Below are 133,232 nucleotides of genomic sequence, written 5' to 3' on the forward strand. Positions count from 1 at the left end.
CAACTGTGACCTGGCCAAGATAAAGCAAAGCAGTGCGACAAAAACAACAAAAGAGTATGCATGGCATAAACAAACGTACAGTCAATAACACAATAGAAAAATCTGTATAAAGTGTGTGCAAATGAAGTAAGGAGGTAAGGCAATAAATAGGCCAATAGTGGCAAAGTAATTACAATTTAGCAATTTACATAGGAGTGATATAACGTACGTAACCCCATTCTGTACAAATGTGAGTGAGTTTACGTTATGTGCAGATGAGGATGTGCAAGTAGAAATACTGGTGCGCAAAAGAGCAGAAAAACCAAAACAAATATGGGGATGAGGTAGGTAGTAGGTTAGATGGGCTGTGTACAGCAGCAGCGATCGGTATCTTGTATGCTTTTTTAATTCTATTTAATGTTTTTGGATAGTGGTAACATAAGAATGTTTGCCAAGCAAAAGGCTAGTTAAAGTCTACAGTGGGAGGGTGCAGAGAAGAAACCAGGATTTCTTATTAAACTGACTGAACCAATCAAGTGTAATTTCTACTGCTTTCGGACCAACCAGGAAACATTTTTTTCTTTGGTGCACATTATTTATACGGTAGTACGGATTCGACACTTTGGGTAGTGGTTTGTGATTGTACATTTCTCATGTAGTGTGCAGAATATCGTATATTAATGTGATATATCCACGCGTTGAGTGATATACTGTTTACTGCACGTAATTTAGAAATGTGCAATCACAACTGTAGGGCCGCGATGTACGCTGGGAATTATTTTGAATATTCATGAGCTCATTAGACAGTAAAATTAATTCGTGAAATCCGAGTTGTTTCGTTAGTTGGGATAGTTGATGGGTTGACGTATATTGTTTTTGGTCTAGTTATATTTTGTTAGATTGAGTTCAGGCAAATCTTTTTGTATATTATTTTTCTGATCATGGTTACAACTAGCAAGTATTACAAGATGTGTGATAATAGAAATATGTATATGCAAGTTACGAGAAACACGCTTCTTTCTGTTTTCCAAAAGACTAGTCAAATTGTGTAGTGAGCAGGTTGGGGTCACAAATGTGGACTCTACGTAACTGACTGTGAACATTATCAATCGTTTGTACCCACTACAATCGGACCAGTCAACTGCAGAACATATCGCCATATGTATTTATATAGACATGAACAAATATAGTTTTTAGTCATGGTTAGTGACATTGTAGAAACCTTATGCGAACAACATATGTTCCACCATTGCATTTAGTACAATGATTGCGCGCTGAAATAGATGCAATATTTTGAGAAATAATTTTTGTTCTTTGTAGAAATTGGTAGTGCATTATGGGATATCCCAAAAAGCTGAAACATGATTATTGTGTTGAATCTAATAGCAGGACAGACTGAACCACTAAAATTAATTCCCTGATTTTTACGACAATATTTCCGAGACACGCAAATAAGAAGATGCTGTAATTTGAACTGTTGAACGGACCAGATGCTGTTGTTAACAGACTGACGTATACAATGTATCAGGCGCAATGATTTTACCATTATTAGCCACTCGGCGGCGCACCACATCCGTGATATTTCTGGAGAACACCGTCTCTGAAACTGGCATTGCTATCATGTGCTACAGTGCCGTTTAATGAGTGCTAAGAAGTGGTGGAAAAAGTACCCAATTGTCATACCTTAATAGAAAATGACAAAAGTAAAAGTCACCCAGTAAAACAAGTCAAAGAATTTGGTTTAAAATATACTTTAGTACAAAAAGTAAATGTAATTGCAAAAATATACTTAAGTATGGAAAGTAAAATTATACATTTCAAATTCATTATATTATTAAGCAAACCAGACTGCACCATTTTCTTCCTTTAAAAAAAATTAGGGACAGCTAGGGGCATGCTCCAACATTCTGACAATTACAAAGCATGTGTGTTTAGTAAAGTACAGATACCCCCAAAAACTACTAAAGTACTACTTTAAATTATATTTACTTAAGTACTTTTACACCATTGGTGATGAGTCAAATTACAAAATAAAGTCTTAGGAACAGACGGCTTAAAATAATGTATGGATAGACTTTTCCTTTGTCTTGATTTTAAATTGGCTATAAAAAAAAATCTAAGTAGACCGTTCTGCTTCTGACATCTTGCATGACTTACGATCCTGCTGCTCTGGTCTCTCAATGCACTCGCCAAACAATTGAAACACATGCAGCCTGTTACAATCAATAGGCCCATTAAAAGGAAGTCAGAGACATGAGCTCCTCTACTGGGAAGCCAGAGACATGAGATCCTCTAATGGGAACAAAAGTCCAACTTTGGGGGGGTCTCTTAATATTGATAGTTTGACAAAGACGCGCTCCGAAAGCATACGAGCGAGCAAAACTGCACCCCTATGTCTCAGTATGTGTAGATGGTTGGTAGAGTTTCTTTGTCACGTGCACAGGCTCGAAAATGTATTTGCGTGGTTCAGTGGCCTTTTTAGGCTCCAACAGTATAGGTCAATGAGAAGTAAATGAAACGATAATGAGTCAATGCCTGTTCAGCAGCCTGATGATCTGGGAGTAGAAGCTATTAGCCAATGGCTATTCAGCAGCCTGATGGTCTGGGTGTAGACGCTATTAGCCAATGGCTATTTAGCAGCCTGATGGTCTGGGTGTAGAAGCTATTGGCCATTCTGTCCGTTTTTTTCCCATGATTCTCCTGTACTGCCCGTGTCTGAGTGATAGAAGCGGAGAGAACAGGCATTCCTGTTAATATGCATTCCTTTTGTCCAGGTGGGTGGGGGCAGTGTGCATTGCAATGGTGTTTACATCGTCCGTGGATCTTTCAGGGCGGAAGGTGAATTGGCGAGGGTCGGGGAGGGAGGAGGTGATGGGATATTTCACTAGCCTCTCTAACCACAGCATGATGGCGGAAGTGAGTGCTACGGGTCGGTAGTCATTCAGTTACTTTCCCTATTTTTGGCACGAGGACGATAGTGGACATATTGAAGCAGGTGGGGATAACGGCCTGAGCTAGTGAGAGATTGAAAATGTCCGAAAACACAACAACTTGCTGATCTGCACATGCTCTGAGGGCGCGGCTAGAGACGCCGTCTGGTCCGGCAGCCTTGCGAGGGTTAATACGTTTCAATGACTTACATACGTCCTCCGTGGAGACTGCAAGCACATAGCCCTCGTTGTCCTCAGCCCATGTATCTTATTCTGTCTGGCCAAAAAGAGTATGACACAGGATTTCTAGAGCTGTTGTTGTGCAGGCTATGTGGGCGGAGCTATAGTTCATGACTACCTTGCAATCATATGAACGAAAACTCTAGGATGGGACCTTTTGATCTTCTTCCCACTGAATGTGTTATGCAAGGCTGCCAGTCTCTTTCTCTTTACATAAATGGACATGTGAAATGTTGTGCCTGTGCTGATACAGTTATGATGCTGGTCTACAGATTAAGGATCGCCACTCAGGTGGAAACAATTATTATGATTGTGAATTATGGAGCATTTTTAAATGAAAAGATTGCAAAGAGGATGTTTTTTTAAATGAAATGTTGTGAACATAATTGATGCAAAGACAACCGTTCATATGATGCTTGGTCTTTGACACAACATAAACAAGTCACAACATGCTTTGTTTTAGTGGCCTTTGACAACAATTTTAAACAGTGCTTTAATTAAATAATTAAGCTTGTGCTGCATTTAATTTGCTTAGTCTGGTCTCTCTCCTTCACTAGCGCTTCTGGGGGGGGGGGGGGTTCAGTGCCCCTGTGATAACAATTTTGGACCCCCTTGTGGCCCCCCTAAATGTGGAGTATGAAATAATTTTTACATAGCAAAAATGTGTTATTCTTTTTTTTACATCCGTTATTAGACAGTGGCAACGATGATGATTATGAACATGGTCTTTTGCCTGCTAATGCCTGCAATGCAGTGAAGAAAACGATATGACAATAATAACGTCTAATGTAACTGGCCCCTCCAACAGTACAACTGGCCCCAGCTTGGCCCCCCCAGTTGAAATGGTCTAGAACCGCCACTGCTCTCCTTCCCATCTCTCTCTCTCTCTCTTGCTGTGACTGACAAAACAAGAGAGAAACTGCTGATGCACAACCAAATTTCAAACTTACACATTGTGTATTCAACTATTCTAACAGTAAACAGTAAATTGAGACCCTGGATGTGTTCGAATACCCGTACTTGCATCCTAAATAGTATTCCATTTGAGTATGCGGAAGAATAACGTTTTATAGTATGTGATACTTAGAAAATGGAGTATACTTTAAATGCCTGACTGTTACACTAATTTCAGCTTTGACAACCGCTGATCAATTAGATATATCAAATATTGAATTTGGCCTTTACTACCTCATAGAAAAGCACTGAATAACACATTCATAGATGGCAAAAAAAAATATAGATCACAAATGTAGAATAAGGTTTTGAAGTGTCTGTCCTATATCAAGGAGATATAAGAAAGCTCAGGAAATCTTTTTTTTTTTGTTTACACATTTAATCCCTTATATTTGTTGGCACAAACAAACTACCTCCATACTTCCATTAGTTTGCATAGGTTACCTTCAGATGTGTCACTTGTGGGGGTCGTGTTTGTGATAATCTCCCCTTTCCATAGAGTAGTGATAATACTTTGTAGGCCAAACCGTTCGGACACTGCAGACATTTTTGTGAAAAGACCGATTTTCGGGATGTCTCATGGTCTGCAGATGCGGAAGGCATAGACATAGACATAGGCATAGGTGGTGAGGTGGATTGAGACGTAGCCCAAAAACTGATATCTCTAGCTTAAACTGGCATATTTTTATGGGTATTTCTTTATTATGTTACTTAGATTGACACATGGGTGCGTCAATAGACTCTTAAGGATTTTAACCATATTACACATTTGAAAAACGGAACCAAACCATATTAAAGGGGATACCTAGTCAGTTCCGCAACTGAATGCATTCAATCCGAAATGTGTCTTCTTCTGAATCAGAGAGGAGCCTGGGGCTGCCTTAATCAACGTCCATGTCTTCGGACGTTGTTGTTGGGGGTTAACTGCCTTGCTCAAGGGCAGAACGGCAGATTTTTCCACCTTACCTGCTCGGTTTCTGGCCCAATCGTCTTAACCGCTAGGCTACCTGCCGATTTGGAATAATGCAATAATTCACAAGCATGTGCAGACAATAAAGGGTTTATTTTCTCGTCTGTAGGCTGCTACACTCATTACATTTTAGCTTCAGGACAAAAGCACTGAGTTGCTAACATCATGTGTTTATCAAGTAACGTTAGCCTATAAAAAATGAACAGTTAGGCCTACTACCCCTCTTATACAAATATAAAAGTACAGTAAGCCTCACTTACAACATTACAGCAAGTCAGGCTTCATTTTTTATCAATATCCTTGCAAATCATTCAGCCTACATGTGGTAAAATCAAATTGCGACTGAAAACGTTGGTATAGTATATAAGTGAATTCACTGGGGAGTTACAACAAGCTATTTTATATGAAAGTTCATACCCGCCACCCCCAAAAAATGTATACATTGAAATGCCTCATGATTTGTCGATGCATGCACAATTAATCTGTGCCTTAGTCTGATCAACTGCAGCCTATAACAACCACAGCTGCAGGTAGGCCTAAATTCCTTCTGATCCGATCTGGGCCTGGTCAGGGGAAACAAAGCAATAACGTCATGTATTTATAGCCTAAGCTATGTATTTATAGACTAATATAAGCACATTTATTTGTGTTCTGAGGAAATGTTAATGTGGTCAAATTTGGTTTATATTCACACTTTGGGTGATTACCTTTTTTTTTTTCACCAGGTAGGCTAGTTGAGAACAAGTTCTCATTTGCAACTGCGACCTGGCCAAGATAAAGCAAAGCAATTCGACATATACAACAACATAGAGTTACACATGGAATAAACAAAACATACAGTAGAACAAAATAAAACAAAAAGTCTATATACAGTGAGTGCAAATGAGGTAAGTTAAGACAATAAATAGGCCATGGTGGCGAAGTAATTACAATATAGCAATTAAACACAGGAACACCTAGGCCTTTTGAATCCAAAATAACTGAGTGGAATTAATAATTTAACACAATAGTGATGACATACTGTACGAATAACTTTTTAATTACAGATGCAAAGGTCTACACGTAAGTTTTACAATATAATTCATACACTATCTATACAAAAGTATGTGCACACCCCTTCAAATTAGTGCATTCAGGTATATCACGCTTCACCGTCGGGCAGTCCGACAGACGAATCTGGTTTGGCGGATGCCAGGAGAACGCTACCTGCCCCAATGCATAGTGCCAACTGTAAAGTTTGGTGGATGAGGAATAATGATCTAGGGCTGTTTTTCATGGTTCGGGCTAGGCCCCTTAGTTCCAGTGAAGAGAGATCTTAATGCTACAGCATACAATGACATTCTAGACGATTCTGTGCTTCCAACTTTGCGGCAACAGTTTGGGGAAGGCCCTGACAATGCCCCCGTGCGCAAAGTGAGGTCCATACAGAAATGGTTTGTCAAGATCGGTGTGGAAGAACTTGACTGGCCTGCACAGAGCCCTGACCTCAACTCTATCGAACACCTTTGGGATGAATTGAACGCCGACTGTGAGCCAGGCCTAATCGCCCAACATCAGCCACTAATGCTCTTGCGCCTGAATGGAATGGAAGCAAGTCCCTGCAGCAATGTTCCAACATCTAGTGGAAAACCTTCCCAAAATCGTGGAGGCTGTTATAGCGGCAAAGGGGCGACCAACTCCATATTAGTGCCCATGATTTTGGAATGAGATGTTCGATGAATAGGTGTCCACATACTTTTGGTCATGTAGTGTATGAACAAGTACAAGGCTGCTGCAGTTTGACAGGGTTTTAATGTGTTCATCCTCCATTGGCCAGGAGTTAAAAAACAAAAAACAAACATGACCTGATTAGAAAAATAATCTGGTCCCATCATAGCCCATATAAAACTGACTTTTACAGCTGATGAATTACCATGTCATACCATACAACTAGGGTCCAGAGTTGGTTAAGTTAGTTTTGTCTGATCTGGTAGCTATGCCCCCCCACACCCACCCCAACCCTGCTCTGGGGGATGTTTGCCTTTCAAATTAGGGAGGTGTTAAACAATGGAAGTGTTCATGAATTTACCTGCAAAAAAGCAGAGAACCATTTACACAGACATGCTACCTGTATGTTGGTTATGTGGTCTGTGAAAATGCCTGAATCATGACAAGGTCTTTAGGTGTATTCTAATTTGCAGTGTTTTTTTTTTTATCCCCTACGCTTTTCAGGTGTACGAAAAAGCAGGCAAAAGGAAGCATGCATTTTAAATGAATGGGATTTTGGTCTAAGGGATATCTCTCTCCGTCTCTCTCTGTCTTTCTCTCTCCATCCATCCCCATTTCTCTCTCTCGCTCGCTCTTTACGAATCACGAACATCATGCGGTCCTGGCTTGGCGCTGTCGTCTCGTTGCTGAATCAAACAGCTTGGATCGTGGTGGGTGCTGTGTCACACAAGCAGCCACAATTTACGTCTGTGCAATTTTAATGCGGCATCCACTCAGGACAGCATAGTGACTGTGCGAACGCACTTGCGAGACGCACCGCTCAGAGAGAGACTCGCTACTTTATTTTTACCGACTTGACCTCGGGATATGATACAGAGCTGTTACCAGGTTTTGAACAACTATTGCGCACGAATATATTGGATTTATTGTCGTGTGGAATAAAGACGCATATTTGAAAATGAACCCGCCGTGCGCGCGCTGTGGGAAAATTGTCTATCCGACAGAGAAAGTCAACTGCCTTGATAAGGTCAGATCACAATTTTAATGCACTGTTAGGCAGTTGTCTATATCAGAATTGACTGCGCTGTATTTCAGGAGTCTGTTGGTGGATTTTTAAACTTCGATTCAAACTTATCTTTGGCCACATAGCCTAATGTCACGAAAGAGTGAGTGCACTGCTACACACAAACCCAGATTATGCCAAAAGTTTATAGGTGTATTATAGTAGCCTATCTGTTGTAGCATACACTCTAAGAAAAAAGCGTTCCAACAGGGTTCTTTGGCTTTCCTTGTTGAATAACCCTTTTGGGTTCCATGTAGATCCCCTTGTGGAAAGGGTTCTAAATGGAACCCAAAAGGGTTCTACATGTAACAAAAGGAGTTCTACATGGAACCATAAGGGGTTCTCCTATGGGGACATTCAAACAACCCTTTTAGCTTATGATAGGTTATAGATAGAAAAAAAGTTGCTATGAGTGTAGGCCTATGAATCATATTGACATGACAAGGGGATGGAATAGCCTGCAAGTTTAGCCTTTATCCCCTGAAGGACATAGGCTATTCAGATTTGCTCAATAGGGAATGACTGGCATTTTCTTGAGTGTGATCTTCTTTTCACTAGATCAAAATATGAATGCTGATTTATGGTGGAATATAATAATACTAGTTCATTATTGTTTAATAGCGCCTTTGTATTATTGATGTCTAAATCAGACCTAGGTCTATACTAGGATACAATTACTACTACAGGTTAATAGTAAAAATGTAACTTAGAAGTGAGCATCTTATGTCTGCTAAACAAACGCTATAGCCTTTTTCTTGACCACTCAGCCCTGGGCCCTGCGTTTCCTGCAGGCCTACCCATTATCTAAACCACAAACCCTGGTCCTGCTTTATGGCCATATGATATTAATGTGGCCCACTTTCTAAGGACATCACATCATGCACATGCAATCAAAGGGAACACATCACGGGCATTGACTAGTTTCTGTCACCTATCCAAGCAAATCTGTGGCCGAAACGCCAGTGGACAGTTGTAGCACAGGCGTATCTGCAACCAAATGCATGGCCTATTGTACAGCTCTGACACCTACCACATACAGAGACATATTCTTAGTTAAATTATTTGCTCAATTTAGAATCAGCAATTACCTCAGGGCAATGCCCGGAGGAGATGGCTGCCGTTTTACGGGTGCCTAACCAATTGTGCTATTGTGTGTGTTATTTGTAACTTATTTTGTACATAATGTTTCTGCCACCATCTCTTATGACCGAAAATAGCTTCTGGATATCAGAACAGCGATTACTCACCTCGTACTGGATGAAGATTTCTTCTTTAACGAGTTGGACGCAAAGGATTTAGTTCAGACACCCAAATCATTCGCATGAAGAAGAGACGGCGATATCGGGGGCGTACAGTTGAAGTCGGAAGGTTACATACACCTTAGCCAAATACATTTAAACTACGTTTTTCACAATTCCTGACGTTTAATCCAAGTAAAAATTCCCTGTCTTAGGTCAGTTAGTATCACCACTTTATTTTAAGAATGTGAAATGTCAGAATAATAGTAGAGAGAATGATTTACTTCAGCTTTTATTTCTTTCATCACATTCCCAGTGGGTCAGAACTTTACATATACTCAATTAGTATTTGGTAGCATTGCCTTTAAATTGTTAAACTCGGGTCAAGCGTTTCAGGTAGCCTTCCACAAGCTTCCCACAATAACTTGTGTGAATTTTGTCCCATTCCTCCTGACAGAGCTAGTGTAACTGAGTCAGGTTTGTAGGCCTCCTTGCTCGCACACCCTTTTTCAGTTCTGCCCACAAATGTTCTATAGGTTTGAGGTTAGGGCTTTGTGATGGCCACTCCAATACCTTGACTTTGTTGTCCTTAAGCCATTTTGCCACAACTTTGGAAGTATGCTTGGGGTCGTTGTCCATTTGGAAGACCCATTTGCGACCAAGCTTTAACTTCCTGACTGATGTCTTGAGATGTTGCTTCAATATATCCACATACTTTTCCTTCCTCGTGAAGCCATCTATTTTGTGAAGTGCACCAGTCCCTCCTACAGCAAAGCACCCCCACAACATGATGCTGCCACCCCTGTGCTTCACGGTTGGGATGGTGTTCTTCAGCTTGCAAGCCTCCCCCTTTTTCCTCTAAACATAAAGATGGTTATTATGGTCAAACAGTTCTATTTTTGTTTCATCAGACCAGAGGACATTTCTCCAAAAAGTACGATCTTTGTCCCCATGTGCAGTTGCAGACCGTAGTCTGGCTTTTTTATGGCGGTTTTGAAGCAGTGGCTTCATCCTTGCTGAGTGGCCTTTCAGGATATGTCGTTATATGTCGACTCATTTTACTGTGGATATAGATACTTTTGTACCTGTTTCCTCCAGCATCTTCAGCAAAGGACCTTGTGTTGTTCTGGGATTGATTTGCACTTTTCTCACCAAAGTACGTTCATCTCTAGGAGACAGAATGCGTCTCCTTCCTGAGCGGTATAACGGCGCGTGGTCCCATGGTGTTTATACTTGCGTAGTATTGTTTGTACAGATGAACGTGGTACCTTCAGGCGTTTGGAAATTGCTCCCAAGGATGACCAACCCTGTGGAGGTCTACAATTTATTTTCTGAGGTCTTGGCTGATTTCTTTTGAGTTTCCCATGATGTCAAGCAAAGAGGCACTGAGTTTGAAGGTAGGCCTTGAAATACATCCACAGGTACACCTCCAATTGACTCAAATGATGTCAATTAGCCTATCAGAAGCTTCTAAAGCCATGACATAATTTTCTGGAATTTTCCAAGCTGTTTAAAGGCACAGTCAACTTAGTGTATATAAACTTCTGATCCACTGGCATTGTGATACACTGAGTTATAAGTGAAATAATCTGTCTGTAAACAATTGTTGGAAAAATTACTTGTGTCATGCACAAAGTGGATGTCCTAACCGACCATACATTTGTGGAGTGGTTGAAAAACGAGTTTTAATGACTCCAACCTAACTGTATGTAAACATCTGACTTCAACTGTAGGTCGGGTGCCTTGTAAGGATCTGACGCCGAGTGGGTAATCTGCCTCTACCATCAGTCCTATTAGCCAACGTACAATCATTAACTTCTCTGGGCTAGGTGGGACGTGACCGTCTCACACTATTCAACAGCCATTGAAATAGCATGGCACGAAATACAAAACAGCAAAAATCTCATCATTTCATTTTCTCAAACAATCAACTATTTTACACCATTTTAAAGATAAGACTCTCGTTAATCTAACCACATTGTCCGAATTCAAAAAGGCTTTACGGCGAAAGCATAAAATTAGATTGTTAGGACATAAACTTCACAAGAAAATCCACACAGCCATTTTCCAAGTGAGGACATGCATTAAAAAAAACAAAAGTATAGCTAAAATATTCACTAACCTTTGATGATCTTCATCAGATGGCACTCATAGGACTTCATGTTATACAATACATGTATGTTTTGTTCGATAAAGTTCATATTTATATCCAAAAACAGCATTTTACATTGGCGAGTGATGTTCAGAAAATGTATTCCCACCAAACCCTCCGGTGAATGTGCACATCAATTTACAAAAATACTCATCATAAACATTGATAAAATGTACAACAGTTATTGAAAGAATTATAGATACACTACTCCTTGACGCAACCGCTTTGTCAGATTTCAAAATAACTTTACGGAGAAAGCACATTGTTCAATATTTTGAGTACATAGCTCAGCCATCGAAGCAAGCTATACAGCTACCCGCCAAGTTCTGGCATCAACAAAACTCTGAATTAGTATTATAAATATTCTCTTACCTTTGCTGAGCTTCGTCAGAATGCACTCCGAGGACTCCTACTTCCACAACAAATGTTATTTTTGTTCGAAATAATCCATATTTATGTCCAAATACCTCCGTTTTGTTCATGCGTTTCGATCACTATCCAAAAGCATTATGCGCGAGCCCAGTACCAGAGACAAAGTCAAATAGTTCCATTACCGTTCGTAGAAACATGTCAAACATCGTTTACAATCAATCCTTAGGGTATTTTTAACATAAAACGTAGATAATATTCCAACCGGACAATAGTGTATTCATTCAAGAAGAAAAAGTCCTTTGTCCATAGGCAGTCCACTCATTGACTGAGCTATTATTCTCTGCCCAGTAACAGGAGAATGATGGAAAAACTTTCTGAAGGCTGTTGACAGCCAATGGAAGCCTTAGGAAGTGCAACGTGACCCCACAGACACTGTAGTTTCGATAGGGATTCAAAAGAAGAACTACAATTCTCAGATTTCCACACTTCCTGGTTGGATTTTTCTCAGGTTTATGCCTACCATATGAGTTCTGTTATACTCACAGACATCATTCAAACAGTTTTAGAAACTGCAGTGTTTTCTATCCAAATCTACTAATACTATGCAAATATTTGACTCTGGGCCCGAGTATTAGGCAGTTTACTCTGGGCACGCTTTTCATCTGAAATCGAAAATACTGCCCCCTATACCCTAAAAAGTTAAACAACAAAATGGACGAGCTGCGATTACGAATTTCCTACCAACGGGACATTAAAAACTGTAATATCTTATGTTTCACAGAGTCATGTGTATCAATCACATGGTCCCCACAGTGACCAAACGTACATACCCCAACCAGAAGCCATGGATTACAGGCAACATCTGCACTGAGCTTAAGGGTAGCACTGCCACTTTCAAGGAGCAGGACTCTCTATGCCCTCCGACGAACCATCAAACAGGCAAAGTGACAGTACAGGACTGAGATTGAATTGTACTACACCGGCTCCAACACTCGTCGGATGTGGCAGAGCTTGCAAACTATTACAGACTACAAAGGGAAGCACAGCCGCGAGCTGCCCAGTGACTCAAGCCTACCAGAAGAGCTAAATTAATTCTATACTCACTTCGAAACAAGCAAGACTGAAGCATGCATGAGAGCATCAGCTTTTCCGGACGACTGTATGATCACGCTCTCCGTAGCCGATGTGAGTAAGTCCTTTAAACAGGTCAACATTCACAAGGTCGCAGGGCCAGACGGATTACCAGGACATGTACTCCGAGCATGCACTATGCGCTGACCAACTGGCAAGTGTCTTCACTGACATTTTCAACCTGTCCCTGACTGAGTCTGTAATACCAACATGTTTCAAGCAGACTACCATAGTCCCTGTGTCCAAGAACACTAAGGTAACCTGCCTAAATCACTACCGACCTGTAGCACTCACATATGTAGCCATGAAGTGCTTTGAAAGGCTGGTCATGGCTCACATCAAAACCTTTTTCCCAGAAACCCTAGACCCCATCCAATTTACATACCGCCCCAAAAGATCCACAGATGATGCAATCTCTATTGCACTCCACACTGCCCTTTCCCACCAGGACAAAAGGAACACCTACGTGAGAATGCTATTCATTGATAACAGCTCAGCGTTCAACACCATAGTGCCCTCAAAGCTCATCACTAAGCTAAGGACCCTGGGACTAAACACCTTCCTTTGCAACTGGATCCTGGACTTCCTGGACTTCCCCCCAGGTGGTAAGAGTAGGTAACAACACATCTGCCATGCCGATCCTCAACACGGGGGCCCATCAGGGGTGCATGCTCAGCCCCCTCCTGTACTCCCTGTTCACCCATGACTGCATGGCCAGGAACGACAACAACACCATCATTAAGTTTGCTGAAGACTCAACAGTGGTAGCCCTGATCATCCGACAACGATGAGACAACCTGTAGGGAGGAGGTCAGAGACCTGGCCGTGTGGTGCCAGGATAACAACCTCTCCCTCAACGTGATCAAGACAAAGGTAATGATTGTGGGCTACAGGAAAAGGAGGAACGAGCACGCCCCCATTTCTCATCGACGGGGCTGTAGTGGAGCAGATTGAGAGCTTCAAGTTCCTTGGTGTCCACATCACCAACAAACTGTCATGGTCCAAACACACCAAGACAGCCGTGAAGAGGGCACGACAAAGCCTATTACCCCTCAGGAGATTGAAAAGGAGGTCCAAAAGGCTTCTTAACAGCTTCTACCCCCAAGCCATAAGACTCCTGAACAGCTTATCAATTGTCTACCCGGACTATTTGCATTGTCCCCCCCACACACACCCTCTTTTATGCTGCTGCTACTCTGTGTATTATCTATGCATAGTCACTTTACCTCAACCTACATGTACATATTACCTCAATTACCTTGACTAACCTGTGCCCCTGCACATTGACTCTGTACCGGTACTCCCTGTAAATATCCTCGCTACTGTTATTTTACTGCTCCTCTTTAATTCTTTATTTTTTTATTTTTTGAATGTTTTACTTTTTTTTTTACTTAACAATAATTTTTCTTAACTGCATTGTTGGTTAAGGGCTTGTAAGTAAGCATTTCACTGTAAGGTCTTCACCTGTTGTATTCGGCGCATTTGATTTGTTTTGATACTGTAACCTTTGTTTAATTCAGAAACCTTTCTTATTTTCTTCTTTTTCACTTAATTGTTTAGAATCACTTCTCTTGGTTGTGGTAATAGAAATCTGGAATATTAGTCATGTCTCGGATGCCTTTCAACTAATAAAGGCACTTATTCATTCACAATTCTCAAATTTGAGCACCAGCAGAAGGTCAAACTGAATTGAAATATCATTTGTGTTTTCCTTTCCAGAATTGGCATAAAGGATGCTTCCACTGCGAGGTGTGTAAGATGACCCTGAACATGAAGAACTACAAAGGCTACGATAAGAAGCCCTACTGCAATGCGTGAGTACATTTGTTGCTTCAGTTATTTATATGCTTTGGTTTTAGGGCTTAAGTCAGTGGTCTCAAACAGTTTTGTTGATGAAGTGGCAGAAGTAGAGTATGGGCAGTGGGCATTAGTGGGCATTAATGGGCAATGCATTTATAGTGGAGGTGATTTGGAATCCCGCTCTTGTGATAAGGTGGACCTTCCTGACACTGTTTCGCTCTTGGCCATGAGGATATCTTCTTGGTTTAATGGTTAAGTTGTTGGGCTGGTGTGCGCAAGACCCAGGTTCGATTCCCACCAGTTCCACATGAACATAGAAAAATGGAGTTGAGTCCAGATGAGAATTTCCTGACAAGTCAGTGTTACAGTACAGGAGAGGCCCATGTCTGTCCTCGTCTCCAAAGCCTGGTTAATCTACTAGTAATGTCAGGCTTGTTACATCTGAAACACACTCATGACATCCAGATGTGTCTGGCAAAGCTTTCAGATGAGAAATCTGAAGTGTAGGCTGGAGACTGGCCTGATGCATAGAGCAACATGGCAAGTAGGGCCTTCTATCAGAGAGCACAACAAGTCTATTTCTGTCCCCCAGCATGGAAGCAGATGGAGGGCCAACGCTTTTGCCTGGTTTTCTGCTTTGCGTTTCTCTTTACATCTCAGATAAACGGCCCTTGTGTGTGAGTTAGATGCTCTTGCAGTAGCGCACAGAAGATTAATTCACGTGGACGGACACACACACGTACACGCGCACACACACACACACACACAGACACACACACACACACACACACACAATTACAGGAGTGCAATTACTGTCATTTACATTTAAGAGCACAGGACATAATACATTCTTCGTTCTATTTATACCATGGCATTGTTGAATACTCTTTTCTGATTGGCTTGAAAGGCATTCTAGAGCGATCATTATTTCCTTATAACACACAGTGTATTTGCATGGTAGAATTTTATGGCTATAGTTCCTTTTTAGAAGTTTTATTTGAGCTGCTTTTGAAAGCAAAAGTCGAATTGAAAACAGTTTTGTTATTGTTGAATTTGATTTTCATAATAGCAAGCAAGGACTGTTTGTGTGGTGAACCACAGCTCATGTGCTTGGTTACCTCTACCGAGCTCTTGTTCAGATCTGCAGGGAAGGGGTGTGTGTAAGCCCACTTACCTGAACAAGTGTGGGTCTGTTCAAGGGTCTGATGCTAGTGTGGAAGTATAGTGCAGTTTGTTGAAGAGGAACACCTCCAGCATTTCAACAACAGCATTTTAAATATATTTAATCTGCTGTCCTTGTGTTGTTATTGATAGGGTTTCAATGTAGCCTTCATTTGAACAATATATAAAGCATAGACACTATCTATTTTGCTGTATTATCAGCACGCACACACACAGTAGAAATGCCCAAATAATGTTTTCAGCAAATATCTTGTTTGTCTGTTGCATGCTGCTTCAACACATTTGTTTAGAGTAATCCCCAAGAAAAGACTGCATTATAAATGTATACAGGAAAGCCTACCGAAGCACAGCCTCTAAGTCTACAAACAGAACACACTTTGTCCTACCCTTTGTCACACACCCAATAGCATTTAATTAATGTCTCCTTTGGGTGAAAATGACCTCTGACCCCTTAGGGCCATAAAACCATTTCCTCTCACTGGCTAATAGACTTGTAGAATAGGCCACCTATTTCATTATGATACTACACCTCTCCATAGCCTCTAGAAGACCTTAGTGTTCTGACTATATTCCCTATGTGGAATTCCCCAAATTCCTTAAGTGTTCTCTTCGTGGGATGTCCCACAAGGTCATTGCAAATTAATTATTTAAATTGATGGAGCCAATACAAAGATAAATTCAACGGATGTTAAACTGTGCCTGAAAACAAATTAACCCAAATTAACACAAGTTTGTGTCTGGATGCACATGGTTGAAAACTCACACACACACTTTGTCCTGGTGATATTCAGTATCCCTGAAATGGTGTTCCTTAATGTGTTGGGGTGGTGCATTCTTATTAAGCCCACCCCCACAGGTTCCTAACCTTTAACAATGTTTTACATTTTTGAGGCTATATAGTATGATGGTTAAACTAAGCTCATGAGCCATTTATAAGTTATATTCTTCAAGAATCAATGCGTACATATCATTCATTTATAAGTCCAAAAATGGATGTTGCAACTGCAAATTGCCACCTTTTAATAGACCGCTCTTGTATTGCAGTGTAGAGGAAGGCTTATATTCAGTCATGCCATTTCCATCTTTTAAATATACATTTCTCTGTAGAATATTTATATTCATATTTATTTTTAAGTTAGAATAATTAACAGTATGTTATCTAATGTCTGACAGCTCATTAGAAAGTGATGATGCAAAGATGTACCCCATTTTTGAGCCTTTCATGTAGTGCCATTTTGTAACTACTGCTATTGAGGGACATGATAAATGCCCCAAAAGCTAAGTAGCATTTCCAACACACAAGATAAGAGGACGTTTCATTGTACGAAACGCATACAGGGGTTGACAATGTTCTTTTGTCTGACAGAGACAGAGACAACGTCATTTGTCATGCAGACAATAAATATGAGGGAAACTTATGTAACTCTCTGACGAATCTTTTATGAGATGACCCAGAACTGAAAAGCTGTGAAAAGGCATAGATCTAAAGCAGAGTATATTTTATGGAAGAAGAATGTTATGCATGAATAGTTGAACAAACAAAAGCAAAACCATTAGTTATGTGTTGCATCAAAGCATGTCATTTGATAAGCTTCTCTGTCACAAAGGTTTACCTGCTGTCTTAACACAAAGGGTACATCTTAATAGTCAAAAGCGCTGCATCTTCTCTTCATCCCCTTGCCTCTTCTACAGTAACATCAAAGAACGGGACAGGCGAAAGTGATTTCCAGGTCATTCAGTTCCATCGTCTTCCATATTGCTATCACCTAAACTGTCTTTTCAGATCAGTAAAGATTTCAAGTTTTACGTTTTTATTGTCAAGTGCACGAGTAGGGGTGAAATACCTTTCTTGCAAGTTATTTTCCCAACAATGCAATAATCAATATCAATATACAGTATAGTACTATAAAATCAAGTAAAGTAGGACAAAAAAACACGAGAAAAATAAATAAGAACAACACAAGTAAGTAAGCTATATACAGGATCAGTTCCAGGGTCAGTGCCAATACCATAATAAATATTGTAGCAGGCTCAAGGGTGTGGGGTTTCCACGTCACCAAGTTCAATAACAAAACATGCACCAGGAGCACAACTAGAATGCAAATGGGGAGTTTAATAGGAATTATGGTACACTGGGGAAGAAGGGGAATTCACCAATTACTTCCCAGTCCACACGCCGTTCTCATTGTCCGTTCCGTTCTCCAGGGGTAATCCTCACACTCGGGTCCTCAGCCAATCCGGTTCGGTACACAAGGGGGGAGGGTAGTCTGACAGTCCAGGTCACAATGGGTAATCACACAGATATTGTTCTCTCTTCTCCCACCCTTCATAACACACTTTGTTCTCTCCTTACTCTACCCCTTTGTGCAGGCTGCTTCCTCCTTTATCCCCAAGCATTCCCTGGTTTAACAACCCACAGCCTCACCTCGTTGGGGCAGGAAGTCCATATAAGGCTCGGGGGTGGAGCCAGCGGGCTGCAAGATATCTCCCCTCAATAACCACTCCCCTCACCTCTCCCTGCCATCTGCCTCTCCCTGCCTTTTTCCCAGTTTCGGTGATGATGCTGTGCTGTACCAGATCGGTGTGTCCTGGTTCACTGGAGAACACATCCTGGTTTCGGCCGACCAACTCCCTCAGCTCCTGCTTCTGGGCTTGGCTCAGCTGCTCCCCTGTTGGCACCTCTGCCGGCTCGGTCTCTGTGGTAGCCTCCTTCTGGGACATAGAGTAGAGTATATCACCTGCATTCCATTTCTTTAGCAGATTCACATGGTAAATCTGTGTCCGATGCATTTGTCCCGGCTGTCTGACCCTATAGTTAACTTCACGCACCTTCTCAATGACTTCGTATGGCCCGTACCATTGGGCCAAAAACGTACATTCTGAGGTGGGGACCAACACCAACACTTTGTCTCCTGGCTGAAAGTCTCTTTGTTGTGCCCCTCTGTTGTACACTCTCGCATGGTCCTCCTGTGTCTCCAGCATGTGTTCCCGTACCAGGGGCCGAAGGGTTGCCATCCGATCTCTCATGTCTCCCACGTGCTTCACCAAGGTTTGGTGGGGCGACGGTTGCTGTTCCCAGGCTTCTTTAGCCACGTCCAGCAGTCCTCGGGGTTGTCTCCCGTACAGGAGTTCGAAGGGAGAGAATCCTGTTGAAGCTTGGGGCACTTCTCAGGTTGAGAACATCAGGTAGGGTAGCATCTGGTCCCAATTCTTTCCATCAGTCTCCATCACCTTCTTTATCAGCTGCTTCAGGGTTTGTTTGAATCTTTCCACCAATCCATCGGTCTGAGGGTGATACAATGAGGTGCGCAACTGGGTTATTTTCATTAGCTTGCATAGGTCCTTCATGATTCGTGACATGAACGGGGTGCCCTGGTCGGTCAATATCTCGTCGGGAATGCCTACTCGGGAGAACAGCATGACCAACTCACGCGCGATTTCCTTGGTGGCTATGGTGTGCAGGGGAATGGCTTCCGGGTACCTGTTGGCATAATCCAGGATCACCATTATGTATTGGTGCCCTCGGTTGCTCTTGGGTAGAGGTCCCACCAGGTCCATTGCGATCCTGCTGAAAGGAACTGTAATAATGGGTAGGGGAATTAAGAGACTGCGAAAATTGGGTTTTGTAGTCACTTGCTGGCACTCTGGGCAACTGCGGCAGTGTTCTTCTACTGCTTTCTGCACCCCTGGCCAGTAAAATCGTGCAAAGGGACGGGGCACCAACAACAACTCCAAACATTCGTCATTCTTCTTCACGACCTGACATAGCAACTTCTTCTTTATAGTGAAATGGGCATAGGTTATTTGACTTACCCCCTCCACGGGCTTTCCGTCCACTACGGTCACTTGCTAGAGAGTGCTGGCCAAACTGAGATCCTCCAGTTGGGCCGTGCCAAACTGGCCCGGAGAAGTGGGAGGGAGACCAGAAGGAGAGATACCCGGAGTGTGGCGTGCCTACGGCCTCAGCCAGTCAGGAAGTGGACTCGCAGGCATCAACAGGAAGCAGAAGTATGGAGTCATGATCTGATTTTACGAAGGGGGGATGATGAAGGAAAGGAGACGAGGAGAGGATGCCACTTAACCTCTATGGGCTAGGTGGGACGCTTGCGTCCCACCTACGTAACAGCCAGTGTAATCCCGTGGCGCGATATTCAAAAACCTCAAAAATGCAAAAACTTTTTCAAACATATGACTATTTTACACCATTTTAAAGACAAGACTCTCGTTAATCTAACCACACTGTCCGATTTCAAAAAGGCTTTACAACGAAAGCAAAACATTAGATTATGTCAGCAGAGTACCCAGCCAGAAATAATCAAACACCCATTTTTCAAGCTAGCATATAATGTCACATAAACCCAAACTACAGCTAAATGCAGCACTAACCTTTGATGATCTTCATCAGATGACAACCCTAGGACATTATGTTATACAATACATGCATGTTTTGTTCAATCAAGTTCATATTTATATCAAAAACCAGCTTTTTACATTAGCATGTGACTAGCATGTGACTAGCATTCCCACCGAACACTGCCGGTGAATTTACTAAATTACTCACGATAAACGTTCACAAAAAGCATAACAATTATTTTAACAATTATAGATACAAAACTCCTCTATGCACTCGATATGTCCGATTTTAAAATAGCTTTTCGGTGAAAGCACATTTTGCAATATTCTCAGTAGATAGCCTGGCATCACAGGGCTAGCTATTTAGACACCCAGCAAGTTTAGCACTCAGAAAAGTCACATTTACTATAAGAAAAATGTTATTACCTTTGCTGTCTTCGTCAGAATGCACTCCCAGGACTTCTACTTCAATAACAAATGTTGGTTTGGTCCCAAATAATCCATTGTTATATCCAAATAGTGGCGTTTTGTTCATGCGTTCAAGACACTATCCGAAAGGGTAAATAAGGGTGACGAGCATGGCGCAATTCGTGACAAAAAAAATCTAAATATTCCATTACCGTACTTCGAAGCATGTCAACCGCTGTTTAAAATACATTTTTATGCCATTTTTCTCATAAAAAAAGCGATAATATTCCGACCGGGAATCTGCGTTTAGGTAAACAGACAAAAGAAAATAAAGCATTCGGTCGACTCGGGCACGCGCCTAAGCCCATAGTACTCTGATCGGCCACTTGCCAAACGCGATAATGTGTTTCAGCCAGAGGCTGCCTCGATATCGTTCAGCTTTTTCCCGGGCTCTGAGAGCCTATGGGAGCCGTAGGAAGTGTCACGTTATAGCAAAGATCCTCAGTCTTCAATAAAAAGAGCCAAGATGAACAACAACTTGTCAGACAGGCCACTTCCTGCATGGAATCTTCTCAGGTTTTGGCCTGCCACATGAGTTCTGTTATACTCACAGACACCATTCAAACAGTTTTAGAAACTTTAGGGTGTTTTCTATCCAAAGCCAATAATTATATGCATATTCTAGTTACTGGGCAGGAGTAGTAACCAGATTAAATCGGGTATGTTTTTTATCCGGCCGTGTCAATACTGCCCCCTAGCCCTAACAGGTTAAGTCAATTGAGAAACACCTGGGGACTAACGGAAGTACCAGTGAAGTGGCTCACTTGATGGCTGAGCCTGAGATCAATGATCAGAGCTTCGCTATAGACTGCTTTATCATGCTCATTTGGATTATTGAGGCCTGAAATCATCTGTGAGACCCTCGGTTCCAAAAATGCAACAGGTCCTAATTTAATGTCAAGCACTACATAGTTAATCTCCTTAAAGCCAGATGTATCTCTTAGTAACATTTGTTGTGTGTCCTGTCTTAAGGTGTAGTGATTATGTAGAAAAAAGGAAATTGAGAAACAAACATAAGCCAGAGCTAGAGGTATTTTTATAAGTATAAAAATGCATTTTCAAAAATGCTTGGTTCTCACAGGGTTAAAAGCAACAGCTAATGCAAACCGTCCAACAGTCGCCGTGAGAACAGCAAAAACACAGCCACAGAGCTCTATCATCAGTGTGAAATGTGAGAAAACAGGTATGACGAGCGAGCCATTGAAAGGAAATTGAAATTACATGCGTTGGTGCAATGTGTTGAAAATGACTTTATGTACGGTACTTTCAATGTGATGGGTTTTAACCATTGGTGTAAAGTACTTTAAAGTACTTCTTAGTAGAGGTCGACCGATTAATCGGAATGGCCGATTAATTAGGGCCGATTTCAAGTTTTCAGAACAATCGGTAATCGGTATTTTTTTGCCACTGATTTGCCAATAATTTTTTTTTTAATTTTTTTATATAAATATTTTTTAACTAGGCAAGTCAGTTAAGAACACATTCTTATTTTCAATGACGGCCTAGGAACGGTGGGTTAACTGCCTTGTTTAGGGGCAGAACGACAGATTTTTACCTTGTCAGCTTGGGGATGCAACCTTATGGTTAACTAGTCCAACGCTCTAACCACCTGCTTTACATTGTACTCCACGAGGAGGCTGCCTGTTACGCAATGCAGTAAGAAGCCAAGGTAAGTTGCTAGCTAGCATTAAACTTATCTTATAAAAACAATCAATCAATCATAATCACAAGTTAACTACACATTAGAGGTCGACCGATTTATGATTTTTTTCAACGCCGATACCGATATCGATTATTGGAGGACCAAAAAAAAGCCGATACGATTAATCGGACAATCTTTTTGTTTGTTGTTTGTTTATTTATTTACGTGGCACATATTGCACTTTTACTTTCTTCTCCAACACTTTGTTTTGCATTATTTAAACCAAATTGAACATGTTTCATTATTTATTTGAGGCTAAATAGATTTTATTGATGTATTATATTAAGTCAAAATAAGTGTTCATTCAGTATTGTTGTAATTGTCATTATTACAAAAAAAAAAAAAAATCGTCCGATTAATCGATATCGGCTTTTTTTGGTCCTCCAATAATTGGTATCGGTATCGGCGTTGAAAAATCATAATCGGCCGACCTCAACTACTTAGGTAGTTTTTGTGGGTATTGGTACTTTTACTTTTTATATATTTTTGACAACTTTTACTTCACTACGTTCCTAAAGAAAATAATGTACTTTTAACTCCATACATTTTCCCTGACACCCAAAAGTACTCGTTACATTTTGAATGCTTAGCAGGACAGGAAAATGGTCCAATTCACGCGCTTATCAAGAGAACATCCCTGGTCATCCCTACTGCCTCTGATCTGGCGGACTCACTAAACACACATGCTTCATTTGTAAATGATGTCCTGGCTATCCATAAATAAATAAAAAACAAGAAAATGGCGCCGTCTGGTTTGCTTAATATAAGGAATTTGAAATGATTTGTGTTTTTACTTTTGATACTTAAGTATCTTTTAGCAATTACATATACTTTTGATTCTTAAGTATATTTAAAACCAAAGACTTTTACTCAAGTAGTATTTTACTGGGTGACTTTCACTTTCACTTGACTCATTTTCAATTAAGGTATCTTTACTTATGTATGTCAATTGGGTACATTTTCCACCACTGGCTTTAACATTGCAGCTTCTTTCTGATGGGAAAGGTTGGTTAATTTTATGTTGTGATCTCCAGGCAAAATTTTTTGTGAAGGAAAATCAAGTTTGAAATTTCAAAGTGGAAATTTCAAACTTCATAAGCCTTTTTGAACCTCAAATACACTACACGTTTTACATTTGCTACATTACAGGAAAGTTCTCCCACAACAGGGTGATCAAATGAAGAGCCTACATCTGTAGTGCAGATCTGAAGATAAGATTTGGCCAAGCTAAATCATCAGGTCATCATCCTTACCAGCTGCTCAGGTAGACCTAGTGGTGTAATTTAGAATAAGACTGCTCAGGGAGGCCTATATGAATAAATGAAATCCTCCTCTGTGGCTTTCAAAGGAGAACATAGACAATCATATAAACAATGTGGAATGTTAAATTCCATCATATAGAAAGTATATAGAATATAATTTTTTGGTCAAATTATTCTCAGTTAATATAATTGCTACGGCGCTTTCAATGATGAGGATGCAGCCTTAATAGCGAATGACACACCAATTTATATTTGACCAATTTAATTTGACCCCTGCATTATGCTTATAAGGCTTAAAAGAGATTTCTCATGTAATTCCCATCAGTGTTATTGCTAAGTGACAAGAACCCTGCATGGAACCTCTCTCATTCCCTCTTTCTCTCTCTCTCTCTCTCTCTCTCTCTCTCTCTCTCTCTCTCTCTCTCTCTCATTCTCTCTCTCTCTCTCACTCTCACTCTCACTCTACAACTGCTGAGGTTGTATTGTGCTTTAAGGGAAAGGATCTGCTCAGCCAGCAGCAAGGGCAAGATGGATTATTCAGTGAATGTCTTAGTTTTAACGTATTATCGCTGAGTAAAAAAAGGCCAAAACAGCTTTTAATCACCTCGACAGCCGTGTAGACGATAATAGATCTCCCTGGCTCTCTAAAACTTTGCCGTAAAGTAATTATCTTAAACTGTTTTTTGTTGTTGTTCTTTTTGATTTGATTATTATTTGATTATTTGTTTTTTTTAGGGGGTAGATCAGCTTTAATATTGCACATATATTGTGGCTTCCATCAATGAAATTGCCTACGTAATTTCCAATTTAAAAAAATATATATTTTAATACATTTTCCTTTATTATTTTCCCCTAACCCTAACACCCCTCCCCTAATTGGAGTAAACTAATGGACAACAACACTTCGACTTCGACTTCTTTCTTTTGTTTTTAGTCCCATCCTTTAGCTTCACTCAACCCCTCCCATCTATCTCTAAACACCATCCAGTTTTGATTTCTATTTGCCATATATTTTTCATTTTGAGTTACTCTACCTGGTTTCCCTCAAGAAGAGTGAAAATAGTCAATCCGGGTAGCCTAAGAAAATATTTGTTTAAAGGAAATTGAAAAACGACATATGCCTTCTCCAAATGCACCATAGGTTCTCATTTAATCTGTGGGAATATATGTTTTATGTACTGGCCATAAACAAAGTCTATAGATAGAGTATATCCAGTTGCGATTTTACATGTAAATCTAGGTGGGGCAAAAAAATTAAAATGTGGAATGCATGCCAGCAAAGACACTACACAACACTAAATAATACATTAATTGCACTATATAACATCTACACCTGGCTATCAGCGGCGCCTTGTCATGTGCCGTTCTTACAGTGTTCTCCCTGTAGACCAAGTCAGAACCGTCGCATAAATCACGAGGGCATATAAGCAGACAATGAAAGTTCTTACAATATTCAATGATTACATTTCTCAAAAAATGGTTATACTGTATGCTACATGTGCACCACCAAGTCAGAACAGTAGGCAAAATTAAGAGGGGAAAATAGACCAAATTATTAGGGTGAGACACATGGGCTACTAACATCTTACTACACAACATACACAACATAAACATTTATGCAGCAGTATACAATACATTTTTGGACTCACCTTGTTGTGCTGTGCTCACTTGAACAGGAAGGTGGCGCGGCAGTCCTTCGTGGGCAAATTTTGTCATCAAAGTCTGTCATTCTCTGGATTTATGGTGCTTTCAAGACAACTGGGAACTCGGAAGAAAAAAAAGGTTGAATCATGATGACGTCAGTGATATTCAGGTCGTAGCTCTAGAAAGAGGCCCGAGTTCCCGATTTACAATTCCGAGTTGGATGAAAGTTCAAAAAGTTTTCCTGATTTCCCAGTTGTCTTGAACACACAAAAGTCAGATTTTGCAGTTCCGAGTTAGCAGTCGTTTTGAGCGCGGAACAGATCATGCTTCATTGACGGCATGGTCAATGTTGAATGTTTATAATTTTAAACTAGGAAAAGAGACCCTTAATCTTAGACTTGGGACCACACAGCCACTCCACTGAATAGCAGGTTAATGATTGCTTTGCAATGCTTGCAGTTAGCCACGGATTCCTTCCAAACAACTCATTGTTGAATTTGCGATTTCCAACTTGTTGTGTAATGTTTATGGCCGATGAGCAACGATACTCATTATTTCTCTTCATATGACAAGGATTAAAAAGGATTTGCCAGTAGATTGTCGACTTGATTCATGATGATGACTGCTAGCTATGATTTTGAAAGTATGATGTTCAGTCCAATCAAAGCTACTGTAGATATAATGTGATTTGACGTCATTTTATCTGTGGCCAATGACCTTGAGCCTTCTTGGATGGGCACTTCTAATGTAGTTAGAATGGCAGCACCCAAGGGGCTTGAATTTTCGAGCTCTACACTTAGACTTGGCGGTGACGTATTGCCCCCATGAGTGACAGAACACTGAGCCAATCACGGCGCAACGCTCCGTATTTTCTGCTGGCTTGTCCCACCACCACAGAAAGCATTGAGCTAAGCTGAAACACCTGCATTTTGGAGCTGCCCTACTCAAGAAAACAATAAAGATACCATGTATGTATGTGGCTTTATTAACTCAATGATATATATGTATTTGTATTGTTTTCAAGCTGATATGTGACACGTATTAATGCCAAAATAACATGCAAAACAGGCTCTGCTAAAAATATGAGGCTCAAAACAGAATGCCCTGAATGACGTGTCGCCACTGAGTATACAGTGCCTTGCGAAAGTATTCGGCCCCCTTGAACTTTTCGACCTTTTGCCACATTTCAGGCTTCAAACATAAAGATATAAAACTGTAATTTTTTGTGAAGAATCAACAACAAGTGGGACACAATCATGAAGTGGAACGAAATTTATTGGATATTTCAAAAGTTTTTTAACAAATAAAAAACTGAAAAATTGGGCGTGCAAAATTATTCAGCCCCCTTAAGTTAATACTTTGTAGCGCCACCTTTTGCTGCGATTACAGCTGTAAGTCGCTTGGGGTATGTCTCTATCAGTTTTGCACATCGAGAGACTGAAATTTTTGCCCATTCCTCCTTGCAAAACAGCTCGAGCTCAGTGAGGTTGGATGGAGAGCGTTTGTGAACAGCAGTTTTCAGTTCTTTCCACAGATTCTCGATTGGATTCAGGTCTGGACTTTGACTTGGCCATTCTAACACCTGGATATGTTTATTTGTGAACCATTCCATTGTAGATTTTGCTTTATGTTTTGGATCATTGTCTTGTTGGAAGACAAATCTCCGTCCCAGTCTCAGGTCTTTTGCAGACTCCATCAGGTTTTCTTCCAGAATGGTCCTGTATTTGGCTCCATCCATCTTCCCATCAATTTTAACCATCTTCCCTGCCCCTGCTGAAGAAAAGCAGGCCCAAACCATGATGCTGCCACCACCATGTTTGACAGTGGGGATGGTGTGTTCAGGGTGATGAGCTGTGTTGCTTTTACGCCAAACATTGTTGCCAAAAAGTTCAATTTTGGTTTCATCTGACCAGAGCACCTTCTTCCACATGTTTGGTGTGTCTCCCAGGTGGCTAGTGGCAAACTTTAAACAACACTTTTTATGGATATCTTTAAGAAATGGCTTTCTTCTTGCCACTCTTCCATAAAGGCCAGATTTGTGCAGTATACGACTGATTGTTGTCCTATGGACAGAGTCTCCCACCTCAGCTGTAGATCTCTGCAGTTCATCCAGAGTGATCATGGGCCTCTTGGCTGCATCTCTGATCAGTCTTCTCCTTGTATGAGCTGAAAGTTTAGAGGGACGGCCGGGTCTTCGTAGATTTGCAGTGGTCTGATACTCCTTCCATTTCAATATTATCGCTTGTACGGTGCTTCTTGGGATGTTTAAAGCTTGGGAAATCTTTTTGTATCCAAATCCGGCTTTAAACTTCTCCACAACAGTATCTCGGACCTGCCTGGTGTGTTCCTTGTTCTTCATGATGCTCTCTGCGCTTTAAACGGACCTCTGAGACTATCACAGAGCAGGTGCATTTATACGGAGACTTGATTACACACAGGTGGATTCTATTTATCATCATTAGTTATTTAGGTCAACATTGGATCATTCAGAGATCCTCACTGAACTTCTGGAGAGAGTTTGCTGCACTGAAAGTAAAGGGGCTGAATAATTTTGCACGGCCAATTTTTCAGTTTTTTATTTGTTAAAAAACGTTTGAAATATCCAATAAATTTCGTTCCACTTCATAATTGTGTCCCACTTGTTGTTGATTCTTCACAAAAAATTACAGTTTTATATCTTTATGTTTGAAGCCTGAAATGTGGCAAAAGGTCGAAAAGTTCAAGGGGGCCGAATACTTTCGCAAGGCACTGTATCTATAAAGATATTTCAGTGTATGTTCATACCCGGATGAAGGCTCTTTAGCTGACAGCTCAGTTATATACTGTAAATCCACAGCAAGGACAAACTAGTGTATGCGACTTTCTTCTTCTTCATTTGTATAAGTGGAGGTCCTGAGATCTGCCTGTTTTTGGGGTCACTGCCGGGATGAGAGGCTGTTCTAGAACATATGGACTCGCACAGAGTATAGCTCCAGAACAGGCCTGTTGTGGGGAAAGGGCCCCTTGGGTGGACATGTGCCACACCATTTACACAGAGGGGGAGATACACAGTCTGACACAGGCGCCATGGATCCACCCTGATTTGGGGGACACATGTTTTTTGGCTGTAAACCTGAGGGAAGATAATAAATGTTATGTGTAATATACACTACAGTGAGGCTGAAACATAACTAAGGTCCATTATATTATGGCTCCAACTGTATAAAGTACAATCACAGCAGACAATGTAGAGTTGTTTCACAATACAGTGTTTTCAAGAGTAAGTCTGCACTCCTGCTTGGTGAAATACCACACAGGCAGTGTAACAAGGCAGGAAGAATACTCGCTGTAGTGTCCATGTTTTTGGGTGGCAGTTAGGAACATGGCTGCCGGTTTAAAAGTCCAGACAATGCTATTCTTTCGATACTTTGTGCAGCAACCTGTATAACAACACTTGGAGCTGAAACCATGTTTATTTCCGCTTGGCTGAGCATCACACAACTGACGAGAAGGGTTTGCTTGTGAGAAGAGTACAAAGAGACCATCTTGTACAGATGGATTTACCTGGACTAGATGACACGTACTTGGAAGGTTTTATTTCAGCTTCTAGAAGTCACACAGTTTTATCAACACCTCTCCCATCAGGTGCCTATAGAGGGTGACTGGTCAGTGGAAAAATGTTGCTTCACTGACATGGCATTTTGAATGATGAATGTGAAAGTCATATTCCATACATGGGAGATAACAGCATTAGGATTGAAATAAGTTGTCTCAGAGTGCAGTCATAGAACCGCCAAGAGAGGGAGAACATCAGATTCACCCTGTCGGTGATAATTCACTCAGCATTGTTTAACAAGGTATGGACAGTGGTGTCGTGGACATGCATTTGTCTTTGTGTGTGTTCAAAAAAAGAACATTGACGGGGATGGCCGTCTGTGGCTCCCTTTGTTATATCCCACCAGGCCAAGGTAACAGGAAGTTGGAACCCCCACCAACCCCCGCCGCCGGACATCAAAGCAACCATTTTCTTCTCTCTCGCTCAGGAAACCAAACCAAAACAACGCAGAATAGGACCAACCTAGTGCTACTGCAGACTGGGAGGGTCACCCACAGACCGCATGATAATGCCACAGTAACATTTAAACAATGCCCTCCACATCGGTCCTCACAATACGCCAGCGTCAGAGCATTGTAAATCTCTGCCGTTTCACCCGAATAATAAGCAAACTTTCGATGTGAACAGGATGTCTCTGAGTGTATTATTGGAAACGGTGTCTGAAAGGACACGAGGGGTTATATTTAGGTCTGACACGCATGTGAGAACAAAATGCTTCAGTCATGTAAATCAAGCAGTTTGGGATCGGTTTCTGTCTTACCAGGGGGATGCAAAGACCCATTTAGCGTTTTGTAATTTACTCAGTGCTGTTTTTATTTATTTATTCGCCAGGGGTTATGAGCGCACACTCACGCAAAGCCTTGAAGTAGAAATTGATAACATTATCAAACGGAAGTGATGCGTTATGTGTAATTAGCTATAACACTTCTCCAGTGCCAATTATCAACGAGAGTAATGCGTTGTTAGATTACGACAGAGAGTAATGCATTGTTAGATTACGACAGAGAGTAATGCATTGTTTGTTTACGACAGAGAGTAATGCATTGTTAGATCACGACAGAGAGTAATGCATTGTTAGATCACGACAGAGAGTAATGCATTGTTAGATCACGACAGAGAGTAATGCATTGTTAGATCACGACAGAGAGTAATGCATTGTTAGATTACGACAGAGAGTAATGCATTGTTAGATTACGACAGAGAGTAATGCATTGTTAGATTACGACAGAGAGTAATGCATTGTTTGTTCACGACAGAGAGTAATGCATTGTTAGATTACGACAGAGAGTAATGCATTGTTAGATCACGACAGAGAGTAATGCATTGTTAGATCACAACAGAGAGTAATGCATTGTTAGATTACGACAGAGAGTAATGCATTGTTTGTTTACGACAGAGAGTAATGCATTGTTAGATCACGACAGAGAGTAATGCATTGTTAGATTACGACAGAGAGTAATGCATTGTTAGATTACGACAGAGAGTAATGCATTGTTAGATTACGACAGAGAGTAATGCATTGTTAGATTACTTCAGAGAGTAATGCATTGTTAGATCACGACAGAGAGTAATGCATTGTTAGATCACGACAGAGAGTAATGCATTGTTAGATCACGACAGAGAGTAATGCATTGTTAGATTACGACAGAGAGTAATGCATTTTTAGATTACGACAGAGAGTAATGCATGTTGGAGATGAGAAATATGCACATTGCTAAAGGTCAAATGTCAAAATGCCCATTGTTGGGTCCTCTTTAGCTAGGTTAGTTTGGCTCTTCATCAGTAATGGGGTTCCATTTGACAGTAGCCTCTGCTCCTTGTCTCCTTCCATCCATCTACTGTACATTGATATTTTAAGGTACAATAGGCTGAAATCACTCCGCCATTTCCTGGTTGCTAAAATGAAAATGGTTCGCATTTCTACGTGAATTTGGTAGGGTCGCCCAAAAAGCTGCCTACTGCTCCTTTAAGAACTGGACAAGTGAAAATCTAATTCTAGACATCTTTCTATCAGTCATTTGATGAAGCAGAAGAAGGAGGAAATATGGAAAGAGGAAGACACCTTAGACAATTGAGAGACGCAAACCCAAGGTGTTGGGTTCAAGGCAGAGGTAGATGGGTTGCCAGATTTGTTTACAGTGAGTAGCAAGCTGATTCATGACTGAAGCTTGGTATCCCATAGACTCTCCTCACTTATTCATCCAAAACACAGAGAGAGAGAGGTGAGTAATGAGCCATCCCTGATAGATGGATGATCTGGAGACAGAGGGAAAGACAGACAGTGAGGGAGAGAGAGAGAGAGAGAGAGAAAGGGGGGGGTGAGCTGTACCGATGTCAACAACAGCTCCCCACATTGACCCTGACTCTTCTAATTAGACCACGCACACCTGGTTGGCAGCCATGTTTTTCTGCCCTGCTGTGAGGAGCAAAAGTGTTATTGTGTGTGCAGAGGTACAAGAGAGACTTACAAGACCCACTCCACACCTACCCTGCCTAATAAACTTGTTTCTAAAATAGTCCCATTCAGTATATACACCAGTGAATTCTCAGGGTTGAAAGAGACGTGTATGTGTGAGCCGTTGCTACGGGAGACCATTTTCATCCCAATCGTTTGTCACTTAGTGTTTATTTGAAAGTATACTTTAGTTCTACAGGGACTACCCACTGTGCACAGATGTCAAAGGAACTTCTATTCCACATTGGTGCAACGTAATTATATTGAAATGAAGTTGAAACAACGTTGATTCAACTAGTGTGTTCCCAGTGTTTATGTACAATGGCAATCAACCATTGGTGACCCATCATTCAGGAAAATAATGAAGATAAATTATAGCTAAAATGTATCTGTGCTCATCGGCCATTGGACATAAACATTACACAACAAGTTGGAAATCGCAAATTCAACAATGAGTGGTTTGGAAGGAATCAGTGGCTAACTGCAAGCATTGCAAAGCAATCACTAGCCTGCTATTCAGTGAGGTGGGTGTGTGGTCCCAAGTCTGGGTTTAAGGGTCTCTTTTCCAAGCTTAAAAGAATAAACATCCAGCATGACTTCTGCCGTGCTCAAAACAACTGGAAACTCGGAACTGGGAAATCTGACTTCAGTGATTTCAAGACAACTGGAAACTTGGGGAAAAAACGAGCTCTGACTGGGAAAATACATTTTAAACGGTCATCCAACTCAGAATTGCAAGTCGGCAATTCGGGCCTCTTTCTAGAGCTACGACCTGAAGATCACTGACGGCATCATGATTCAACCTTGTTTTTTTCAGAGTTCCCAGTTGTCTTGAAAGCACCATAAATCCAGAGAATGCCAGACTTTGTTGACAAAATTTGATGGCCCAATTTGCCCACGAAGGACCGCCGCGCCACCTTCCTGTTCAAGTGAGCACAGCACAACAAGTCCAAAAATGTATTGTATGCTGCTGCATAAATGATGTAATATGCCAGGGAGATATGTATACTGTAGCTAAGAAAGTAATACTAAGTGTATGTTTTGTAGTAAGCTGTTAGTAGCCCATATGCCTCACCCTAATAATTTGGTACCTTTTCCCCTCTTAATTTCACCTACTGTTTTGACTTGGTGGTGCACATGTAGCCTATAGCCTGTTTTAGAGAAATGTAATCATTGAATATTGGAAGAGCATTCATTGTCTGCTTATATGCCCTCTTTATTTATCCTACAGTTCTGACTTGGTGTACAGGGAGAACACTGTAAGAACGGCCCATATTCTGAATTCTGTCGCTGTACATTTCAAATGTGCTGAACAAATAGTTACATTTGAAGTCGGAAGTTTACATACACTTATGTTGGAGTCATTAAAACTCGTTATTCAACCACTCCACAAATTTCTTGTTAACAAACTATAGTTTTGGCAAGTTGGTTAGGACATCTACTTTGTGCATGACACAAGTAATTTTTCCAACAATTGTTTACAGACAGATTATTTCACTTATAATTCACTGTATCACAATTCTGTATCACAAGGCTAATTGACATAATTTGAGTCAATTGGAGATGTACCTGATGTACCTGCCTCTTTGCTTGACATCATTGGAAAATCAAAAGAAATCAACCAAGACCTCAGAAAAAAAATTGTAGACCTCCACAAGTCTGAGAGTCCTATATCAACATAACCTGGAAGTCCGCTCAGCAAGGAAGAAGCCACTGCTCCAAAACCGCCAATAAAAAGCCAGACTACATACAGTTTGCAACTGCACATAGGAATAAAGATCGTACTATTTGGAGAAATGTCCTCTGGTCTGATGAAACAAAAATAGAACTGTTTGGCCATAATGACCACCATTATGTTTGGAGAAAAGAGGGGGAGGCTTGCAAGCTGAAGAACACCATCCCAACTGTGAAGCACGGGGGTGGCAGCATCATGTTCCGAGGGTGCTTTGCTGCAGGAGGGACTGGCGCACTTCACAAAATAGATGGCATCATGAGGGAGGAAAATTGTGAATATATTGAAGCAACATCTCAAGACATCAGTCGGGAAGTTAAAGCTTGGTCGCAAATGGGTCTTCCAAATGGACAATGACCCCAAGTATACTTCCAAAGTTGTTGCAAAATGGCTTATGGACAACAAAGTCAAGGTATTGGAGTGGCCATCACAAAGCCCTGACCTCAATCCTATAGAAAATTTGTGGGCAGAACTGAAAAAGCATGTGCGAGCAAGGAGGCCTACAAACCTGACTCAGTTACACCAGCTCTGTCAGGAGGAATTCACCCAACTTATTGTGGGAAGCTTGTGGAAGGCTACCCGAAACGTTTGAACCAAGTTAAACAATTTAAAGGCAATGCTACCAAATTCAATGTATGTAAACTTCTGTCCCACTGGGAATGTGATGAAAGAAATAAAAGCTGAAATAAATCATTCTCTCAACTATTATTCTGACATTTCACATTCTTAAAATAAAGTCTTGATCCTAACTGACCTAAAACAGGGATTTTTTTGCTAGGATTAAATGTCAGGAATTGTGAAAAACTGAGTTTAAATGTATTTGGCGAAGGTGTAAGTAAACTTCCGACTTCAACTGTATGTGAATAAGGTATTTCTGTTTTCGATTTGTCATTATGGGGTATTGTGTGCAGATTGATGAGGAAAATGTTTTATTTGATCAATTTTTGAATAAGGCTGTAACGTAACAAAATGTGAAAAAAGGGAAGGGGTCTGAATACTTTCTGAATGCACTGTAATGCAGGCTGCAGCACTCAGAAGAATACTGTGTGTGTCTGTGCGGGCGTTGGTGTGGGGGTCCATTTTTGATAGAGGTCATGCTAGTTAGTGCATATTTGGATGGTTATATAGTATGTCTGTGTTCAAGTCAGCATGAAAAGTGTGTGTGTGTGTGTGTGTGTGAGCAGTGTGCCCTCATGCTTCGTTTGAACTGACTTTTGCTCTGTTTCCTGGGTTAAGAATCCCTCCCACAGTAAAGGGCATCAAGCCAAGTCATCGTATATTTCCCTCCTCTTAACGATCCCATTTCTCTGGATCTGTCCTGAGCCAACACATTATGCATTCAACTTTATTTTACAAGGTCAGTTTGAGAACGTTCTCTTTCTGAATAACAACCTGGGAAAGAGTCACAGTGGAGAGGAGAGGGGTGGAATAAGCCAATTGGAAACTTGTGTTACGAGGCAGGAGAAAGTGACAGAAAATATAGGTATTTTCACTGAAATACCTATATTAGATACTGTAGTGTGTCCCAAACCTCTCCTCAACTACCCCCAGTTGTTAGACTTATTTGATCTATTGCAGAACTAACACACTAGATTCCCCTGGTCATCAAGTCATGAATTGGTTGAATCAGATGGGCTCGGATAAAGTAAAAACATTGTTACCATAGCGAGTGGATGTGCTTTGGCCTGTATATTCCTGTCTGTATACCCAGGTTGGTTCTTATTAAGAGGTTACTTGTGTTTAGCTGTTGTGGCAACACGTATATAACAGAGGTTATTTGTGCTCATTTTGTTGTGGCATTCACATATTTCTTTCAAGGTCAAACTGATTGTTGTCTCCATTCTGCTCCAATATAGCAATATTCGTACCAGATGGAAAAAAATGGACATGGTAAGAACCTCAAAGTAAATGAAATACAAACAGGAAGAAAAAAAAATGGGGGATCTCACATTCAAGGAGGTTTTTTAATTCTGTAGTCCAGGGATAAATAGCTTATTGTACCTTTCTTTTTTGTTCTGGCCAAGGAAGAGGTACCTTGGCTGCCGAGCAAGTGTTTGACATCCCACTGAGTGGGCCTTTGTTTCAGGGGATTGGGTTGCGCCGCCCAAACAAAGTGTCCAGCGTTGTCAATGGAGACTGGGGCCACTGATGTGTAACTCTAGGCCTGGAGAGGGGGAGGTAGAGGCAGCTAAACAGAGGACCTGTAGAGGACAGAGCTCCCACACATACTCATTTATACACAGAGGCCACCCACACATACACTCTCTCCTCTCCCCAGGTCTTTTAGCTGTCCATGCCCAAGAGACGGTAACCAAAGCCCCACATGAAACCTTTCTCTGAGCCTCCGCTCCTGTGACAGAGAGAGAGAATGCTTGTTTTGAAGGCACTCTACCTACAGGTTTGGTTTTCCGGAATAGTACCACTAGGACCAAGTTGTTTGCCTGTCTTTCTTGACGTCTTTTAGATGCCCTGTGGCAGGACTATTGAACTCCTGGCCTGAGGGGCCAAACCTCTAATGAGGAACTGTTTGAGAGCCGTGACATAAACAGAGTGGTGTAGTGACTGGTTCAGACCTGGGACACCAGGTGTGTGGTGATAAAAAAAACAAGCAGCAGTACTTGGAACCTCTAGGCTAGGTGAAAATGAGCTTGAAATAGAGGAAGAGAAACAGAAGAGTCGATGCACTTCATTGGTCCTCTTGTTTCTCATCCTCCCCGTATTGTGTAGCTCGTCCTCTAGAGACGTGTTGAGGGATCTCAACAGGAAGTAATTGCTGTGTGGAAAGTGATGTTACATATTGACAGACTTTATTAGGGTCACCAATACACAATAACAGTGGTAAAGCCTTCCATAGATATGTCTTATCCGCAACAACACACTGAAAAGTAGTGGGTCTTTTGGGTGGCTTTCTATGGTTTGAGTTGACCTAGGCTGTGGTTAACTGTGTACTCCCATGGGGCTGCCTGTCTGTGTCTTTTCAGACAATGAAGATTCTGTAATGTTAGTTTGAGGTCAGTATACTGGACTCTAGTGAAGCTCTATTAGTGTGAGGTCAGTATACTGTACTCTAGTGAAGCTCTGTAATGTTAGTGTGAGGTCAGTATACTGTACTCTAGTGAAGCTCTGTATTGTTAGTGTGAGGTCAGTATACTGTACTCTAGTGAAGCTCTGTATTGTTAGTGTGAGGTCAGTATACTGTACTCTGGTAAAGCTCTGTAATGTTAGTGTGAGGTCAGTATACTGTACTCTAGTGAAGCTCTGTATTGTTAGTGTATGGTCAGTATACTGGACTCTAGTGAAGCTCTATTAGTGTGAGGTCAGTATACTGTACTCTAGTGAAGCTCTGTAATGTTAGTGTGAGGTCAATGTACTGTACTCTAGTGAAGCTCTATTAGTGTGAGGTCAGTATACTGTACTCTAGTGAAGCTCTGTAATGTTAGTGTGAGGTCAGTATACTGGACTCTAGTGAAGCTCTGTAATGTTAGTGTGAGGTCAGTATACTGTACTCTGGTGAAGCTCTATTAGTGTGAGGTCAGTATACTGTACTCTAGTGAAGCTCTGTAATGTTAGTGTGAGTTCAATGTACTGTACTCTAGTGAAGCTCTATTAGTGTGAGGTCAGTATACTGTACTCTAGTGAAGCTCTATAATGTTAGTGTGAGGTCAATGTACTGTACTCTAGTGAATCTCTATTAGTGTGAGGTCAATGTACTGTACTCTAGTGAAGCTCTATTAGTGTGAGGTCAGTATACTGTACTCTAGTGAAGCTCTATTAGTGTGAGGTCAGTATACTGGACTCTAGTGAAGCTCTGTAATGTTAGTGTGAGGTCAGTATACTGGACTCTAGTGAAGCTCTGTAATGTTAGTGTGAGGTCAGTATACTGTACTCTGGTAAAGCTCTGTAATGTTAGTGTGAGGTCAGTATACTGTACTCTGGTGAAGCTCTATTAGTGTGAGGTCAGTATACTGGACTCTAGTGAAGCTCTGTAATGTTAGTGGGAGGTCAGTATACTGGACTCTAGTGAAGCTCTGTAATGTTAGTGTGAGGTCAGTATACTGGACTCTGGTGAAGCTCTGTAATGTTAGTGTGAGGTCAGTATACTGGACTCTAGCTAAGCTCTATTAGTGTGAGGTCAGTATACTGGACTCTAGTGAAGCTCTGTAATGTTAGTGTGAGGTCAGTATACTGTACTCTGGTGAAGCTCTGTAATGTTAGTGTGAGGTCAGTATACTGTACTCTAGTGAAGCTCTATTAGTGTGAGGTCAGTATACTGTGCTCTAGTGAAGCTCTGTATTGTTAGTGTGAGGTCATTATACTGTGCTCTAGTGAAGCTCTGTATTGTTAGTGTGAGGTCAGTATACTGTACTCTAGTGAAGCTCTATTAGTGTGAGGTCAGTATACTGTACTCTAGTGAAGCTCTGTAATGTTGGTGTGAGGTCAGTATACTGTGCTCTAGTGAAGCTCTGTATTGTTAGTGTGAGGTCAGTATACTGTACTCTAGTGAAGCTCTATTAGTGTGAGGTCAGTATACTGTACTCTAGTGAAGCTCTGTAATGTTGGTGTGAGGTCAGTATACTGTGCTCTAGTGAAGCTCTGTATTGTTAGTGTGAGGTCAGTATACTGTGCTCTAGTGAAGCTCTGTATTGTTAGTGTGAGGTCAGTATACTGTACTCTAGTGACGCTCTATTAGTGTGAGGTCAGTATACTGTACTCTAGTGAAGCTCTGTAATGCTGGTGTGAGGTCAGTATACTGTACTCTGGTAAAGCTCTGTAATGTTAGTGTGAGGTCAGTATACTGTACTCTGGTGAAGCTCTATTAGTGTGAGGTCAGTATACTGTACTCTGGTGAAGCTCTATTAGTGTGAGGTCAGTATACTGTACTCTAGTGAAGCTCTGTATTGTTAGTGTGAGATCAGTATACTGTACTCTAGTGAAGCTCTGTAATGTTAGTGTGAGGTCAGTATACTGTACTCTAGTGAAGCTCTATTAGTGTGAGGTCAGTATACTGGACTCTAGTGAAGCTCTATTAGTGTGAGGTCAGTATACTGGACTCTAGTGAAGTGCTGTATTGTTAGTGTGAGGTCAGTATACTGTACTCTAGTGAAGCTCTGTAATGTTAGTGTGAGGTCAGTATACTGGACTCTAGTGAAGCTCTATTAGTGTGAGGTCAGTATACTGTACTCTAGTGAAGCTCTAATGTTAGTGTGAGGTCAGTATACTGGACTCTAGTGAAGCTCTGTAATGTTATTGTGAGGTCAGTATACTGTACTCTAGTGAAGCTCTATTAGTGTGAGGTCAGTATACTGGACTCTAGTGAAGCTCTATTAGTGTGAGGTCAGTATACTGTACTCTAGTGAAACTCTGTATTGTTAGTGTGAGGTCAGTATACTGGACTCTAGTGAAGCTCTGTAATGTTAGTGTGAGGTCAGTCTACTGTACTCTAGTGAAGCTCTGTAATGTTAGTGTGAGGTCTGTCTACTGTACTCCAGTGAAGCTCTGTAATGTTAGTGTTAGGTCAGTATACTGTACTCTAGTGAAGCTCTGTATTGTTAGTGTGAGGTCAGTATACTGTACTCCAGTGAAGCTCTGTAATGTTAGTGTGAGGTCAGTATACTGTACTCTAGTGAAGCTCTGTAATGTTAGTGTGAGGTCAGTATACTGTACTCTAGTGAAGCTCTGTAATGTTAGTGTGAGGTCAGTATACTGTACTCTAGTGAAGCTCTATTAGTGTGAGGTCAGTATACTGGACTCTAGTGAAGCTCTATTAGTGTGAGGTCAGTATACTGTACTCTAGTGAAGCTCTGTTAGTGTGAGGTCAGTATACTGTACTCTAGTGAAGCTCTGTAATGTTAGTGTGAGGTCAGTATACTGTACTCTAGTGAATCTCTGTAATGTTAGTGGGAGGTCAGTATACTGTACTCTAGTGAAGCTCTGTTAGTGTGAGGTCAGTATACTGTACTCTAGTGAATCTCTGTAATGTTAGTGGGAGGTCAGTATACTGTACTCTAGTGAAGCTCTGTTAGTGTGAGGTCAGTATACTGTACTCTAGTGAATCTCTGTAATTTTAGTGGGAGGTCAGTATACTGTACTCTAGTGAAGCTCTGTTAGTGTGAGGTCAGTATACTGTACTCTAGTGAATCTCTGTAATGTTAGTGGGAGGTCAGTCTACTGTACTCTAGTGAAGCTCTGTAATGTTAGTGTGAGGTCAGTATGCTGTACTCTAGTGAATCTCTGTAATGTGTGTGTGGAGGTCAGTATACTGTACTCTAGTGAAGCTCTGTAATGTTAGTGTGAGGTCAGTATACTGTACTCTAGTGAATCTCTGTAATGTTAGTGGGAGGTCAGTATACTGTACTCTAGTGAAGCTCTGTTAGTGTGAGGTCAGTATACTGTACTCTGGTGAAGCTCTATTAGTGTGAGGTCAGTATACTGGACTCTAGTGAAGCTCTATTAGTGTGAGGTCAGTATACTGTACTCTAGTGAAGCTCTGTTAGTGTGAGGTCAGTATACTGTACTCTAGTGCAGCTCTGTTAGTGTGAGGTCAGTATACTGTACTCTAGTGAAGCTCTGTTAGTGTGAGGTCAGTATACTGTACTCTGGTGAAGCTCTATTAGTGTGAGGTCAGTATACTGTACTCTGGTGAAGCTCTATTAGTGTGAGGTCAGTATACTGGACTCTAGTGAAGCTCTATTAGTGTGAGGTCAGTATACTGGACTCTAGTGAAGCTCTATTAGTGTGAGGTCAGTATACTGTACTCTAGTGAAGCTCTGTATTGTTAGTGTGAGGTCAGTATACTGGACTCTAGTGAAGCTCTGTAATGTTAGTGTGAGGTCAGTCTACTGTACTCTAGTGAAGCTCTGTAATGTTAGTGTGAGGTCAGTCTACTGTACTCCATTGAAGTACTGTAATGTTAGTGTGAGGTCAGTATACTATACTCTAGTGAAGCTCTGTAATGTTAGTGTGAGGTCAGTCTACTGTACTCTAGTGAAGCTCTGTAATGTTAGTGTGATGTCAGTCTACTGTACTCCAGTAAAGCTCTGTAATGTTAGTGTGAGGTCAGTATACTGTACTCTAGTGAAGCTCTGTAATGTTAGTGTGAGGTCAGTATACTGTACTCTAGTGAAGCTCTATTAGTGTGAGGTCAGTATACTGTACTCCAGTGAAGCTCTGTAATGTTAGTGTGAGGTCAGTATACTGTACTCTAGTGAAGCTCTGTAATGTTAGTGTGAGGTCAGTATACTGTACTCTAGTGAAGCTCTGTAATGTTAGTGTGAGGTCAGTATACTGTACTCTAGTGAAGCTCTGTTAGTGTGAGGTCAGTATACTGTACTCTAGTGAATCTCTGTAATGTTAGTGTGAGGTCAGTATACTGTACTCTAGTGAAGCTCTGTAATGTTAGTGGGAGGTCAGTATATTGTACTCTAGTGAATCTCTGTAATGTTAGTGGGAGGTCAGTCTACTGTACTCTAGTGAATCTCTGTAATGTTAGTGGGAGGTCAGTCTACTGTACTCTAGTGAATCTCTGTAATGTTAGTGGGAGGTCAGTCTACTGTACTCCAGTGAAGCTCTGTAATGTTAGTGTATGGTCAATATACTGTACTCTGAAGGTCTTGACTCATCATCTAACATTGCTCCCTTTGTTGTTCAGAGGATCTTATGAGAGGGGAAATGGTTCAATGGTTTATTCGAATCCCAGTTAGCTTTTGCCAAAACAGCAGCTATTCTTCCTGGGGTCCACACAAAAACAAAAAACATGTCATATAGCAAAACACTGATACACTGATAGACAAGAACAGTAACACAAATTTAAAATACAACGAGATGACCATTTTAGCAAATGTTCTTTCTTACTCAGAACAACTTACAATGTACCCCTTATCACACCCACAATCGCTGTTTAATGTCTAACCCATTGAGCCACATGGATAAGCTAATAGTCAGGGGCTTTAATTTGTACTGTAGTGGTAGAATAATGCCCCAAATGATTGCTTCCACAACGTCATTGTTAACAGACATCTATTCAAATTCCCTCTCCCATCCTATAGCTGCTCGCTGCTCTCCAGTTGGGAAATCTTATGAAAAGTGACAAAGCCTGTTTTGTTTCATTACAACACAAGTTAGCTCTTGCTAAGTGAGTGTTCTGTGCTGTCGTTAGGGTCATACTGAGGTCATACTGAGGGGTCGGGTATTTTAGACAGGTAGCAGGAAAACACATTGATCAAATTCTGTACCGTGTAAGAAAGGAAAACCACAAAAGAAAGGTTGATGGGTATATTGGCAGCAAAACTCTTCGAGAAAGATGGCAGGGAATGAGACTGAAAGAGAATGGGAAGCAGAGCCCCTGAAACAACAAGAGCTCCAGTTTAGTGGATCCTCTCAGCACTGTTCTGAATGACAGCTCTCCAGCCTTTTAAGGAGTTGGTATTTTATCAATTGGACAGCCAGTTGAAGACTGGAGTAGGGAGTGTAGGCAGTGGGTCAGATTTGAACCCACCCCAGCACTGTTACGTGTGCGTTCTGAGGGCAGCGCCACTGATCGCTAGACCATTGAGACTATGTCGCTCTACTGTTTTTAGACCTGGGAAACCCGTCTGTAAAGAACCTGTGGGCACCAACCCCTTACTTCCAGTACCTCTCTTTACCCCTACATTTAGTGAGCGATGTTCCAGTACTTTGCATGTTCAACTTAAATAAGCCGCTTTTTACCTTCCCGTTCACAAGCTTCATTCCAATACTTAAAATGTTTACACAAGTGTTTGCTTGGTGTTCTGCCAGACTGTTTTAAATAAGGAAAGTTAGACAGATGGGGCCTACAACAGTAGTAACAAGCATTCAGTGTGAAAAACCTGGTCTATGTAACCCCAGCCTTGTGGTTATTGTTAAGAGAATGGTTGTTTACAATCTACCATTGTAGGTTTTTGATGTCTTAGAACAAATATTATTTTAAGTTTATTTGTGGAAATCGCAAAACCTGCAGAAATATGAAAGAGAAATTAACCCAATATTATTCATACAATAAACTCATCAACATGTATACTCAACAACTTTAGCTACTACTAAGAGCTTTTCACACCACTGAGCGGAGCTGGCCTGGTTACACATCCATCATAGCTGTTGGAACTGTGCTGAAAGAGATCTCCTCCATCTCTCTCGTTCAGCCTCTATCACTTTCTCAGTCATCTACAACAATCAACTGATCTCTCTCACTATCTGTCCCTCTCTCTCTCAGTACTCTGTCCATATCTCTCACTATCTGTCCCTCTCTCTCTCTCAGTACTCTGTCCATATCTCTCACTATCTGTCCCTCTCTCTCTCAGTACTCTGTCCATCTCGCTCATTCTCTGGCCCTCTCTCAGTACTCTGTACATCTCTCTCACTATCTGTCTCTCTTTCTCTCTTAGTACTCTGTCCATCTCTCTCACTATCTAGCTCTCTCTCTCTCTTAGTACTCTGTCCATCTCTCTCACTATCTGGCTCTCTCTCTCTTAGTACTCTGTCCATTTCACTCACTATCTGGCTCTCTCTCTCAGTACTCTGTCCATCTCTCTCACTATCTGGCCCTCTCTCAGTATTCTGTCCATCTCTCTCACTATCTGGCCCTCTCTCAGTACTTTGTCCATTTCACTCACTATCTGGCCCCTCTCTCTCTCTCTCTTTCTCTCTCTCTCTCAGTCCTCTGTCCATCTCTCACTATCTGGCCTTCTCTCTCTCTCAGTACTCTGTCCATCTCTCTGTTTTTGATGTTCTCTCTAGACTCCCATGTGTACAGTCTGGGACTTCTGCCAGCTCCCCCTGGCATCCTTAGTCAACCACTTCATCCCTTCATCCCTCCATTCTTTCCTACCCCTGTCCCTCTATCCCTCCCAGGCAAACACATTCAAGGGCCCTTCATCCCCTTCCAGCACCCTTTCAAACACAGACACAGATCCAGCCTCCTATTTCCTCACTGGACATCAGAGGGATAGTTTAGGTGTGATTTCCATGAACCCTATCCAACCATAGACTTTTACTTTATATTTTCTTCATACACTAATTTAACAATAAGCTTTATTGAACCAATTTGCACTTTACTTGGACCAAACATGCAATCTTGAAGCTCAAGAAGACCAGTGTGTGTGTGTGTGTGTGTGTGTGTGTGTGTGTGTGTGTGTGTGTGTGTGTGTGTGTGCGCCTGCCTGCCTGCCAGCCATCATTCAAACCAAAAGGCTGTGGGCAGAGCCAAGGGTTTCCCAGGTAACAGTGATATGTTTGTTACCTTTGTTCAGGTCATTCAAAGTCTCCTTTTTCAATGTTGTCATCAGGTCATAGCTGAACTTTCCGCTTTTAGACTTTTCAATAGGCAATTGTTTTAGCAAGTATTGCCTGTGCCTGTTAAGTTCTATTCACATTTTACATGTTCTATTCTCAGCACAGTGTATATCTGGGATTTTGGGGGATGTTTATTGGGAGCATTTTACTTGATGATTGTTCTTAAAAGTTGCCCATATGCCAATAGGACCCAGTTGTTGTAATTGTGGGTCTGAAAAGCTAGATCCTTTGTGAAAAACCAAAATCTAGGAGACAACCTTGCACTCAAATATACATGACACTTCAACTTTTGGGAATCAATTAGCTGACTTCCTACTTTAATGTTAAGGACGGTAAACATGAAAATGTCTCCATTCTTTGCCATTAGATTATTAGAGAAAATAATGTGTGCAAAGGAGAGGAATCGTCTTCTCATAGTAGTAGTTCAATATTCACATATGTACCTCCCTACCCTCTCTCTCTCCAGGCACTACCCCAAGCAGTCCTTCACCATTGTGACTGACACCCCAGAGAACTTGAGACTGAGACATCAGAGTGAATTGCAGAGCCAGGTGAGATGGCCTTCAATTTTTGTGTATGTTGTCAAATTCACATCACTTTCAGGTGCTGGGCTGGAAAACACATCGTAATAATGAAGGAACTAGAGGATCCAAACTTCTATGTCGTCACAAAGGTGTAATATGTAGCCACACCAGTGAAACGCCACTCCCATGTTTTGCTCCTTTACTAGACCTCCCTTTCTGCCTGTATCTGGCTGTCAGATCCCTAACTTGCCTGTACTGGGACACACAGCCAGGGCCCATCTGTCAAAGAAACACAGACACACTGGGTGTCTGTCCACGTGCCAGTCCTTTGGCTCAGAACACAGCCAAAAGGAAGAGACAGGAACGTCAAAGAGAAGGAGGGAGGGAGAAGGAGGTGGGGGAGGGAAGGGAAGGAAGGAAGGAAGGGAGGGTGGGAGGGAGGGGAGGGGAGGGAGGGAGGGAAGGAAGGAAGGAAGGAAGGAAGGAAGGAAGGAAGGAAGGAAGGAAGGAAGGAAGGAAGGAAGGAAGGAAGGAAGGAAGGAAGGAAGGAAGGAAGGAAGGAGGTCACAGGATCTGTCTGATTTAGTTTACCCTGAATCTCCAGTCTACAGAGAGCTGTATTGCTTTCATTCTGCAGTCATAAACACTGCGGATCATCTAAAGGCATCAATCATGTGCCTGGAGACACGGATAGCTTTATATGTATTCACAAGCAAGACTCTCAGCGATTCCTCTGTAATGATGAGCTTCTGACTATCAGAATCATCAAGGTACTCTCATCATCCTCTTCATACAGATTATGGGATTGTATAACTTTTATTAATCATCAGCAGCTTCCATTCCCCCACTCTCACATAGGCTCATGTATCCATAGCCACTGATCAAATGATGTACTCTATAATTACAGAACATTTGATTGTTAGTTACTTATACGTGCCATTTAGCAGAGGTTTTTTATTCTTACAGTAGTGCGTGCATACATTTTTGTGTAGGTGGCCCCAGTGAGAATCGAACCTACAATCCTGATATTGGCATTGCCATGCAACTGAGCCACACACAATCACTTTACTGTATGTCAACATTCATCCAACTGTATCAGTGGATTAGGGTTTATTGCACACACACTGTAACAACCAGTGGATAGGAAAATACCATCTTGTCTCTGCTTCGCACACAAGCAATCCATTCTTTGGCCTGTTTTTTGGAGCACATTCTCAAAGGCGGTGGCGCGTCAGTAATTTGGTTATTTAAGCTTGAGGTAACTAATCTAAGGGGCCGATAGGGCTCTGGCTCCACTGGTTCTATTTACATGGCCCCAAAGAGATAGGATCAAGTGTTTAAAAAATTGTTGTTGGAGTATCTATTTTAACATTCCTACTCCTAATTTCGAACTACACCAGTAATTGTTTCTACCTGTTTCTTTTCGGTGCATCACAATCTTTTTTAAAGTATTTTTTTAAGGAGAACAGAATTCCGATCTCCTTAGGTATTTTTATTATTTTGATGACAGGATATGAGCAGAAGCAGGGAGACAAAGTAGAGGGAGCATGAGGCTAATGCGGGGATCGGTAGAGACTCTGAGATTGAAAATTGTATATCAGTCTCTATGTGACCAGTAGAGACTCTGAGCTAGAAAATGGTATATCATACACTGCAGTTGAGGAACAATGGGAAAGTAATTCTGCTTTTGAAAGTTGATACAATTTTAACCCCACTTTTGAGAAAATGGCCCTTGAATGTTTGGTACACCTACTGGAGAGCTCTTCTTTGTCTAAACCCAATCGGTATCGTTCACACGCCTTAGCCCCACCCATCTCTTTAAGGATTTACATATGAGGCCATGTGCTAAACAGAGTGAGTAGTTTAGTAAACAACCAAAGATTAAGACTAAAGTGGTAAAAGTAGTAGCCTACAATAAGGAAAAACTCCAGGTAAAGATACGAGTCTAGACCTTGGCCTATATCCTAATCTGACTTTGGTGCAAATCATGTTGTTCTTCACATTAACCTGTCTGGTAAACACACACTATATCAAGTAAATTGAAGTTTATTTGTCACATGCACAGGATACAGAAGGTGTAAATGGTACAGTGAAATGGTTACCTGCACAGTAGCACTATCAAAAACAGGAAGTGCCCAGATAAAAATATAGTATAAATATTGTATAATTATTAGATGAAGCTTACCTGACACACTTGTCTAAATTGATGGGTCATGTGAAGGATATGCTATATTACAACCTTAATTCGGTGACTAACATTTGGTGTGATATTTGCTGTAACTTGGGCCTACACTAGAAAATCAGACAGCCTGTTAAGTGAGGGTGGAGAGATGAAGTAGTATAGAGGACATTGTCAGAACAAGTTGTCTTCTATGTCAGGGGGACAGTCATACTGTACTCACTCCCTCTAAACTAGGCTCTCTAGGTATGGCTGTTAGCTTTTAGCCTGAAACTGGCTCACATCTGGGTAATTTCTAGACACAACATGTCAGTCTTTCTGGTGCAACGCCCCGCCCATGCCCTAGAGGAGTCGGTCAACAATGTCTGACTCTTATGTCACCTTTCACGCCTGATTTCCCTTGTTTTTTTTTCTCCTTCTTCTCCTTTGTTGTAGCCCGAACAACAATGCAGACATACTGTACAAAATAGACCACATTTTGGGGCATGTCTGGCAACTGAATATTTTCAAAAAAACGTACTATAAATCACCATTGTCTGAAGCTGTCATGTTTGGTAGCATGTTTTGGCAGCAGATTGTTGGTTCACTGAGGGACAGCTTTCCACTCAGTGGTCTCCAGAAGGAGTCAGGCTATGTCCCAGGCCAGGGAGAGGGGCATCTCTCTCTCACACACATACACACACACACACACACACACACACACACACACACACACACACACACACACACACACACACACACACACACACACACACGCACACGAAATACAGATGTCTATCCAACACTCCAGTCTCTCACTGACAGAACTAGCTCTTGCACATTGAGTGTTCATCCTCATTTGTGTTTTGTCCTATGAGTGTGTGGTGGCATCGGTGCCTTCACTCCTGATGCACTTACAGCTTTTGTCTGTTAACTGGCCTGGGATAATCCTCCCTCTCTGTCCCCTCAGAGTGCTGTCCTAACTGGCTGAGTGACCCTGACACAGTCACTGAGATCATGTTGGCCCCTGCTCATTATTGTCTGGCGGCCAAGCACCCCGACAATGGCCGTGCAGTTTCCCCCTCTGTTACCAGATGGTCTGAGATGCTATGTGTCAGAGAAACCATGTGAGGTGGCCATGCCCCCCTCTATAATCAGCCCACAATTCTTTGCAAACCCAGTCGGTGATGCCTACTCATATCGATCCCTGTCCTCAAACCCGACTGAGGACATCCTCAGTGTAGAGCAACAGCCAGATCTGTGTGTATTATTGCCGTCTCTCTTGGCACCAGCCATGGATGCTGTAATAAAAGGAACTGTTATTACCTGACAGTATAATTTACCATCAGAGATTTACTAGAGTAATTTACACCGGTGTCTCTCTTTCTCTCTGTCTCTCTGGCGGTCAGTGTGAGTGAGGGACTGTGCTTATCGACTATCACGGAGGAGCAAAGCAATGCCTTTCTCACCACATCCATTCTACTGTTGTTTACCACGTACAGCACCTGCCCTAGAGCCACAAATAAACACAAGCCTTTTTTACACCAATTGAGATGCTCTGTTAACGTATCTACCTGACTGTTTCCATCAAAGCACACTGGTACACTATGAAACGTCTGCATAATGGATCTATTATGTAATGTACATCTGTACATCACAGGAGGTTGGTGGCACCTTAATTGGCGAGGACAGGAATGGTGTCAAATACATAAAACATATGGTTTGTGTTTGATGCCGCTCCATTCCAGCCATTATTATGAGCCGTCCTCTCCTCAGCAGCCTCCACTGCTGTACATCTCACACTTTTCAGTGAGTCACCCAGCAGATCCCAGAGCTGAGAAGACTGCTGGATTTAATTCATATGGTTCTTGATGTGTAACAGGGTGGCCAACCCTAGCTCTTGGTGAGCTTCTAGCTACGTGTAGTAGGTATGCAGGCATTTTCTCTAGCCCTGCTGAGTATGCAAGCTTAGTGGAACGTACTGCCCCTCGTCCCAGCCATTCCCTTGTGCTGTCTGAGAACCTCAGCCAGTCCCTCAGCCAGAAACATGAATGTCTGGGATATTTATCAACCTGTGTTTTTCTAGCTTTAATTTGACATGCTAATGATATGAGTCATAAATCACAGGTTGAGCCTTACATAACAGTAGCAATAATAGACTATTAATACTGAAGGACAGAATATCGCCACTGATAGGCTACTTTGAGAGAAATCAGCTGAAACGTGTACATTAAAGCCATTTGGGTAGACTGATAAATGAATAACCCATTCTGTCCATGAGGTTTACACTCTTCATTATTGTAGGCCTCAGTAGCCTAGCTCTGTCTGTTCGTGTTTGTATGAATTATACAGTAGGGTGTAAAATGATTGACACCCTTGATAATGATGAGTAATAATGACTCTATAAAATAAATTATTCAAATACTGAGCTATACTGTATGCACTTTTTTGTTGTTGAAATTATATTATTTTATACTAATACAATTGCTCAGAGAAAGAGATTTTGTTGAATATGTAATAATTTATGCCGATGACGTGGATGTCGATTAAAGCAGCACCTCTCTGATTCAGAGGGGTTGGGTTAAATGCGGAAGACACATTTTCAGTTGAATGTATTCAGTTGTACAACTGACTAGGTATCCCCCTTTCCCTTTGCTTTTCTTTACTATCCTATATAGCTAGCAGTCTAGTGATGTATGAATTATTCCTAGTGTGCCCTTGACAAAGTATAATTATTCCACACAATAAGATAACGATCAGGTGATAACGATCATACTTTATGTAAAAGCTTATGTCATGATATGAGACTTCAAAGTGTTGGAGAATAATGCTCTCAAAACTCCAATAGTCAAAGATGAAGGTTTAATTCTAATTCTAATTTGCATTTACTATGTTCCCTACACAAAGCTATTGTATAGTGTGGGTATCTACAAGATGAACGGCTTTGAATCAAGAATCATTTTGTCGGAATTGTTGTCTTGCTCTTTAGCGATGAGAGGGACTACAAAACAACTGTCATTTTAAATATTTTCAGAGATTAAATGGCACCAAGAAAACACCTAAACTAACCGGCTTATTTCCAAACAAAACACTTAATTTGATTTAGACCAGCCTCTTTTTACCCCGGTATCTTCAGTTCAAAACAGCAGGCTCTCTTTCCCATCACAACACTTGTCAGACTATTGTGTTGCAGCTTAGAACCACCGTCGAAAGGAAGGATTTTCATATAGCAAAGTTTTATGACTAAGTCGTTTTTCAAATCTCATCGCTGTCTCTTGTTTCAGGTGAAATACAAAAAGGACTTTGAGGATAGCAAAGGCAGAGGCTTCAGCATTGTATCTGACACACCAGAGCAACAGAGACTGAGGAAGACACAGGAGCAGATCAGTAATGTATGCTTCTGTGTGGTCACTTCCTCTATATCCTCTGGTCTCCATGGTTACCCCTCTTTCCCCTCCTTCCTCTTCCTGTCCTTGTTACCTCATCACACCCCTGACCTTAGTGTGGGTGTCCTGTTTGTACTGTTGTGGGGAGTCTGTCAATGTTACGTAATGTGGAGGAATGGAGGAGAGGAAAGTGTGTGTGTGAGAGAGAGAGAGAGAGAGAGAGAGAGAGAGAGAGAGAGAGAGAGAGAGAGAGAGAGAGAGAGAGAGAGAGAGAGAGAGAGAGAGAGAGAGAGAGAGAGAGAGAGAGAGAGAGAGAGAGAGAGAGAGAGAGAGAGAGAGAGAGAGAGAGAGAGAGAGAGAGAGAGAGAGAGAGAGAGAGAGAGAGAGAGAGAGAGAGAGAGAGAGAGAGAGAGAGAAGTGGAGCGTGAAAGCTGGACGAGTGTGTGAATCAGAGGGTGCATTTTGGTCACTGAGCGAAATCACGGGTTTGCACAACACACAAACATACACACTCAACATACAGTATGCTCCTTTCTCTCTCTTTCTTCTTATCTGGTCTTATCAACTCCTTATCTCTCTTCTGTATCACAGACTACATTGAAATAATACACGTACAGAATGTCTACCTTTTCATAATGACACCCACACATGCACACACTACAGAACTGGTAAGTGCACGAGGGGCCTTCACACGGCCAGCCTCAGTTTATGTAGATGACATATAACAGTTAAGCGGTGCCAGTGAACATCCCTGTCCCAACCCCTCGACTCAAGAGTATGCTGAGACCAAATGTGCCACCAAACGAATTCAACACTCCTATCAGGTGAGAAATCTACCTCGGGTGCATCTCAATAGTCTAATTTGGCTTCCTCTCCTCGTCTCGTTTCCCTTATCTGCTACATAAGACAGTGTGGGTGAATCCACATGGGGGATTCCTACTAGGGAGGTCCTGCTGTCAAGTGTTTTCAAATCAGTTCAAAGGAAAGGAGAAAAGGAAAGGACACTGCTTTAGACTGATGACATTGTCTCTTGTCTTGGGTCCCCATCAATACAACACACTAGGGGCTCTATTCAGTCCTTGGCGCTGAAGATCCGCTTCATAGCACGATTAACAATTAAAGGCAATGTTCCCACCATCGCTGAGACTTCACTCATGGTAAACGCTGCATATGTCAGGAATTACCTTTACATTTTAATGCAGGTCTTCCGCGATACTAAAGTGATACGGATTGAATCCAGCCCTTACTCTACTGTATGTTATGTGTCTAACTAATTCCACGGAGGGCCGAGTGTCTCCGGGTTTTCGCTCCTCCCTTGTACTATATTGATGAAATAAGGTCACTGATCAGTTAGGAACTCTCCTCACCTGGTTGACTAGGTCTTAACTGGACACACTGAAAGGAGAAACCAAAAACCAGCAGACACTCAGCCCTCCATGGAATGAGTTTGTCACCCCTGTTGTATGTGCTCTCACCATATCTGATTTTAGTGCCCGCAGGTCCTCCAGGGGGAGGATAGGGTTACGGGCGCCATCGTCCCAGATGTTCCACATTGACCCACTGCTGATCCAGGTAAGCGAGCCCCACTCACTGCCCAGGGCCAACTCGCCTGACCGTGTGATTGCATTATTCCGCTGTGTAAACCCACCCGGAGAGTATTACTGTGGATACATCTACCTCCTTCATTAACTAACACATCAGAGCACACGTGGAGGGCACTCTGAAACCAACGCTTGGTTCTGTTACCAGGAGGACACTGAAACCTATAGGAAATTCTTTGTTGTTCTGTTGTTTTTTACTCTAAAAAGTGCTATCAGATAGGAGCATATCAATGCTGCTAGTCTAATCCAAATACCAGTTTAATAAATATTTATTATACAACATCCATTAAATGCCTGTGTGTGTCATCTAGCACTTTTGGCAGGTTTTCAGGGCCTAAAACCAGCGTGCCAGAGCATGAGACATCTATCCTTCTGCTAATGCTACAATATCCTCAGGTTTAGCTGCTAATGCTAGTTAGTGGCTAATGCTACATTACCCTCAGGTTTAGCTGCTAAAGCTAGTTAGCAGCTAATGCTACAATATCATCAGGTTTAGCTGCTAAAGCTAGTTAGCAGCTAATGCTACAATATCCTTAGGTTTAGCTGCTAATGCTAGTTAGCAACTAATGCTACATTAGCCTCAGAACAACACGTACACGGTTGACTTGTATATGAATGCTATAGTACTGAGACAGGGTTGAATGCCTTCTGTTTCTGCATCATGGCTAGTATGACGCAAAGAATACAGAGCGGTGGCCCCCCAAAATACACATCCACTCCCCCACTTCTACCACACTGGCCCAGAATCCTCTGGTGTGGTTTTCAACCACATCTGGGTTGTTACGGGCTCTTTTGAGCTGCACCACGCCTACCAGTCTTACCCTGTTATCAAATCCCAAACAACATGGAAAAACATGCATGGGGTTATTTATACAAACAGTCTTCCCATATGCATCAGCAACTTCATCATACATACAGTTGAAGTCAGAAGTTTTATGAAGAGAATATATGCTGTGTAATATATGCATTTTCAGATCATATGTACTGTAGATTTTAATGTATGTGTTCTTGAAAAAGATATACAGTTGAAGTCGGAAGTTTACATACACTTAGCTTGGAGTCATTAAAACCACTCCACAAATTTCTTGTTAACAAACTATAGTTTTGGCAAGTCGATGAGGACATCTACTTTGTGCATAACACAAGTAATTTTTCAAACAATTGTTTACAGACAGATTATTTCACTTATAATTCACTGTATCACAATTCCAGTGGGTCAGAAGTTTACATACACTAAGTTGACTGTGCCTTTAACCAGCTTGGAAAATTCCAGAAAATGATGTCATGGCTTTAGAAGCTTCTGATAGGCTAATTGACATAATTTGAGTCAATTGGAGGTGTACCTGTGGATGTATTTCAAGGCCTACCTTCAAACTCAGTGCCTCTTTGTTTGACATCATGGTTAAATCAAAAGAAATCAGCCAAGACCTTTGAAAAAAACTGTAGACCTCCACAAGTCTGGTTCATCCTTGGGAACAATTTTCAAGCACCTGAAGGTACCACGTTCATCTGTACAAACAATAGTACACAAGTATAATCACCATGGGACCATGCAGCCGTCATACCGCTCAGGAAGGAGACGCGTTCTGTCTCCTAGAGATGAATGTACTTTGGTGCGAATAGTGCAAGTCAATCCCAGAACAACAGCAAAGAACCTTGTGAAGATGCTGGAGGAAACAGGTACAAAAGTATCTATATCCACAGTACAACAAGTCCTATATTGACATAAGATCGTACTTTTTGGAGAAATGTCCTCTGGTCTGATGAAACAAAAATAGAACTGTTTGGCCTTAACGACAATCGTTATGTTTGGAGGAAAAAGGGGGAGGCTTGCAAGCAAAAGAACACCATCTCAACTGTTAAGCAGCGGAGTGGCAGCATCATGTTTTCAGGGTGCTTTGCTGCAAGAGGGACTGGTGCACTTCACAAAATAGATGGCATCATGAGGATGGAATATTATGTGGATATATTGAAGGAACATCTCAAGACATCAGTCAGGAAGTTAAAGCTTGGTTGCAAATGGGTCTTCCAAATGGATAATGACCCCAAGCATACTTCCAATGTTGTGTCAAAATGGCTTAAGGACAACAAAGTCAAGGTATTGGAGTGGCTATCACAAAGCCCTGACCTCAATCCCATAGAAAATTTGTGGGCAGAACTGAAAAAGCGTGTGCGAGCAAGGAGGCTTACCAACCTGACTCAGTTACACCAGCTCTGTCAGGAGGAATGGGACAAAATTCACTCAACGTATTGTGGGAAGCTTGTGGAAGGTTACCTGAAAAGTTTGACCCAAGTTAAACATTTTAAAGGCAATGCTACCAAATACTAATTGAGTGTATGTAAACTTATGACCCACTGGGAATGTGATGAAAGATATAAAAGCTGAAAGAAATAATTATTTCTGCTATTATTCTGACATTTCACATTCTTAAAATAAAGTGGTGATCCTAACTGACCTAAGACAGACCTAAGAATTTTTACCTGATTAAATGTCAGGAATTGTGAAAAACTGAGTTTAAATGTATTTGACTAAAGTGTATGTACACTTCTGACTTCAACTGCACACGGACATGCAGTAGCTGTTTTGAATTATCCTTAATTTGAACATTACTGGATAGAAATCCCTTTTGTGTTGCGGTGATTATGGGACTCATTTTCCTTTTAATCTAACCAGAAAATACATTTTTATTTGGGATTTGTTGTTTATGTTAATGCTGTCCATAGGAGGGGTGCTAGTCCCACTCTAAAGGCTGTCCCATCCCTGTTTCCCCCCTCTGTGATCTCCATGGCCAATCTAAAGCATTCCTTAGCCCTTACTCTCCTGATACCCCCAGCCACTGTGTTGCACTGTGGCATTTAGAACTTGTGCCCCTTCTAAAAGAGTAGGATTACCTGTTATATTTTCTTATTTAACCTTTATTTAACTAGGCAAGTCAGTTAAGAACAAATTATTATTTACAATGACAGCCTAGGAACAGTGGATTAACAACAGATTTTTACCTTGTCAGCTCGGGGATTTGATCTAGCAACCTTCCGGTTACTAGTCCAACGCTCTAACCACTAGGCTACCTGCCACCCCACCTGTGTGAATACAGGATGAGTAAATTCTGAATAAATACATTTTAGCTATTGTCATGATCATGTTAAGAAACAAACATAAGGTGACTTACTGTAAATCAAGGATTTTAGTTTTCATAATGCATCCCCTGCTAACGGACCGAGGTAGTGGAGTTACAATCAGTACTTTATAAATAGTGCTGACTTGATGTGTCAAAAGCACAGGCTTTTGTGGCTCTGATGTAAAATGTGACTAAATGGAAAGTAGCGATAGTGTTCACACGAGGTGAAGTGCAGCAGTGACCACATGATTGGCCCTCAGGGATCTTTGTTTTGGATTTTTCTGCAAGCGATGTTGACAGAGCTTCAAAGGAGACAATGATGGGTCGAAAATGTTACATTTTATCTCTCGATTTTGGCAGTTTGGTTCCCCTTTGAAATGGTTGAGTGAACTTAGCGGCCAGATGGCTGCCCTATTAAGCCAGCATCTGACACCCTGCGAAAAAAACTAGTACAAATAATTTTGGCTCATGCCACCCTGTTCATGCTACTATATGGACGGGCCTGTTCATGCTACTGTATGGACGGGCCTGTTCATGCTACTGTATGGACGGGCCTGTTCATGCTACTGTATGGACGGGCCTGTTCATGCTACTGTATGGACGGGCCTGTTCATGCTACTGTATGGACGGGCCTGTTCATGCGACTGTATGGACGGGCCTGTTCATGCTACTGTATGGACGGGCCTGTTCATGCTACTGTATTGACGGGCCTGTTCATGCTACTGCATGGACGGGCCTGTTCATTCTACTGCATGGACGGGCCTGTTCATGCTACTGTATGGACGGGCGCACTATTCTTGCAGCCCAAACCTCACTCCACAATGTAAAGTCCAAACCAGAGGTTTTGTTTTCTTCCAAATACTTTGAGCATTTTAATTAAGCCTGCCTGGAGTGCCAGATGGTAGGGGGTTGCACATTTGGGACCATTCCATTGATTCCAGCTCAATCTGGCCAAGCTAAAGTGTTTAAAAGAAAACAAATACAGATTGAACCCAGTTCTCGTGCAACATCATTGTCTTCAAAAATGACCCTCTAAAGAGCAGTGCATATTGTGAACCACATTACTGAAGCCTCACTACCTCCAGCATATAATCTGCCATAGTGACCTGCAGTGCTATTTAGGCGAGAAGCCTAATGAATGACTTTCACAGTCAATGTGGTGCTCATCTATCTCGGGAATGTCGTGTGTCACAGGAGAACCCAACCAGAGACCTACAAGGCTTCTCCTCTCCAAACCTAAAGGACTGCTAAGATGTTATTTGCTCCATAGTACTACAATTCAATGAACTCGAATTGATTGACACTAATTGATGGTTGAATTGCTACAGTCCACACCCTTGGCTTCCCTGGGCCGTATGAATAACTCTGTCAGCGATGGAGAAGGGTTTAGGTCACTGACAGTACTCTCAACTGTAAATTATATTGATGAGCTGGCAATATCATCCCAGTTTACCTTTGCTGGTAGTCGTGGCAGAATTGTAAAAGTATGTTTCTATTAGATTAGACAGTGGCCAGGGATGACACATGGCTGTCAGTGATTATGTTTTCCACTGTAATAGCCTCGACTGTGTTCAGTACCCCAAAACATGCACATTTTTTGCTGTTTCCTAGACTCTAGACTGTACTGATTGCAGAGTAGAAGGGTGGGTGGACATGAGGTAATGAGGGTGATGACTGATTTCAGTCAGAAAAGCTTAACCCTTCACAGTATCCTATAAATTAACAATAAAACCCTCTTCCTGGGGGTTTATTATGAATCCCCATTAGTTCCTGCCAAGCAGCTACTCTTCCTGAGGTCCAAACACATTAAGGCACTTACATTACATATAAAACAGTACATCATATAACATTATTACACCATGACATGTTTAAAATACAAAATGTATAATACCACCACACAACAATTTTACTAATAGCCCTTGCATGCTCTACAAACAATATTAAATTGTTTTGTCCTTTTTGTGTCTTCAAAATCCCTAACAATTTTTTCCCCTAACACATTTACTCAGAAGTAAACACATTGGTTTCAGTTCCTCTCAGGTAAACCAGAGAAAGAGAAGTACTGTATAGCAAGCCTGAAATTCACATATTCATCTACACAGCGAAACAAGTATTATATAACTCAGGGGTGTCAAACATACGGCCCGCGGGTGGTTTGAGCTAAAAGGTGAGGGCTCTATTGTGTTGAGGCTGATAAAAGGTGAGGGCTCTGCTACCACAGCTCTGCTCAGTGCCTTTGAGATAAGAGCCAAGGCACATGACCGCATGCAGGAAGAATAGGGCCTTCTTTACCTGACTGCCCATGGACGACCTCTCTGCTAATAGGGAGTGCAGACATGTTGCTAGAGCTATTGACTGGCACACTGCGGTTCTACAGGATCTAGTTTTGAAACACAGGCATTCTTCAGATTAGAATGTCAATGTGTTATATTTATTTGCCATCTCTTTGACGTTTCTGTGTAATTTCAATGGATAGAAGCCAGGGCATTTCTTTGTCTTTTAGAGAACTGTAATTTACTGTATGCTGACAACTTTGCACCTGCAAGTGAATTTCCTCATATTCCATCTTGGCAGGATACATAATAACAACAAGTGCTGCTTGTTGCAACATGAGTCACTGGGCCAAATTGACTTTCCTCACTGTAGACTCACTGGTATCAAGATTTGGTTCCAAATGGGTCTGTCATCCAGTTAAAGCTATCTAGCTTTCTTTGTGCCAAACAAACCCAATGCTACCCTATTCCACTACATATAATAAGAGGAGAAAACCTCCCACAGGATTGGTGCCTAAAGCCCTACAGTGAGGGAAAAATGTGAGAGACAGAACAACAACAAAAAAATCCTGAAAAACGCATGTCAAAAATATTATAAATTAATTTGCATTTTAATGAGGGAAATACGTATTTGACCCCTCTGCAAAACATGACTTAGTACTTGGTGGCAAAACCCTTGTTGGCAATCAGAGGTCAGACGTTTCTTGTAGTTGGCCACCAGGTTTGCACACATCTCAGGAGGGATTTTGTCCCACTCCTCTTTGCAGATCTTCTCCAAGTCATTAAGGTTTCGAGGCTGACGTTTGACAACTCGAACCTTCAGCTCCCTCCACAGATTTTCTATGGGATTAAGGTCTGGAGACTGGCTAGGCCACTCCAGGACCTTAATGTGCTTCTTCTTGAGCCACTCCTTTGTTGCCTTGGCCGTGTGTTTTGGGTCATTGTCATGCTGGAATACCCATCCACGATCCATTTTCAATGCCCTGACTGAGGGAAGGATGTTCTCGCCCAAGATTTGATGGTACATGGCCCCGTCCATCGTCCCTTTGATGCGGTGAAGTTGTCCTGTCCCTTAGCAGAAAAACACCCCCAAAGCATAATGTTTCCACCTCCATGTTTGACGGTGGGGATGATGTTCTTGGGGTCATAGGCAGCATTCCTCCTCCTCCAAACACGGCGAGTTGAGTTGATGCCAAAGAGCTCCATTTTGGTCTCATCTGACCACAACACTTTCACCCAGTTGTCCTCTGAATCATTCAGATGTTCATTGGCAAACTTCAGACGGGCATGTATATGTGCTTTCTTGAGCAGGGGGACCTTGCGGGCGCTGCAGGATTTCAGTCCTTCACGGCGTAGTGTGTTACCAATTGTTTTCTTGGTGACTATGGTCCCAGCTGCCTTGAGATCATTGACAAGATCCTCCCGTGTAGTTCTGGGCTGATTCCTCACCGTTCTCATGATCATTGCAACTCCACGAGGTGAGATCTTGCATGGAGCCCCAGGCCGAGGGAGATTGACAGTTCTTTTGTGTTTCTTCCATTTGCCAATAATCGCACCAACTGTTGTCACCTTCTCACCAAGCTGCTTGGCGATGGTCTTGTAGCCCATTCCAGTCTTGTGTAGGTCTACAATCTTGTCCCTGACATCCTTGGAGAGCTCTTTGGTCTTGGCCATGGTGGAGAGTTTGGAATCTGATTGATTGATTGCTTCTGTGGACAGGTGTCTTTTATACAGGTAACAAGCTGAGATTAGGAGCACTCCCTTTAAGAGCACTCCCTTCACCTCGTTACCTGTATAGAAGACACCTGGGAGCCAGAAATCTTTCTGATTGAGAGGGGGTCAAATACTTATTTCCCTCATTAAAATGCAAATCAATTTATAACATTTTTGACATGCGTTTTTCAGGATTGTTTTGTTGTTATTCTGTCTCTCACTGTTCAAATAAACCTACCATTAAAATTATAGACTGATAATTTCTTTGTCAGTGGGCAAACATACAAAATCAGCAGGGGATCAAATACTTTTTCCCCCTCACTGTATATTTAGGGGTCAATTATGGTAATAGTCAGGTCTAAATTAGGGATATTGAATGTTAATGCAAATTAATTGTGTCCTGCATCCAATCAGCTTGTTTGGAGACTGAGTGGGAGGATGGGAGTGTAAAGCGCTCTGGTAATATTATTCTCATGCCAACTCCTCCATATCTGCTTTATTGGCCTCAACTTTGCACTCCCCTCCACTGATCTCTTCATTCTGTCATGGTTACCCTTAAGGTCAGGCCAGTGAAGGTTTTTTGTAAGGTTGAAGGTTAAGGAGGGTGTTTCCTTTTTGGACTTGCACTTGTTATCTCAAATAACTAAAATACTTTGGTTATTAGAGGACATGTCTGGATTGGGACATTCCATTCAGTGTGCGACACCTTTCCTGAACCTCCTCACCCTCCCACCCTTAAGACTGGCCCTCTGATTCACATGTACGGCATCACCATTGATAACGCCCTAAGTGGGGTCTAAATCGGGAAAGCGGTGATGATAAGGAGTACCCAACATAGAGTCGAGAGGGAGAGTTGAGCCAGAAAACGAAATCCTTGCAGAACAGCGTTTTGACTCTTAGGCTGGCCACATTTACATTACCTGCCTCAAAACCATCTATTTTGTGTGTTTTACTGTTTTCTTTACCCAGAAGTCACCTAGATGGAAGAAACGTCAGAGGAAACAGGCAGCTTGATGGAAGAAACGTCGGAAAAAGCTCTCACCTCGATGGAAGGAAAATTGGAGGAAACAGTCACCTTGATGGAAGAAACGGTCACCTTGATGGATGGAACGTTGGAGGAAATGGTCACCTTGATGGATGAAACGTCGGAGGAAACGGTCACCTTGATGGAAGAAACGGTCACCTTGATGGATGGAACGTCAGAAGAAACGGTCACCTTGATGGATGGAACGTCAGAGGAAACGGTCACCTTGATGGCGGGAACGTCAGAAGAAACGGTCACCTTGATGGATGGAACATCGGAGGAAATGGTCACCTTGATGGAAGGAACGTCGGAGGAAACCGTGTCGGGAGAAGCAGTGGTGGGCAAGCGTGCTACAGGACGAGTCACCTGGATGGAAGAACCATCGGAGGAAACGGTGCTGGGAGAAGCAGCGGTGGACGAGCATGGCACAGAAGGGGCAGTCGAGGTGAGAATGCCAGTTGGCATTGCCCTGGCCTGTGTCTTTCTGATGACCTTGGCACAGACTGGCACGCTTTTCTAAAGCTGCGGGGGGATTTATACCTACTGTAGCTATGTGCTTTGTTCTCCTATCAGGCCTTGACTGCTAAGCCCGTCTTGCGCAGACCCAGTGTGCATGTCGCCAGGAGGTGCAGTGTTCTAGCAAGTGACGTAAGTAGGATTCATCCTCTGTGTTCTCTAATACAGCCTGTTGTAATTGTGCGAAGTTGTGGCAGGATTCACTGCAGTGTCCAGTAATGGGTGATAGCCACCTGTAAAGGATTTGGAGGAAAGCCCTTGAGGGATTTAGTCATGCCTACACCACAGCACCACAGATGAAGAGGCTTGTTGGCCAATCTGGGGATAATTAATCTGGACTGAAATGAGAGGGTGGACCCTTTTTTGTGCTCAACACCCCTAGGAGATAGAGATTACTATGGAAGCTAAACTCAAAGAGAGTTGAGTCTGGCGTCTGAAGGTGTCCTAAAATAGTACTTCTATTACTAGACAGGAAAGGCACATGGGAACCAAACAAGCCTAGAAATGTATAGATTAGATCAGAACTCCCTCCCTCTGCTCCAACTCAGAAGATAACTTTACTTTTGAGTAACCATGGTGATACGATCCCTCAAATGAAATTAGTTCTTTATGGCTTTCAAAAGGAGGGAAGTACAGTTTGTGCTGCCTGCCCATTAGATAAGAAGCCATATCTAGTAAAGAAGAACGTAGCAACTATTTTGGATTTCAGCTGCTTATCATTCAGAAGCCCCCGCCCCCTCATTTTTCCTTTGGTCATATGGAGAAAAAAAGTGAGGGCGGGATGACTGGTTAGAGAGGTTTGCGATTGGCCATTTGAATGTTTCCTTGTTGTCCGTCAACATAATAAACTAATTATTTTGCACCATGAAGCTGCATAATTACTTATTAACCATCTGTGATGTAGAATAATTCCGACATGTCTCAAAGTGCTCTTTAATTATGACACCCACCACTTAGTGGAGATAAAACTTTTAGCAACTGCTGGCCATACAATTTCACACGAGCGGAGAAGCACTCTGGCTATTTGAATACTTTTGGCAGGAAAAATAAATTGTTGAAACATGATTACAGGACATAAATAATTAACATTCTGACACTACAGTATATTACTTCCGCGTAGTTTTATTATATTTCGTGTTCTCTTTTCCTCTCTCTTCAGTGTCTGAGTCCCCTAGTTGAATAAATGGAAAGACCATCTCTATTCCCCCCTGTTCTGGAGATGCAGATTTTTTTTGCCTGACTTTTTTCTGGTGAAATGTAGAAGGTCAAATATATGCCCCCATTGTAATGCCATGCTAGTGGTTGGTACAGTGTCCAAATGGAAAAGCATTGATAAGCAGTATCAGCCAGAGGAACAATTGTCTAGCTGAGCTTTTGTCTGCTTCATGCTGTAGCTACAATAGACACTGTAACACAACCGGTACAGTCAGACAACGTGCCAAGCAGACCCATACACTTAAGTTACTGTATTCATTAGTAATGAGCTCTTAGTGCACGGCCACCCATATAAAGTGCCTTATTAGTTTATTAGCTTCCAACTGGCTCATTCATCCACTCTCCTCTCCCTTGTAACTATTCCCCAGGTCGTTGCTGTAAATGAGAATGTGTTATCAGTCAATTTACCTGGTAAAATAAATGTGTCATTACCTAATTACTGTAGCTTGCAATAAGCTTATTTTCAACCATTATGAGGCCCAACATATCAGCTGTCATCCTACAGGTTTTAACCCTTTGCAGACTGTAACTATGTGCTTTGACTCCTGTCAGGCCTCGGCTGCTAAGCCCGTCTTGCCCGAACCCGGTTTTGCCAGGAGATGCAGTGTTCTGGCAAGTGACGTAAGTAGGATTCATCCTCTTTGTTCTTTAATACAGCCTGTTGTTTTTGTGGGAGGATGTGGCAGGATTGGCTCAGTGTCCAGTAATGGGGTGTAGCCACCTGTAAAGGTTTTGGAGGAAAAGCAGCCTGTGTAGATAGCGATATGCTGAAAATGGTATGCTTTGTATCGACCTGTATTTTACTGTTTGTCATGACCATGTTATTAAAATAATAAAGTTGTCCTTCAAATATTGTGGGTGGTGGTGGGCCTAAGAAAGACAAAAGAACAAACATAACCCTGCTACCTGCTACCCTGTAGGTGAAGTACAAGGAGGGTTATGAGAAATCCAAGGCCCAGAACCTCTTCATCCCCGATGTAGAGTTTCAGCATTCCAAGAACATCAACGCTTTCATCTCTGAGGTGAGTTGTGTGTTGCTGACGTCATTCTCTGTCTCTCTCGCTCTCCCCTATCTCGCTCTCTCTCTCCCTCTCCCCTGTCCTTGGCACCTTGGCAAACCACAGAGACACAACACATTCCTCAGCTCTGAGCTTTGTCATTCCAGTCACAGTGTCTGTCAGCCCTGTGATAGAAAGGTACTGTTTTGGTGCTCTGCTTGTGGATAGACTGTCCTGTCGATTGTCAACAGGCCCTAGTTGCACTTTTAAAGTGCATTCCGCTCCTGTCAACACACACATTCATAACACACATATACGCACCTACACACATACATTATGCACGTAAGCAGACAAACAAGACGAACAGTTGACTGAATAAAACTCACATCAATATTCAACACAGATGCTTCACCTGAAGCTCTCACAAGCTTAATAGATTCAGATAATGTGACCTTTCACTGTGAAAAAGGCTTGGCTGGTCTTTTAAGTCTTTTAAACATGTGTGTCGATAGAAGCAAAGTTTTTTTTTTAACATATGGCCCAACATCCTAAAAGCATAAAAACAGTAGTGCATCCTTTCCTCTGGTTATTTCCTTATCATTTTAAGTCGTTTTTCTCATAAGCACTTTGTCATTTTAGACTATCTTCATAAACTATGACACAGGTATGTTTTGTGTTTGTGCATTTGTCTTAGCATGGATGCTAGTAGGGATTATTTGTATTGTCTTTCCATCTCTGTTATGTTTTAGACCAAGTACAAGGAGGAAGGAAAGTTGGAAACAGCCATGTCTCTCTACTCAGTGCTTCCAGAAACAATGGCGACCCAACACGCCAGAGAGGCCTCCGAGCTACAGAGTGAGGTAGTGACATCACGCCAAACCTCCTTGTTATTTCAGCCTCTCTGACTTAGCTACACAAGAAGCGTTATAGAGTGTAATTGCTTGGCTGCATATGTCCAGCCTGATCATCTTGAGCTTGAAGTCACCCTTCACAGTAATTCTGAAACGGTTGTTATTGTAAAAGATAATGTGTGCTCGAAGACTTACCTGGCTTAAGGTTGAATACGTTCAGTCGATAAATATGTTAAATGCCACTGAAACACTTTGGCATCAGATAAATAACAAGGATTACAGGAGATATTAATACAATACTAACTTGGTCTTTTTCCAGATCAAGTACAAAGGGAATGTGAAGACGGAGATATCCACTTCCCTCTACTCACTGCTCCCGGAGACCCTTGAGACTCAGTTTGCGAAGGAGCATTCGGACATACTGAGTGAGGTGAGAGCTTTTCCCACTTCTGACACCATTTGGTAAAATTGAGAATGAACGACATTCAAATCGGATATCATCCACTTGAGTGGCTGACGCATCAACCACAGTGGCAAGAACATGTATTCACTTAGCACTGGTCTCACAATATGCCTAGGAATGGCAGCGTTTTTGGAATGTGCTTGTTTCTTTTCCAGAGCAAGTACAGAGAGGAGGGGAAAAGGGAGATCTCCAGCAGCCTGTACTCCCTGCTTCCAGACACCGCTGAGATGCAGCTCTCTAAAACAGTGAAAGAGTTCCAGAGTGAGGTAATACCACCCTCCTCTTCCTCCGCTTCCTCTTCTCATCATGAGGAGGAAAGATTTAACGACCGTACGGTAGCTTTAGTGTTACGCACATGGGGTCACTGTATTAACATTCTTTAATATTCTCCCTTTACTGATTGGCCAACCCGAGATGGCCAGTGGCGAAGACTTCCGGGTACCTAGCCTCCATGGTCTGATGGGCAATGAACTGAGTCTACTTCCCAGTCAGACTATGTTAGCTACCGCTCAAATCCCATGACCCCAGGCATGATCAATATACCACTGTCAGTATTAAACACAGCCTAGAGTGGTGTGACCAGAATACAATGAGTCAAGCAGTAAAAAGCAACTGACACTATTTCTCTTGTGTTGCAGAACAAGTACAGGGAGGCAGGGAAGAGAAGGCTGTCTACCTCCATGTATTCCCTGCTACCAGAGACCATGGAGATTCAACACGCCAAAGAGGCTTCTCTGCTACAGAGTGAGGTATTCTAACTTCAGTCCACTTCACTTCATTGGCCTTATTCAGGAACGTGTCTTAAGTGTGAAGACAATCATCATCTATAATCAACATTTACAGACAACATGGACATTGATGACGTCACAAGGTCACACCAACAGCCATAGACAACAGTGAAAGTGTGAGGCGAGGGGAGGCGTGTTACTGTGTAGGATCATTCCTAGTGCGTCCGCACCTTTGAAAATAATGGAATTAAAGGCACTATCCCTTTAAAAAGTGTGTTTAGTGTGATACCCGCCTAAACCCAAGACGGTCACTGCCCTCTACTCAGTACATTTGAAAGAAAATGTGCCAACTGTTGAAGTGTTGAGCCTGAATTCAATTAGAACATTGTCATTAGTTGCTGTTCTCTGTCTTCCTTTTCAGATGAAATACAAAGAGTTAAGCAAAGGTTCTCCGTCCTCCCTCTACTCTCTACTCCCAGAGACCACAGAGATCCAGTTTGCCAGAGAAATGACAGAAATGCAGAGCGAGGTGTGTATTCATTTGTAAAGTCAGGGAAGCATTTACTGCAACTATAGTCTCAGCTATTTCAAGGTTTAGAACACCCCCAAAATAAAAGTTTGTGAGATGTTTTGTGTACCTCAGAAGTGGTCTAAAGTTAAGCTCAGCCTCAGTCAATATTACATGTTGTGCAGATTGAAGCTTGCTTATTGTCTATGCCTGGGTTTAATGAATTGAGTATTTTTGCATTGTCATCCTTCAGAACAAATACAAAGAAAGTGGCAAAAGGAATTCCTCCAGTTGCATTTACTCTCAACTAGCAGAGACCCCTGAGACCCATTTTGCTAAAGCTGTGTCAGAACTCCAGAGTGAGGTATGGACATCAACAACACAAAAATCAAAGCCAAATGTCAGGTAACACTTTACTTGAACATAAGGACGTCATAACCCATACATATCATAAGAAATGACATAAGCCTTTCATAATTGTATATGTCAAAAAGGGTATAATAAAAAAATATCAACTTGCGGTTGTTGGCATTTGACGTCGGCGTTTATGAAATACTTATATACTTGTGGTAGGTGTGTTATGAAAGCCTTATGTAGGGCCATTTCAATTGTCCAATTTTTTTCATTGTATAATTGGTCCTTTTAAAGGGAAGTCTTTCTAGCTTGTCCTTAGATGTCTGTTATTGTTTTCGTGTCAGATAAAGTACAAGAAGGCAGTCAAGAAGGGAGTTTCAAGTTTTCTCTAGTTCTCATTTGAGGTAACCAATGTTTTCATGTAATGTTTCCTTTATTTCAGCTAAAGTACAGGGAAGGACTGAAAAAGGACACCTCCCCCAGTTTTTATTCTACGCTGCCCGAAACAATTGAGACTAATTTTGCGAAACGACAATCAGCAATGCGAAGTGAGGTAAATGCTGTGTGTATATGCTGTACGAATACACAGGGAGTACAATGTGCATTCTCACAGAATGACTACATAAAAAAGGGAAGGTTCTTTCAAAAAATAATTGCCCTGAATAGAATCTCAGATAAATCATGAATAATTTAATTCAATCTATCACGTATTGTAATTTGTGAATCAGCGCTTGGAAATGTTTCATGTCGCCTCTTCATTATCCAATTTATCAACAACAAAAAAACAGGAGGAGTATATTTCTTGATGATTCACAAGGATTTGTAGCACTTTGTGGCATCGGCTGATGTAAAAAGGGATTTATAAATAAATGTTATTGATTTATCCTCCAATCTTTTTAAATTCAATCATGTTGACTCAAATAATTTTCCACCATTTTGTAGAAAAAGTATAAAGAGGACAGGAAGGAGAACTCCTTTAGCCTCTACTCTCTGCTCCCGGAGACACCAGAGACCCAGTTTGCAAAAGAGGTCTCCGACTTACAGAGCGAGGTAATTTCACAGCACAGAAGGCCTATGACTCATACATATGAGTCAATGAATGATTAGAAGAATTTGGGGTAAAACTTCATAATACCTTTCATGAATAAGCCATTGTAAATGCTTATACATAATTATGCTTGTTCATTGTACATGTTTTACAAATAATGAAATTCTTATTTATAGTTTATAAATACTTAAATGTTAAGTCATTAAAGTTATTAGAAAGTATTACAGAAATGTATCATGAACTTCAGAGAAGGTTTAAGAAGATTCAGGATCAAGAAACACATGTCTCTGTGTCTCCTCCTTCAGCTCAAGTATACAGAGGGGGGGAAGCAGAAGATCTCGACAAGCCTGTATTCTCTGCTTCCCGAGACCACAGAGACCCAGTTGGCCAAGCAGATGTCTGAAATGCAGAGCGAGGTGAACATTAATTCCAAACAAAATCTAACTTTCGTTAAAGTTCAGTAAACACTTGTCTACACAAGGGCCCTGCAATGTGAATTGATAGTTTTTTCTTGTGGTGTTGCAGACCAAGTACAAGGAAGTGGGCAAGAGGGAGGTGGTCACTTCTTTGTACTCTCTACTCCCTGAGACCAAGGACATCCAGCACGCCCAGGAAGCGTCCCAGTTACGGAGTGAGGTACTATATAGCATTTAAATTGAATTTTCACCATATTTATTTTACCTATCCAATACTTTCATATCTACACAAGTGCCTAGCTTGAGATCATTGAATGAGTGTTAATACTTACTCATCTCCCTCTGTTTCTCAGATCAAATACAAAGAGAGTGGAAAGAAGGACATGTCAACCTCCCTCTACTCTCTACTTCCAGAGACCACAGAGATCCAGTTTGCCAGAGAAATGACAGAGATGCAGAGCGAGGTGGCTGGACATTTAGTTCATAACTTCTGTTTTGGGCGCTTTTCTGTATAATGATTGAGAATTAACCAAAAAAGTAGAACGATTATATATCACAATACTTTCCTTTTTTCCAGAATAAATACAAAGAAGAAGGAAAAAGGCGTATCTCCACGAGTGTGTACTCTCAGCTTCCAGAAACCACCGAGACACAGTTTGCGAAAGCTGTATCTGAACTTCAGAGTGAGGTTAGCAACTATTATCCCTTACAGTTAAGGGACAATTTTCATACATATTTGTTCCATTAGGAATTATGGCGATGCCCATCAAAATTATACAGATCCTTGACTAAATTCATTGGAAATAAATACATGAAAACAATTCTGAGTCTTTTTTCCTCAATTTAGATGAAGTACAAAGAAGCAGGGAGGAAGGAAGTTTCTAGTTCTCTCTACTCCACCTTACCAGAAACAATGGAGACCCAGCATGCCAAAGTGGCTTCCCAGCTACAGAGTGAGGTAGAGTATAAACAGTAATGGGGAGTACTAAACTACATGTACACTACCGGTCGAAAGTTTTAGAACACCTATTCATTCAAGAGTTTGCACTCCAGACGAAAGGACAAATGTCCACTGGTCTAATGTCCATTACTCGTGTTTCTTGGCCCAAGCAAGTCGTTTGTTCTTATTGGTGTCCTTTAGTAGTGGTTTCTTTGCAGCAATTCGACCATGAAGGCCTGATTCACGCAGTCTCCTCTGAACAGTTGATGTTGAGATGTGTTTGTTACTTGAACTCTGTGAAGCAGTTATTTGAGCTGCAATTTCTGAGGATGGTAACTCTAATGAACATATCCTCTGCAGCAGAGGTAACTCTGGCTCTTCCTTTCCTGTGGCGGTCCTCATTAGAGCCAGTTTCATCATAGCACTTGATGGTTTTTGTGACAGCACTTGAAGAAACTTTCAAAGTTCTTGATATTTTCCGGATTAACTGCATTTCATGTCTTAAAGTAATGATGGGACTGTCGTTTCTCTTTGCTTATTTGAGCTGTTCTTGCCATAATATGGACTTGGTGTTTTACCAAATAAGGCTATCTTCTGTATACCCTCCCTACCTTGTCACAACACAACTGATTGGCTCAAACGCATTAAGGAGGAAAGAAATTCCAGAAATTAACTTTAAACAAGGCACACCTGTTAATTGAAATGCATGCCAGGTGACTACCTCATGAAGCTGGTTGAGAAAATGCCAAGAGTGTGCAAAGCTGTCATCAAGGCAAAGGGTGGCTACTTTGAAGAATCTCAAATATAAAAAATATTTTGATTTGTTTAACACTTTTTTCGTTACTACATTATTCCATATGTGTTATTTCATAGTTTTGATGTCTTCACTATTATTCTACAATGTAGAAAATAGTAAAAATAAAGAAAAACCTTGGAATGAGTAGGTGTGTCCAAACATTACACTGGTACTGTACTTGCAAGCTTGGTAAATTATATTTTCAGAGTTTCTTTTTCAACACTGGTATAAAGCTGTACTCACACATACTTGCAATCTCACACATATGCTATCTATTGCTCAGTATTTTTGACTATTTAGCTTGTACAGAAAAATGGTACAGAAAAAACATATCTATAAATATACAGTACATATGTTTTTTATTGTCAACAACACTGACTGGATAGGTGCAGTGAAATGTGTTGTTTTACAGTTTCAGCCATAGTAGTACAGCACCCCTGGAGCAAATTAGGGTTAAGTGCTTTGCTCAAGGGCACATCGACAGATTTTTCAGTTTGTCGGCTTGGGAATTCGAACCAGGGACCTTTCGGTTACTGGCCCAACGCTCTAACCGCTATTGCCTTATTATTGGCTATATGAGTACAATTAAATTAGTCTCAAAACAATGTTTTCATCTTATGTTTCCTTTATTCCAGCTAAAGTACAAGGAAGTACTGAAAAAGGATACCTCCCCCAGTTTTTATTCTACGCTGCCCGAAACAATTGAGACAAATTTTGCGAAACGACAATCAGCAATGCGGAGCCAGGTAAAGAATACATATACATGTATATGCTGTTAGAATACACAGTATGCAGTATGGGCTCCCGAGTTGCGCAGCAGTCTATGGTACTGCATGTAAGTGCTAGATGCGTCACTACAGACACTCTGGTTCGAATCCAAGCTGTATCACAACCGGGCGTGATTGGGAGTCCCATAGGGTGGCGCACAATTGGCTCAGCGTCGTCTGGGTTTGGCCGGTGTATGCCGTCATTGCAATTAAGAATTTGTTATTAACTGACTTGCCTGGTTAAATAAATAAAAAAGATATGTAAATAAAATACATGTACAATGTGCATTCTCGCAGAATGACTACGAGTAAAATAGTTCTTTGATTGTTTATTTAAATTTGCTCTGAATACGATCACAGAGAAGTCATGAATATTTTGATTTCAGGTTATCAAATATTTTACTTTGTTGGTCAGTGATTAGAAATCTTTCTTGTCGCTTCATATCCAATTTATCCAAACATCTACATGTATAAGTGAACCTTTGGGGAGGCTTTTGTGTGGGAAGTAAACACACAAGTTATTCTCACTGGTGTTTGGCAATGATTTTGTAGGCTGGTCTCAACTATCTCTGGTTCATAAGGGGTCTCTCCATTTCTATTTTACCAGATCAAGTATAAAGAAGATACTGAGGAGAACTCTATAAACCTCTACTCTCTGCTCCCCGAGACAGCAGAGACACAGTTTGCAAAGCAGATGTCTGAAATGCAGAGCGAGGTAAATATCTGGTTAAAATCACCAAACATCAACATGGGCTGAATACAGTTCAAACTTCAGTTATTTTACCGTGAAAATCTCCGGTAGACATCAATTCATTGATTTGTGCAAAATATGATTCTCAAAATGTGATATTTTCTTTTGTCAATAACTGAAGCCAGAGAATGAGGAATTCCCTTTCATAGAGAAACACAGAAAAACTTTTATCCGTCTGACAAAAAAAAAGCCTTTTAGTCAGAGAATACCTGTACGTTTTTATTATGTCTACAAAAGTATTTTTAGTGGTGTAAAGTACTTAAGTACAAGTATGACAATTGGGTACTTTTTCCACCACAGTGTCTTTTGTTGCTGTTGTTTTCCAGACAAAATACAAAGAAGCAGGGAAGAAAGAGGCCTCCACTTCTCTCTACTCCACCTTACCAGAGACTTTGGAGACCCAGCACGCCAAAGAGGCTTCCCAGCTACAGAGTGAGGTAAGAACATGGGCGGCCCATCTGATGTCTGTACATTACATTTTTTGTCATAAGAAATTCAGAGGAAACCCTTCCTGTTACTGACAAACATCCATTACATCAGTTTCAAACATCAGTGTACCTGTCCATCTAATGGAATAAAGCCTGAGCGTTCTAAGATGATGCAAATCTCTGCCTGTGTTATTTGAGTGCTCCAATGCCTTTACCATAAATAACTACACTATTGGAAGTTTCTTTAGGGTAATCCATAGTTTTTTATTCCTGTCTCTGTTGTTGAGCAGCACCTCTTCTACTTTACTTTGTTTGCTGAAGCACGGAGGACTACCTCAACTCACATCCATTACTTTGTTTTCCAGCTCAAATACAAAGGTGAGAAAGTCTTCTCTGGTTCGGCTTACTCTCAACTCCCTGAGACGATGGAGACAGAGAGAGCTCGGGAGCTCACAGAGATGCAGAGCCAGGTGAGCACGAATGCTCCTGGCATTAACATAATGTTGTTATAGACATTCTGTTTGCAACTTCCATTGGCACTCCACATTTCTTCAGACATAAACCAGGTTCAGAAACAATTCCCCTGGGTACTTAATGTAGCTCTAAAATAAATAGCTAAGTATAAGCACCTCTTTCTAGGTGTATTTTATACCATATTTCTTATACCTATCCAATACTTTCGTATCTACACAAGTGCCTAGCTTGAGATCATTAAATGAGTGTTAATACTTACTCATCTCTCTCTGTTTCTCAGATCAAATACAAAGAGAGTGGAAAGAAGGACATGTCAACCTCCCTCTACTCTCTACTCCCAGAGACCACAGAGATCCAGTTTGCCAGAGAAATGACAGAGATGCAGAGTGAGGTGGCTGGACATATAGTTAATAACTTCTGTTTTGGGCACTTTTCTGTATAATGATGGAGAATCACCCCAAAAAGTAGAAAGATTATACACTATATAATCAAAAGTATGTGGACAGCCCTTCAAGTTAGTGGATTCGGCTTTTTCAGCCACACCCGTTGCTGACAGGTGTATAAAATCGAGCACACACCCATGCAATCTCCATAGACAAACATTGCCAGTAGAATGGCCTTACTGAAGAGCTCAGTGACTTTCAACGTAGCACCGTCATAGGATGCCACTTTTCCAACAATTCAGTTTCTCATTTCTGCCCTGCTAGAGCTGCCCCGGTCAGCTGTAAGTGCTGTTATTGTGAAGTGGAAACTTCTAGGAGCAACAACGGCTGGTAGGCCACATAAGCTCACAGAACTGGACCGTCAAATGCTGAAGTGCGTAGCGGGTAAAAATCGTCTGTCCGCGGTTGCAACACTTACTACTAAGTTCCAAACTGCCTCTGGAAGCAACGTCAGCACAAGAACTGTTTGTTGGGAGCTTCATGAAATGGGTTTCCATGGCCGAGCAGCCGCACACAAGCCTAAGATTACCATGCGCAATGCCAAGCATCGGCTGGAGTGGTGTAAAGCTCCCTGCCATTGGACTCTGGAGCAGTGGAAATGCGTACTCTAGAGTGATGAATCACGCTTCATCATCTGGCAGCCCGACAGACAAATCTGGGTTTGGCGGATGTCAGGAGAACGCTACCTGCCCCAATGCATAGTGCCAACTGTAAAGTTTGGTGGAGGAGGAATAATGGTCTGGGGCTATTTTTCATGGTTCATGCTAGGCCCCTTAGTTCCAGTGAATCTTAACGCTACAGCATACAATTACATTCTAGACGATTCTGTGCTTCCAACTTTGTGGCAACAGTTTGGGGTAGGCCCTTTCCTGTTTCAGCATGACAATGCCCCTTTGTACAAAGCGAGGTCCATACAGAAATGGTTCGTCGAGATCGGTGTGGAAGAACTTGACTGGTTTCACAGAGCCCCAACCTCAACCCCATTGAACACCTTTGGGATGAATTGGAACGCCGATTGCAAGCCAGGCCTAATCGCCCAACATCAGTGCCTGAACTCACTAATGCTCTTGTGGCTGAATGGAAGCTAGTCCCTGCAGAAATGTTCCAACATCGTGGAAAGCCTTCCCAGAAGAGTAGAGGCTGTTATAGCAGTAAAGGGGGGACCAACTCCATATTAATGCCAATGATTTTGGAATGAGATGTTCGATTAGCAGGTGTCCACATACTTTTGGTCATGTATTACATATCATAATAGGCTGCTTTTCCTTTTTTCCAGAATAAATACAAAGAAGAAGGAAAAAGGCGTATCTCCACGAGTGTGCACTCTCAGCTTCCAGAAACCACCGAGACACAGTTTGCGAAAGCTGTATCTGAACTTCAGAGTGAGGTTAGCAACTATTATCCCTTACAGTTAAGGGACAATTTTCGTACATATTTGTTCCATTTGGAATTATGGCGATGCCCATCAAAATTGTATAGATCCTTGAGCAAAGTAATTGGAAGTGAACACTGAATAAAATGCTGAATCTGTTTTTCCTCAATTTAGATGAAGTACAAAGAAGCAGGGAGGAAGGGAGTTTCTAGTTCTCTCTACTCCACCTTACCAGAAACAATGGAGACCCAGCATGCCAAAGTGGCTTCCCAGCTACAGAGTGAGGTAGAGTATAAACAGTAATGGGGAGTACTGAACTACATGTAGTTCAACTAGTAATTGAAATGCATTTTGCAGTAGCTTGGTGGTAGTTGAACTAAATGAAAATGTGTTTATTTGTCAGGGGCCATGTACAATATGCCATTGCACCAGATTTAGATAGATAGCAAGTTTCCATCTGTAGTCCCTGGGCAGAAAACAACATCACTACATCATTACAATGCTACAATACAAAACATTCAAATATATCTCTATATATAAAACATTGAAAAATACAATAGACAATATAATGATAATATTACATCAGAGTTTAAATGTGCCTTCTTAAGAGTCTGAATGTTTTAATGTTCACATGACTGGTTTGCCTTTAGCCACTTTTTCAGATTTGCCTTGAAGCTAACAAAGGTACTGCACTCTCTCACACTGGTTGGCAGGGTGTTCCATAATCCAGACACCACTGACCGAAAAAGCTGTCTGGCCAAATTTGGTGGACCTGAACTGAGTTGAGCAGTCCCCTCTGGTTGAGTCTCTTGGTAGTGTTTTCAGTCGTTAACGAGATGGTAACATTACAAGTAAAGTTGTGGGGCTGGCTTTAGCTTTTTACAAGTATTTTTGTGATAATGGAAGTTGTGGTTGTGGTCAGTAGTTGTGTGGTTGTGGTCAGTAGTTTTGGTCATTAGTTGTGGTCAGTAGTTGTATGGTTGTGGTCAGTATTTGTGGCCAGTAGTTGTCTTCAGTAGTTGTGGATGGTAATTGATTGGTTCAGTAGTTGTGTGGTTGTGGTCAGTAATTTTGGTCAGTTGTTTTGGTCAGTAGTTGTGTTGTTGTGGTGAGTAGTTGTGGTCAGTAATTGTGATGTTGCGGTGAGTAGTTTTGGTCATTAGTTGTGGTCAGTAGTTGTATGGTTGTGGTCAGTATTTGTGGCCAGTAGTTGTGTTCAGTAGTTGTAGATGGTAATTGTGTGGTTCAGTAGTTGTGTGGTCAGTAGTTGTGTGGTTGTGGTCAGTAGTTGTGTAGTTGTGATCAGTAGTTTTGGTCAGTACTTTAGTTCAGTAGCTGTCGTCAGTAGTTATGTGGTTCAGTAGTTGCATGGTTGTGGTCAACAGTTGTAGTCAGTAGTTGTGGTTCTGTGGTTGTGGTCAGTAGTTGTGTGGCTTTGGTCAGTCGTTTTGGTCAGTACTTTAGTTCAGTAGTTGTGTGGTTCAGTAGTTGTGTGGTTGTGAACAGTAGTTGTGGTCAGTAATGGTCAGGAGTTGTGTTCAGTAGTTATGACCTGTAGCTGTGTTGTTCTGGTCAATATATGTGGTCAGTAGTTGTGTGGTTGTGGTAAGTAGTTGTGTTGTTGTGGTCAATGTCTAAACTACAGTTGTTGGGTATGAACTGAAAGTGCAATGAGAAGTGATTGGGTGAAATATGAAGGGACTGAATTGTGGCAGTGGTTGTGCGAGGCAGTTGTTGCTAGGCAACAGTTGCCTTGGCTGGCCTGCTCCCTCCATGGCTTAAGCCAGTGTGAAAAACATGCTAGCATACAGTACAATTGTGCTTTAATACTTAATATATACTGTATATTTATTGCACACAGCTCCAATCTAGTTGTGTTGGTCATTTCTGAGACGTGTTTAAGAAAGAGTGTTTTGAACACTGATGTTAGCCTTTCTGGTTATAACCTTTTCGGCAAGACAGATCTTTCAAAGGTGGGGGAGTGGCAATCTTTACCAAGGATCACCTTCAGGGCTTGGTTGTCTCCAAGTCTGTCCCCAAACAATTTGATTTGCTGGTTTTAAGCATTAAACTTTCAAATAGCTTTTTGCTGACTGTTGCTGGGTGCTATCGTCCTCCATCAGCACATGCCTGTACCCTACCTGCCCTAAGCTCTCTCCTGGCCCCTTACACTAAGTCTGAATTTGTCCTGCTAGTTGACCTAAACTGGGACATGCTTAAACCACCTGACCAAGTCCTAAGCAATGGGACCCCCTAAATCTTTCTCAGAATATCACCAATCCCACAAGGTATGACTCTAAACACCCAGAAAAGGGTACTCTCCTTGATGTTATCCTCACCAGTAATCCTGATAGGTATCAGTCTGGTGTTTTCTGTAATGACCTTAGTGATCACTGTTTTACAGCCTGTGTTCATAATGCCTGCAGGGTGAAATGACCTGTCCTGAGTTGTCATAGACACTTGCTAAAACACTTTTATGAGTAAGCCCTCCTTCATGACCTAGCCTCTGTAAATTGGCATAGAATCAGCTTGATCCCCTCTGACGAAGACACACGGAACTTCTTTTTTGATATTTTCAGTGGTATTGTTAACAAACACGCCCCCATAAATAAAATGAGAATTAAAAAAAGGTTCAGCCCCTGGTTCGACCGTGATCTGGCAGAGTTACTTCACTTCAAGAATTCCATTTGGCGAAACGCTCGGCACACGCATATTCAGGCTGACTGGCTCTCGTTCAGGCAAATGAGAAGTAAGTGCACTCAGGTTATCCAGAAAGCCAAAGTTAGTTACTTTAAGGAGCAGTTCTCTCTCTGTGCATCTAACCCCAAGAAGTTATGGAAAACGGTTAAAGACCTGGAGAATAAACCCTCCTAACAGCTTGACAAGTCCCTTAATGTTGATGATGTGGTTCTTACTGACAAGAAGCACATGGCTGAGCTCTTTAATCACCACTTCATTAAGTCAGGATTCCTATTTGACTCAGCCATGCCTCCTTGCCCGTCCAACATTTTCTCATCTCCCACTACTTCTAATGCTCCTCCCTCTTTTTACCCTGCCATGCTACAAAGTTTCTCCCTGCAGGCGGTCACTGAGTCCGAGGTGCTAAAGGAGCTCCTTAAACTTGACCCCAAAAAACCCTCTGGGTCAGATGGTTTAGACCCTTTCTTCTTTAAGGTTGCTGCCCCTATCATCGCCAAGCGTATCTCTGACCTGTTTAACCTGTCTCTCCTCTCTGGGGAGGTTCCCATTACTTGGAAGCCACAGTTTGTCCTTTATTTAAAGGGGGAGATCAAGCTGATCCTAACTGTTAAAGGCCTATTTCTATTTTGCTCTGTTTATCAAAAGTGTTGGAAAAACTTGTCAATAATCAACTGACTGGCTTTCTTGATGTCTATAGTATTCTCTCTGGTATGCAATCTGGTTTCTGCTCAGGTTAAGGATGTGTCACTGCAACCTTAATGGTCCTAAATTATGTCACCATTGCCTTTGATTCTAAGCAATGGCGTGCTGCTATTTTTATTGACTTGGCCAAGGCTTTTGATACGGTAGACCATTCCAATCTTGTGGGCTGGTTAGGGAGTATTGGTGTCTCTGAGCGGTCTTTGGCCTGGTTTGCTAGCTACCTCTCTCAAAGAGTGTAGTGTATACAGTCAGAACATCTGCTGTCTCAGCCAATGCCTGTCACCGAGGGAGTACCCAAGGCTCGATCCTAGGCCCCACGCTCTTCTCAATTTACATCAACAACATAGCTCAAGCAGTAGGAAGCTCTCTCATTCATTTATATGCAGATGATGCAGTCTTATGCTCAGCTGGCCCCTCCCAGATTTTGTGTTAAACGCTCTCAACAAAGCTTTCTTAGTGTCCAACAAGCTTTCTCTGGCCTTAACCTTGTTCTAAACACCTCCAAAACAAAGGTAATTTGGTTTGGTAAGAAAAATGCCCCTCTCTCCACATGTGTGATTACTACCTCTGAGGGTTTAGAGCTTGAGGCAGTCACCTCATACAAGTACTTGGGAGTATGGCTAGACGGTAGACTGTCCTTCTCTCAGCACGGTAATGGGAGTTTATATACAGGAGTTTATATATGGAGTGTATGACTCTCTTTATTTTTATAGTTTATAGTTTATTCGCCGTTAGTCAGCACCTCCACTCCAAATCATTTTTCTGGGTGTTCACCAACTCATGTTTTTTATTCTAATAGGCTAAATTACACATTCTGCTAAAGTATGACCTCAAAGTGATCTGTTCTTGCAATTTTTTGTTTATGACATTTCAGATTTTCATATAATAATTTTGACGTCGGATTTAGTGAACTACTTTTTCAAAGTAACTTTAGTTAAGTAAAGTATATTTTCCTTAAGGGTAGCTTTAGTGTAGCTTGGTAAATTATATTTTCAGAGTAGCTTTCCCAACACTGGTATAAAGCTATACTGTACTCACACATACTTGCAATCTCACACATATATCTATTAGTCAGTATTATTGACTATTTAGCCTGTACAGAAAAATGGTACAATAAAAATATCCTGTATATATATAAATATAGTACCAGTCAAAAGTTTGGACACACCTACTCATTCCAGGGTTTTTCGTTATTTTTACTATTTTCTACATTGTAGAATAATAGTGAAGACATCAAAACTATGAAACAACACATATGGAATGAGGTAGTAACCAAAAAAGTGTTAAACAAATCAAAATATATTTTATATTTGAGATTCTTCAAAGTAGCCACACTTTGCCTTGATGACAGATTTCCACACTCTTGGCATTCTCTCAACCAGCTTCATGAGGAATGCTTTTCCAACAGTCTTGAAGGAGTTCCCACATATGCTGAGCACTTGTTGGCTGCTTTTCCTTCACTCTGCGGTCCAACTCATCCCAAACAATCTCGATTGGGTTGAGGTCAGGTGATTGTGGAGGCCAGGTCATCTGATGCAGCACTCCATCACTCACCTTCTTGGTCAAATAGCCATTGCACAGCCTGGAGGTGTGTTTTGGGTCATTGTCCTGTTGAAAAACAAATGATAGTCCCAGTAAGCGCAAACCAGATGGGACGGCGTATCGCTGCAGAATGCTGTGGTAGATATGCAGGTTAAAGTGTGCTTTATTATTGGCTATTAGTTGGCAATGAAATGTGTCTGAAAACAATGTTTTCATGTGATGTTTCCTTTATTCCAGCTAAAGTACAAGGAAGGACTGAAAAAGGACGCCTCCCCCAGTTTTTATTCTACGCTGCCCGAAACAATTGAGACTAATTTTGCGAAACGACAATCAGCAATGCAGAGCCAGGTATATATGTGTGTTTATGTGTATATCCTGTTAAAATACACAGCATGTATATACAATGTGCATTCTTGCAAAATAACTACAAGAAAATTACTATCTCAGAGAAATCATGAATAATTTTATCACATATTTTGGTTTGTGGGTTAGTGATTAAAATTGTTAATGTTGCTTCATAACCAATTTATCTAAAACAACTATAAATTAACCTTTGGGGAGGCTTTTGTGTGGGAAGTAAACACACAAGTTATTCTCACTGGTATTTGGCAATGATTTTGTAGGCTTGGTCTCAACTATCTCTGGTTCATAAGGGGTCTCTCCATTTCTACTATACCAGATCAAGTATAAAGAAGATACTGAGGAGAACTCTATAAACCTCTACTCTCTGCTCCCCGAGACAGCAGAAACACAGTTTGCAAAGCAGATGTCTGAAATGCAGAGCAAGGTAAATATCTGGTTAAAATCACCAAACATCAACATGGGCTGAATACAGTACTAACTTGAGTTATATTACCGTAAATCTCCAATTACCATCAATTGATTGATTCGTACAAAATGTGATTCTCAAAATTGGATGTTGCCTTTTTTGTCAATAACTGAAGCCAGAGAATGAGGAATTCCCTTTCCAAGAGAAACACAGAAACATTTATCCTTTTACTTTATCAATTTTCATGTACAAAAAATGTGTTTTAGTCAGAGAATACCTGTATATTTTTATGTCTCGAAAAGTAGCAGTGTCTTTTGTTGCTGTTGTTTTCCAGACAAAATACAAAGAAGCAGGGAAGAAAGAGGCCTCCACTTCTCTCTACTCCACCTTACCAGAGACTTTGGAGACCCAGCACGCCAAAGAGGCTTCCCAGCTACAGAGTGAGGTAAGAACATGGGCGGCCCATCTGATGTCTGTACATTACATTTTTTGTCATAAGAAATTCAGAGGAAACCCTTCCTGTTACTGACAAACATCCATTACATCAGTTTCAAACATCAGTGTACCTGTCCATCTAATGGAATAAAGCCTGAGCGTTCTAAGATGAAGCAAATCTCTGCCTGTGTTATTTGAGTGCTCCAATGCCTTTACCATAAATAACTACACTATTGGAAGTTTCTTTAGGGTAAGCCATAGTTTTTTATTCCTGTCTCTGTTGTTGAGCAGCAGCTCTCCTACTTTACTTTGTTTGCTGAAGCACGGAGGCCGACCTCAACTCACATCCATTACTTTGTTTTCCAGCTCAAATACAAAGGTGAGAAAGTCTTCTCTGGTTCGGCTTACTCTCAACTCCCTGAGACGATGGAGACAGAGAGAGCTCGGGAGCTCACAGAGATGCAGAGCGAGGTGAGCATAAATGCTCCTGGCATTAATATATTTGCGTTATAGTCATTCTGCTAGCAACTCCAGATGTCTTCAGACATAATCCGGGTTCAGAAACAATTCTCCTGAGTACAGTGCCTTCAGAAGGAATTCACACCTCTTTACTTTTTCCACATTTTGTTGTGTTACACCCTGAATTTAAAATGTATTAAATGCAGATTTTGTGTCACTGATCTACACACAGTACCCCATAATGTCACAGTGGAATTTTGTTTTTAGAGAAATTTAAAAAAAATGAAAAGCTGAAATGCCTTGAGGCAATATGCGTTCAACCCCTTTGTTCTGGCAAGCCTAAATAATAAGTTGGACTCAGTGTGCAATAATAGTGTTTAACATAATTTTCGAATGACTACCCCATCTCTGTACCACACACATAGAGTACAATTAGGTCCCTCAGTCAAAGTGAATTTCAAGCACAGATTCAACCACAAAGACCAGGGTGGGTTTCCAATGCCTCGCAAAAAAAGGGCAACATTTGGTAGATTGTTGAAAGAAAACAAAAAGCAGACACTGAATATCCCTATGAGCATGGTGAAGTTATCAATTAGACTTCGGATGGTGTATCAATACACCCAGTCACTACAAAGATGCAGGCGTCCTTCCTAACTCGGTTGCTGGATTGCTGGAAAGGAAGGAAACCGCTCAGGGTTTTCACCATGACTTTAAAACAACAACAGAGTTTAATGGCTGTGATGGGAGAAAAACTGAGGATGGATCAACAACACTGTAGTTACTCCACAATACTAAACTAATTGACAGAGTAAAAAGAAGGAAGCCTTTACAGAATACAAATATTCCAAAACATGCATCCTGTTTGCAATAAGGCACTAAGGTAATACTGCAAAAAAATTGTGGCAAAGCAATTCACTTTTTGTCCTGAATACAAAGTGTTATGTTTGGGGCAAGAATACAGGGAATGTTCCTGAGTGGCGAAATTACAATTTTGACTTAAATCTACCTGAAAATCTAGGGAAATACCTGAAAATGGTTGTCTAGCAATGATCAACAACCAATTTGAGAGAGCTTTAAGAATTTCGAAAAGAATAATGGGCAAATGTTGCACAATCCAGGTGAGGGAACATTGCTTTCTGGGTCTTGAAGAGTTCAAGACCCAGAAATCAAAGTTTCATCTAAGCTGTGCCAGGCCACGCGAAGAGACGCAAGAGATTAAACTTCACTGAGTTCACCCCATTAGTTTGCACTATATAGATCAATGTTTTGTGTGATCGAATCGACATTATATCAGCCCCTTTTCAATGCAACAAACCAAAACAAATCTAACTTTGCAAGATTGAGTCTGTGATTTTGTTGTAGGCAGAGCCAGAGCACAACAAAGTCAAATTTGGGCAGGTAGCCCATGAGGGGTCTTTCAATCACCACGAGCGAATGAATGCACTTTTTTCAGATCAGAGCCGCGTGTGAACGTTTGTTGATATTCTTTGCTAGTTAGCTAGTTATTAGCCCAGTTATAGATACGTTTAGGGCAGCAATGGGGAGTTACTGCTTCCTACAAGAGCACAAAATGTGTAAGCTACATTTCAAGCTGTCTTTGAAAAGGGAGTCAGGTAAAAAACGTTTGTCTTAATTAAATGGGCAGTGTTGTATTTTGAGACAGGCTTGAATATGCAAATAAGCCAATAGTCAGAGGGGTAGCCTACATAGTCTAATTCTCTCTATGGTAATAATAATGCATTTTATTTTGTAAAGTGGTTTCTTGCATCATACAACACAATACAATGCAATTTACAGTCACCTATTTGGCCCATGGTGTTACAGACTAAGTAAAAAATCATTAATTAATGTCAAGCCCTTCATAATGTAAAAATGTATAGGCTACTGTGGGCTATATCATAGAAATAAAAAGCTATTTCCATGTGAAAATGTTATGGGATTTGCACCATTCGTTTTGTTGGTAGGCCTACATTATGCTCAAATAGCCACAATAGCCTATTGGCTACTGTCTAAAACTGTAATGGTACAGCCTCAGTGTTCACTCTAAACGCAAGCCGGAACTTGCACAAAATTCTCGTAACATTCACGTTTCCGCTCACAAGACCAAAAATTTGCTCAGAGCCCCAAACATTAGAGGGAACATTGCCAGAAAGACTCACAGCTGTAATCGCTGCCAAAGGTACTTCTGCAAAGTATTGACTCGGGTGTGAATACTTATGTAAATTAGATATTTCATTTTCATTTTCAAAACATTTGCTAACATTTTCTAAAAACATGTTTTCACTGTGTTACTATGGGGTTTGTTTGTAGATTGGTGAGAGAAAAGAATATATTGAATCCCTTTTGAATTCAAAATGTGGAATAGGTCAAGGGGTATGAATACTTTCTGAAGGCATTGTATCCAATACTTTCATATCTACACAAGTGCCTGGATTGTGATCATTAAATAAGTGTTAATACTTACTCATCTCTCTCTGTTTCTCAGATCAAATACAAAGAGAGTGGAAAGAAGGACATGTCAACCTCCCTCTACTCTCTACTCCCAGAGACCACAGAGATCCAGTTTGCCAGAGAAATGACAGAGATGCAGAGCGAGGTGGCTGGACATTTAGTTCATAACTTCTGTTTTGGGCGCTTTTCTGTATAATGATTGAGAATTAACCAAAAAAGTAGAACGATTATATATCACAATACTTTCCTTTTTTCCAGAATAAATACAAAGAAGAAGGAAAAAGGCGTATCTCCACAAGTGTGTACTCTCAGCTTCCAGAAACCACCGAGACACAGTTTGCGAAAGCTGTATCTGAACTTCAGAGTGAGGTTAGCAACTATTATCCCTTACAGCATAGGGAAATTGTTCTTACATGTTTGTTCCATTTGGAATGATGCACTGTGATGGAAAACTGTAATTTATGCAGTATTTGGGGGAATTATCAACAGTAAATTACTCTGAAAATGTTGTGGGTGAGGAAATAATTGCTGTATTTCGAATGGTACTGTAATTCCACCCCACAGAATAAAGTACCGTACCGTATCTTTGAAGCTCCAAAAACCTTTTGACCATTAGTGGGTGCATGGTATTGTTTTTCTGGCTCATTAACATATTTTGAGGTGTGCCTTGTAAGAGGCTATTTGTTGCACCCGTGAGTGAGAATACTGTACCAATTTAACTCCTATGTGTTTATAGTGCCCCATTCATTTAAAATGTATGGGGGACAGATTGGGGTGGATGCAACCTTAAATGGTTAAGCATTTTGCCATGAGCTTTTGGTCTGTTTCGCTGCTAGTTTGGAAGCCTTTTTTAAGGCCTCTAGGAGTGTAAGTGATATAAAACACCATATATGAATTCAAATGCTGTAATGTGTAAACACTTTACCTAGCAGCCATTCTGCTTGCACCAATCCCTTGTAATTACAGTAAAATACTGTGAAATACAATCCCTACCCTCAATGAATGTCATTCATCCATTCATTTATTTATTCATTCCGATTAAGGCAGCATTTACTATTTTACAGTATAATATAGTCAATTTTACGGTATTGTACTTAGTGTCATTACACAGTACTTGCTTTGATACCATATTTATATTACAGTAAGTGTACTGAAATATGAAATACAGAATTTTACTTGCCACTGAGGTGCCTGTAAGTTTCTGTCAAATTCATAGTAACCTCTTTACGGTGTGGCGATGCCCATTAAAATTATACAGATCCTTGAATAAAGTCATTGGAAATAAATACTGATTAAAATGCTGTATCTGTTTTTCCTCAATTTAGATGAAGTACAAAGAAGCAGGGAGGAAGGGAGTTTCTAGTTCTCTTTACTCCACCTTACCAGAAACAATGGAGACCCAGCATGCCAAAGAGGCTTCCCAGCTACAGAGTGAGGTAGAGTATAAAGACATACTGTATTCACAATTACCTGCATATAATCTCACACATATAGTATATCTGCAGACTATTTAGCATGTCGAAAAGAATGGTGGTGGTACAATGAAACAGCCTGATTTCATAGAAGAGATGTAACATACATAGTAAATGTACACTGAGTATACAAAACATCAAGAACACCTGCTCTTTCCATGACATAGACTGACCAGGTGAATCCAGGTGAAAGCTATGATTCCTTATTGATGTCACTTGTTAAATCCACTTCAATCAATGTAGATGAAGGGGAGGAGACAGGTTAAAAAAGGATTTTGAAGCCGTGAGACAATTGAGACATGGATTGTGTATGTGTGCCATTGAGTGTTTTTGAACTACCTATGGTAGTAGGTACCAGACGCACCGGTTTGAGTGTCAAAAACTGCAACGCTGCTGGGTTTTTCACGTTCAACAGTTTCCTTTGTGTATCAAGAATGGTCAACCACTCAAAGGTGGCACAACTGTGGGAAGCATTGGAGTCAACATGGGCCAGCATCCCTGTGGAACTCTTTCGACACATTGTTGAGTCAATGCCCTGAAGAATTGAGGCTGTTCTGAGGGCAAAGGGGGGTGCAACTCAATATTAGGAAGGTGTTCCTAATGTTTTGTACACTCAGTGTATATTCAAGACACTCAAATTAGTGTGATATGTTTGGTATGGTTGCATAAGACAGAAGGTTACTTAATTAAGGCAAAAACAAAAGCAGGTGGGTGGGATGAGTGTATAATGCAAACGTCTAGCAACCCATAGGTTGCTTGTTCTAATCTCATCACGGTTAACTTTAGCACGTACTACTTAGCATGTAAGCTAACCCTTCCCCTAAACATAACCTTAACCCTTTAACCTAACTCATAACCCTAACCTTAAACCGAACCTTAACCCCAAACCCTAACCCCTACCCTAGCTAACGTTAGCCACCTAGCTAACATTAGCCGCCTAGTTACCTCGCTAACTTTAGCCACAAAAAAATTGGAATTCGTAACATATCATATGTTTTGCAAATCCGTAACATATTTTACAAATTGCAATTCGTAACATATTGTACAAATTGCAATTCATAACATATCATACGAAATGGCTGATGGACATCCACAAATGAATACATACCATACGAAATGGCTGATGGGCATCCACAAATGAATACATACCATATGAAATGGCTGATGGACATCCACAAATGAATACATGCCATACGAAATGGCTGATGGACATCCACAAATGAATACATGCCATACGAAATGGCTGATGGACATTCACAAATGAATACATACCATACGAAATGGCTGATGGACATCCACAAATGAATACATACCATATGAAATGGCTGATGGACATCCACAAATGAATACCTACCATACGAACTGTAACATATCATACTAATTTGACTGTCCCAAATTTACTTTTACTGCAGTACATTATATCTACCCATGAGTCCAGGTTGAATGAAAAGGGAAACCAGTGGAGACCAGGTGCTTTATTAATGCTATTTGTGTACTATTACATTTGTCTCAAACCAATGTTTTCATGTGATGTTTCCTTTATTCCAGCTAAAGTACAAGGAAGGACTGAAAAAGGACGCCTCCCCCAGTTTTTATTCTACGCTGCCCGAAACAATTGAGACTAATTTTGCGAAACGACAATCAGCAATGCGAAGTGAGGTAAATGCTGTGTGTATATGCTGTACGAATACACAATGTGCATTCTCCCCCAAAAAATTTGCATTAATCATTTCATTCAGGCTATTACGTATTTTGGTTTGTGGGTCAGCGCTGGTAAATGTTTCATGTTGCCTCTTCATATCCAATATATCTAAATAACTAAAAGGGAAGCAAACACATTCTATACCAAGGTTTTCTTACTGCTGTTTGGTAATGCGCCACTCGGGCTCTCGAATGGCGCAGTGGTCTAAGGCACTGCATCGCAGTGCTCGAGGCGAAACGACAGACCCTGGTTCGATTCCAGGCTGTATCACAACTGGCCATGATTGGGAGTCCCATAGGGCGTCCGGGTTAGGCCGTCATTGTAAATAAGAATTTGTTCTTAACTGACTTGCCTAGTTAAACAAATAAATAATGCTTTTGTAGGCTTGGTCTCAACTATCTCTGGTTCATAAGCTGTCATCTTCATTTCTACTATACCAGATCAAGTATAAAGAAGATACTGAGGAGAACTCTATAAACCTCTACTCTCTGCTCCCCGAGACAGCAGAAACACAGTTTGCAAAGCAGATGTCTGAAATGCAGAGCAAGGTAAATATCTGGTTAAAATCACCAAACATCAACATGGGCTGAATACAGTACTAACTTTAGTTATTTTACTGTAAATCCTCCATGAACATAAATTCATTGAATTATACAAAATGTGATTCTCAAAATTGGATGTTGCCTTTTGTCAATAACTGAAGCCAGAGAATAAGGAATTCCCTTTCCAAGAGAAACACAAAACATTTATCCTTTTACTTTATCAATCTTCATGTACAAAATATGTATTTTAGTCAGAGAATACCTGTATATTTTTATTATGTCTACAAAATAGCGGTGGTGTAAAGTAAAAATACTTGGAAGAACTACTTAGGTAGGTTTTTTGGGTATCTGTACTTTACTTTATTATTTATGTTTTTGACAACTTTTACTTCACTACATTCCTAAAGAAAATGTGGTACTTTTTACTCCATACATTTTCCCTGACAGCCAAAAATACTCATTACATTTTGAATGCTGAGCAGGACAATAAAATTGTCTAATTCACACACTTATCAAAAGAACATAACTGGTCATCTCTGCAGCCTCTTATCTGGTGGACTCACTAAACACATGCTTTGTTTGTAAGTGATGTCTGAGTGTTGGAGTGTCTTGCTGGCTATCTGTAAATAAATAAAAAAAACAAGAAAATGATGCTGTCTGGTTTGCTTAATATAAGGATTTCGAAATGATTTTTACTTTTGATACTTAAGTATATTTGATCATTTACTTTTGATACTTAAGTATATTTAAAACCAAATACTTTTACTCAAGTAGTATTTTACCGGATAACTTTCACTTTTACTTGAGTCATTTTCTATTAAGGTATCTTTACTTTTATTCAAGTATGACAATTGGGTACTTTTTCCACCACTGTGTCTTTTGTTGCTGTTGTTTTCCAGACAAAATACAAAGAAGCAGGGAAGAAAGAGGCCTCCACTTCTCTCTACTCCACCTTACCAGAGACTTTGGAGACCCAGCACGCCAAAGAGGCTTCCCAGCTACAGAGTGAGGTAAGAACATGGGCGGCCCATCTGATGTCTGTACATTACATTTTTCGTCATAAGAAATTCAGAGGAAACCCTTCCTGTTACTGACAAACATCCATTACATCAGTTTCAAACATCAGTGTACCTGTCCATCTAATGGAATAAAGCCTGAGCGTTCTAAGATGAAGCAAATCTCTGCCTGTGTTATTTGAGTGCCTCAATGCCTTTACCATAAATAACTACACTATTGGAAGTTTCTTTAGGGTAAGCCATAGTTTTTTATTCCTGTCTCTGTTGTTGAGCAGCAGCTCTCCTACTTTACTTTGTTTGCTGAAGCACGGAGGACTACCTCAAATCACATCCATTACTTTGTTTTCCAGCTCAAATACAAAGGTGAGAAAGTCTTCTCTGGTTCGGCTTACTCTCAACTCCCTGAGACGATGGAGACAGAGAGAGCTCGAGAGCTCACAGAGATGCAGAGTGAGGTGAGCACAGATTTTCCTCAAAGACATGAATATTAATGCTAATAGGAACATTGCAAATTTTATAGGACTACTTAGAAATCTTTATGAATATATCAGCGTTATCCGCAGAGTAACTAAATACGACTTAATCGTGTCATTTGTGGAAGTATAATTTTAAGTTAATGTTAAAATCCGTCATGGATTCATTGTCTTTTCTTTAGCTCAAGTACAAACAGAGTGGGAAGAAGGGTATGTCCCAAAGCGTCTATTCCGTACTAGCAGATACCATGGAGACCCAATTTGTCAAAAATGTTTCTGAACTGCAAAGTCAGGTGAGAAGAGCAGCCGGTTCACATAGATTTTCGTACTTCAATGACAATATTTGTGAGAGAAGCAATTTCCAGATTTTATGGCTCTTGCCGAAGATAAACCTCTGATATGGAGGTAAGTCAATTACAGTATATGTTGTTTATCTGCATTGGTTTGAATGATTTTCTTTCAGACTAAGTACAAGAAGGCAGGGAAGAATAAGGCAAAGTCTCTCTACTCTGTGTTGCCAGAGACTCTGGAGATCCAACATGCCAAGCAGGTCTCCCAGCTTCAGAGCCAGGTACAGTACAGTAGGCCTACAGCACGAACACTGACGTCCCCTCACCACACTTATAGGACATCTCTGCTTCATCAGTAGCACGGCTAATGAAATAAGCACACTCTGTAGGGGCGAACCCTAACTTCCAATTATTTTATCTTATTCATGCATTGATGTCTATAAATGGGTTGGTTGTTTAGCAACAAAACCGACGCATGTGCAACTATGGAGCAAAACAGACGGGGTTGTCTAATTTTGTTGACAACATGTAAACCATATTTTATCTCCAATGTTTATTGAAAACATAATTGTATTAGCACGTTGAGCACTTGTCTCTCAGATACATCGTTACAGTTGTTGGTTAGCTAGCTAACGAATTTTGGTCATAATATCTTGTTCTTGATACCATGTCTTATTTAGAGATGTTTTGACTCATTTCATGTCAATGCTAATATTAATATTATTAGCATTAACATGGCATCAGTTAAAACACCTCAAAATAAGACATGGTGTCAAGAACAAGATGAAACAAGCTGAAATGAGCCACTTATGATTCCCCACATGACAGTTTCTTGTCATTGTTGCGAGATATCCGGCCATCCAGAATCACGACAACATATGAACTTCTGCCCCATTTGAATCTTGCGCATCATTTTCATGGTGTTGTCAGCTAACCCATCAATGGGAGACTAAGTGAACATTTTACTTCAGGAGAAGTTAGGATTCGCCATTTAGTCCTACACTCTTTCTAATGACTAAGTAAGTGAAAATTATAAGGTTTAATTACATTTAAATTCTGGTAATTCAATATTGTGTTGTAGCTAGAAATGCTAGCTTTTAATCAGGTGCTATAAAACATCTTTGATTTTGCTTCCTCTTTTCCAGCTCAAATACAAGGATGCCGGGAAAAGGGAGATGTCCAGTTCTCTTTACTCTGTTCTCCCCGAGACGGCAGAGACTCATTTAGCCAAAGAGCACTCTGAGATGCTGAGCGAGGTACAAAATAGTATAGTCATGCCAACACAACAGCCAAATACAGTGGATTCTGCCTCCTCTCATGTCCTCCATTTTACTCATCAACAATTACATTTATTGATTAGACAGAAGCATTTAAATATAGTTTTCCTATGTGCCTACTGAAATAGGGACATGAAACATGCATTATGACTTTGTTCTAGGTGAAGTATAAAAAGGAGGGTAAAGAAGGCATTTCCTCAAGCCTTTATTCTCTACTCCCGGAAACTGCAGACACTCAGTTTGCCAAACAGATGTCAGAAATACAGAGTGAGGTACAGCATCTGTTTTACCACTAAATCAACTATTTGACTATTTCTAGTTTAGTCTCATTTGCAAAAAAATGTTATTGCTTGTGTTGTTGTCAGGTTCTTGTGAATTTGTTTCCTCTCTTTACGAATGTCACAAAAAAAGTTACTATTCTGAAATGATTTAGTAATTTCTTTCATGTATTTCCATGTCAAGTTGTGTTCATTAACAACCTTTCAATTTCTCAATACCAAAAATGACTTGCTCTTAAACTTTTGGGGATATGTTTTGTACTTTTCCAGTTAAAGTACAAAAGAGACATTGAGGAACTGCCCGATACCTTGTACGCACTACTGCCTGAAACCATGGAGACCAAGTTCGCAAAAGAAATGACTAAAGAAACGTCTCAGGTGGGGCTCACAGGGTTGTTTTTAAAATGTGTGATTAAAAAAAGCGACTTCACTTCACACAAGCTAAGCTGTTGTCCTGAAATGTCGTTTGCTTTCATGGCCAACAGTAACAGCTTGCTCCATCTTGGTAAAATAAATATCTATAAAAATGTACCTTTTAGATTTGATTGGGTAGCTTGTGACTTGTGGAATTATTCCTCTTCTTGATTTCTTCTGAAAGCCTTTACTGTGCTGGTTGTAGCTAAGTCAAAACTACTGCATTGCAAACAGTTAATAAAGGAGTTGTAGGCTATTAGAATGTCATGGTGAAGTTTGGATAGGGGAAGAAATATAGCCATAAATGGAGACCTTGTGAAAACATAGACTTTAAACAGAGACTAAGTTGAACGGTCTATTTTGGTGGTAGGGTATTGGCTTGGGCTGTGGGGTCAGTTTAAAGACAGGCAGGTCGAGAGATAAGAGGAGACACTTAGAGGGAGGATGGACAGTCGAGGCCCATGTGTATGGAACTGATAACAACCACCAATGACAGTAAATGTCATTGGTGACAATAATTGCCACTGACTCTAGAACTGAGATTTGCAAATGAATGTGTGTCTGTGGGTGGCAGGCCAAGTACAAGGAGGCAGGCAAGCAGCAGGTCTCCATTTCACTCTACTCCACCTTACCAGAGACTTTGGAGACCCAGCACGCCAAAGAGGCCTCCCAGCTACAGAGCAAGGTGAGTCACACACACATAATTCATGGGGTCTGTATTCAAGTGCTTTATATGCTACCAGTGCTTTTTTGCCTCATGTCTGGCTGATAATGAGCTTTTACAACATTCAGTACTTCTTTTTTTTTACAGAATAACTATAAAGAGGGAGGCAAAAAGGACATGTCAACTTCCTTGTATTCTCAACTTCCTGACACAATAGAGATCCAGTTTGCCCGAGAGCTTACAGAGCTCCAAAGTGAGGTAGCTAGCTAGAACACTTCAAATCATCTTACTGTGATTCTGTCTACTAGGCTTATTTGCACCAATGCAATCCATGTCATCATTTGGTTACATCATCTAAAGGAACAAGTGTAATGTTTTTTATGTCCATCAGAACAAGTATAAAGAAGATGGGAAAAGGAGTCTTTCGACAAGCGTTTATTCTCAACTAGCAGAGACCAAGGAGACGCAGTTTTTGAAAGCCGTTTCCCAACTCCAGAGTGAGGTAAGACTTTAGATAACAGACTTTGGTGACACTACTTGAACCCTTCATCATGGGCGAAACAACAGTGTCATGTTTTATGTAGCCCAACAGATTATTAATACATTCGTGACAGCTGGTGTCGGCTTATGACAACTGACTTTACACTGTTATTACACCAACGATGTGTATACCAGCTAAATGGTGTAGTAAACGAATGTATTGTGTAATGACAGTGTAAAGTTCGTTTTAATAAACTGAAATCAACTGTCATGATTGTTTAAGACGTCTGTTATGTCATGATTATGACAATTGTATGTAGACCACGACGGATGGTCTACGTAAAATGTAACCGACTTTTTCAAGATTTTGAGTGGGAAACTTTTAGGGAGCACGTAAAGATGTTGTAGACCTTGGAAACTAAACAAAAAAAACATAACTTTGTATTTTAGAAAAAGTATAGAGAGGCAGTAAAGAAGCAAGTATCTCTCTATGCCACCTTACCGGAGACTTTGGAGACCCAGCACGCCAAAGAGGCTTCTCTACTACAGAGTGAGGTAGATTAACAGTGTACTTTTACACATCTACCGTCACATATACACTTATATACAGTATACTTTAATATGTAGTGTACAAATATGTTTAAGGTATAGTTTAGTACACTGATACAGTATTCCATACATTAAGACGTTATGCCTCATATAGATATATTCAGCTATTCAGATCCTCTAGTATCCCTCAGAATAAATATGTTTTCTGATCGTAATCATCATGATCACCATAGACGTTGTTTTTCCTTCTCTAGCTGAAATACAAGCAATGTGGCAAAAAGGATGCCTCCAGTTCTCTGTACTCCCTGCTTCCAGAAACGACAGAGACCCAACTAGCCAAAGAGCACCGTGATATTTATAGTGAGGTAAGGCATCATGAAAAACTTATGCCAACAGGCCTTTTGCAAAAACATCCATTTAAAAGACACATTACCTGGATCCACAGAAATCAAAGAGATGTGTTTTTCAGGTGAAATACAAAGAGGATGGTAAACAGAAGCGTTCCAACAGCCTGTATTCCTTGCTGCCAGAAACAGCGGACACACAATTTGCCAAGCAGCAATCAGAATTCCGAAGTGAGGTAAAGTTGTTTTTAGTTTTTTCTCAGATTCCTTTACTGTTTCACTTTGATCAGTCAATGTAGAATGTCTATCTATACCTGTTCCACATGTGTTGTAAAATATTCCTTCTAATGTCTAGCTGAAACATAAAGAAAAAAATATGTGTGTGCATGTTCTTCATTTTGATCATGTTACTATAGGAATCATTTGTTTGTGTCTCTTTGCATTCACTCATTACCAACTGAAACAGTTTCATCTTGATTTTCAATCCTGACAAAAATACTTTATTCATTTTTGTCAACACTTTCTGTACCTTTCAGAAAAATTACAAAAGTGACACCCAGGAACTGTCCAATTGCTTGTACGCACTACTGCCTGAAACCATGGGGACTAAGTTCGCTAAAGAAATGTCTCAAGAAATCTCTCAGGTGGGGCTCACAGTGTTGTTCTACTAACTGTGTGATGACAAACCAGCAGCTTCCATCACACTCCTGCATGGTATCACAGCAGATGCGTCCTCTATCTCCTCTCTTAAATAGACGTAGACAACCTGCCTTATTGATAAGCATGTCTCTCTACGCTCTCTTCTTAAGTGGTGAAAGAGACGGTGATAAGATACAGTGACAATGTTTATTGCGGGAAGCGCATTCAGCAAGTCGTTGAAAAGAGGAACATTTTATTCAGCACATTATAATTCATAAGTTGTATGTCAATGTTGAAATAAGAAATGACTCGTTACCTATTATGTGAGATAATATCATGTCGTATTTTGTCTTCTAGTCTAAATACAAGGAGGCAGGGAAGAAAGAGGCCTCCACTTCTCTCTACTCCACCTTAGCAGAGACTTTGGAGACCCAGCACGCCAAAGAGGCTTCTCTGTTACAGAGTGAGGTAATGGTCTATGTGCCTCATACTATATTCCACCAATTCTAAGATACACATAAAGGCGGTGTTTTTAACCGTACTTACTCATTTTGAAATAAATGCTGTGCTGAGTGAAAATATCATCCTAGGGCTTAATGAGGGTTCCAATTTGTTGTCTTTCCAGAACAAGTACAAGGAGAATGTGAAACTGACCCAGTCCAGTAGTCTGTACTCTCAGCTCCCCCAGACTACAGAGACCCAGTTTGCTGCCAAAGTCTCTGACCTACAGAGCGAGGTAAAGAACAAACAGCCAAAGCTTCGGCTTAACACTAGTGACAGTGAAAGTTTTTATTATTGATTATATTATTGATTATTTCTAAGTCACCCCCAATAACATCTGACTAACAACACTCTCTACAGATCCCCAGTGTCTAAATCCAAAAGTCAAACTGAGTCCAATTCTGTGTTTCTTCCCATTGGTGTCCTAGAACAAGTACAAAGAGGAAGGTAAGAAGAGTATCTCTACCTGTATTTACTCTCAACTACCAGAGACCAAACAGACCCAGTTTGTGAAGGCTGTGACCGAACTTCAGAGTGAGGTTAGACTTGGACGCTCTTGATTGTTTTGCCACTTCCTTTCTATTTAGTTGCTGTCTCAAGTACACTGAACAATAATAATTACAGACAAAAGTTATGTTCAGGCAAGTTCCAATGATTACACTGTATGGCAGTATTTACCAACTCCAGTCCTCCAGTAACCCCAACAGTACACATGTTTTTGTTGTAGCCCAGGACAAGCACACCTGATTCAACTTGTCAACTAATCATCAAGCCTTCAATTAGTTGAATCAGGTGAGTTTGTCCTGGGCTACAACAAAAATGTGTGCTGTTGGGGTTACTGGAGGACCGGAGTTGGAAAACACAGCTGATAAATAGATATGGTAGATATCATCTCTATTTGATAACAGTTAGTGTGCTGACAAGGAAATTCAGAAATGACATGATTGTTTTCATTGCGTCGCAGACTAAATATAAGGAAGCAGGGCAGAAAGAGGCCTCCAGATGTCTCTACGCCCTGTTACCAGAGACTATGGAGACCCAGCACGCTAAAGAGGCTTCTCTGTTACAGAGTGAGGTAGACAAGTCAACAATGTTATCAGTCTCAGGTGTCCTCCGTTGTACAAAATTAGCATTCCCAATAAAACAGCATTTCTTAATCATTTTTCATTGAAATTGAAGCATACACACACCTCTTCTTCTCCAGAATAAGTACAAAGAAGGCGGTAAAAAGGAGAGTTTGACCTGCTTGTACTCTCAGCTTCCAGAAACCACTGAGATTCAGTTTGCTAAAACAGTGACAGAACTGCAGAGTGAGGTGGGTGGATGGATGGATGTTACTGTAATACAACAGGCTATGATAATGGACTGATACAAGATCAAAATGGCAGTTTTGTTCTGACCTGCTTAGTCTTGTTGTGTCTTTCAGAATAAATACAAACAGAAAGGGAAACAGGAGATATCCAGCAGCATTTTCTCCCAGCTGCCGGGGACAAAGGAGATAGAGTTTTCCAAACATATTTCAGAAATGCAGAGCGAGGTAAACTAGGCACACACGAGTGTCAATATGACTTGACTCTAAGTGTATGCAGTATACGTTTTGTACGTGCATTTAAAAATCAAATGTACTCTATATTTCTATTTGTGTGAAAATAAATACATGGTATATTTTACAAAACATTTTAGGAAGAAAATATATGCTGTGTAATATATGCATTTTCAGATCATATGTACTGTAGATTTTAATGTATGTGTTCTTGAAAAAGATATACAGTTGAAGTGGGAAGTTTACATACACTTAGCTTGGAGTCATTAAAACTCGTTTTTCAACCACTCCACAAATTTCTTGTTAACAAACTATAGTTTTGGCAAGTCGGTTAGGACATCTACTTTGTGCATGACACAAGTAATTTTCCCAACAATTGTTTACAGACAGATTATTTCACTTATAATTCACTGTATCACAATTCCAGTGGGTCAGAAGTTTACATACACTAAGTTGACTGTGCCTTTAAACAGTTTGTAAAATTCCAGAAAATGATGTCGTGGCTTTAGAAGCTTCTGATAGGCTAATTGACATAATTTGAGTCAATTGGAGGTGTACCTGTGGATGTATTTCAAGGCCTACCTTCAAACTCAGTTCCTTTTTGCTTGACATCATGGTTAAATCAAAAGAAATCAGCCAAGACCTCAGAAAAAACATTGTAGACCACAAGTCTGGTTCATCCTTGGGAGTAATTTCCAAATGCCTGAAGGTACCGCGTTCATCTGTACAAACAATAGTACGCAAGTATAAACACCATGGGACCACTCAGTCGTCATACCGCTCAGGAAGGAGACGCGTTCTGTCTCCTAGAGATGAACGTACTTTCGTGCGAATAGTGCAAATCAATCCCAGAACAACAGCAAAGTACCTTGTGAAGATGCTGGAGGAAACAGGTACAAAAGTGTCTATATCCACAGTAAAACGAGTCCTATATCGACATAACCTGAAAGGCCGCTCAGCAAGGAAGAAGCCACTGCTCCAAAACCGCCATAAAAACCCCTAAAAGACTACAGTTTGCAACTGCACATGGGAACAAAGATCGTATTTTTTGGAGAAATGTTCTCTGGTCAGATGAAACAAAAATAGAACTGTTTGGCCATAATGACCATTGTTATGTTTGGAGGAAAAAGGGGGAGGCTTGCAAGCTGAAAAACACCATCCCAACTGTGAAGCACGGGGGTGGCAGCATCATGTTGTGGGGGTGCTGTGCTGCAGGAGGGACTGGTGCACTTCACAAAATAGATGGCATCATGAGGGAGGAAAATTATGTGGATATATTGAAGCAACATCTCAAGACATCAGTCAGGAAGTTAAAGCTTGGTCTCAAATGGGTCTTCCAAATGGACAATGACCCCAAGCATATTTCCAAAGTTGTGGCAAAATGGCTTAAGGACAACAAAGTCAAGGTATTGGAGTGGCTATCACAAAGCCCTGACCTCAATCCCATAGAAAATATGTGGGCAGAACTGAAAAGGCGTGTGCGAGCAAGGAGGCCTACAAACCTGACTCAGTTACACCAGCTCTGTCAGGAGTAATGGGCCAAAATTCACCCAACTTATTGTGGGTAGCTTGTTGAAGGCTACCTGAAACGTTTGAACCAAGTTAAACAATTTAAAGGCAATGCTACCAAATACTAATTGAGTGTATGTAAACTTCTGACCCACTGGGAATGTGATGAAAGAAATAAAAGATAAAAATAATTCTCCCTGCTATTATTCTGACATTTCTCATTCTTAAAATAAAGTGGTGATCTTAACTGACCTAAGACAGGGAATTTTTACTCTGATTAAATGTCAGGAATTGTGAAAAATTGAGTTTAAATGTATTTGGCTAAGGTGTATGTTAACTTCCGACTTCAACTGTACATAGAATGGTATATATTTTTCAAACATTCTTGTTGGGTTTTTGGGGGGTATCCTTTTTGATTTTCAGCAAAATTACAAAAGTGACACACAGGAACATTCCAATTGCTTGTACGCACTACTGCCTGAAACCATGGAGACTAAGTTCGCTAAAGAAATGTCTCAAGAGATGTCTCAGGTGGGGCTCACAGTGTTGTTCTACTAACTGTGTGATGACAAATCAGCAGCTTCCATCACACTCCTGCAGAATGGCTCTATGTTAGTCATAGACTTACCATATCAACTACTGCAGCCAGCATCAAATAGCTAAAATATTCCAGTTGTTGCTTCTATGCTCTTGAGTTTTCTCTCAAGCTGATTGATTCTAGATGGGTTCTTGGTGGAGTTGAGAGGAAGGATCATCAGAGCCACGAAGAGTTCACAATGTTGTTGTTGTTTTCAGAGGAAATACAAAGAAGCTGGGAAAAAGGAGATGGGCAACTCTCTGTACTCCCTCATGCCCCAGACCAGTGAGATCCAGCATGCCAAAGAGCTCTCCCAGCTCTACAGCCAGGTATATTGTGTGGGTGGGTGGGTGCGTTGTTTATAATAAATATTGTCAAACAGTATGTGCAACGAGGTTCCCTTCTTGTTTCAGAAAAGCTACAAAGAAGAGGGTAGGAAGGACACGGGCCACAGTCTGTACTCACAGATGCCCCAGACCATTGAGACTGCATTTGCTAAAGAGGTGGCAAAGCACCAGAGTGATGTAAGCATGCCAGTATCTGGTCCACAGCTGTAGTCCATGTTTCTGTCTGGTTTATTTGTGTCCAGCTTGATGCTATGATATACCTGAATATCATCAAGTCTGAGACACCTGCTAAAGGAGGATAGCATAACTATGTGCTGGATCAGTGCTCATACAGAAGTCCAGGTGGAATGCCCTGAAATTTGAGTGGAACACACCGCCCAACCAATCCCTTACCCCTAATACTCTTCAGTGCCAATGGATTAGACAGGGGAGTGGGTATCAAGGTGCCCAACCAGGCGTGAGGCTGAGGGGAACAGCTGTGATGTCTACTGTTCTGCAGGCAGACCCACTGGCCCAGACCCAGACACACCCCCTCTGTCTGTCTCAGTCCACTCTCTGTCGGGCTCAGTCTGTCTCTCTCTCTCGCTCTATCTCTGTCTCTGTCTGTCTCAGTCCACTCTCTGTCGGGCTCAGTCTGTCTCTGTCTCTCTCTCTCGCTCTATCTCTGTCTCTGTCTTTCTCAGTCCACTCTCTGTCGGGCTCAGTCTCTGTCTCTGTCTGTCTCTGTCGCTCTCTGATTGGCTCAGTCTGTCTCAGTCTCTGTCTGGCTCTGTCTCTCTCTGATTGGCTCAGTCTGTCTCAGTCTCAGTCTGTCTGTCTCTGTCTGTCTCTGTCTCTGTCTGGCTCAGTCTGGTCTCTGTCTCTCTCTGATTGGCTCAGTCTGTCTCAGTCTCAGTCTCTGTCTGGCTCAGTCTGGCTCAGTCTGGCTCAGTCTGGTCTCTGTCTCTCTCTCATTGGCTCAGTCTTTCTCTGTCTCAGTCCACTGTCTCTGTCTCTCTCTGATTGGCTCAGTCTGTCTCAGTCTCTGTTTGTCTCTGTCTGGCTCAGTCTGGTCTCTGTCTCTCTGTCTCTCTCTCATTGGCTCAGTCTTTCTCTGTCTCTGTCTCAGTCCACTCTCTGTCTCTGTCTCAGTCCACTCTCTGTCTCTGTCTGTCTCTGTCTATCTCTGTCTGGCTCAGTCTCTCTCTGTCTCTGTCTGTCTCAGTCTCTCTCTGTCCCAGTCTCTGTCTGGCTCAGTCCGCTCTCTGTCTCTGTCTCTCAGTCCGCTCTCTGTCTCTGTCTGTATCTCTCTCCCTAACACCGATCAGAGGTTTGAGGTGATCAACCTATGCTTAGTGTATTATTCAAATTTGTATTTCTACACAACCCACTTGATCTATTCTTCCATCACTCCATTTCCCAAAGAGCTATAACACTGGCGCCCATCACCTCTCAGTGCCCTGTGACTGGTTCATACCAGAGGTATCATACCTGGATAACGAGCAGTTATTCATTAGCTGCATATTGTTAACGTTCACCCTCCTGCTAAATGATTCACGCTCAGATGGGAATCTCGTGTACTGTGTGTGGGTGGGTGATGTATCCTTTCCAGGGTCTCGTGTAGTCAGCACGTTGAATATGTAATGGTTTTCTTGCCCTTCTCTCTGGTCTGTCGTCCTCTCCAGAAACTGTACAAGGAGAAGTACAACGCGGAGAAAGGCCAGTCCAGTTACACCACCATGGAGACCTTACCAGAGGTCTCCCACGCTATGGAAGTCAACAAACAGCAGAGTGAAGTAATTACCCACAATGCATTTCCCCTGATACAAACTGTTTTATGTTTATAATGCAGAAATAGTGAATAAGAGAGACAGGACAGTAAGGAGGTGGGTTGTTAGAAGGGAGTTGGCCAGATTTGAACCTGGCTTACATGTACTCTAAGGCAGCAGCGGTAACTGTTAAACCGCTGTAGGTCACACAAGCTACAATCATGGGAAATGTTCTGGTTTAGGCTAGCTAGTTGTTGTCACTTGTGCTGTATAAAATACATTTGTCTGAAGTTTTAGTCAACATGGATATAAATCCATGGAAAAATTAAGTGCACACAAATGCACATTTTATCCACATTCTGCATGCTTGGTTGAGGTCAGGGATTTTTGTGTGCCAATATCCCATAATGGATTCTGAGGGCCCTCTGGCCACATTGCTCATTTGAGAGTTGTCAGTATGCATCAACATCACCCAGGGAAAAGTGGGCCAAAGGATCCGACTGATCGTTCCCATTGATCGTTCTAATGTCTATCACTATGCTTAATCTCTCTGTTACAGAAATATCAGCCAGTGAGGAGACATTGCATTTTGACACAATGTTACAGTACACAAATGATGATGATTGAATGAATGCCCCTGAAATGCAAAAAATGAATCGCTCTGCAAATAATCCTAACACTTCCTTCCCTCCTCCCTGCCTTCAGGTAAACTACAGGACAGGGAAACAGGAACACCACAATTTCACCACGTTGGCGGACAGACCTGATATCCTGAATGCCAAACAGGCCACTGAACTGGCCAGCGATGTGAGTTCATGTCAAATCAAACTGTTTCTGAAGTGCATTTACAGTAAATACAATATAATATATACAGTTGAAGTGGGAAGTCTACATACACTTAGGTTGTAGTCATTAAAACTTGGTTTTCAACCACTCCACACAATTCTTGTTAAGTCAGTTAGGACATCTACTTTGTGCATGACACAAGTAATTTTTCCAACAATTGTTTACAGACAGATTATTTCACTTATTATTCACTGTATCACAATTCCAGTGGGTCAGAAGTTTACATACACTAAGTTGACTGTGCCTTTAAACAGCTTGTAAAATTCCAGAAAATGATGTCATGGCTTTAGAAGCTTCTGATAGGCTAATTGACATAATTTGAGTCAATTGGAGGTGTACCTGTAGATGTATTTCAAGATCTACCTTCAAACTCAGTGCCTCTTTGCTTGACATCATGGGAAAATCAAAAGAAATCAGCCAAGACCTCAGAAAATAATTGTAGACCTCCACAAGTCTGGTTCATCCTTGGGAGCAATTTCCAAATGCCTGAAGGTACCGCGTTCATCTGTACAAACAATAGTACACAAGTATAAACACCATGGGACCACTCAGAGGTTATACCGCTCAGGAAGGAGACGCGTTCTGTCTCCTAGAGATGAACGTACTTTGTGCAAAAAGTGCAAATCAATCCCAGAACAACAGCAAAGGACCTTGTGAAGATGCTGGAGGAAACAGGTACAAACGTATCTATATCCACAGTTAAACGAGTCCTATATTGACATAGCCTGAAAGGCCGCTCAGCAAGGAAGAAGCCACTGCTCCAAAACTGCCATATAAAAGGCAGACTACGGTTTGCAACTACACAAGGACGAAGATCGTACATTTTGGAGAAATGTCCTCTGCTCTGATGAAACAAAAATAGAATTGGTTGGCCATAATGACCATTGTTATGTTTGGAGGAAAAGGGGGAGACTTGCAAGCTGAAGAACACCATCCTAACCGTGAAGCACGGGGGTGGCAGCATCATGTTGTGGGAGTGCTTTGCTGTAGGAGGGACTGGTGCACTTCACAAAATAGATGGCATCATGAGGGAGGAAAATTATGTGGATATATTGAAGCAACATCTCAAGACATCAGTCAGGAAGTTAAAGCCTGGTCGCAAATGGGTCTTCCAAATGGACAATGACCCCAAACATACTTCCAAAGTTGTGGCAAAATGGCTTAAGGACAACAAAGTCAAGGTTTTGGAGGGTCCATCACAAAGTGCTGACCTCAATCCTATAGAAAAGTTGTGGGCAGAACTGAAAAAGTGTGTGCGAGCAAGGTGGCCTACAAACCTGACTCAGTTACACCAGCTCTGCCAGGAGTAATGGGCCAAAATTCACCCAACTTATTGTGGGAAGCTTGTGGAAGGCTACCCAAAACGTTTGACCCAAGTTAAACAATTTAAAGGCAATGCTACCAAATACTAATTGAGTGTATGTAATCTTCTGACCCAGTGGGAATGTGATGAAAGAAATAAAAGCTGAAATAGATCATTCTCTCGACTATTATTCTGACATTTCACATTCTTAAAATAAAGTGGTGATCCTAACTGACCTAAGACAGGGAATTTTTACTCTGATTAAATGTCAGGAATTGTGAAAAACTGAGTTTAAATGTATTTGGCTAAGGTGTATGTAAACTTCTGACTTCAACTGTATATATTCTGTACAATACTGTACAATATTCTATTGTTTAGTCTTTAGTTTTTTTTTATGAAAAGGTGTTGGACATGGTGTTGATTTACCTCACTCTAGTCCCAAGACTAGACGAGGGTCACGCTCTAAATTAACTTTAGATTCAGAACTAGATAGATGTTAACAATTCATGTCTAAGCAAAGTCCGACTACATAATGGTGATAAAAGGACCTTACATCATGTGTTCTGCCATAAACTTTATTGCCACCCTTTATATAGCATATGATAACTGCTTGTGAATAATGTCTGAAACATTTTTATAGGTCTTATAAAGGGTTTATGAAGGCTTCATTAAGCCTTCAAAGTGGCAGTTCGTTTACAGTGGGACACACAACTTTGCTTGTGCAGTGTAGGTGTGGCAGTGTGTGTGGGTAGTAGCACTCATCAAATATTCAGCACCTCCAATGCTCTACCACCACATCAACAGTCCCAGTCCTGGTCCCTAGCTGAGATCTCTCTCTCTCATACACACAGCCTGCATCATTTAGGGAGAAGCCCATGTACATAACACGGAGACAATACATACTGAATAGCAAAGTTAGCCTTTTCATAGTGTGTCTTTGCTTGCCCTTGTTTCTCTGGTTCCTCTGGTTCACAGGTGTCCTATAGGAGTAAAACTAAGCATGAAATCTACAATGATGTCCTGGGAAGATCTGATATCGAGCATGCCAAAGTGGCCTCCAAACTCGCTAGCCTGGTAAGATAATAAAACATTCCATATGTATGTATATATGTATATATATTGTCTCCTTCCCTCGTCTCATTAACAGTGGCAGAAGGGTATGTCAGAACAGTATCGAGATGCATGGTTTTGTCGCAATACACTTAAACCATCTCCTTTCATTGTATCCTTTCCTTAGCTCCTTCCCTTCATGGTTGGAGACAAACTAATTCTCCAGTCAATGGTACAATACCTGGTTATAAAATGTGAAACAGTAGTAGACACACATACACACATATATACATGTATATATATATATATATATATGTGTGTATGTATGTGTGTGTGTGTGTGTCTACTACTGTTTTACAGTGTTTAGTGTTCTGTCCTTCGGCCACTGTTTAATGAAAGGACATTCATGCCTTGCCTGGTCCCAGACCTGCTGGGTCCCCTGGTTTAGCACCACAGACGTGCTTTGTCATGACTGCTGGACGGGGAGATGAAGGGGGAGGAGGGGGAGGTGGATTGCTGAGGGGAAGAAAGATGGGTGGATAAGGGGGTAATGGTGTGTGTGCCTCATAATTTCTGCTGTCGCTGTGTGTACTCACATATCTCTATCTCTATCTCACTCTCTCTCATACACACACTCATAACACACATCAGGTGCACTACAAGGAGAAGTTTGAGAGGGAGTTCAAGGGTCAGAGGCCCCAGTACAACCCCAGCAACTGTGTGTCCTTCAAACACACACAGGCTGCCCACGCCCTCACCAGCCAGGTTGGTCTCCAAAGCGCCCTGTCCGTCCCCACACATACCCCAGTCACGTGGTGCACTTACAGTTAAAGTCGGAAGTTTACATACACCTTGGCCAAATACATTTAAACTCAGTTTTTCACAATTCCTGACATTTAATCCGAGTAAGAATTCCTGGTCTTAGGTCAGTTAGGATCACCACTTTATTGTGAGAATGTGAAATGACAGAATAATAGTAGAGAGAATGATTTATTTCAGATTTTATTTCTTTCATCACATTCCCAGTGGGTCAGAAGTTTACATACACTCAATTAGTATTTAGTAGCATTGCCTTTAAATTGTTTAACTTGGGTCAAACGTTTTGGGTAGCCTTCCACAAGCTTCCCACAATAAGTTGGATGAATTTTGGCCCATTTCTCCTGACATAGCTGGTGTAACTGAGTCAAGTTTGTAGGCCTCCTTGCTCACACACGCTTTTTCAGTTCTGCCCACAAATGTTCTATAGGCTTGAGGTCAGGGCTTTGTGATGGCCACTCCAATACCTTGACTTTGTTGTCCTTAAGCCGTTTTGCCACAACTTTGGAAGTATGCTTGGGGTCATTGTCCATTTGGAAGACCCATTTGCGACCAAGCTTTAACTTCCTGACTGATGTCTTGAGATGTTGCTTCAATATATCCACATAATTTTCCTCCCTCATGATGCCATCTATTTTGTGAAGTGCACCAGTCCCTCCTGCAGCAAAGCACCCCCACAACATGATGCTGCCACCCCCGTGCTTCATGGTTGGGATGGTGTTCTTCGGCTTGCAGGCCTCCCCCCTTTTCCTCCAAACATAACAATGGTCATTATGGCCAAGCAGTTCTATTTTTGTTTCATCAGACCAGAGGCCATTTCTCCAAAAAGTACGATCTTTGTCCCCATGTGCAGTTGCAAACCGTAGTCTGGCTTTTTTATGGCGGTTTTGGAACAGTGGCTTCTTCCTTGCTGAGTGGCCTTTCAGGTTATGTCGATATAGGACTCGTTTTACTGTGGCTATAGATACGTTTGTACTTGTATCCTCCAGCATCTTCACAAGGTCCTTTGCTGTTGTTCTGGGATTGACTTGCACTATTCGCACGAAAGTACGTTCATCTCTAGGAGACAGAACACATCTCCTTCCTGAGCAGTATGATGGCTGAGTGGTCCCATGATGTTTATACTTGCGTGCTATTGTTTGCACAGATGAACGTGGTACCTTCAGGCATTTGGAAATTGCTCCCAATGATGAACCAGACTTGTGGAGGTCTACAATTTTTTTCTGAGGTCTTGGCTGATTTCTTTTGATTTTCCAATGATGTCAAGCAAAGAGGCACTGAGTTTAAAGGTAGGCCTTGAAATACATCCACAGGTACACCTCCAATTGACTCAAATTATGTCAATTAGCCTATCAGAAGCTTCTAAAGCCATGACATCATTTTCTGGAATTTTCCAAGCTGTTTAAAGGCACAGTCAACTTAGTGTATGTAAACTTCTGACCCACTGGAATTGTGATACAGTGAATAATAAGTGAAATAATCTGTCTGTAAACAATTGTTGGAAAAATTACTTGTGTCATGCACGAAGTAGATGTCCTAACCGACTTGCCAAAACTATAGTTTGTTAACAAGAAATTTGTGGAGTGTTTGAAAAACGAGTTTTAATGACTCCAACCTAAGTGTATGTAAACTTCCGACTTCAACTGTATACCCTTTACACACTATTGCACCGGCCCAAACTGTACAGTGCTGTCTCTGATTTTCTTCCCACATTGTCTTTTCCAACACAGTTCCGGCCATTATGGTGGATGCGTAACCTGGGGCATGTTCAGCAGGATGCAACTTTCAGATAGAAATAAGCTATGTAGAACAGTCATGTTTTTCTACATGCCTCTCTGACATGTAGAATAAGGAATCACACCGGCTCTATTTGTAGCATTTCTATCTGCAACTTTCAACAACGTTTGGCTACTGAATGTGGCAGCTCAGCTGTGCTCGGCTCGGTAGTGGGGTATTATAGTACACTCCTCAAATGTCTCTTCAGAAACAACCTGTAAATGGAACCTCAATGGGACACCCCCCTCAGCTCCTCTCCCGTCTCCTGGGTTTGTTCCATTGAGGTTCCTATGTTTTATTGCTTTCAACGTGCACTTAGCTAAAATTCATGCTGCTGTGTTAGCAGTTTCCATGGGAACCTTTTAAAGGCAAATGGAGGGTTTGGTTGAAACTAAAGAGAGTGGGGCCCTTTGGATGAGAAGCTGTAGCCTGTGCTGTGAGGATGAAAGTTCCCATGTCAGACGTCTTAGGATTTGAGAACAGATTTCCTGTGTATTTACCAGGGTTGGTGTTAATGTCATCTCAGTTCAGTCAATTCAGGAGGTGAATTGACATTGAAAGCATCCTCAGTAAAAACAATGGGCCATTTTTGTTGACTTGAATTAAAACAGGAATTGACCCCAAGCCAGTTGTACCACTCCCGTGGGGATGAGTGAGGTGAATCCTCTGTTGTTTACCTCATAGAATCCTCACATTGCTTCCTCGTCCATGCCTTGCACCCCCCGCATGTGAAGGACAACACTAATTTCAGAAAGGTTTCTATCTGTGTTTGTTTGTTTTCTACAGGTGAAGTATAAGACCAACCAGAACCAGGTGATCGAGGGATCCATGGACCTGTCCAACCTACTACAGCTGAAACACGCTCTACACGCCAGCAAGCTGCAGAGCAACGTAATGTTTCCCTCTCCCTCTCCCTGATACAGATCAGAACGTCTAGTAACCCTCCTAGAGAGCTGTGCACTGTGCAGGCTTTTGATCCAACCCTGCTCTAACCAACACCTGTCCTCTGTCTGTTCAGGTAGAGTACAAGAAGAAGTACGAGCAGTCTAAGGGACACTACCATATAGCACTGGACACAGCAGAACAGCTCCACCACAGGGAGAATGCGGTACTGCACAGCCAGGTGGGAATAGTAAGAGATTCCTCACGCTGTGGTCTATACTACCATGGGGTTTACTGAAACAATGTTTCAACGCTGAGGGTCAAAACATCTAAATGAGCCTGAGGTGGAACGGCGTGGATCTCCAGTATGACCTCCCGGATGTTTTTTTTAAAGATAACTGGGCTGTGTGGCTCTGTTGGATAAGCGTGGCGTTAGCTGCAAGGTTGTAGGTTCACCACCTGCAGTGATCACATACACACACAAAAAATGTATGCACTCACTGTACTGTAAGGTACATATATTATACTGTATATTATTACTCCCACACACGTTATTGATCGTCGATGTTTCTGCCTCTTGTGGTTTAATGGATGTGCTTCCCTAACAGGTGAAATACAAGGAAGAGTATGAGAGAAACAAAGGCAAGTCCCAGATGGAGTTTGTGGACACACAGTCTTACAGAGTGTCCAAGGAGGCTCAGAAAATGCAAAGTGAGGTGGGTGACACACCTGCCTTTACTGTAATGATGTAACATGCTGAAGTGTGTGTGCGTGCGTGCGTGCGTGCGTGGTAATGACAGAAGGGTGATGGCGTGCCTTTTCCTTCCCACTGACATCAGAGAGAGTACAGGAAGGAATATGATGACCACATCCGGGGCAAGGCCCTAGTGGACGTTGACCTGACCCCTGGATACCTGACTGCCCGCCACGCCAGCAACGTCCTGAGTGAGGTCTGTGCCAACATAGCCCTCTATGATATGTTAAAGGGATAGTTCATCTCAAAATCAAATGTCTCTCTACTTCGAATGTGGTCTTAAGTCTATGGTCTGAGTCCATTTTGCCATCTGCTGATATGCACCATCTACACATACATTCAGTTAGAATTGAAAAACATTTGCTTGATTGAGAATGTCCATTCTAGTAATGATTTTTCTATGTCTGGTGCCTACAGAAGGAGTACAGGAGGGAAGGACTGGAGGTGAAGGGGAGGGGGCTCTCAGGGCTGGGATTGGAGGATACACCAGACCTCATACGGGCTAAAAACGCCAGCCACATCCTCAATGAGGTACAGTTTTGCTTCTATACTCATCTTTCACTTTCACAGTTTTTTTACTTCTTGGAATTTACACACACACACACACACACACACACACACACACACACACACACACACACACACACACACCTTTGTGATGCACAATATCACACCATCATTACATTATGTGAGAATTAAGCAGTGTTGAATCTGTCCCTCTAGAAAGAGTACCGCAAGGACCTGGAGAATGACATCATGGGTAAAGGCATGGAGATCAGTGGTGACGTGTTGGAGATGCAGAGGGCCAAGAAAGCCACAGAGTTAACCAGCCAGGTAGGGCCCAACCCCTACCACTAGTTAACCAGCCAGGTAGGGCCCAACCCTTACCACTAGTTAACCAGCCAGGTAGGGCCCAACCCTTACCACTAGTTAACCAGCCAGGTAGGGCCCTTCCCATACCACTAGTTAACCAGCCAGGTAGAGCCCAACCCATACCACTAGTTAACCAGCCAGGTAGGGCCCAACCCATACCACTAGTTAACCAGCCAGGTAGGGCCCTTCCCATACCACTAGTTAACCAGCCAGGTAGGGCCCTTCCCATACCACTAGTTAACCAGCCAGGTAGAGCCCAACCCATACCACTAGTTAACCAGCCAGGTAGGGCCCAACCCATACCGCTAGTTAACCAGCCAGGTAGAGCCCAACCCTTACCGCTTGTTAACCAGCCAGGTAGGGCCCATCCCATACCACTAGTTAACCAGCCAGGTAGGGCCCAACCCATACCACTAGTTAACCAGCCAGGTAGGGCCCAACCCTTACCACTAGTTAACCAGCCAGGTAGGGCCCAACCCATACCACTAGTTAACCAGCCAGGTAGGGCCCAACCCATACCACTAGTTAACCAGCCAGGTAGGGCCCAACCCATACCACTAGTTAACCAGCCAGGTAGGGCCCAACCCATACCACTAGTTAACCAGCCAGGTAGGGCCCAACCCATACCACTAGTTAACCAGCCAGGTAGGGCCCAACCCATACCACTAGTTAACCAGCCAGGTAGGGCCCAACCCATACCACTAGTTAGGCCCAGCTCCATTTCTCTACTTAGCCCCTACAACTTTGTCCAAGTAGAGCCATCATCATATTGCTTACAACTATCCAAAGCCTTTGGTATATGTAGACCCTAGGAGGCTGGTGGGGTGAGTTATAGGAGGATGGGTTCATTGTAATGGCTGGAATGTTATAAATGGAATGGCATCAAACGCATCAAACACATGACCCCCGTTCCATTCATTCCTTTCCAGCCATTACAATGAGCTTCTCCTCCTATAACTGCTCCCACCAGCCTCTTCTGAACTAGACAGGAGCCCCCAAAGGGTTAGAGGCGGAAATGGAACCAGTCACATTTGTCATATTTTAAATTCTCAATATTTCAAATGTGACGCAGCAGTAAAGTATCACATCTGCTTTGTGGCAATTTGTTCCATCTGAGAACACCTGCTCTCTTTTACAGACCTGCCCACAGTAATACTAATCAGCTTCACAGTCATTATAATCAGGTAAAATAACAGGCAGCAGATGGACCCGTCCAGCCTCAGGGCTCCATTACATAACCGCAACTCACACAGACAACGTATGGTCCTCCCTCATCACTTATAGATGGGCCTAAGCATCGCCGGTCTGCATCGCTGTCTTATGAAACCACCTCATAAAACATTCATTTTAGAGACTATATTGCGTCTATTTTGTTTCACTCTAAAACAAAACCTTCATTTGAGACCTTGATCGTGTTCATTGGGGCACAGAGTAGCAAAATGTTATGCAACAGGAAACGAAAACCAGTGTTTCTGTCATGATGCTTTTAATATCCTGTTGTTGCTAAGCTAACCTAAGTCTGTTAGTGTACTGTAAGTGTTAGTCTGTGTTTGACTTTTTCAGGCCTCCTACAAGCAGACAGCCCAGCTGAGGGAGAGCTCGTACGGTACCGTGACGGACACACCAGAACTACTGCACGCCGCCTACATGAAAGATGTCTACAGTCAGGTAGGGCTACCTCTCAGTACTGCATGCCACCATGAGTAGCCCTTTATGTTACACTAATGAATGGGATATGTGCTTTAATGGAGTGTCAATCTCTCGGCTTTATGCAGAAGAAGTACAAGGATGAAGCAGAGAAGCTGAAGGGTTCATATGGGTTCGACACCCCCGAGATGGAGAGAGTGAAGAACAACCAGAGAAACATCAGCTCAGTGAGGGACACAGTACACACACACACACACACACGCACACACACGCACACACACACACTTTTATAACATGCAGTATTATCTGTCCACACAGTTGCCCTTTTGCTCTAAACCTCCAGTGTCGGTACGCTTGGGACTCAAAGCTGCACAGAAGCCTGATGTCTTCTGTCACCGACACGCCAGAAATCATCCTCGCAAGAGAGAACACAAAGAAAATCAGTGATGTAAGATGTAATCCTTTGTTCTACACAACCATGTACTGTACATATAGTCCTTGGACCTTATGAACTACAGTATGTTGCTGTAAGTTAGACTGTACCTAGATCTGTACCTAGATCTATACCTAGATCTGTACCTAGATCTGAACCTAGATCTGTACCTAGATCTGTACCTAGATCTGTACCTAGATCTGAACCTAGATCTGAACCTAGATCTGAACCTAGATCTGAACCTAGATCTGAACCTAGATCTGTACCTAGATCTGTACCTAGATCTGAACCTAGATCTGTACCTAGATCTGTACCTAGATCTGTACCTAGATCTGAACCTAGATCTGTACCTAGATCTGTACCTAGATCTCTTATGTACTTGGCTTTCTTATTATAACAAGGTCTTCAATATTATGATGAGTGTTGATGGGAATAATTTTTATGACATTTGTACGGTGAGCAAGTTAACAGTGCCACTGTAAGATTGTGTGACGGCTCTGTTCCATGTCCAGGTGAAATACAGAGAGGGGGTGGGGAGCGGGACGGCAGTCATGGAAACCCTTGACACGGAGAGGGTCCGCAGGAACCAGGAGAACATCAGCTCGGTGAGAACCTTGTCTGACCTTTGACCTCACAGGAAGGGCTTGTTTTGAAATCTGGTTTCATCTGGTTTTGTTTGGGTTTTCTACAGCTTCATTGCTGCAAACTAAAAATGACAAACGGCAGACACACTGAACAACCATTTAGTTACTGATACAATGCCTACCATTGAATTTGCTCCTGGCATTACATTTAAACTCCTCAAAAGCCCTTGGTTTGTTATTGAACATTATTTTGGTCTGAAACTCTGTCCTGTCCCGCCTGACACAGACAGCCTTTCACACTGGCCCTGGTCTAAGTCATTACAGACATTAGTGGACCTTGCTGAACAATCCCCCATTGAGGGAGCAGAGCAGACGGGAGGGACACAGGGTCCCAGCCAGGCAGCCCAGGACCTCTGGAGCCATGGCAACTGAACCGGGACACTGTTTTCACCCAGCTGCCAATCACTAATGATACCCTGGAGGCAAAATCTGGCATGGGACGTCATAATAATGTAATATTCTGGTTGCAAACTGGTTTTCTGGTTGTGGAGACAGATAAACTCTGACTTGTGAATGTTGTTTTAATGTTGTGTGAATGTCGTGTGACCACAGGTGAAGTATAAAAAGCAGCTGCAGGCCACCAGTGTGGGAGTCACCCCAGAGTTGGAGAGAGTCCGTCAGAACCAGGAGAACATCAGCTCGGCAAGTCACATAGGATGCACCTGAAATGACAACCTATCAGGGGAGGATATAATAATGACTGAAACGGAGCGAATGGAATGACGACAAACCATTCCACAAATTCCACTCCAGTCATTACCACTGATTCTGGTCAGATGAGCTTTCATATCAGGGGCATCAAACTCATTTTGGCCCGTGGGCCGCATCAGGTCTTCACCGAGGTCCGTGGGGGCCACACTTAAAATCGTTCAGTAACCTCCTGTGCAACATGTATGTGGGCTCTGACTGCAAGCAGTGCCCTATGTCGTGGAAATGGCACTACATTAGAGATTGAACCAAACCCAGGTGGGAGTGTGCTGGTGAGGATGACCATGCTTATCTTTTGTGTGTTCCAGGTGCAGTACCAGCGCGGGATGAAAGAGATGAAGGGCCGGTCCTGCAACGAGTTGGACACGCCCGAACTGAGGCGTGTCAGGAAGTCCCAGAACGATATCTCCATGGTAGAGCTCAGGTTACCATGGCGGTTGCGCAGACCATGGAGCGAGTTAACACGTGTCAAGCACACGGCGGGTGGGACTGCTGCACTTTTAACCCACGGAGCTAAAGAGTTAACAGCATGGCTGTTACCATTCATGAGGGAGCCCTAATGAGCGTGTGTTTGTGAGCGTGTCTGTGAGTGTGTGTTTTACTAATAAAAATATTTTTACATGGTTACTTGTGTGTAGTTTTTTTGCATACTGACCAAAATGCACCCTTTTCTGTCTGACCAAAATGCACACTGGTTGTTTGTTTGTGTGTGTGTGTGTGTGTGTGTGTGTGTGTGTGTGTGTGTGTGTGTGTGTGTGTGTGTGTGTGTGTGTGTGTGTGTGTGTGTGTGTGTGTGTGTGTGTGTGTGTGTGTGTGTGTGTGTGTGTGTGTGTGTGTGTGTGTGTGTGTGTGTGTGGGCATCGGCACATGTGTTTTTGTGCGTTTGACAGACGATTTGCCTGGTGTGACACGATTTCACAAATGTGTCAATGTACATCAATAATATTCCTCTTATTAAGCTGCCACATAAAACTCTGACTTGTTATCGTGAAGCTGAAAATGTGCCACCCATATTTGCTTTGACAGGCGAAATACCACGAGGACTTTGAGCGGACTAGGGGCCGAGGCTGCACCCCAGTGATGGAGGACCAAAGCATGGAGCGAATGCACCACCGGAACAAGCTGATGATGAGCGAGGCAGCCTACAAGGGAGTGCACCCACAGGTGGTGGAGATGGACAGGAGACCCGGCGGCATCATCGTAGGTGAGCAGCACACAAAATGGCAGGCACCACACGTCCTCAAAAAGGATTTGACCTTAAAGTCAGGGAAATTAATTAATCTAATCTTTGAAGAGTCAGGGGAATTTGTGATGTCCTTTGAACAACGTTTTTCAATTACATTTGCTGTCTAGTGTCTAGCAATTAGGGGTTGTTTAGTGTCAGTGACAACAAGGATCCAAGCCCAGATGTGTCCACGTTACATTTGTGGAAACAGAAAAGATCCATTGTGACAAGTTTCTCACTCTGCAGACGGAAGCTCCACATTGGACTCTACTCACCTGGCCCGAAACTGTATGTGTTTACTCTCTGTAATCTACATGACTTAAGCTGTGGATTTCTGTTTTCCGTTCCTTTGTATTCCTGTTTTCTTCCGGTCTTTTCTCTGTAAGTCTAAATTACCTTTACCTGACCTTTCCCCTGTCAAAGACCTTAAGGTGTGGCGAACAGACCCAGGCTCCATCTTTGACTTTGACCCTGTGGAGGATAACATTCAGTCTAAAAGTCTTCACAGACTGTCTGGTACTACAAAACCCTACAACATGCTTTCATCTCCCTCCACACTTTCCTGTATCCTCCTCCTGCTCCACTCATCTCTTCTACATTCTACATTCATTTCCTCCTCCTTACGTTCTCTGTTTATTTTCTTTCCATTGCCTCGTTCTGTTATTTTCCTCACTGTTGTTTTTCCTACTGTCTCTGTCGCCCTCTTGTGGCTGTGCATCAGAGCGTGCGAGCCGCCTCACCCGGCAGCAGTCTCAGCAGTCGGTACACTCGCAGGCCCAGTCAGTGAGTTCACTGGCCTCTGCCTCTGACCTGTGGGACAAAAGCCTGTCTGTCTGCAGCAGCAGCTCCGCACTGCAGTCCCAGGACAGAGGTAGTCAGAGCTCAGTCAGAAAAATGTAAACATATAGACACTTAGAAATTTGATTTTTGAAATATTAGGTCATACAGATGCTTGAACTTGTGAGTCAACACACCAATAACAAGCACGTGTGTACACACACACACATACACACACACACACACACATACACACACACACACACACATATACACACACACACACACACACACACACACACACACACACACACACACACACACACACATACGGTGGAAGAAGTAGACATGATTCATTCACCCATTGACTATCAGTGTGACTCCTGATTCCCCTCTTACCTAACTCCTCTCCCAGCACGTGTCTGACCAATAGAATGCCTCCCTCGCCCTTCTCTATACAACCTGACCAACAGCCCACTGACATGAGGTACACAGGAGTCCCTAATCCAATGCTTGAAAGCCTCCTAGGGTTTTGACGATGGTTGGGATGTTTAACTGTTTTAATTCTAACTCTCTCACAGTTCTCTTCCCTGCCCACAGACATACTTAACAGTCAGTAACTATTTGATTGATTTCCAGGTCAACTGGGGATGGCATGGATCCATTTAGATTTCTTTGGGATGTTCTAACAATCACCTAGTATGCGCAGTGCGACTCAAAGGAGATGGTATTCCTGCTCAAAAAAACTGTTTTGAGTACTAAATGAAAGGTCTCAAAATGTTGTTATCAATGTCTATGTGTCTACCTGTATGTCTTTGACTACAAGCTCCTGTGCTACCTGGGGCATACCATCAGAGTGCTCAGCAGCAGCAGCATGGGTATGGCTACATGCACCAGACCAGCATGTCCTCTGTGAGGTCTGTGCAGTCCCCCCCATCTGTCACCATGGTGAGTTCCAATGCAAGCAGTCTATTATTGTCATTTTTTTAAATTCCTACAGGATCTTATTTGTATGCCATGGTCAATTCAATTAGGAAATTATCCGAAATATGTCAGTCAAATATTTGTTAACAAAAAGAAACAAAAACGTATTCACACAATCCACTACTTGTGTGCCGTGATATTTATGTTGTACTATTAACGTTGTAGACACAAACCCACATGATTAACATTGTTCCCACTCCTCCCGTTCAGAGAGTGTACCGGGCGTTGTACGACTACGCAGCGCAGGACCACGACGAGGTGTCCTTCCGCGACGGTGACGTCATCGTCAACGCTCAGCCCATCGACGAGGGCTGGATGTACGGCACCGTGCAGAGGACCGGCAAATCAGGCATGCTCCCCGCCAACTATGTGGAGTGCTTCAACTAAGGGATGCATCTCAATAGTCTTCAAGTGGTTTTCTTTCCTCTCCCCTTGTCTCCTTTCCTCCATCTGCACTGATTGAATAGGTGGAAGGGATAAGGTGGATTGCATGACTACTAGGAAATTGACTTTCACCAGTCCAGTTCTTTTCATGTCAGTACAGATGAAGGAGAGGAGATGAGGAAAGGAGGCTACTCTAGATTATTGAGATGGACCCAAGGGCTAGCCTTACCATGGTGTAGGCAGAGTCCATTCCGCAAGTGTCTGTTTTAAGTTTGGTCCTGGAGAGCTGCATCAGTAAGATACATTAATTGAATGGAGTTGTTCGATTTGCCTTGTCTAGACTACAGGCACAAACTATCATAGCCACAATATCCGCTGAAAATGATGTTTAAAGTAATCATGTAATACGTTTTGCTTTTGGTTTCATTTAAGGCATTGGTGGCTTGCCCCACGTGATCAGAGTTCATTAAAATTGTTTATATAATTCAATCAGAGAATTGCAACCCTCAAATAGACAACATTAGCCGACAAAAATACATATTCAATGGAATGCAGTCGAAAACATCATGTTTCACACAATAGAAAGCCCATTTGAATTTGTTAGGCAGTGCAGTTTCTGTTCGTTTCACACAGTAAACAGTGTTGTGTTGACTTCATGATTCCAAAAGTGCAGTTTTGCAGCACAAGAACAATAATGTTTTCGACTTATCCTGGAAAAGTGCTTAGCGGGTTTGCTTGAATAGAGCCCAACATAGTCCTCCAGGACCAGAATGGGGCCTTCTTCATATACTCCTTTGTATTTCATTTCTATTATTATGTTTCGCATTTAGACATCCACACTAACTGTGTTTTATGTACAAAGGAGGGAAAGGGAGAGGGAGTTGAGGAGAAATGTATGTTTCAATAAAATCCTGACAGTGATTGCCAGAAAGTTAGCTGTTTAGCTTTTGTTATCTCATTAACACGTCGCTTCGTACTGTTTCTGTCTGATGACATAAGGGTTTGGTTTAAACCAGCTCCACAAATAAATATAGTTGATGCAATCTATAGTCAACGAGTCACACAATCTCACCTGTTTCTGTGAGTTTAGTGGATTATTTACATCTCATATACCAGTTAAGCCGCACACAGGCTTTGATTAGATTATGTCCACATAATTTAGAGCTAACTGGCAACATGGTTGTCATATTTTGCTATGTGCACAGTTTCAAGTAACACCCAAGAATGGTGTATGAATTTGGATTGCAAATCTTGACATTTCTGAACTATTGTGAACAGTATTGTGATGTATAAGCTTCTATAAAGTATCAGATTATCCTATTTTACTCTTCAGGATTGCAGACACTAATAACAGTACATGTATTGGTGCATGTTATAAATGGTTTATACTGTAATATCTTGAGGGGTGCAAAGATTATTGAATACTAGGCCTACTGTGGCCATTCAATGATATAGTTTCTGGATACATGGTAGCTGGGGATCTCTTTAACATGTTATTGTAGATTACATGTTATCATGGAATGTGGTAGCTAATAAACAGAAATGGCTAACTTATAAAATGGTAATATTTATTGGCCTTGAAGAGAAAATAATGGGACAGCAAGAAACATCATAGATTTGTTTTGTCCAGTGGTTTATTGCTTCGAGTAGTTTCGTTTTGAAATGTCTCTATAAAAGAAAATGTTTTACTCAGTTTGTACACCATCACTGAGTTTTAGTGAGATGTCACTTTTTCCTGAGTTAACCATTTGTTTTATTTTTTTGTCATTAACTGCAGTGTCATGTGTGAAAAATAAAAACGCTTTGTCAACAATGATTTTGTATTTGGTTAATTCAAACACCCTTTGAAAGGTGTTACAAAGGATTATACATGGTCAGTGCATAAATGTACAATATTACTGAATTGACAAGACCACCATTTGTCTAAGGCTATTGAGCTTGTATGTTGGTAATAGCATGACTTATTAAAAAGCTTATTATATTCGCTAGTAAGGCTACACACCCTTTGCACTTCATATTTTGCTGCCTTAAAATTAAATCTATAAAGGGAAAACATTTGATTTTCTTTCCTACCGATCTACACAACCTACTACACATTTTTAAAGTGAAGGAACAATTATAACATTTTCCAAATGAATGTCTTGATTGCATATGTGTTCACATCCCAGAGTTGGAAGCACCTTTGGCAGTCATTAGTTTTGAATAATTTTGAATAAGATTCTATGAACTTTGCACAACTCTTAGGGCAACATACACTGAGTGTACAAAACATTAGCAACATGACATAGACTGACCAGGTGAATCCAGGTGAAAGCTATGATTCCTTATTGATGTCACTTGTTAAAACTTCTTAAGGCTAGGGGGCAATATTTGGAAGTTTGGATGTCTGAGGTGCCCAAAGTAAACTGCCTGTTACTCAGGCCCAGAGACTAGGATATGCATATGCATGGTAGTATTGGATAGAAAACACTCTAAAGTTTCTAAAACTGTTAAAATAATGTCTGTGAGTATAACAGAACTGATTTGGCAGGCGAAACCCCGAGCACAATCCATCCAGGGAACATTTTTTTTGAGGTCATTGTGTTTTCCAATGCTTTTCTATGGGAAACCTGATTTTTTTTGTTAGGGCCCAGGCTGCAGTTCCTATGGTTTCCACTAGATGTCAACAGTCTTTAGAAATTGTTCAATGTTTTTTTTTTAAATGAAGAAGTAGTCCTATTCTTTGTAAGTGTCACTCAGGTGGACTCTAGTCTTTTGGTGTGCATGAACGACTGCGCGCTCTGTGTTGTTTTTCTCCGGTATTGTAAACAGTTTATTCCATCTTAAATTTTATCGATTATTTACATTTTAGGGTACCTGAGGTTGGATTACAAACGTTGTTTGAAATGTTTGGACCAAGTTTACAGGTAACTTATTAGATACATTGTAGTCATGTTGGGCGAGTTGGAACCGGTGTATTTCTGAATCAAAAGCGCCAAATAAATGGACATTTTGGGGATATAAAGAAGGAATTTATCGAACAAAATGACCATTCATTGTGTCACTGAGACATTTGGGATTGCAATAAAATGAAGATTTTCAAAGGTAAGTGATTTATTTTATTGCTATTTCTGACTTTCGTTATGCATCTGTTTGGTTGGAAAATGTTTTTCATGTGTTTGTATACGGGGCGCTATCCTCAGATAATCGCATGGTGTGCTTTTGCCGTAAAGCCTTTTTGAAATTTGACACAGCGGCTGGAATAACAAGAAGTTAAGCTTTATTTTGATGTATAACACTTGTATTTTCATGAAAGTTAAATATTTCTAATAATGTAATTTGAATTTTGCGCTCTGCAATTTCACCAGATATTGTCAAATCTATCCCGTTAACAGGATTTGATCCATAAGAAGTTTTAAATCCACTTCAACCATTGTAGATGAAGTGGAGGAGAAAGAAGGATTTTTAAGCCTTGAGACAATTGAGACATGAATTGTGAATATGTGCTATTCAGAGCATGATTGGGCAAGACAAAAGATTTAAGTGCATTTGAACCAAGGTATGGTAGTAGGTGACAGACACACCGGTTTGAGTGTGTCAAGAACTGCGACGCTGCTGGAATTGTCACGCTCAACAGCTTGGCGTGTGTACCAAGAAAAGTATACCACCCAAAGGACATCCAACTTGACACAACTGTGGGAAGAATTGGAGGCAACGTGGGCCAGCATCCCTGTGAAATGCATTCGACACCTTGTAGAGTCCATGCCCCGATAAACTGAGGCTGTTCTGAGGGCAAAAGGAGGTGAAACTCAATATTAGAAAGGTGTTCCTAATGTTTTGTACACTCAGTGTATATCCATTGTTTTGTCAAAACTGCTCAAGCTCAGTAAATTTGGTTGGGAATCATCGATGAAAGGGACCTTCCAACTTTGTTTCTGATTTTCAAGCAAATTGAAGTCAGGACTGAAAAGAGTGCAGTTGTATATTTTCTATTTCTTTGTCAACAGAGTCATAAGATTTGACATTTAGAAACATTCCGTTTTAATCCTGATGCAATAGAGAATGCAGTGATCGCATTAAGGGCGACCTGGTCTTTGTCTCTTAAAAAAAGAGTAATATCATCAGCCAGTTGGGAAATGTGTATTTCTTTGTTAAAAATGGTTAAGCCATGCAGATTTGCATTATTCAGAATATCAAGAGATAGAAGTTCCACAGCCAAAATGAATAAAATGCCGAAATTGGGCATTCCTGTCGTACACTTCTGTTGATACTGAATCTTTTGGATGTATTAAGGTTTAGTAACACAGAACTATTTACATATTTGTAAAACATGCAAATGACTTTGATAAAATGTTCACCGAAACCAAAAAGTTTAAGAGACTGAAAGAGAAATGAATGTTCAATTGTGTCAAAGGCTTTACAGAAATAAGACAACCGCATCTCAGTCAATTGCATCTGAATAATCTAGAAGGTCCAAGACTAAATGAATGTTAGAGCTTATATGTGACGGCCCTTCATAAATCCTGTTTGAGTCTCATTTATAATGGCATCTATTCCTTTCTTTAATCTTTTGGCATAAACCAGAGCAATCAATTTGTAATCAATATTTAATAAAGTAATTGGTCTCCAATTGTCAATGACTTTATTAGGCTTCGGAATCAGTGAAATAAGGACCTGTTTCATAGTGGAGACCATTTCACCATTTTCAATGCAATCTTGAAACATATTAAAAATCGGGTCTTCTAGTAACTCCGAAAACTGTCTATAGAATTCAACTGACAGGCCATCAGGGCCTGGGGATTTCCCTTTTATCATTGAATTCAGAGCCTCTCTAATTTCTTCAATAGACACAGGTGAATCGCAAACTGAGTGGAAATCACCCTCAATTACAGGGACATAATTCTGAATGTGGCAAATGTAGCTTTCACAACCATCTTCCTGAAACTGTGAATTGTAAAGGTTTTCATAAAAGGAATTGATATGTTGATATTGTTGATATTGTAATGGGTTCTTTGCATAACACATCATTCATTTTGAGTACAGTTATAGATTTTCTTTTGTAGTTTCTCTTTCAAGTGCTAAAAAAATTATGAGTGTTTCTTCCCTCTTCTTCAATCCATTTCGCTCTTGATCTTTGTCAGATCTGTGTAAAGCTGTTCTAATTCTAGTTGTCAAGATTTAAATACAGACTTCTTCTTGAGATAGCTTGACAGTTTTCTAAAGAAAAGATCATCAACAGTTTTTCTCTAAGGTTCTTTAGGTGCATCAGCTCTTTGGCACGTTTAATGGCTACTCAAATCCCATCTACTTCCATGACCCAAGTCTTTTCTTGCAAAAATATCTTTCTCATGTTTCCAATGAGAATAGGATCTTTAAGAACGGTGTTGTTTAATATCCAATATCATCGAGTACCTTTTGATTTTTTTAGCAGCTTGTAAATTCAGGGAGATAAAATGATGACCAGCCGGGATTCTTATCTCCTCCTTTTCTAATGTCTCTGACGGAGCACGTATATTTTGAATCTAGCACTACCCGGATGTGGACATGCGCATTTCAATTTAGCAGTCGGAAGGAGCTGTAAGATTTAGTGAAGCAATATTTCACCGGGAAGGAGGCTTACGGATTTCGCTTCAAAATGGTACAATTTCTACCTAAACTGCTTTTGCTGGTATTACTAGCTTTCCCGGCAACGATTATCATGAAAGGTGAGTATCGAACTGGACTTAAGTTAACTAGATGAAGAGAAACAGCATTGGCCATCAGTCACAGTTAGCTACAGTAGCTAGTTAAGTTAGCTTTGGAAGGCCACTCCATGCTCTTGTGCAAATTGTATTTTCTGCTAGTAGGACATTGTAGCTACTGCCTTTGTCAATTAGTAGTTTTATTGATGTTGATACTGGCTACACGTTTTTTTAGTAACTATTCCTTGCAAATATTATTTAATAGTTAGTCTTGCTTATCCGTAACGGTGTGCTATCTAACTAGACTGACGTGTCCTTCCTTACCAGCCTACTTGCTTTCTAGAACCGTAATTAAGACGCGATTTACGTTTAGATGGAGTTTTTGGCTGATTTGGCTTCCAGGGCATTTCGCCTATAAACAGATCATGTAAGTTCCTTGGACAATAGGGAGTAACGTTAGGCTCCTTTACGTCCATTATTGGTCTAGGAGAAGCAGCCTCAGAACTTGGCCACAGAAGCCCTCTATTGTTGGCAAAGCCTGGCAATCATATCAGTGTTTTGCTTTAGTGTCTTAGAAGCTTACGAAATGAAACAGAAAAGGAAAGAAAATGTAATTACGTTTGTTAGGCCTAGGGCCTGTAACTGTAATGAATACAATATTTGTTAACCCTTGATACAATATTAACTATGTAACTAAGCGCCCTGGTGTGAAAATAATAATAAAATGTATTTGGTGAGATTTTAATCAATGTACTTCCTTACAATCAATCCAGGGCCATTGGTGGCAGCCCAGGATGCTACAGAGGATGAGGAGGCAGCTGATGAAGATGCTGTGGATGATGTTGACGTGAACACAGAGGATGAGGATGATGAGGCCGAAGTTGAAGATGATGAAAATACCGAATTGGTAAGAGATTAGGCTACTTTTGGCCGCCTCCCTAGTTTTTTTAACATGGGCCCTATCTGTCCTAGCTTTTTTCATCTAAAAAATAGTGTCTAATTTGTATATTTTAGACGGAAGAAAAAGAAGAAGAGGAGGAGGAAGCCGTAGGAGGAGAAGTGAATGCCTCCCCCAATGCTGACACCACCATCCTCTTTGTCAAGGGAGACGGTAGGGGTACGGGAACAGATTGGGGCTCGTCTCAACATATCTATCTGAATTTGCACTTCATTTTTGTCATTATGATTGTTATGAACTGTGTTTTTTCACTTAATGCTAAGACTGACTTGTATTTGGAGATGGATTTACTTAGCTACGATGCATAGTCTATAATATGTTGTTTCAACCTCCATATTTGAGTGCATTTATTGCTAAATGACTTGAATGAAAAGGAATTCTTAATATTCCGACAAGCCTGTGTATGCTTCAAATTCCCCATCACGCCACCACTATAGTCTTTTGTTGCTCTTCCTCCTGGCGTTTGCCTCCAGACTTCCCAGCCAACGACATTGTGAAGTTCCTGATGGGCTTCACCAACAAGGGCAGTGACAACTTTGTGGTGGAGTCCCTGGATGCATCCTTTCGCTACCCACAGGACTTCCAGTTCTACATCCAGAACTTCACAGCCCTGCAGCTGGGCATAGTGGTGCCAGCTGGGCGCCAGGCCACCTTCGAGTACTCCTTCATCCCAGCCGAGCCCATGGGCGGGCGACCCTTCGGCCTGGTCATCAACCTCAACTACAAAGACAGCAACGTGAGTGGGCCTCAGCTTAGTCAGCCATTTTGTCTTTTTCACAAATGATTGCATATCAAGAATGGTCATGGGTTTGGTTTCTCAGTTTCCTTATCTGTTTCCTTATCTATATTTCATTAGGCAATTGTTTTTATATTAGGAAATTAGTTTAACTCATGGTGTGTGGTTGAAGTCTTCCCACTATTTGCATGCGAGGTTAAACTTTCAGATTAACCCGGAGAAGATAAAGGGGGGTCGTAGTTCACCAGCTGGAGGTGATATCTGATCCTCTCGCTCTCTCTCAGGGTAACACGTTCCAGGATGCTGTGTTCAACCAGACAGTGACCATCACCGAGAGAGAGGATGGACTGGATGGAGAGACGTGAGGCCATATGAACTAGCCCTGTGTTGGAAAACATTCAGAAGTGCTAAATGAAACCATTCTATTGGAGATGGCGGCCATACCAGGGGTCTGTTGGTGCAGCGTGTCTTAACTTTTCTCTCTCTCCTCTACCCTCAGGATCTTCATGTATGTGTTCCTGTCTGGTCTGGGCCTGCTACTGGTGGTAGGCCTTCATCAGCTGCTGGAGTCCAGAAAGGTAAAGCTACAATGCCGACGCCACTGGATCCAGGAGACGGAAAGACAATGAATTAAGCATATCATTCCTTTGTTTGTGTTATTTTCTCGAGAATGATACGAAGACCGAAAGAGAGAGATGTACTACTGCTGAGGCAATGCTCCATGACAAGATTTACATAGAACATTCAGCCAGCACTAAGTGTCACCTAATACAGAGATGACAGTAGATAGCAGTCCAGAGAGAAATTAATTAGGAGATGCCTGTTCATATTCAACGGTGGGATTCTCTCAGTTCAGATGGATATTATTTGATGAGTTGATGTTCTTTCAGGATGAGCACAATGAGTGCCAGAAAAGGATATGAGATAATACAGCACTTTTCTGATGAACATCGAGGTAGATGGGGAAAGAGGGAGACTAAGTGCCAATTTACGACTTTTGGCGAGTTCAGTTTCAGCCATTTCGTGCTCCGCTACTACTACTACTGGGTCAAAAATGAAGAAAAAAAAGGTTATGGGGTGGTGGATAGTTTTGAGGATTGTGTTTCAATGTTGAATGGAGGAAGTTCAAGTCTCTAACCCACACTAGAGCATTTCAGAAGACTGAGGGGAAAATGCTGAAAAAGGGTTTATGGTATACAAGATCGTTTTAGGGTTTGGTTTCTGTAGAAGTCTAGTGGAAGTCAATTTAGTAACTTCCTCTTGTGTCCCCCCCGTGCAGAGGAGGAGACCAGCTGCCAAGGTGGAGATGGGCACATCCAGCCACAACGACGTGGACATGAGCTGGATTCCCCAGGAGACCCTCAATCAGATCAGTAAGTCCTCACTACACCACTCAACGTTATACTACCTAGTGGCCACGGGGAGCTAGCTGTTTATGCTAGCCATTAGCTCCAGGGGTGCCAGCACCTTCAACAGCTCTGCCTAGGTTACTAATAGTGTAAAGTTAAATATATGGGTCTAACTTAAATTGGTCTGCTTGAGTACAAGTTCAAAATCTGTTTAAGTGACAGTGTCTCATGAAATGTGTGTTTAAGAGGACAGAAGTGACACACATCCTAGCTGCGATGCCCCCTCCTTGCTATGTTCCTCTCTATAGCTGTATAACATTGCAGTGTTTCATAGATGCCTGTTGTCTTCTCTGGGTGTATTTAGCTAAAGGCTCTTCTTGAGTTTTCTGTGTTTGGCTCGTGTTTCGAAACTACCTGTTCTCTTTCTGTGCATGGGGTCATTCACACTTTTCTCTCTCTCTCCCTCTTTTTCCTTGCGTCTTCAGTGCAGAGTCGGCGAGGTGAGGCTTCCGTTTCTCTCAGGAGCGAGCAGCAGTAGAGTAGTGGTTGAGCAAAATTCTTATGTTTCCTCTGAATCATCAGTGAATGTAATTATTAGCGCTTCTGAATATGCAATCTCAATCATTGGTTCATGTTAGCCTTGGGTGTAACAGCTGTGGTCACTGACTTCAGTCCCTAGCTCCTACCCTGAGATACTCCTCATAGATCTGAAAGGATCCGTTGGATATAAGCAACAGGGTAATAGCAACGAGGTCTGTGGAGCTTCAACCATATTGCTTAAATTCATCCGATCTATAAAGATCTACAAGGTGCGGCTAGTTGTTTATTTTAGACTTGGCCTATGAACAAAGTATTTGTTGATCTGCTTGTCTGATCCAAAGGGTGACATCTAAAAAGGACATCACCTGCAAACATTTCCTAAAACTCTCCTCTCGTTTCCCTAGACAAGGCCTCCCCCAAACGGTCTCCCCGCAAGAGGACACAAAAACGCACGGCTGGTTCGGACGAGTGACCAGGCCCCTGCCCAGTTCTCACTCGCGCTTGGCACCTGACACAGCCATACCTCCCCTTGCCAGCCGTGGAAAGGCAACAGTCTTCTTTCACCACGGAACCAAGTGCCGTCCTCTTCACAAGAGACTGGTTTCTACCGCTAAGCTAGATAAAACATTACAACAAACGGTCCCATTTGTTAATTATTCTGTCAAAAGAAGCGTTATCACAGAGGTGTTGTGATGAAGAAACATTTAATGCAGTTTGAGTGTGTTTTTGCGAAGATGCATGTCTTGAAGCATAGGGAGGATTGAGATGGGGATGGTGGACAGAAGTGGTTGGTTTTAGAGCTGGGTAAATGATAGTGGGAGATGATACAGTTCAGGGTTTTTCTTCTAGGTTTCTGTTTTGTTGCGACTGCCTTGTCATCATTTTTCACCTATGAATATCTTTTGAGGCAGAATAGTGATTGTTCATTTTGGTGTCCTGGAAAACCATAACACACCCCTTTTTATTTGTTTTATGTTTTGCACCGTTTAATATCTGCACATTTGGGTTTCTGTCACGTTGTTGTCCTCTGCATGGTGGTACAGAGGAGGCCTGGCTTCAAGTCTTGTTATTGGTAATGCACTGCAACGTTCGACCATCTTTGATGATTCTGTGAACATAATGAGGATATGGTGAACTGTCATAGTTTTCCCTCAATGTGCCTTTTTATTTATTTATTTTTTTGACATTTGCATTCTTCATATTCCCAAAATCGATTTACGTCAAGTACAAGTATGAATTCAGGATTAGATTTTTTTACTTTTGTAAGACCGCAATCTGAATAAAGCTCCAGCACACTGGTGTATAGTATCTACTGGGGAATATATATGAGTGAACTGGCTAATGGGTTTTTATACTGCATTTCTACTTGTGCATTTTAGAGGCACAGTACATTTACTACTGTACCATAGCCTGTTCATAGTAACTTATGAGAGGGACTTTGGGCTAACTGTTAGGCACTGACTCAGTTAGGCAATTAAATGTTCTCTGGACTGTCAAATTTATGTAAACAACATTTTCCCAATTAAATCGCCCCCCCCCCCAAAAAAAAAAATGTATTTACTGTTTAATATCCTTCTATTGTTTGAGTCATGACATCTTTCACTGAGCTTTTTAATGAACATTTGAGAATGGATGGATCTCAAGGAGATTCTTTTCTCTGTGATATTGTCGCAAACTTGAATGATTATTTGTTTTTCCTCTGCCGAGTATGTAAGTGAAGTGTTCAATTTGGAGACTGGTACATCTTGATGTAGAAAACAGAAAAATTAAAGTGGAGATGAGAATATGCTGTCTGTTTTTATTTACTACAGTGTGAACTAATACATATGTTATGTCTTGCTCCCAGACAAATTAACTTCTTTGCGCGCTTTGAGGACAATACATTGCTACTGACACGGCCCGCTACCAAAGACTGGGCTCTCCATGGCCGACGTGAGTAAAACATTTAAACGTGTTAACCCTCGCAAGGCTGCCGGCCCAGACGGCATCCCCAGCCGCGTCCTCAGAGCATGCGCAGACCAGCTGGCTGGTGTGTTTACAGACATATTCAATCTCTCCCTATCCCAGTCTGCTGTCCCCGCATGCTTCAAGATGGCCACCATTGTTCCTGTTTCCAAGAAGACTAACTGAACTAAATGACTACCGCCCTGTAACACTCACTTCCGTCATCATGAAGTGCTTTGAGAGACTAGTCAAGGATCATATCACCGCCACCCTACCTGACACCCTAGACCCACTCCAATTTGCATACCGCCCCAATAGGTCCACAGACGATGCAATCACCATCACACTGCCCTATCCCATCTGGACAAGAGGAATACCTATGTAAGAATGCTGTTCATTGACTACAGCTCAGCATTTAACACCATAGTACCCTCCAAACTTGTCATTAAGCTTGAGACCCTGGGTCTCGACCCCGCCCTGTGCAATTGGGTCCTGGACTTCCTGACGGGCCGCCCCCAGGTGGTGAAGGTAGGAAACAACATCTCCACTCTGCTGATCCTCAACACTGGGGCCCCACAAGGGTGTGTTCTCAGCCCCCTCCTGTTCATCCACAACTGCGTGGCCATGTACGCCTCCAACTCAATCATCAAGTTTGTAGACGACACAACAGTGGTAGGCTTGATTACCAACAACGACGAGACGGCCTACAGGGAGGAGGTGAGGGCCCTCAGAGTGTGGTGCCAGGAAAATATCCTCTCAATGTCAGCAAAACAAAAGAGATGATTGTGGCCTTCAGGAAACGGCGCACCCCCCTATCCACATCGACGGGACATCAGTGGAGAAGTTGGAAAGTTAAGTTCCTCGGTGTACATATCACCGACAAACTGAAATGGTCCAAGCACACAGACACTGTGGTGAAGAAGGCACAACAGCGCTTCTTCAACGTCAGGAGGCAGAAAAAATTTGGCTTGTCACCTGAAAACCCTCACTAACTTTGACAGGTACACAATTGAGAACATCCTGTCGGGCTGTATCACCTCCTGGTACGGCAACTCCACCGCCCACAACCACAGGGCTCTCCAGAGGGTGGTGTGGTCTGCACAACACATCACCGGGGGCAAACTACCTGCCCTCCAGGACACCTTCACTATCTATTGCATCTTGCCGCTCTCATACATATATTTTATATTTATATATTCTCATCCCATTCCTTTACTAGATTGTGTGTATTAGGTTTAGTTGTGGAATTGATTAGATATTACCTGTTAGATACTGCTGCACTGTTGGATCTAGAAGCAAAAGCATTGCCCTATACTCGCAATCACATCTGCTAACCATGTGTGTGACCAATTTGATCAATGAAATAAGTAATTGATTAGTGTATAATTAGTAGAGTAATAACTGCATAGGGGCCGGGATTCAAACAACCCGCAATGCGCTGGCATTGCTCAAACGTAAATACACTTTTAAAAGTACGACATCTTTGATTGATTACCGGGCCTGGCTCAGAGTATACATTTTGTCCATTTTATTAGTTTACGTAACGTTAAAGGCTTATTATAAACAATTTGCAGTGAGAAAAGTAATGTAAAATTGCTTATAACATTAATACGCCCAGCTATTATTATTTTTGGAAGAAAAAATATCAACAAACGAAATTATAGATTCGCGGACCAAGCAAGATCGGGGACCAGTCATCAGCTACAGTGTAACAGTAAAGGCAGGGGCCGTATCCACAAAGAGTCAGAGTAGGAGCCCCGCACAAACACCTCATTCAACTTAAGGGCTTGATGATTGTTGAATTAGATGTGCTTGTCTGGGGCTAAAATAAAATGGTGTACTGTTGGGGGTACAAGCTTATCTGATTCAACTATCATCAAGCCCTTAAGCCGAATGAGGTGTTTGTCCGGGGCTACAACAAAAATGTGTACCTCTAGGGGTACTGGAGGACATCACCCACTAGCCGACACTGAACATTGTTACGAATTCCCTGCCGGTGACTCTCAACACCCCATCTCACAGACCTCTCTCTGAGAGAAACTCCAACTTTCTAACCTTTGCTGTAGGCAACCCTTCCCCCGCTGGAGCCTAGCAGGCTAGGTGCCATAAAGTGTCCTTTCACACCTAGGGCCCTGGTCTCTGGTTGGTTGCTAGGCTGGTTGTTAGGGGGCCGGGCATCTGTCCATCATCCTGACTCTGCAGGGTCACACTTCAAACTGTGGCAGAGAGAGTGGGCTTGTTTGAGTGGTAAGGTGAAAGCAACCGACTGTAGACAAAACTCGGGCTCCCGAGTGGCGCAGCGGTCTAAGGCTCTGCATCTCAGTGCCATAGGCATCACTGCAGTATCTGGTTTGAATCCAGGCTGCATCATATCCGGCCATGATTGGGAGCTCCATAGGGCGGCACACAATTGGTAGGCCGTCATTATAAATAAGAATTTGTTCTTTACTTATCTAGGCAAGTCAGTTAAGGTTAAATAAATAAAAAATACATGAATTGTGGGAAAGTTCCTGTTTCAGTCACGTCTTAAGTCATGTTCGCGTGGGTCAAACAAAAACCCCCTAATGATTGGTTGACAGTAGAGCCTCCCACCATGCAGGTGATGACTGCAGGATGAAGGTGATGAAGAGCAACTGCAGTCGGCTGCAGTCAAAACTTCGACCTTTGAGCACATTTTTTTATGCAGTCGACGTGAAGACGCAAGTCGGACAATTTTTATCCCCATAATGCAACACACTTTGAAAGGTGATCAAAATGATCCGCTCAAACGCATCCAGAAGCAACACCTCTGCCCAGCCCATCATCAACAGTACTTTATCTTTCTGGACATGTGGGATGGTGTACGTGTATTAAAGTGAGTTGTGTATTTACACATTTTAATATGCATGATATCTAAACCACACAAATATAATTTATGTATTTACAGGATCTGAGTTGGAAAACCTGGAGTATCGCTTTTGTTTAGTTGTTAGTCCAAGAAATCACCAAACGATTCAGGTTAGAGAGAGGGTCGTTCCACGAAATGAGGCCCTTTTGCATCCCTTTGATATTTTAAGCAGAAATTGTACACCAATATTGGATTTTAAAAGCCTGCTATAAATTAAAGTGCCCTTATATAGAGACCACATGGAATATTCAATAAATCGTATTTTTAATATGAATTAAAGACTTGCTAAAGTGCCAAAATTCAGCATTTTGACGTGTCCCTCTGTGCACCGACTTCTCTGAAGATTTTGAACCCATTTTACCCCAAGATTTCTCCCATGTTTTGACCATCATTGTAAAGCCCTCGTTATTTTGAAGGTCATTCCACAAGTTTATTATTTATTTCACGTGATTAGTGTTGCATTTGAAGGTAAAAAAACAACCTGCCCCTATAAGGCAGCGTTTCCCAAACTCAGTCCTCAGGACCCCAAGGGATGCACATTTTGGTTTTTGCTCTAACACTACAAAGCTGATTCAAATGATCAAAGCTTGATGATTAGTTGATTATTTAAATCAGCTGTGCAGTGCTAGGGCAATAAACAAAACATGCACCCCTTGGGGTCCCCAGGACCGAGTTTGGGAAACCCTCCTAAGGCTAACCCTGTTCTACTCTTCAAATCAAATTTTATTGGTCACATACATATTTAGCGGGTGTAGTGAAATGCTTCCTGGCTCCAACAGTGCAGTAGTATCTAACAACGCAGCAGTATCTAAAAACGATTCACAACAATACACACAAATCTAAAAGTAGTGATGGCTATTTAACAGTCTGATGGCCATTTAACAGTCTGATGGCCTTGAGATAGAAGCTGTTTTTCAGTTTCTCTGTCCCTGTCAAGTCCTCCTCTTGTTCACCATCCAAAGGACACAGGGACAACTCAATTTTCCAACTCAATCTTTTTTATTTTTTAGTTTGCCTTCAGTTGGTTGGTCTGTCCAGTAATTTATCCAGTAAATTAGCCAGTAAATTAGGTTGTAAACCTTTAAAGATGGTAACTTTTTTGTTCTATCTTAATTAAACATTTTAATTAACTTAAATTAGTTTAAACATTTAAGTAACATTCTAAATAACTAAGATGAATTAATCATTTAAGCCTTTTACCATTGGCGTCTTTGGACTGAACCTGTGAGTGAACTTGGAGTTTTCCCTCTGAAGTTTGTTCTTCTGAATGACTGACGCCCTCCATGCCTTCACAGGTGCTCCAAATAAGTGAAAATGATTGATCAGGTGACAAGCAGCCGGTTTGCTGCTGCTGGTGCACTCTGGGAAGTGTAGTTCATTGACTCACTCCTGATATTCAGCTCAACACCTCCCACTTGAGCTCCTGGTTTTTTTCAAATCCAGAGAGGTCACAAGCCCTTCACACCTCTGTTTGTTCTTCAATGGGTAGTAGAATGACAAGTCACTCACCACTTCAGTGTGTATGGCTCGGGAAGCCATGCAGCAGAAGACTATTCCCCATACTTTGAGTCTAGTTCTCTTCTTGACCTCATCTTTCAATTCATAAGGGCCGAACAGGTCCATGGCGGTGAATTCAAAAGGTGCAGCTGGGCCTGTTCGTTCTAGAGGCAGGTCAGCCATGATTTGTTGACACTGTTTTGCCTTGTTTTTCCTGCAGACCACACAGCTGTCAACCATTTTCTTGGCAAGTCTACGGCCTTTTATTACCCAGGCTTTCTTCCTCATCCGGAGAAGGGTTCTTGCCACTCCCTCGTGGTTTGCTTTGTGGGATTCTTGTACCAGCAGTGTAGACACCCATGCGTCAAAGGGTAAAACTGGCACTGCTGTCTTATCTTCGTTGAATGTCTGAATTCTGCCTCCACAAACTAGCAGCCCAGACTTCACATCTTTGTACACTGTCAGTCTGCTTAGAGTTGTGTCTGAAAAATCTGTACCTTCTTGAGCTGCGAGAAAAAGGTCTTTGAGTGCATCTTCATGTTCTTTGACAGTCGGCACAGCTTGCTTGGGTGATCTTACCTCCCTCTTTGCCTGTTTAGGGGCCCGGCCCTTCCTCTTCAGCCACTGTTTGGCTGCTAGACAAACCCAGGCAACGACTCTCACCAGTTTGGACAGGCTACTGAATCTTCTTACTTCCACAAGATCTTTAACCCAACCAGTGGGATTCCTTCTAAGAAGAGTTGGGTTCACCACAGGTATTCCCTCTTGAGTTTCACTCTTTGGACTTTCCCGAGTGCCTTGTAGGTCTTCTTTCTGCTGACTACTTCTCGCTTCAGCTCTTGTCAATGCACCTGAGAATGCCTTCCTCTGGAGCTTGTTTACACTCTCCCTGGCATGAGCTGCAACCTCTCCAGCTGATTTTATAGGCCACTCCTCCACTGGCCACTTTAGGAACTCTGGTCCCTCTTGCAAAGTGGAATTCTCCTTCAAATCTTCAGGAGCACCCCCTCTTGTTATGATGTCAGCTATGTTTAGATCCCCACGGATCCACCACCAACCTTGCACTTGTCCAGCCTTCTGGATTTCACCCACTCTGTTTGCAAAGAAGGTTTTGTACCCATAACTGACTCTTTGAATGGCTCCCAAGACCGTTTGACTGTCAAGTAGATGGAACCATCTCTCGATCTTCATTCGAGCATGCTTTTCCACATACTTCCTGATCCTGGCTGCGAAGACAGCACCACAGATTTCAGCTTTTACAGCGTTTCCCTTCTGATCCAGGGGTGTCAGCTTGGCTTTTGATTCAACAAATCGAACTTTAGTGCCTTGACTTGTCTCCCATCTTAAGTACATCACAGCTCCATAGGTTTTATCACTTCCATCAGAGAATGTGATGCCCCACGGTTTCCCTTCCCAGCCAGCTGGTGTGAGGCTCCTGTGGAATTTCACCTCTCCAAGCTGCACATATTCTTCAAAAAGCTGGATGGCTTCTTCCCTGAGGCTTTCTGAGAGAGGTTGGTCCCAGGTTTCTTGGGTTAGTTTCCCACCCCCTCCCTCTTGGAATGCTTTTCGAACAAGAATTGCTCCCTTCTGTTTGGCAGGTGTAACTAAGCCAATTGGGTCGTACAGTCCAGCCACTTGGCTTAAGAGGGCCCTCCTAGTCAGTGGGTTAGGTGTCTCAGTTCTCACCTCCTCCTTGAGAAGATTATATCTTCTTTTTCCTTTTTGAAAAGTTAACTGAGGTTAACATGTAGAGCTTGTCTTCATCCATTCGGTAGCCGATACCCAAGGCTTTGTTGTCTTCGTCCCTCATTTGATTTGGAAGAATTAAGGTTTTACTTTGTGCCTTTGATAGACCCTCCACCTCCATTCCTTGCCTCCCACTTTGCCCTGACCGGACCCATGGTTTGAGGAAGAACCCTCCAGCTTTCAAGATCTCTTCTACATTTGCTGTGATTTTGTCAAGTTTATCCAGGTCATTTTGGGAGGTTAAGAGGTCATCCACATAACTGTCCTCTTCAATGACTCTGCGCTCATCCTCCAAGTGAAGAAAGTTGGGCAGGCGTGCTGTTTCTCTCATAGCCAACTGAGCAATGCAACCAGCAGGTCTGTCCCCAATGTTGACTCTGGTTATTGCATATTCACTTATCTCTTCAACTGGGCTGTCCCTCCAGAGGAACCTGTGAAGATGCATCTCACGCTCCTTCAGCCATACAGAGTTGTACATCTTTTTGATGTCTCCTAGAGATGCATACGTCCCCTCTCTGAACCTCAGCAAGACAGCTCTTATAGGGTTGAGAACGTCTGGTCCCTTCAGAAGAAGATCATTCATACTCACGCCTTTGTATTTCTGGCTACTATTCCATACAATACGAACCGGTGTTGTTACCGAATGAGGGTTTGGTGCCACCAGATGGCTTACGTACCACACTGGTCCATTCCACTCGTCCATGATTTTGTTGGTGAGTTTTATGGCTGCGCCTCGCTCGACCATTTCATGGATTTGGGTAGCATATGCGACTTTCCAGTCTGGCTCTCTGCTTAGTTGTTTTTCCATCCTTAAGAAACAAGCCTGGACTGCACTTTTGTTATTCGGGAGAGAGGCTGGATCTACCGTCCAAGGATACTTTGCATCCCAATGTGGAGCCGGTGTGTGAGCATCCCCCTTCTCGTAGGTGAGGCCTCCTTTAATGATCTCCAGTTCCCTCTCCTCTGCCAGGGTCATTTATTTTCCTAACGGTGGACAGTTTCCACATCGGCATCCTCCACATCTTGGCTCACATGCAGCTCCGATGCTGTCCCAGTGCCACCACTCAAGGAACTCACGGTTACTGGCAGCTGTAAATTTGGTCAGAGTCACATCCTCCTGCTGTAGCTGGGCTGTGTCAGTTGTTGGACTTGTGATTTCTTGATATTTGACAGCTGCTGTCCTCATGGAGCGAGCAAAGTGTGTTTTGGACTCATATAGTGCAACCTCCACTTCTTCAAATAAGTCTGGATGTGCTCCACCCACTGTTTTCCCCAATGGACCCTCCCACAAGACGAGGTCTCCCATGATTTTTACCCTCTGGGGAGCGAGTCTTCCCTCTCGGTGGCTAATGAGAAGTTCGACCTCTTCTGGCCTTTCCAATTCTGTAAGTTTGACTTCTGGGAAGAATTTTTTCAACTTCTCAGGTTCAATTACTTGATGCACTCTGGCGATTTCATCCAAGCCGTAGCAGACCATTTCATGAGCTCTCTCTGTCCCTTTAGGTGTCTTGACTCTGACTTTGAGGAGATACCTTAGTGTGTTCACTTTCATGGTCATACCACCAACCCCATGAACAACTAAGGTTATCTTCTCATGTCTTAACCTCAGTCTTTCAGCAGCCTTATGGGTAATGTAGTTTGTCTGAAGCAAGGTCAATTAAAGTCCCAATCTTCTGCCCTGCGTTCGCCGTGACTTGCATCAACATCATGATGACAGGAAGTTCAGTGAGCCCATTTCTCTGCAGTAGCTCAGACTGGCCTGAAGCATCGAGTGTCACTGCGGTTTTGTTGGTGTTGGTGAAAGCCTTTCTGCATCGATCTGCCATTTCCTGGGAAAGTTCAGACAAGATCTTCTCTTGTTCCTCCGTTAGCTTGCTTTCACCTTTGCCGTCTCTTCCACTCTTTCTCTCTTCCCCTCTTTTGACTTCTCCTTTTGGGCAGAGGAAAAAATGGTGGTCTGGGGCACCACCTTCCCTTTTACAGTCTTTGTTTCTGCATAGGAAAGTGTCTCTGCAGTATCCATCTTCATCATGGCATCCGAGACATTTTCTGCATGCTCCCAGCTTTCTTAATACAGTTTTCTTTTCCGCTAGCTTAAGTCTTTTGAACTTTCTACAGAAGAAGATCTTGTTTTTGTGCCCACTATCACCACATACACCACATACCTCATCAAGCTCTTCTTTCCTTGTGGTTTTTGTTGAGGCAATCTTTCTGTCATACTTCTTGTCCAAACGATCTGATTTTTCCACCTTCTCCTCAGTTCTGAGCTGTTCAAGTCTCTCCAGTATTCCTTCTTGACATTTCAGGAGCATGACAAAGTGGTTGTCTGATGTGACATCGTTTCTGGGTTCAACCATGAACATAACCCAGTCTCTTTCAATGAAGTCAGGCAACTTGCTTTCAATGGATCTAATTACCAGTGGGTTATTTATGGCTCCAGAGTTTCCTAACTCTGTGAGATCTGCTAGAGCCTTCTCCACTGACTGTATGAGATCAATGACCTTTCTTGGTTGGTTCCCTTTCACATGTGGCATCTTCTCCAGCTCTTCCAGGATTTCCACTATGATGGTTGACTTGTTGCCATACCTGTTCTCCAGGACTCTGAACATGTCATCGGCAGTGGTGTAGGTTGAAAGTCTGAGGTCTTTTGAGATTTTGTCATCCACACTCTCCAGGAGTTGAATTTTCTTAACTTCAGTTGATCCGGTTGGCTCTCCCTGCTGTTGCAGGCTTTCCCAGTCTTTCCTCCATCTGTGATATTCTCTCCTGCTTCCATTGAAGATAGGTAGAGATATTGGCTTGATTCTCACTATTGGTGTGGATGTTGCCGGTTGGTGTAGTAGTTTCACTCCTGTGCCTCGCTCATTGGTCGTCCGTGCAGTGGCAAATTCAGGTCTCCTTAACTCAAGCCTGTAGTATAATGCTCTTACGTCCTTGACTCTTCCATCTAATTCGTCCTTTAATTCTACAGGGATCCATCGCTCCCATGATGACATTGCTGAGATGGCCTCTTTTATCCTCTTGTCCAAGAGAGCGAGGTGCACTTCATAGCCCTCTAAATTGGCACTTTCCACTGGTACATAAGCCGCTTTATCATTGGCTTTTTCTGCTTCCAGGATTGCCACAAGAAGTTCACTCCTTCCATACCTCGACCACAGGTTTGTTTGAACAATGTCTCTTATTTCCGCCAACTTTGTTTCACCTTCATTTACAGATCTATCAATGTCAGCCTCTTGCTGTTCATTAAGACCTGGTTCCTCATCCTCAGTCATGTCAGCCTCCAG

The 133,232-nt window shown here is 41.8% G+C and overlaps 2 protein-coding genes across 20 annotated transcripts; both read left to right on the forward strand.

Annotated features, from left to right (window-relative positions):
- Positions 1–2,645: 2,645 nt before the first annotated feature.
- Positions 2,646–114,444, forward strand: LOC106590420 (LIM zinc-binding domain-containing Nebulette). 16 transcript variants are annotated; one of them, XM_045710534.1, is made up of 79 exons: positions 49,681–50,877; positions 58,981–59,480; positions 59,609–59,683; positions 61,319–61,387; positions 61,687–61,788; positions 62,514–62,624; positions 62,935–63,045; positions 63,234–63,344; positions 63,717–63,827; positions 64,228–64,335; positions 64,568–64,678; positions 65,111–65,221; positions 65,611–65,718; positions 66,022–66,132; positions 66,242–66,352; positions 66,486–66,596; positions 66,710–66,820; positions 66,980–67,090; positions 68,504–68,614; positions 69,243–69,350; positions 69,713–69,823; positions 70,180–70,284; positions 70,569–70,679; positions 72,008–72,118; positions 72,278–72,388; positions 77,285–77,395; positions 77,727–77,834; positions 78,151–78,261; positions 78,618–78,722; positions 81,196–81,306; positions 81,420–81,530; positions 82,487–82,597; positions 84,182–84,292; positions 84,776–84,883; positions 85,777–85,887; positions 86,244–86,348; positions 86,549–86,659; positions 86,830–86,937; positions 87,802–87,912; positions 88,095–88,205; positions 88,482–88,589; positions 89,200–89,310; positions 89,437–89,547; positions 89,681–89,791; positions 90,220–90,324; positions 90,573–90,683; positions 90,788–90,898; positions 91,199–91,306; positions 91,659–91,769; positions 91,927–92,037; positions 92,231–92,341; positions 92,767–92,877; positions 93,007–93,117; positions 93,229–93,339; positions 95,278–95,385; positions 95,650–95,760; positions 95,845–95,955; positions 97,443–97,553; positions 98,232–98,333; positions 100,651–100,749; positions 101,377–101,490; positions 104,104–104,208; positions 104,336–104,440; positions 104,808–104,915; positions 105,039–105,149; positions 105,371–105,484; positions 105,677–105,787; positions 107,390–107,494; positions 107,602–107,700; positions 107,817–107,921; positions 108,419–108,511; positions 109,103–109,192; positions 109,567–109,671; positions 110,285–110,462; positions 110,730–110,771; positions 110,907–110,999; positions 111,205–111,354; positions 112,087–112,208; positions 112,455–114,444. In XM_045710534.1, the coding sequence occupies exons 2-79, from the start codon at positions 58,992–58,994 to the stop codon at positions 112,629–112,631; spliced, it is 8,895 nt and encodes a 2,964-aa protein (XP_045566490.1). In that variant the 5' UTR covers positions 49,681–50,877; positions 58,981–58,991; the 3' UTR covers positions 112,632–114,444. The 16 variants fall into 16 exon arrangements, with proteins under 16 accessions (XP_045566503.1, XP_045566502.1, XP_045566501.1 ...); XM_045710535.1 differs by lacking the exon at positions 109,103–109,192; XM_045710536.1 differs by lacking the exon at positions 95,278–95,385.
- Positions 114,445–118,127: 3,683 nt separating this feature from the next.
- On the forward strand, positions 118,128–123,655 carry LOC106590419 (translocon-associated protein subunit alpha). Of its 4 annotated transcripts, none has more exons than XM_014181427.2 (9): positions 118,128–118,312; positions 119,062–119,195; positions 119,303–119,405; positions 119,720–119,982; positions 120,267–120,343; positions 120,482–120,560; positions 121,262–121,355; positions 121,817–121,831; positions 122,276–123,655. In XM_014181427.2, the coding sequence occupies exons 1-9, from the start codon at positions 118,243–118,245 to the stop codon at positions 122,341–122,343; spliced, it is 903 nt and encodes a 300-aa protein (XP_014036902.1). In that variant the 5' UTR covers positions 118,128–118,242; the 3' UTR covers positions 122,344–123,655. The 4 variants fall into 4 exon arrangements, with proteins under 4 accessions (XP_014036902.1, XP_014036903.1, XP_014036904.1 ...); XM_014181428.2 differs by having other exon boundaries at positions 119,303–119,399; XM_014181429.2 differs by lacking the exon at positions 121,817–121,831.
- The last annotated feature ends 9,577 nt before the right edge of the window (positions 123,656–133,232 follow it).

This window comes from Salmo salar, chromosome ssa29 (assembly GCF_905237065.1).
Source record: "Salmo salar chromosome ssa29, Ssal_v3.1, whole genome shotgun sequence".
Lineage (NCBI taxonomy): Eukaryota > Metazoa > Chordata > Actinopteri > Salmoniformes > Salmonidae > Salmo > Salmo salar.

Coding starts and splice junctions, on each gene's coding strand:
- LOC106590420 (XM_045710534.1), top strand. CDS start 58,992: ATGGAAGAAACGTCAGAGGAAACAGGCAGCTTGATGGAAGAAACGTCG. Junction 66,353..66,485: donor CGTCCCAGTTACGGAGTGAG/GTACTATATAGC, acceptor TCTGTTTCTCAG/ATCAAATACAAAGAGAGTGG. Junction 107,701..107,816: donor ACCAGAGAAACATCAGCTCA/GTGAGGGACACA, acceptor CTAAACCTCCAG/TGTCGGTACGCTTGGGACTC.
- LOC106590419 (XM_014181427.2), top strand. CDS start 118,243: ATGGTACAATTTCTACCTAAACTGCTTTTGCTGGTATTACTAGCTTTC. Junction 118,313..119,061: donor GGCAACGATTATCATGAAAG/GTGAGTATCGAA, acceptor CAATCAATCCAG/GGCCATTGGTGGCAGCCCAG. Junction 119,196..119,302: donor ATGATGAAAATACCGAATTG/GTAAGAGATTAG, acceptor TGTATATTTTAG/ACGGAAGAAAAAGAAGAAGA.